The 144,179-nt window shown below is 42.2% G+C and overlaps 2 protein-coding genes and 1 pseudogene across 4 annotated transcripts in view; 1 reads left to right on the top strand and 2 right to left on the bottom strand.

Annotated features, from left to right (window-relative positions):
• GRAP2 (GRB2 related adaptor protein 2) overlaps positions 1–53,955 on the bottom strand; it is a 61,568-nt gene extending 7,613 nt beyond the window's left edge. Inside the window, exons 1-4 of one of the 2 annotated variants that reach the window (XM_081129266.1) lie at positions 53,727–53,955; positions 11,559–11,650; positions 5,051–5,142; positions 1,022–1,141 (exon numbers count right to left, since the gene is read on the bottom strand). In XM_081129266.1, the coding sequence (XP_080985392.1) occupies positions 1,022–1,141; positions 5,051–5,142; positions 11,559–11,636 (290 nt within the window). In that variant the 5' untranslated portion in view covers positions 11,637–11,650; positions 53,727–53,955. Of the gene's footprint in view, positions 1–1,021; positions 1,142–5,050; positions 5,143–11,558; positions 12,030–53,726 lie in introns of those variants that run through there. The other variant, XM_081129267.1, reaches the window with a different exon arrangement.
• A 10,174-nt stretch (positions 53,956–64,129) lies between these two features.
• ENTHD1 (ENTH domain containing 1) lies at positions 64,130–129,019 on the top strand (the record flags this gene model as incomplete). Its single annotated transcript, XM_081128167.1, has 6 exons — positions 64,130–64,478; positions 71,559–71,792; positions 82,822–82,949; positions 91,347–91,470; positions 115,974–116,369; positions 127,719–129,019. 6 exons carry the CDS (start codon positions 64,130–64,132, stop codon positions 128,342–128,344), a joined length of 1,857 nt encoding a protein of 618 aa, XP_080984293.1. The 3' UTR covers positions 128,345–129,019.
• Positions 124,522–126,994, bottom strand: LOC308553601 (importin subunit alpha-1 pseudogene; annotated as a pseudogene). The gene is made up of 2 exons: positions 126,983–126,994; positions 124,522–126,001 (listed from the first exon to the last, which is right to left on the bottom strand). The product of its transcript is annotated as an importin subunit alpha-1 pseudogene (transcript).
• Positions 129,020–144,179: the final 15,160 nt, after the last annotated feature.

Raw genomic sequence — 144,179 nt, 5'->3', positions numbered from 1 at the left:
AGCTGTGAAAAAGAAAGGAAAATTAAGTGATCCAGAAAGACTGCAAGGGCAATGTGAACAAGCCCAAGCTATCTTTGAGCACTTTAGATGCGCATGAGCACACAAGTGGTTGACCCATTATTTTTAAGTCCCTACTACCTACTCCTTAAAGTATCTTTCTAAATAGTAAAGTGCCCTCCGTTTATAACCTGAGATTGGATTTATGTACTTAAAGCACTGAAGCTGCTTGCCTTTCAAAATATACTGAATAATCCAGACCGGTGTTTCCTGCCAACTAACTTGACAGCAGGCTTCACGGTACAGGCTGTCATCCGCCAATACTGCCATCAGCATTACTTCTTGCACTTTCACATGTGGTCACCGAGTCAGAGCTGTGACTGGCAATCCCAGACAAGCTGACCACACACAGTGTGTTCTGACTTAGGGCTTCTGAGTGTGAGGCTGTGTCATGTTTGTGTCTGGACTGAGTCACTTCCTCCCAGATGCTGCTAGTCTCCCTACCCCAGCCCTCTGCTCAGCTCTACTGCCTTCCGTTGCAGGTGGCTGCCCTTCTTTTTGTACAGTCACCCTCAGCTCCATATGTATCCTCCAGCAATGCCTTGGGGTTTTATTTCTCTCTGACCATCCTTTAGACATCCATCAGTAGTAAAATGTTAATATTTAGATCTCGAGATGGATGTGGACAATTCTCTCTTCCCACTTCTTTCCACAAATACTCATCAAGCACCTACTGGGTACAGCTTACTGTTAAAGGCACAGAGATGAAGTAGATAAAAATCCTGTCCTTCCAGAAGCACCTGGGCCAGAGGGGAAGGCAGACAAAGGTACACATAATTTTGGCGACAAACCAATGTGCTGAGAAGTTACATGCATTTGTGATGGGAAGGAAATGAATAGCATCACAGTTGATAAGATGCCTGGGCCTCTTGGCAACCGTGCTCCCCAGCAGTAGGTCACGTGTAAGAGGTCACCTTATGGCTTTAGTGGTCTGGGTTAGGGCGGTGTCGGGAATGGCAGGTACCTGACGGAAATGGAGAAGTCGCCTGGGGAACTCTGGCTGGCCCGAATGATGAAGAAACCAACCTCCTTGCCCATGAGTAAGTTCTCTGCCTGGTGTCGCGAGAGGCCTTCGTGAAACCACCTATTGGGTGAGAGAAAACCAGAGGATGCTGGTGAGATGCCAGAGTGATAGAAGGAGGAAGGAGAGGTGAGCAAACTCAAAGGAGAGAGGCTGGGGGCTGCTCACCAGAGAGCAGAGAGAACGAGGGGCCGGGAGCTTCTGAAACCCAACAAACGCTCTGGGCAGTTTCTAGGCACAGCAAATGAGTATTCCCCTTGATGTCCCCCCATTTCCTCCAGGAGCAGACTCTCCAGCTTGGAAACCCTGAATCACAAACTGTGCCACTGCACCAAAGTGGGACAGCGTGGGTGTGACTCACAGTGGGGAACAGCCTCCCGCTGGTGGCTGCGTGAGGGATGCTGCTAGAAAAGAGCTGCAGGGACATTGATGAGCCAGGAGGACAGGGACTCCTTCAAGAACTAGAGGTGGCAACCTTGAGCCAGGAAGGATCTTGGGTGCCGGCTCCAGGCTGAGACCTCAGTAGCCCCAGAAGGATGTTATAGCCCAGGGCCCTGCACTCTGGCTCAGTGCACTACAGAGGAGGCTGCAAGGAACCTGGGGAGCCCTGCACACACACTTGGAAATGAGAGAGGCTGGCAGCAGCCAGAGAACCACATCCACAGAATGGGCTCCTGGGCCTCCTCAAATATCCAGGCTGGAAAGAACCTTTACTGTGGAAAAGGAGAAACTGAGGAGAAGCTCCTCTTTTAGGGGGGCAGTGAGGGTGGCAGCCTCCAAAGTGCTGCTTCAGGCTGCTTGTCGTGTACAAAAAGACCGTGTGTGTATTTCGTCATTAAGAGTACTTGCTGGAAACATCTTTGCCTTTTTGCCGCAAACGTTTTCACTGCATAACTAATTGGCCGCAGGCAATTTTGCTGTAAAAAAAAGTTAAAATAACAACAAATAAAAGAACATAAAATTTAAAAGGCTTTATTTGAACATATTTAGAGTGTGTGTAGCTTCACGGCAATTCTTCGAAGATAATTGGTTTTATTTTGTGGATTGTACCTAAGCACTTGTCTTTGATCTGTGGGTAATGTGGGTTTAACTCTGTGCCCTCAAACAGAGCCTTGCCTCTCTCCTCCCAGTCAGTGTGTTTCAGAATCAGAAACCAACTCTTGGGGCAAATCTTCCTCCTCTGGAAGAAACAGGATTTTAACATAGCCTGTCCTCTCACTTACAGATGAGCTAAGATTTACAGAGAGTATAGAAATGAGGGTAACTGTGAGAACACGGTGACAACTAGCTTCAATGCATTGTCTGTGGAAAGCAACTGATTGATTGATCAATGGATGAAACCAACCAAACAAAAAAATCAAACTCAAACTATCAACCAGTTATTTTCTTTTTTGTGGCAGTTGACTGATTCATCAATAAAGAAATGAAACCTAACCAGATAAAATAAAATAAAATTGTCGACAGTTATTTATCTTTTTTTTTTTATTTTTAGTGGCAAAATTGCCTTCAGCCAATTAGTTATCCAGGGACAATGTTTGCAGCAAAAATGTCTACAGCAAAGAGGTGAAGACTCTACTAGAAAAGTACCCAGAAGGGAAAGGCCACACACTTCCATAGGGGCCAGGCAGCCAGTGGCTACAGCCCCAGGGCAGGAGGCCAGAAACCTCCCTCAACCACACGACAGTGAGACAATGTTTATAATCCCTCAGTGGCCAACGATGGGACTGCCCCAAAGTGGCTGCCCTGATTGCTGCCACTGGAAGGCTAACGTGTGGGTACCTTTAAGGTGAATGTCCAGACTCCTTTGGGAGTCTCTTAGAATTTAGGAATCTGAACTGACCGGGGTGGCAGGAGGGACATCCTAATTCCAGACCAGGGGCTGCAGGGGGAGGTGGGCTGGGCTTTGAGGGGCTGGAAGCAGAACGTCTCTGGTGGTCACTTGCTTGGAGATCCTGCCCAGGGCATTTGCCATACAACCCTCCAGGGATTTGCGTAGGAAACCCAATGGGGATGGGGAAGAGAGTGGGGCACGCTCCACAGCAGCCACCCCTCAAAGGCAATCTATCAGAAGAGGCAGCAAGCAGTGTGGGGACTGTTCGGAAAATACACATTTGTACTACACCTGGGATCTGAGAGTTGACTCTCTTCAAGACTTGCAAAGCTGTCCATACACTACACATTAAATGAGTGGCCAGGGTTTCAGTGTTACACATCATTCCAAAGCTATTCATTCATCATTCATTCAACAGCTTTTATTAAAAAATGCTGGGCCAGGCTGGGCAGGGTAGCTCCATTGGTCAGAGCATGGTCTTGATACCCTAAGGTTGTGGGTTTGATCTCCCGTCAGGGCACATGCAAAAATCAACCAATGAATGCATAACTAAGTGCAACAACAACCCATGTTTCTCTCTCTCTCTCTAATCAATAATTTTAAAAAGTGCTAGGCCCTCTTCTGGGCACTGGGGATAAATAGTGAGCAGAACAGACAAAGCCCCTGCCTCATGGGACTTACATTCTGGGGGGGCACATAGTAAATGGCAGAATAGTTACAGTACAGTATGTCAGGTAAGAGCTGTGGAGACAATGGAAACGGAGGAGGGATGGGGAGTGGGGAGTGATCTGAGATACCACGTTGTGTCTGGGAGGGCCTTGCTGAGGGTGTTCTAAACCTAAAGGAGTTTGGGGAGATGAGAAAGCAGCAAAGGGGACGAAGGAGGAGCAGGCAGGAGAAAGGGGGCTCCAGAGCGAAATGAGCAAAGTGTTTTGATGGGAAGGAAAGGTCCCCCACGTCAAATTGTGCTGAGGTGATGGTCAAGAATCGACCACTGGGACCAGTAGTTCACTGTGACCTTGACACAAAGGGTTCACAGAAGTCAAGGTTCTAGAGAGAGTGGGAGGAGAGGAGTTAGAGATACTGAATATAAACAATTCCTGTGAAGAGTGGAGCGGTAGCTGGAAGGGAATTTGGGATCCAGAGTTTTTTGGTTTGGTTTGGTTTGGTTTTTGGTAGGATGGGCGAAACTGCAGCGTCTTTGTTTGCTGATGGGAATGACTGAGCAGAGAGGGAAAGAAAGTTGATGTGGAACAGAGAAGGGAGGATTTCTGCTAGAAACACGGACAGTTCCTTCCAAGCAGTGTCCGAGCGCAGTTTCAGGAGATGGGTGGATGTAGTGAGTCAGGGAGTGGAGTGGAGGGGCTTTTCTGGTGGCCTCCACTGTCCCAGTGAACCTGGAAGCAAGGTAGTGGGCTGAGAGTGCAGTGGGGGAGGAGCTAGAGGTGTGAGGAGCAGGGAAGGCAGGACGTGGTCATCTAGAAGATTACAGGGCAGCATCGGGGGCCCAGGGGAGGTCAGTGGTCAGCACTGGTTCACAGAGAGAGGTGCTACCGTACCTCCCCAGACTCACCAATACCACTTGGGTGTCTAGTAAACCTCTGCTTTTTGGACTAGTTCCTGACTCTCAGGCAAGATTAAGTTTCTATCTAACCCTTGTGGTCAGTTCTTGAGACAAATGAGATTCAGTCTCAAATTTTCATTTCCTTTTTATGAAGGGAATTTCCCCTTTTCTCCTGCTGACTTCTCTTTTTGGTGTGAACGTGGTTTAGGGAAGGCAGGGAGTGTCCACATGCCTGATTAGGGCCCAGAGCTTTTGGGGATCCCTGATTAGAACGGAAGGTGGGCTGGGAGATGCTCTGAAGCAGCGGCTGTTGAAGTAGAATGGCCAACAGTGCCCCCAGTGGAATTTTTGGAAACCCTGTGATTACAATTATAGATGATTTTAGTTTATAAACTTCAAATAGGCGATATGAGCACATGGTATAAAATTCAAAAGAGAATGCAGTGAGATGCAAATTTCCCTCCCACGGCAACCGTTTCTGACAGTACCTTGGGTGTACCGGATAATTTTACCGACTGCAGAGAGGTAAGGGGAGTGCGCGTAGGGAGGCCCAGCTCAGCAGCCTGGAAATACTTACTCAGGAAACTGGATGTCTATGAAATTCTTGGGCACATATCCTTCTTGGCTCCCAAGCTCTGCCTTAAACCACTCCTCTTGGTTACTTAAGATCTACATGGAAGAGAATGAAGGACAAAGACACTGTAGGGAGGACACCAAGAAGCAATAGACAGGGGCTGCAGGGTGAAGAATGCCCTTTTAGGGTTAGAGAAAATAAACCACAGAAACCACACAGCTGCCCTAGCGGGGGAGCAGCAGGGTTATCTCTGGGGTTTAGCTTCTCCTGAACCCAAGCTATTTCTGTCCACGCCTGCCACCTACACGTGACCCCACCATGGAGTGGCCTCCCAGACTCAGCACTCAGGGCCTCCTCGGAACTCCTTTCTTTTTCTATTCTGTAAATCATATGTCCCAGACCTTAGCACCTAAGCTCATCATCTCAGCTGATGGTAAGAAGGCAGGTGCGGCTATTCCATATTTTTTCTTCTCTGCCAAGTAAGCAGGAAACTTTTAAAAAATTTAATTTGTTCTAATTTTTTTTTTTGAAACAAGATGATTAAAACTTAAATATCCAAGTGGGGCCAGCTTTGAAAACAGTAACTCTTTGTTTTCACACTCCATGTAGTTCACAAACAATTTGGATATAACTCAAGATATCTGGAATGCCTTTTCTAACCTTGCTTTCAGAGTCAAGTTAAGGGCAAAACTAGAGTTCTGTCTCCTTACTGCATAGTCCTACCTTGACCATGATCCCAAATATTATCACCTACCTTGATTACTCATGTGACTGGCCAGACATGGCTCTATGTGGCTCCTGGTTATTTCAGGAAATGTTTCACCATTAAAAGACAAATATTTGCCCCCCCCCCCACACAATGTTTCTAAAGTATGTGGCATAGGCTTGAACAATAATTAAAAATGAAGATGGCAGAGCAAAAAGATGGGAAGAACCTTGATGATGTCATTGGGCCTCAGAATTAGCCACCCAGGAACCCGCCTACTTCTGGATGAAAATTAATAAATCTTTGTTACTATTTAAGCCACTTTTAGTTTCTGCTTCTTGTAGTTGAAAGTGTCTTAACTGATAGAAGTGCTACAATGAAGGGGAAAGCAGAGGATGGATAGGAAAGACTACTTGGAGGAGGGGACATCTGGGTTGTCCAGGCAATGACAGGAGTTACCCAGGAGAAGTCTGATGTAGAAAGAACTAGTTCTGGGATACAAGGAAGTGCCGTGCATTCTGGGAGGAGAATACCTCAGTCTGGTGGGAGTTTAGGTCGTGGCCCAGAGGTAGAGAGAGGGGAAACCAGAGACACCTGGCTTTGTGGCCCATGGTGAAAGTTTGGATTTTTATCTTGAAACTTGTGGGGAGCCATTAAAGCAGGGCGATAACACAGTAAGAATTAAGAGTTAAGAAAGAGTGTTGCATGAGAGTGTGGAGACAGAGAGGAGGGGTAAAGCCGGGGAGAAACCGTAGGAAGACGACTGCAGGTATCCAGGCGAGAGACAAGGGGATCTGGGCCTATTTTAGAGTAATCGGGAAGCAAAATGGGCAGGATTTCATGACTCCTCCTGGAGCTAAGGGAGAGTGGGATTCTGGGACAGCTCAGGAATTCTGGCTTGGGAGGCTGAGTGGGTGGTGATGCCTTTACTAAATAGAAAATATAGGAGGAAAACTCATGGACCTCAGATTGCATGTGGGTGAGTCCACGTTGCCCCTGGGACCATCTGAGAAAAAAAGCTCAGTGAGCAGTGGACTCAGCAGTGAGGTTGGGATTTTAGAGTCATTGGAAGGTGGGTGGAGTTGAAGCCACAGATCCCCTGGATTTCTCTTTCCCAGAGATGAAAAGAGAATTAAAGAGAGCTAAGTAATTGAGGAGCAATGATGACCTATTTGTAATAACCCTCCTGAGGTGGAAGGAAGGGGATGGCACGGTGAGTTTGGAATGAGAAGATCTGCTTTCTGGCTTGGCCCTGTCACTAGCTGTATCACCTTTGGCCAGGCAACTGACTATTGGAAAATGGGGACCAAAAAATGGGCTAATGCCTCACAGAGTTGATATTGAGGATCAAATGAGCCCTGTACCTGGAATTCCTTCAGAAAGTGTGTGCTGTTTTTCAAAAATATAATTCTATAGAATGTGATATTCTTATGAGGGAGGACTTCAGCTCTTAAGGACACAGAAGGGTTTATAAATTCTTTAAAGTGTTCTGTATGCATGTTTTGAATTTAATCATTTGTTCTGAAGAAATAAAAGTGTGTCTCATATTTGAGTTCTAGAATTGCTGAGAAAAGAAAACGTTAGTTTCCAACATCAAATGTGACTGTTGGTATCACTAAGGACGTGCGGGTATGTGTGTGCCGAGGGAGGTGTGGGGGGAGCAGAAAATCTAGGTCAGAAGAACTAGGAAATTCGGCACCAGTGCCTGGTATTCACAGAAGGGACACGAGGACATTTCACTCTGTGCCATGTCCCTGCTTTTATGGCTTCAGAATTCCTTCCTCCCATCACAGGGGGATTTGGAGTTTGGCCTGGATGGCAAATGTCAAACAGGAGAGTGAGCAGGGGTGAGGTAAAAGAGGCCATTTGGAAACTGGCTCCTCACGGTAAGAGCCACACTTTGTGCTTGGTTCTCTGACCTGAAACTAGCTGTAATTTTAGTAATCGCGGCTCACACCCATCTTCCTCCCCAGCAGCTGAAAGATTATCGCACGATGCCGGCCACTTCTCCCCACCACCTGGCGTTCGGTCTGCCTGAGATCGTGTTCCCAGGGAGGTGAATTTACAAGCTATTTTTGGTGTCAAGAAGATGAGGTTTTAAAAAATCCACTTTCTGCAAAGCGTATTTGGGGGGAGGTGGTTTCCTCCTGCCGTTGTTGGCTCAGGGCCCCAGGCTTCCTGTTCTCATCTCTCCATCTACTCGGCTCCCCTATCGCTTGTCCCCATCATGTAAACCTGAGCAAGGAGTTCAGCCTAAACACAGGTCTGACGCTTCACTATCCTGCATCTTAATTCTCGTACCGCTGCCAATCGGATCACACTGCCGGGCTGCAGGCCTGACGCTAGGTCAGATGCGGGAAGCAGACAAAATGTGTGGCGGGAAGAAATTAAAACGGGATGCAACTGCAGCTCTGGGAGGCATGCAGCAGTCTGAAAGGCTGAAGTTGGTGACGTCGGATTAACTCCGTGCTTTTAGGTCGCTGTAGCAGGGAGAAATGGGGTCAGGTTTGATGCACCACAGAAGCGCAGAGAGAGGGGCTGGGTCAAGGGACTTGTTTTAGAAAGACTGACAAATTCGGCTGGTGCCGTGCAGCTGCAGACCCTAGGCTCGTGACATGAACACAAAACCCCACTCCTGACTTTTCAAATGTTTCTCACAGAAGCAGCAGGATCAAGCCAGTTGGCAGGAGTTCCCTGCTCACCATCCCCTTCACCATTCTGTGATCAGCATCTAGTGAGCACCTGCTGTTTGCACTCAGGTGCTGGGAATGCAGAGGTGAATAAGCTGGGGCCTTCGCCCTGGGGAACTCACAGTCTGGAGGGGGAGGCTTGGTGGTGAGCTGGGCAGACATTTTTTGTGCCTTCTAATGAAAAAGTCTGTTTAGTCTTTTATTTAGCACTAAAGGCCACACACAAAAGAGTATCCTGGGAGTGAGTTGCTGAGTCAGTCAAGAGATGGCTTTGAAAACATTGTGATGCTCCTGGGCATGTTACCCAGCTCTGGGGGGAAGGGACAGACATTGCAGTCATACTCAGAGAGACCCACAGGCAGGGCCACTAACCACCATGGGGCAGACACTCCGTGAGGCTCAGCCAGCAAGCCCATCTCCGCTGTTCTCATTATGGCCACAGCTGCAATGGACAGAATATGAAAAGAAAGAGGAGTTTGGCCTTCTGATGGAATTCCAAACGAGCCTGCAGAAATGCAATTTAGCAATTCAAGAAATGTGTGCAGGGCACCTGTTTGGGGCCGTGATATGTATTAGATGCTGGGAACATGCAAAGACGGCATGGCTCTGCTCTCAGTTAGCTCAAAGACCTGTGGAGGAATCAACCATTCATCATTTACCACATATTAGGGAGGGTCACCTCTTGCTGTCTAGACACTGAGGCAGACCCAGTCCCCACCCTCACAGAACTGTGTCCAGTGACCAACACATAAATGACAACCAGGATCCCATGGGGTAAGGGCAGCGACTCGAGGTGGATGCACTGGGCACATGAGAGTGTGGAAGCTCGGCCTGCCCATAAATAACTGTCACGTGAGGTGGGCTCCTAAGTGCCTTGAACAAAGTGCGTGTAAAATACTGAGGAATTGCAGAAGAGGGAGTGATTAATTTTCCCAGGGCAGTAGGGAGCGGGGAGGATTAGTGAGGATTCCGAAGCAGAGGTTGTCAAATCTGTGTGTGGGGGAGAAGGGAATCTGGAGGCTGGGGAAGAGCCTGAGAAAGGGTGGTATTCGTACTGCAGTGTGACCTGGGAGCATTAGTACACAAATATGTGTGTGTGTGTGTGTGTGTGTGTGTGTGTGTGTTCCTTGCACATGAACATGATGAGGCTGGGACCAGATGGCTTAGATTTCAACCAATTAGTAATGAGGAACCACTGAATGCTTTTAAATAAGGAAGTGATATGATCTGATTTGTCTTCTGGAAAGATCCCTCTGAGACTAGTATATAGAATGACTGAAGGAGGAAGATTCAGGAGGTGATTAGGTCAGTCAAGGGCTGTGGCAATAGTATGAATAGTCAACGGCAGCAGGAGTAATATTGATAATATGGTGGCCATTTATTGAGCATCCACTTTGGGATGGGACCGTTACTTCTAATCCGTTCCACAACCCTGCAAAATAGATACGGCCTCCACTTACAGATGAAGACACTGAAGCTCAGAGGGGGCAAGTGATTGGCCCAGGCCGCACAGCTAGTAAGATGGGATTCAAACTCAGATTTATCTGGCTCCGAAGTCCATGCTCCTTTTTACTGCATCAGGCTCCTCTCTAGCAAAGGGGTCTGAGAGGTATCATGCAAGAACAATACTCAGCAGAGGACAGTGTTTGTGAGTCAGGCAGAAATCCATTCAGACCCAGGAGCAGGGCAGTAAGCAGTGTCACATTCTACAGGCATTTTAGTAGGGTCATTATATTCCACATAAGGGCTTCGCTGGTGGATTTTAAGGGAGTGTTGGGGGTGAAATTCAGATTCCAGAGGGTTGAATGAATAGGAAGTGAGGGGGTGGAGGCACCCAGCATAGAGAATCCACCCCAGTACTGGCAACAAAAGAGAGCAAAGAAATTGAAAGCTGGATTGGGAAGCAGAGTTGAGGCAAGTTTTTCTTTTAACTTTTCTGGGGAATAGGGAAAACTTAAGTAAGATACAAGGTTCTATTAGCAATGAGAGATGAGGGGTGGGAGTTGGCCCCTCCTCCACTCTAAAGTCACATGTTCACAATACCCTATAGATAAGAGATTGCCCACCACGTGGCAGATCCCTCTGTAACCTTGATAAGATCCCAAAGAATTGAAGGTCACCTTTTCCTGGGTCAGCAGCCCAAGGATATTTTGACCTTGAGAAGCTCCAATATCGAAGGTACACTTTTTGCAACCATTTTACTAGATTCTTGCAGGGTAAGAACAGTAAGAAGGGTAAATACTGGGATGTTCAAGTTCCAAACCAAGTCATTCTACCTGGTTTGTGCTCCACAGACACTTTCTGAGTCACCCTCTCACGTACCGACAAGATTCTTTCTGTAACAAGCATAATTCTTGGTGGTGAGACTATGGTGACCTCAGTCTGCTGGGCAGGCCAACGTGAGCTGCTGAGAGCCAGGGGTCAGGATATCAGAGGGGTCAGGACAGGAGAGGGCACTGACATCACAGACTCTCTAGTGGCTTCTTGAAGGGCTTGTGTTCCTTTGCACAAAACAGGGCTAAGATGCAGAGTCTGTAAGTGTGGGGCATGAAATTTGGAAGAGGTCCAAGGCCTCTTCAGCTTAGCAAGTGGCTGCTACAACTCAAGTGTGGGCTGGGTGTGCATGGCCCTTGTTGAGCCCTGCCTCCTCCAGCTGCCTTTCTAAGGCTGTCTCCACCTGCACTCTCCTCCTGTAAGTCCCAGTCATGCAGAATATCCCAATGTGAACACAATTCCACATGGGCTTTCTGAGTTTTCGCTAAAAAGTCCAACTCACCTTCATTCCGTCCTAACAACTGATGTTAACACACTGCCTACAAACCCATTTTTCAATGTGGGATCACCTACAACAGCCCTTTGGATGGATTTGTTTCCCCCTCCAGAGGCCATGAGCATCTCAGGACAAGGGTGGTGGCTTAGACAACTGGATTCCCATCACCTGACCTGGTAGCTGGCATACAGGTGCTCAGAGGAGCCCTTTTGATTGAGGGGAGCTTCTTTTTATGAAAGGAACTGTGTGTAGTTCTTAAGAAACAAAGGCACGTATTGTTAGATTAAGTCAGTGACCAGAGTAACCTAAACTCCCCAGGGTGCCCTGGGCCCCTGCATCACCTACCTTCAGAATATCTCCGGTGTGAAAGCTCAGCTCATCTTCACCCGAGGCGGTGAAATCAAACTTGGCAATGGCTTCCATGCCGCGATGTGAAGCTGGAAGAAAAAGAATGTGCTCATTGTGACCTTTCTGCCAGGAGGCGGCCAGTGAGGCAGATGGTGCTGCAGAGCCAGCTGAGCAGTCGGTGGGGGAGTGGTCTCCAGGCCCGAGAGGGAGGAACAGGCAGACTCTGAGGACTTTTGTTTTCGAGAAGAGCTGCTGGAACCTTTAAGACCTGCTTCCTAGCATCACTCTGAATCTCCAGGAGCCAAGAGCAGGAAATGAGAGCCAGAGACAGACTCTCCTTGCATCTCCCTCTGTCTGTCTTGGCCGGTCACCATTTCTGGGGCACCTCCATTTCTGGTTGATAAGGCAGGAGGCTCGCTATCATCTCTAACTTGGGGTGTGAGGCACTGAGAAGACTGTTCTGTAATCACGGTCGGAGGCTGCCACTTGGCAGCTGTCTGTAACCAGGCGATGTTAATGAGACAGATGCCACTGCATCTTTTACATCTGAATCATTTAAGAGAATTGGCCAGTGCTGGCCAGTGGGGCACTTCGGGGCCTTCTGCATGGTTTCAGAATAGAAGGCATTCTGGTATTAGAATTGGGAGACTCGCCCTGCCGGGCTTGGCTCAGAGGTTGAGCTTTGACCTAGGATCCAGGCGATCGGGGTTCAATTCCCGGTCAGGGCACATGCCCAGGTTGTGGGCTCGATCAATGACTCTCTCATCATTGATGTTTCTGTCTCTCTCTCCCTCTCCTTTCCTCTCTCTGAAATCAATAAAGATATATTTAAAAAAAAGAATTGGGAGACTCAATTAGTCAGCTTCCTAATTTATTAATACAGTGTAAGCCAAGTATATTTAGAAAATTTTCATCTTAATACTTCTGAATTGAGTTAAAACATTGACCCCTCCTAGTAACAGAGGAGACCTTTGTAAAGATAAATAGGTCAGCCTACAAATGAAATATAGGTTTCTGTTTTTGTTTTTGGTTCTAGGAGACAGTGGGGATGTAATAGGGAACCGAGACCTGATTTCGGTGGTGAAGAGCTGTATGATCTTGTGCAAGTAACGAATCCTCTTGGAGTCTCCGTTTCCTCTTCTGTAAAAATGGGGGTCATAACATTCAACTAATACAACGTGAAATTAAGTTAATAGATGCAAAATGTTGTAGAAGATAGAGCTAAGTAGCATTTTTGTTTTAAAATAATCTGATGGGATGAATTTATCCTCAGCAAAGGTAGCCTGGCTGGCAGCAGCACAAGTCTTCTGATCTCTCCCATCTCCTAGAAATTTCTCATTGAAATATGATGTCTATTCTCCATGACCCTCAAATCCTTTGGTCCTCTGCTAAGATGGCTCACTGTCAGGACACAGTCTTGAAAGCTGTTGTTTGGCTTTTATGTTTCGCAAAATTTGCCTAAGTCCGAACCCCTTTAGGTCAGTAACCCTCAAACCTAATTGACTTTCAGTGATCAGTAAACTGGTACTATGATTGTCCTCTCAGTGGGGATTTCTGCGTAAGTGACAAGATTTGGGTAAATAAGGTAAGGTGGCCCGCCGTGGGTGGGAGGGTACAGCAGCTGAGATCAGGGGATTAGAGCTGACTGTAACAGTGGGGATAGCAAGGGGCTCATTTCTTTGATTTTCCACATTTGCCTGGTCATTCAAAGGCAATCTGTAGAGATGAATATTACCAATCCCAAAGAAAGATATTAAACAGAAAATATTTCAGGAGCCAAAGTAAAATGTCACCGCTAACTGTCTGAGCTCTACCACAAGTCAAAACGATTTCCAAACCAAAAAAAAAAAAAGGATACTTTTTGTACATTTTCTTCAAGATCTGTCCATCTAAGGCAAATTAAAATTTTGGTGACCCAGGATGACCCACTCAACAGGAAGGCATATTCTGCCCTCCTTAGTGAATGCTAAATGTCTTTGCTGCTTTGATTCACCCCATTACTTTAACATGCAAAGCTTCCCCTAATTAAGGCCTTGCCTCTGGTTGGCACCACATTAAGATGTGGTGTCTGTGGGTCACCCTCATAGTATCAACAGCAGACACTGGTCACTCCAGGAGATCAAGTGTCAGGTGAATGGTCCTGAAAACCAAGATCCCATTTCTATGCAAATTTACCTTAATAAGCAGGATGGAGACAAGGGGAGTGCAATGCTAAACATATTAGAAAGTCACATAAATTACAGATGAAAAGAATATTCAAGGCATGCTCTAGATGTGACCTTGAGCTTGGGAAGATCTTTCCTACAGTACATGCAACTCAGATCAGGCCTTGGTCCAGGCTGGCTGTAAGCCACTTCAATGAGAGGGCTGAGGCAGAAGTAGAGCTGCCTCTGAATAGTGGCACTTTTCTCTGCCTTCCCCCAGGAGGCAGGTGGCTGGCTTTCAACAAATGACACAGGCACATAGCAGAGCTCCCCAGCTTATAATATTAATCCTGGCTCAAAACACCCAATTAAATAGGCCCACTCCTCATAAAATCGCTTTGAAAAAATTTGTTTGCATCCCATTTCCATTTGTGAAATGAAATCTGTTCAGATGCTGTTTGGTAGGAGGAAGATGCTCAGGGTGGAGTGGGGGATGCTTTGTTTTTGTTCACATTACAGGACTTTGCAAATTCTTCCCCTGACTTTACCAACTTTCTGATTCCCTAACAGCAGAGGATGCTAAATATGCCACCCCTAGGGGTCGGTCTCCTGTTTGATTGTAGAAATGTGTAAAAATTTATATCCCATTCCTTTGTAGCCATTAGTTTTAATTTTGAAAAGTTTAAAATTGCCACCAGGGAAAAAGAACATTGAACTAATGTAGTTCATTCAGTATTTATCTATTTATTTTATAATCTGTACCTACCACCACTACATACGGCACCTGGGAAACAAAATATATTATGAAGATAAAAACATGATAGCAACAGTTGAGAGAGAGAGAGATGAGAGGGGGGAGGGAAGGAGGAAGGAGAGAGAGAGGTGAGAAGGGGGAGGGAAGAAGGAAGGAGAGAGGGAGAGAGAGAGAGAGAGAGAGAGAGAGAGAGAGATGAGAAGGGGGAGGGAAGGAGGAAGGAGAGAGAGGGAGGGAGAGCGTGAGTGAGCAGCTGTCCCTAGAATTCGAGGGAGCAATGGCACCTTCTCAATGCTGTCTGCATAATAGTGCTTTTGATCGTATGAGGAGATTAGGGCAGAACCACCCTTCAGAGAACCTCCCAGATGGATTAAATGTGCATTTCCTGCCAGTGATCAGCTTTAGAAATGGCTGAAATGCTACCTGCCACAGAGTATGAACGAGAAGTGACAGGATCCAGGGACAGGCAAGCCACCTCCAGCAGCCTGCCCCTACCCACCTCAACCCCCGCGGCAATGCCATTTATCCAGGAATCCTACCTCAGAACCACGCAGGGTCCTGCCCCTACTGCTACCCTTGCTTCTCACCAGCCCTCTGCATCTGTCTCACTTCCCCCTTTACGAATGGCAAGTAACATCCATTAACAGCCCTGCGACACACATCCGCCTGGCCACAGGGCAGCAACCACACAGGACTTCCCCAGGCACGATTTTCTCTGCCCTTGCATTTCCACTGAAGCTTTCTTTACCACCAAAAAACCTGAAAAAAATATTCAGAGTATATACCAGGAGTGCTTACCTACTTCTAAAATATTGTCACCACAGAGGGTGAAAACAAAAGCCATGAAACAGTTCTTTAAAACATCCTTCCTTAATCAGTGTCATGTACCTAGATATGAATACCATGTCACACATACAGCAATGTACGTGAAAATGTGGCTGAAGAAGCATCTCGTCTTCTGCAATTTCGAATATTGCTCTGACAACAGAATCCTATAATATGAAATTAGTTGGATTTTGCAAGAAGAGCTCCTCTGACAGAACTCACAGCCTTGCTCCTCCTTCCTTTAGCAATTTAGTATCAGGAGCCATTGATAATTTTGTGGGTTTTTTAAAATCCAGAAGGTATATAGAAGCCTTTTCAGATTTTTTAGCCTGATTTGTTCATGCAGGTGTAGTTCTACCAAAATACCTTATTTTACCTTAAGATATTTGTCGCACAGGCAGACACTGTTTAGAAATTTCTATTTCAGTTCATTAAAAACTGCAGAATCAATCTGTATCATGTACCAAACTGATTTAAAGTAAATCTACATGTTTACTGGGGGAAAAAAAATCCTTAATTGAAAGTCAGGTTAGTGGATGTGTTCAGGAACATGTAGTTACCATCAAAATGGTACCAGGCAAGAAGCTTCTTGAAAGATGTCAGCTCCTCCTAAGTTGGCTATGAATAGCCAAGGTTTCTGCTTTATGCATCTCTTAAAAAGAGCAATTGCATAACACTAGAAAGCTGTTTAAAGATTCAGGCTCAGGATCCATCAAAAGATGGATTCAGGTCCTAAACTGAATCAGTGACCCCACTTCCTATTTTTCTGGGGAGAGCTCTAATTTGAAGATTATATGACTTGCCCCAGTTAATGTTGTAATTCAGTTAAGATAATGCCTTGGGGGGAAAAAGAGAGAAACACAGTTGACTCTTTGTAAGTATAGTTGACTCTTAAACAACATGGGGGTTAAGGGTGCTGACCCCCACCACAGTCGAAAATCTGCGTATAACTTTTGATTCCCCGGAAGCTTAATCATCCCTTGTCACTTGGTATCCATGGGGGACTGGTTCCAGGACCCGCACAGGTGCCAAAATCCGAGGCTGCTCATGTGCCCTATATCAAGTGGCATAGATCAATGCATACAGTAGGCCCTCCACATCCATGGACTCCCCACCTCGGATTGAAAACTGTGCAGGTATTTATTGAAATTAAAAACAAAAAACCCACGTATAAGTAAACCAGCACAGTTCAAACCTGTGTTGTTCAAGGATCAACTGTATTGCTTATAGCCTATTTATCAGGACATTAGCAACAAATGTAATTTTCATGAATTTAGCTTGCGCATCAAATAAGGTGATAGAATAGTGAGGAGTTAACATTTTGGGATTTAGGCTGCAGCTAGGAAGAGAAGCTTGTCTAAAAATGTAACATTATAACAGCCGCCGAACTTCACCTAATCAGAAACTTGGAAGCTGGGCCTTTCTGTTTGTCAGGCACAGCCCCTCCTGGAGATGACAAGCAGGCAGAACATTTACTGGCCTCTGCAACTGAAGGGTCAGCTCAGTGACTTGTCAGGTGGGGGAAACGTTATTCTGCCAGGGAAAACTGCCTATAGGAAGCCTCACTGTACACAATAGATCTGTTCTCCAAAAGTTGTTATGAATAGAGCATTTGTAAATGAACCATATTAGCATACATATGGAAGCCCATTCCATAAAAGCACCCCGTGGTGAATCCTTTTACAAAGTGAAAAGGAAAATTTGTTATGCAAATCACTACCGGTTAATTTACCTCCCTTAAAGTCTGGATTTTCCTGCACTGAGTGTGAAAACAGAGCACACCTGTGTAACCCTTGTAGCACATCACACCCTGGGTTAAAGAAATGCTACTTTTCCCTCTTCTTAACTCTCAAAACCCTTTTTAAAAACCTCTCCTATTGATATATATAGCTTTCACTTTGGAGTATAGGCAGGGAGTCGTCAAACCTTTTCTGTAAGGGCCAGAGAGTGAATATTTGTGCCTTTGTGGTCATACTGTCTCTGCCACAACCACTCGGCTGTGCCGTTGTAGCTGGGAAGGCAGTCGGAGAAAAGGCAAAGGAATGGGCGAAACTGAATTCTAATAAAACTGTATTTATGAACGCTCAAGTTCAAATATAATTTTCACATGCCACCAAGTATTATTATTATTCCGATTTTTCCATAACCATTTAAAAATGTGAAAACCATCTTAGCTTGTGCTCAAAAATATGTGATGGGTTGAATTTGGCCTACTGGCCATAGTTTGCCAGTCCCTGGCATAAATGTTTATACTCATGTCCTGTCTCTTCTAATAGTTTGTAAACATCTAGAGAAGGGCTGTAGCTTAGTGGACAGAGTGTGGGCTTCGGAGTTGATGGGCCTGGATTTGAATCTTGGATATGCCATTTACTTCCCAAGTGCCCTGTTTCTTCATTCAATAAGAGGAGTAACCACACGTACTTCGTGGGGGTGTTTGCTATGCGTTAATGTGTATAAAGACCTTGGAACATAGTAGCTGCTGCTGTTATTTATTCTTAGATTCCCTATGATACCTACCCAGTGCTTAGCAGGCCCTTAGTACATATTTGCTGAGTGAATGAAAACACAATAGCCTGGCTAGTATGGCTCAGCAGTTGAGTGTCGACCTATGAAACAGGAGGTCATGGTTCGATTCCCAGTCAGGGCACATGTCTGGGTTGTGAGCTAAATCCCCAGTAGGGGGCAGGAGGCAGCTGATAGATGTTTCTCTCTCATGGATGTTTCTATCTCTCTATCCCTCTCCCCTCCTCTCTCTCTAAAAAAAAAAAATCAATAAAAATCATATTTAAAAAAAACATAAAAACATGATAAACGACCTGCCATCAGAATTACAACCGTCATTGATTTCCTAGGGGAAGGACAGCAGATAAGACCCATTTACAAGGATCAATTAATTTCCCACTCAAAGGTGCCCCGACTTCTCATCGAACTCAGCAGAGATAATGAAACACACACTCACACTAACGGTCTGATTTAATCCAATAGAGGGCAATGGTGTACCCCAAATCGTCAATTCTATCTTGTAACTTTTCTTTGTATCTTGAGTCCCCACAACCTTTATCTAGACAGGTTCCCCGATTGTCCTCATTGTCTCTTGTGCATTTGAAGGCATATAAACTTTAATATTCCAAAGAGTCTAAAACCCATAAAATACAGAATTGCTTAGGTGGAAAAGAATTGGAAGCCATCTGTTCCTACACATTTCCTGATGCTTAAATTCCCTCTGAGTCTCCTGAAAAGGCGGTCCCTATTCACCTCAAAGTGACTGGTCCCTCACTCCTGCTTCTGAGTCTAGGTTAATGGCTTGTGTTGAAACCCCTACTGTGTGTTTTTCTTTTGTCTGAATCTTAGGCTGTGGCCAGAGCCTTTCTGCCTTGGTTTACTTCAGTGCCCTGTCCCTCTGTCCAATGCCAAGTAGAGGGTGATAAACTGAGGCAGAAAGGCTCCAGTCACACCTGTACGGTTACGATAAAAGAAAAACATACAGTAGGGGTTTCAACACAAATCATTAACCTTGAAAATTCGTAGGCACAGGATAAACAACTACCTGTAATGCACCTGTCAGCCACTGCTTAAACAGCCTTCTCGAGGCCCAAACAAATCTGTTCGGGAAAAGAAGAAAAGCAAAAGGCTGAGTGTGGCCAAGAGGTCGAGGGCTGGCCTTGCCTCATTTGGGGATCTCAGAAGACAACACTTTTGCTCTATTCTAACCCAGCCGAACCCCTGCTTAAGGAGATCTCTTAACCAGCTCGCCATGTTGGAAATGTTAACCTTCTCCCTGAATGTCTAACAAGGCATATATGTTTGTTTGTTTTTTACTGTGCTTGCTCTTGAATTACCTCTAATTCATCCTCTAAAATAGAGACCCTCAAATGCTATTCCAGTAAGATCCTTCTTCTGTGGTCTCCGGAGACTCAGCTCTGTGGCCAGGTGCAGAGGGTGAGGTGGGCGTTGAATCATGGCAGCTACAACCAAGCTTGCAGGTAGCCACGTACTTGGGAGTGGCCTTCAGGGGCCTCTGCTTTAAAAGATTTCCAACCAACAGTTCCTATGCTTACCGGGACCTCCTAAGTCAGGAGCAAGACCATTTCTTTTTGGGTTCAGAATCCCGGGGGAATAAAGGGCCTTCTCAGGGGGACCTGGCCTGTTTCTGCAGGTGCTCTCTCCATCGGATATAAACATTTCTGATTTTATTGCAACCAGAGTAAGTCAAGACAAGTGAAATATACCCCACCAAACCATTTCTGGTTGGTTGGCTGAGATTTTAGCACTCTCTGAGAGCCTCCACTTTACAGGTATTTATGTACACAGGGCATTCTTACTTTCCTCTTGTTCCAGGTAACTCATTATTTCCCCCTCCAAAGCCCCTTGCATGACAAGTGGGTGAACCCATGGAACTAGAGGGCCCTGCAAAGCTTGTGTGAGAACAGCAGTCCCTTGATGCTGATCTGCTGATGTGGGTCCTGGAGACCACAGGAGGTGGCTTATGAAAGAAGCAGTCAGGGCGTTCCCCATCTTTCTGTGCAGGTGTGTCCCCCACATAACATTCATCCTCTGGTTGCTTTGCCCCCAGAAAGGAGCAACAGAGCTGTCTCTAGTAACAGGTAACTAACGGGCAGAGGGTTTTTCAGGTGAAACAGGAAATGTGTGCAGGAGAGGTGTGCTGTTCTCTCCTTGGACATCAGGCTTGGCCCATCGACCCCCTCAGTGAGGCTGGCTTTACACACTCTCTCCACCTCTTAGGGTTTCAGTCTCTTCCTTTGGCCTTGCTGTGAGATTTCTTCCCATTTTCCCAATGGGAACCATCTCTCCAGCTGGAGGCACTTGGTTTCTAGGTTTGGAAGCCAAATAAATATATTTCAAAGACTTACAGACCAGCTTTACACAACTGAAGAGCTCCTCTAAATCCTATATATCCTTATTTAATCAAATTGCTGTTCTGCAGGTCCCTGTCTGTCTGTCACTGTGGATTAGGGAGATTCTGCTGGTCTCCAGGATGCTGTCTTCTTTTTAAATTAGCTCCTCTTTTCCTGCTTACGTTTTTTTTTTGGTTTTTTGGGGGGTGGGGGGAGAGCAGGATAGTGAGGGGAAGTAATAGAAGAGGAAGGGAACAAATCAGGAGTCTGTCCCTGTGCAGGTCCCCTCCCCTCCCCAGCCTTGTAAATTGAGCGATGCCCAGACGAAGGGTCATTCGCTCTTCCTTTTGCTGATTTATTTTTTAAAATTATTTTTTGCTGCCTGGCCGGTGGTGCTCAGTGGTTTGAGTGTCGACCCAGGAACAAAGAGGTCATGGTTCGATTCCAGGTCAGGGCACAAGCCGGGTTGTGGGCTCGCTCCCCAGTGGGAGTAGTGCAGGAGGCAGCTGATCGATGATGTTTCTCTCTCATCAACGTTTCTGTCTCTCTCTCCCTCTCCCTTCCTGTCTCTCTAAAAATCAGCTAAAATATATTTTTTAAAAATTATTTTTTGTTAAAGCACAGTTGACATACAATATTTTATTCCCTCTTCTGATTATTTATTACCTCACTCTTCTTTAATCAACACCAGTCTGGCTCATAAAACAACTTTTTCTAAGTTCCAAGCATGTCACATAAAATCTTATTTATCTTCAAATTTTGTAAGAAAACTATCTTTTTCTTTAAGTGTAATGTACATGTTCTAACAAACTCAAGCACATTCTAGCCTTTTCTTCCTAACTCGCCACTCTGCAAGGTGAGGCTGCTAGCAATTGTGGAGGTTCACGGGACCTGGGTGTCAGACAGATCTGGTTTCAAATCTCAGGTCTTACTTGGTAGGTGGGGAGACTTAGCTTCTCCGTACCTCAGTTTCCTCATCAGGGATCCAAATCATAATCCTCACCCCATAGCTTTGCAGGGAAGAGGGTAGAGAATGCTCGGCTCTTCGCTGGTGCTCAACAGTTTAGCTTCTCTCTCTAAAGCATTTCTGCATCTCTGCTATCTACCATCCTTTCTCATAGAGAAAAAAATTTCAAAACTGTTTTTGAAAAGTGATAACCACCAAACATATACTTCTCTTCAGCTTTTCAAGTCCCCGCTTTTCCTCACTCACCCTGGGCTAGGGCTAGCCTCTCTCTCCTCGCCACTGGGCCCTGGCTGCAAAGTCATCGGAAGGTGCAGAGCTCTTGTAATCAAGACAATCTAGTGAGTGAAAAGATGGTGCTCACCGAAGGGAAGTGGAGAAATGGAAGGTTGAGAAACAGAACTGATTTGGCTTCTAAACCTTGCTGTCAGCCCAGAGCACAGCCACTGTGTAGCTATCTTTAAACAGGAAGCCCTAGGGCAGCCTCGTTGGGAGAGTACACGATCAAGCCTCACCTAAGTCTAGAAACAATCAGCTAAGCCTAAGTTCCATGTATTCACATGGTCCATCACGGGCCAAGGGCTTCACAAAGGTCCCCCTTTGCAACATGGATTATTATTGTTATTAACATTCACATTTTATAGCTGAGAAACTGAGGCGAGAGATGACAGTACCTGTCTGCTGCTCCTAAGGCTGTGCTCTCTGCTTCATCAAGTGCTCTGCCAGTCCTGGCAAAATGGTGCGAGTCCTGCACAAGTTCCCCGTAATCACTAACTAGCTCAGGGCCCCTGAACCTTCTTGGGCAGCCATCCTTCAGCCAAGCAATTGATGGCAACAATTCTCACATACCCACAAAATTCAAGCCCATTGCTCCTCCGTCATAGAGGCAAAGACTACAATAAACTGGGATGACCTCAGACCAGGCAATCATGTGCTTGAAGGCAACTGCAGAAATGGAAACAATCTCAGCTAATAAACTCACACGCTACTGCTATGTTCTTCCTTTCCTTTCTGTTCAGTGTTAGTTTCCCTCCCTCCCTCCCCCCCTCCTTCCCCCCTCCCTCCCTCCCTCCGTTTTCTAACCTTTCCCACCATCAACTGTCTCCACAATATATTCTGCTTTTTTTCAAGTTCTTTTTCTTTCTCCTCAAAACATTACTCACAATGAATCCAACTGGAAAGAACGTGTATTTAAAATGCTTCTGTTTTCAAATCTCCTCCACTTTTCTTTTTAAAAATGACACCATAAGAAAACATTTATCCAACACAACAACAAAAATGAAACAGAAAGAGCCCACTGATGCTGCTGGAGATGTTTCTCTTAGTCCCACTCTGCTGAGACACTAAGAGGTCAGTTGCATTTCCTCATTTTATCCTCAATGTTTGCTAAAGCAATGACAACTGTCTACAGAGACACCATGAATCCTGCTGTCAAAACCCCAACGTGAGTGAAGCCTTACAAATACCCACCCGGAATCAGAAACTATCTAATGAGCCCCATAAGAAGGATGGGGTGGTGGTGGATATGAGTGGAAGGTGAGAAGGAGACAGACAGACAGACATTTGGCAAATCCCCAGGCTTCATTTATTTTTTCACTTCCTATTTTCTATTCACATCACAATTTCCCCTCAACTGTATCACCAGGACATTACAGTGCCTTTATGTTCTCTTTTCTGTTTCTCCCCTTCTGTTCACTTCGTGTTTGCTTTTACTGATTCGGGCTCGGGAAGCGTGGCTCATTTATCATAAATTTGAAAGCCTCCATGGTCTTGCTCTGTCATCACCAGGGCTGTAATATCGTTCCCAAACGCTGCAAATACGCTCAGAGTCCTTTCCCCTTTCCCTCACCGTCTGTGCTGCCTTAATTCTTATTTGCCCAAAGCTCGAAAGGGTGGAGTAGATGACTGCAAGACCACAACTACTTTAATCTTCTTGTCACTTTTACTTACATTCCCAAGCCTCCATTTATTATTGGAATGTGGGTCATTTTTCAGTTCACTGGTCATAAAACTCACAAAAGTGAATATTAACTCACATAACAGCTTACCTTGCTTAATTTGATATGTCTATCCTGAAAAGTTGGCAATAATTACATCTTTATATATTAAGTCATCTCATAAAGGTAGTAAGATGCTGCCAATAAGAGGAATGATAGTGTAAATTACTTCCATCAAGTAGAAATTTAGGTATTAATCTGAGTTTGCTTAAACTAACACCTATATTTATCTTGTTTGAAGTAGTTCTGTTTCTTTTTAATTGCCAATTTTGAACAAGTAGGGCCCTAAATCTTAGGTTCTCTGGCAGTGACCCCAAAAGTTGGTCCAGTCTTTCCCTAATTTATTGCAATGTCAGAGAATGGGCACAGAGAGGGGTGGGTTTGGAAGGAGTTGTTAGAGTGAACCAAAATGTCCCACTATAATTTTCAGTCTGAATTCTGGCCTAAGAAATAAAAACACTGAATATATGAAGACGAAGTCCCAATTTCTTATTTATAGGCTTAAATACCCCCAGGGTCCTCTACAACCTTCTGTGTGACAAGGTTCAGACTCCTTGCTCTCCTGGTCATTCTCAAGTCACATCACAGTTTTTCCATGTTCTTCTCAAAATGTGTTACTGCAATTGAACCCAGTGTTCAAGATGTGGTCTGAGCTGGACTGAGTAGGAGAGGGCTATTTAATTACTTTATCTGTGCAGCAGATTTCTAACGATGCGTTATACTGTTGACTGCTAGGGAGTTTAACAACAGCAACTATGACAAAACCACAACTGTTCCCCACCAAGAGGGGTGAAGCCAGGCCTCTCTACTCTGCAGGGGATTTTTGGGAACCAAAATGGGAGCCTCACATTTAATCTCTTTGACATTCATCTTGTTTTTGCCCTGCCCCCTGGCTGTTTCTTCCGTCAGCCACAGTCCTTTTGGACATGGATTTGTATTCCTACGCTCTGGTTATCTCTCCCAACTCTTTTTTCATATGCAAACCTAATGCCTTTTTGGTCTTTATTCCATAATAAAAAGAATATGGCCTTTGGAGTCAGGCAGAGCTGGGTTTGAATTCTGACTCCTTCCTTCACCAGCTGCGTGATCACAAGCCAATCAGTTACCTCGGAGCTCAGCTTCTTACCTAGCCTCCCTCCAGGCTGTCGTTAACATATGAGTCAACATTCTCTGAGTATCAACTCCAAACCCACCCGATTAAGTAGTTATCCTTCCGCCTGTTTCTGCATTTTGTTCTCTAGGGTATCATGAAAAATGTAATCCAAAGCCTGGCTAAAATCACTGTGCTGTGCAAGTGGCCCTTTCCTTACATGCCAGTCTACCCTAGGAAAATAAAATAAATCAGAACAGGGCCAACTCTTACTTGGGAAAATGCCAAGTGGGAGAAATTCATCTTCTCACTCACTTTCCCTCTCGTGTTTTCTGTTCCCTACTTCTTGTCCTCTTTTCCAGGCTATTGAGTTTCCTTTTGATGTCTTTTAAACAGGCTGCTGTCTTCTTGCCTACCATGCCTCTCTCCACCCTACTCCTCCTGCTTGATGGAGCAAAGACCCCTGTGTTGAAGCTTTGTGACACACGCCTTCTTGGAGTCATCTTCCCATTCGACCCACTACCTCCCAGATCCACTCAAGACCCTCCTGTTGTCATTTCAGGCCTTCGGCAATCTCCCCACATCCTGCCTCTCTAAACTGACTTCAGAAAACCACATACCCCATGCAGTGTGCTTTAGTAAATGTTTTCTCATTACTCTCTAAGCGCCCCCCGTACATCTTTGCCTCTGCACTGGTTTTTCTCCCACCATCTAACTCAGGCTGTCATGTACAGTTGTGCAGGTTGCTCACTGTACAAGGGCCCCTGGCTGAGACTGCGGTGGGATTCAAGTCCACCTGGTGCTCTTCTAATCAGGCTGTGCACTCTGGTATGGGAGTGCATCTGTCTAAAGTTAGGGGCACACTTTTCCAACTTAAACAAAGGCACCTGGTCTAACTTCACTTGCTCCTTCAAGGCCTCACTCAGGGTCTGCCTTTCATATCCTGTGCTCTCACTCTATTATTCTTCTGGGGACTCAATGCATCTACCCCTGGCTTGGTGCTGTGGCCATGTCAACTGAGGTAGGCAAGCACATGGGCTTTTGGAGTCAGGCTGCCAGAGGTAAAATCCTGGCTCTACCACTAGCTATCTAGGTGACCCCTTGAGCAAGTTATTTAATCCTCTGAGCCTCAGTTTCCTTATTTTTAAAACAGAAATATTAATAGTGCCTGCCTCATAGTGTTCCTGTAAAGAATATGTGAAATATCTATCTAAGCCACTTAGCATGGTACTGGCACACAGTGAGCACTCAGTAATTGTTAGCTACTGCTACGGTATGCACCAATAGCTAACGACTGAGACATACGGTGGCTCTCGGGAGGCATGGATGAGAAAGCGCATACCTCACCAAGGTGGGCTGCTAGATAAAATAGAGTGCCCAATTCAAATTGAATTCAGATAAACAACAAATAGTTTTCCAATATATCTCAAATTTTTACCTTCTCCATGGAAATTTCAAAGTGTTAAGAACCACGGCAAGGAATCATTCCATCTTTTCATCGCCTTGTCTTGCTTGTACCTGCTGCTGCTGCCCCTTCTGCTCACACAGTGCCTGTCCGACAAGATCTCCTACATGAACGCTGGGAAGTGGGCTCATCTGTGGAGTGAGACCTGAGGTCTTGGGATGAAGCCTTCAGGTGTTCTTGTGAAGGTTAGGGTTTGCGCGCAGAAGTACATATTTTCTATGTTTCCTATGACCTTCAAAATATCCTACTTCCTTTCCCTACCTTTCTTGTCTTATTTGTTCTTTTTAATACTGTGTAGGTCAAAAGGCTTCCTTTTATCAGTATGCACTCTGGAATACCACGGGTTTTGATAAGTGGTCTTTATATACTAAAATTTCTGTTTTTGTAAGTAAATTTTCCTGTAATCCAAACTTGTGGTAAAGCAGGAGGCCTCTAAGCCCTCTTACATATTCAGATATCCCTCGTGATTATTCTGGCATTTCATGTCGTTATTCTCAAATTCACTATCTGCTTTCTCATATCTATAACTTGTCAAAATTTTCCATGCTTGGCATTTGCACCACAGTAAAAAATTCCTAGGCAGCAGCCCCAGTAAATTATTAGTCCCATCACGTAGTCACCAGGTTGACATTTGCTTGTATCACCATGCACCCAGTCCGCATGACAAACAATCCTCAAACCGGTCGTTGATACCCCGTCCTTTCTGTATACGATCTGTGCCTTCCTAGGGCCTGTCTCTTCCTGGAACCATTGTAGAGGAAGTTACTAAACCACCAGCAGTACCAAATGTGGTTCTGTTTTATTCACGATCCTTTTTTTTTAGTCTTTTTTTTAGTCTTTCACTTCAAATCCTCCATTACTGACTGCTTGCCCAGATTATTTTCTCTCTCTCCCAACTCTGTCTGCATGGTCAAGAGGCAGTGATTTCTCCTTGGGCTAGTCTTCAGATTTTCTGTCTCTTGACTCTACTGGGCTCTCATGGCCCTTATTTTTGTCAGGAGTATCTCCTATATACTTTATGCATTCGCTCAACAAACATTTACTAGGCCCTACTTTGTACCAGGCACTGTGCCTGGTACAGTGAGATCCAGAGTGGACTAAAGAGCCCATCCTAGGCTTCACCTGGCTCACAGTCTTGTAGGAAGGACAGATCAGTCAATCAGACAAGTGAGATCAGGGTGATGATGGAGCCAAACCTCAAGTGGTTGAGGAGCCCAAAGCAGTGGTTCCTAATCCAGCCTGGGATGGGCACAGGTGCAGGAAGGACCAGGGAAGCTTCCCAAATGAGGTGACAAGTAAACTCAGTCTTGCAGACAAGTAGAGGGCGTGTACATCACAGATAGAGAGAATGGTATGTGCAAATAGGAGTTGGGGAGTTCATTTGGTTCACTGTGGCCATTGTGGACTGGCAGTGATGGGATTGGTGAATCGAGTGAAGGCAGGCCATGGAGGTTGCGTAGCATGCCAAGGACTTTGGACTTTATCCCAAAGGTGTTAGGGAATAACTAAAATATTGATGATACTTGCATTATGAAATGCTTAATCTGGTGGTAGTGTGAGGGATTGGAGGGCAGGGTGAGCTGGACACAGAGAAACTATTATAAGCAGTCTTGGCTAGAAATGATGAAGGCCTGAAATATGACAATGAGAGACCATGCTCTTTCTCTTCACACTGGGCCTTTACACATGCTTTTATCTCCATAGCAAGTGTTTTCCACATATCTCATTTTATGCTTGTAAGAACCTAAGGAGTAAGATTATTTTTATATGCATCTACAGATGAGGAAATTGAGGCTCAAAGAGGTTATTAAATACATGTCCAAGTTCACATGCATCAAAAAATGTGGAGCCAGGATTCAAATTCAGCCTGTGCACTTAACTAATATTGTCCCTTGTCTTGACTTGAGAGAATCACTGTGACTTCTTGGCCAATTGGGAGTGGCTGAAAGATAAGTCTAGAGTAGCGCTATCCAATAGAAATACAATGCAAGCCATACATGTAATTTTAAATATTTTAGTAGCACATTGAAAAGTAAAAGGAATTATTTTTAATAATTTGTTTTATTTGACCCACTATATCCCAAATATTATCATTTTAACATGAAATCAGTGTAAAATACTATTGAACTATTTTCCATTCTTTTTTCTGAACCAAGTCTGGTGTCTATTTTACACTTACTGCACATTTCAGCTTGGATCAGCCATATTTGAGTACTTAACAGCACATGTGGCTAAAGGCTGCATATTGGGCTGCATGGGTCTAGGAATGGCTCTTATATTTCTGCCATGAGCAATACGGTAGATGGCGACAAACTTCTCAGAGACAAGGGAATATAGGAAAAGATAAATTGGAAGGAATTTGAAATGTGAAACATGTAGGCAGAAGATTCCCAGTCAGTGGTTGAGTATGTAGGTGTAGATCTCAGCAAAAAGTCTGAGTAGACATAAATTTGGGAGCCATTCTCATACAGGTGGTAAAACACCAGGTAAGAAGGAACTTACAAGGGGAGATTATGTTGAAGGACTGAGCCTTTGGAGCCAGCAAGAAGGGGGATGGATGCCTTGTGCAGGCGAAGGAGTTTGTAGCAGCAGGTGAGACATCTCCTCTTGAATGAGAAGGACCGACAGGTGAATGTGGATACAGAAGGTAAGTGTGTGGAGGTAAAGGGGGTGGGGAGAGGTAGGAAGTAGGACTTCTAATCAGAAGCTGGCAGGGGTTCTCCTGGCTCATTCTAGTTCTTTCTTCTCTTCTATAGAAAAATGAGCCCTAGCTCTTACATCTGACTGCTCACAAAGTCTGTAAGTGAAAAGGGGAGGAAGAGGTAAACAAAATGTAAATATTTGTCCAGACAGGGACTAAACCAAGATGAGCACTCATCTCCTAATTGCAACCCATTTATATTCTCTGTCATTAAATTTTTTTAAATTTTGAAATAATAAACCCACAGGAAATAGCAAAAATAGTGCAGAGAGTTCCCCTGTACCCGTTATCCTGCTGCCTCCTGGTGACATCTTACATCACCATAGTACAGTGTCAGCCCGGGACACAGACACGGGTACAATACTGTTAACTGGACTGCTGTCTTCCTTTTGCCACTTCCTAGAGAGAAGTACCTTGAATAAAAACAATCAAAATGATACCAGATGTGGTGTCCAACCAGACAAGAGCTCTGGGTGTGTTCGAGGTTTGTCTCCTTAACTGAGTGGCATGCATTGGATACACCACTAAATGCTCAAGCCAAAAGTACCTTCTTACAGCCATATGTAATTTGTACCAAGTAGTTAGACCAGGCTCTTCACTGTCTGTTTGGCTTTATCTCATTATGGAGAACAGCAAAAAACAGACTGTTCTGTTGTTCCCATCAGTATTTATAACTAAGAATGTGAGACTCAAGGTGCCCAAGACTGCACTGCTGAACAACCTAGGTCTCGCTGACTACAGAGCTTAAGCTCAGTATGACATCCCACTGTCTCTTGGTCGATGGCTATTTCAGGCCCCCACCTTCACAGCAGAAAAGCAATGGATTAAAAGGGAGTTAGCATTCAGATTAGCGACTTCATCTAATTTTCAAGCAGGGAGGATTTCAGAGGAACCCACAGAACCCAACACAATAGGCTACTCAATAAATGTTAGGGGTTTAATCCAGCCAGCTTATGAAACAAACAGCCCAGAGGAGACAGGTCCATTCCTCAAAAGCAGAATCAAACAAAGAACCAAGAATTCTCTTTGCTATGAAGCAACAAAATGCAACAAGAGAAAATTAAGCCAACTCAAAGGGAACAGTGGCTGTCCATCAGCCAAGGCTCAACCAAGATGGATGACCCCATTTATCGCAGAGTGAGAGAGTTCCTCTGTATTTTCACTGTAAGTGGTAATTTGTTAACGGGTAAATATGGAATGACTTTCCTTCTTCCTTGGAGATAAATGAGCTCTAGTTCTCCAAAAACAATACAGCTGGCAAGAGGTAGAAGACAGAAAAAAGAAGTGTTTCGTCCATCATGACCTGAAAAGCAAAGGAAATACATATTTCTGGTAGCTACGTGAAAAGACTTTGGCCTCACAATTTTTGAGCAGCTGAGGAAGGAAACATGTAGCAGGAACAGGCTGAATGAGAGTGGTCAGATGTCTTTAGGCTGCGTGATATCTACAAATGACGTTTCTCCGAATGGGCCCCTTATTTATTCTGCATATCTACACCTTCCCTTATATGGCTGCGTACTGTATCTGTTCTACCAGTAATAAAATTGTATTTAAACTACTCCAGAAGACAGGCTGAGAGCAATCTGCAGTTGTGAAGACAAACTGAAGGGAACAGGACCCAGGGAAGGGGGTTCCTCACTCTGTTGTAGTCGGTGGGCAGCATCTTCAGCCCTAGAGTGCGGAACAGAGCAGCACACACGAGGAGGGCTGAGGAAAGTACCTGCAATCAGCTCAGCTCTATGACTACTGTTATCCACTAGTCAAGGGTGAGAGAAGAAAAGTCACATGTGTGATGGACTGGCCCTGCGTTGGCTGGAGTTCAAATTCAGCCACGAGTTGAAATTCAGTCGTTGACCGCTTCTATAACAACGCGATTCGGCCATTTGTCTGGGGATGAATAGATGCCTTCATTTTGAAATCTGTGCAGATGCTTTAACAGACCCCACTCTCCAGTCAGACAAGAATGCCACCAGATGGGACTTAAACACCGTCCTCCTTTTCTAGCTGTTGAAATGTGAGAAATCCCTTCCATATCTGGTCCACTGCAGGTGACTATTTTTATCAGGGTCTTTCGACCCCGGCTCTGAGATACATCACAGATATTCCCAGGAAAGTTCCACAAGTCCACATGGAGACAGACCCCACGCCTAGCAGACTTGTACACCCAGGCAGGCAGAGAGGGTGGTGAGTCCCATCTCAGCACTATTCCCCGAGATCACTTTGAACTGCAGGTAAGCTAAGTGGGGGTGGCATGGTTGACAGGGCAGAATTAAAATGTGATCAACGTGGCATCTGGTTTCTCTTCCCTGTTTGGCTTCTGCAGAAGCGAACGTGAAAAAAGGGAAGAAGAGAGGAGAAAAGTAAGGAGAGACAGGGCCCCTTCTGGGAAAAACAATTCTAGTTCTGAATTCTCAACTGCGCCTTCCGCCTTAGAAAGCCAGTGACTGCTGTTACTGAGCACCCGGTGACAGACACAGAGTTTGATACAAGCTGGAGCCAGGAAAGGGGTGGCAGCTTCTGCCCCAACCTCTCTGCTGTCTCCCTTCCCCATTCTAATCACAATAAATATATTTATACTCACTTGATTGTGTCAGCCAGACAATGCTCCCTTAATTGGCAGTGATCAGGGTTCCAGAATTGCTTGGGTGAACCTGCTGTCTCTCTATCAGGCAAAGCAATAAGGGGCCGCTAATGCAGTCCCCATTAACAATTTCCAGCGGAATAAAAACCAGTCCCCTGACTCCTGCATGGCAATGAATTTTCCTAACAGCTTCTAAAGCCAACCCTTGAGGAACTCAGACTTACATGAACCTGCCCAGCCTAGAAGGCTTTGATGAATCTCCCCCACCCCCGGCTCCAGTGCACAGAAAAAAAACATAGCCACTTCCTTCTGCTCAAGTTTCTTTTGTTCTTTTGCATTTTTTCTTTTAGTGGGCTTATGGAGGTAACTGTCATTTTTGGTTCTTGGGGCTTTGTAAATTTCAGGGACATCTGGCACGCAGTTGACTGCATTTGCTAGCTCCGGTATGTGTGGTAATGTACGCAGTCCCTGCTGCGTGTGCATGTTAACACTCTATATACATAATCGATGCATGCATAATTTGGAGCTTGAGTACACTGGTATATTTTGACATTTAAGTGTGACTACTGAGGTGCATATAAGTAATTGCTCAATAAATATTTATTAAATGAATGAATGCATCCAGAAGGCAAATGTCATTCATTCATTCATTCATTCATTCATTCATTCATTCATTCACTCATCAGACATTTAAATTCCTAGTATGTGCCAGGCACTGGGATGTGGGCTGTTCAATGATGCAGACCCACAGCTCCTGCCCTTCAGGAGCTCAGAATTGAAGGGCGGGAGGCAGGTTCATCAACAGACGACTATAAGACATCCTGGAGACATAGTGTAGAACTGTGTGCATGTAGTGTGGAAGCTCTGTGGAGGAAGACCTGAGTCTGCCTAGGGGAGGGGCTGAGGCCAGGGGGCATTTCCTGAAGGTGGTAAGACCTAAGCTGGGGCATTGTAGGGTTCCAGACAAAGAGGACAGCACAATCAATGGCAGGCCATGAGGAACCACAGGCTTCCTCATGAAGGACAAGAAGCCAGAAGTGTTGCAGTAAAGCATGGAGCCAGGGAGGTGGCAGAAACGAAGTGAGGGCTCAGGCACAGACTGAATAGGGGTAGAGGTCTCTGGGGAGTAAAGGAAAGGAACTTCAATTTTCTCAGTTAGGGGGCCAAAAACTTCTGGATTCTGCCAGAATTTGTACACACACACATCTCAAAGCAGAATCTGGACCAGCTTTGGACATCTTGCTAGAGTGCGGTAAGGAGATCTGGTCATGCTTTGGATCTGCCATTGATGAGCCGTGTGAACTGGGCAAGGGCCAGCTTCTGCAGAGACAAGCTGAGGAGATGGACTTTGCAGGCGCCAAGATTCCTCCCAGCTTTTATCCTGCAAGTTGCCTAGATTCTGAAGTCTGCACATAGAACACACCTGGGCCTGTTCCATGAACAAACCATGGGGCTCTATGCACACAATAATGTCACAGTACTACTGACTCAGAGCGTGGAGAAGCTAAGCACACTGAGCACAATTTTACAGGAATCCCTAAGAAGTATTCACAGAAATGTACCGTAGGATGGAGGTATCCTACTGTCCCCAGCCTGGGTCAGGGTCTCATTATGTCTATTCTGAAACATCCCCAATTAAATTCATTGCACTGATCCCTGCTTGATTAAGTTTCTGTGAAGCATTGTTTAGCTCACATAACTTTCTGCTCAAAAACTCTTCACAATTCCAGTTGACTTACAGAATCAAGCCCAAAGTCCTTGGAGTGGCATTCAAGGCCATCCCCAATCCATCTCCTTCCTTACCTGCCACAACCTCCACCTCAGCCAGGTGGGACTCCTAGCAATGGCATCCATAAATGTTCCCACCACTCTGACTTTTCTCACTCTAGACTCCACTTAAGGTCCAAATTCAAGTCCATCTCCTCTAGGAATGCTGACCAGTCACCCTGTGTGGCACTTACTGACCATGCCGTTCATTTGTGACTATTAATTTCACTTTGTGGTTTGTGTCTTCCCTCCCCAGCTAATTTGTAAGCCCCAGAGGATAGGAACCTTACCTCATCCCCTTGGTAGTCTACGCACTTGGCACAGTGTCGTGCTCATGGTAAATATTCGCTGACGATACGTTTCCTACATTGTAGCCTATGTAAGACTATTGAGTAAAATCCATGGGAAGTATGATTATTATAGTTATCACAGTGCTGTGGCCTGGAGTTCTTCTTCTCTCCTCTTGGGAAAAAAAAAGGAACCTTGGAGACAGGGGTTTGGAGCAACCATTTTGGAGTAATGAGATTGTGAAACATTTCTCCCACGATTCATAAACAGTATTTTATATGAGCTACTTCAGAGCTTAAAGTTCATCCAGGAATGAGCTATTTCACAGATCAAAAGGAGCATATGTGCAAACCACTGGGGGAATAATCACTGTTAAATTTAAAGGGGAAAATGCTGAACACTGCAGACTGAAAGTAGAAATGGCTTAACATCACCTGACTAGAGAGGAACACGAGTGACTTACTTAACTCTGGCCCTGATGTTCAGTTTTTATTGTCCATGTTCCATTGAGTAGCACATGGGATTTTTCACAAAAGAGGAACTGGCATGAAATCAATAAGGAAAATCACCACTTCCTTACTGATCCAACAGCATTTAAGGAAGCTGAGCTTTGCCAATATGGACAACTGTGCAGAATTTGTAACTGGGCAGTTAAAACCACCATCTAAGCTGGCAGCCGCGATTTTCCCAGAAGTAGAGCTTCAGGAAAAAAAGAGCTTTTAAACTTCAGTTCCATTTTTGCATATTGGATCTGTTCATGAAAACTGTTTTAAGTCCAATTTTTTTTCCTTTTCTTTTTTCTTTCTTCATTAGTAAAGGACAGGATTGTTTCTTTTTACCCATCATGAGTCAAACACTATTTTAGATGCCGGGGATGGAGATGTGAAGAAAAGAGGCAAAGTCCTTGATCTCGTGGAGCTCGTTTTCGGGGGGGGGGGGGGGGAAGGTAGATAGTAAGTACACAAGCAAGTAGACATATACTATGTCAGGCATGGAGAACTGAAATAATGCTAACACTGTGTTTGGAAAATTAATTTCCAGACAATTAAAAATGAAGAGTCCCACATAAATATTATCTTAGCTCATATATGTCACATACATTAGGGGGTAATTTTAAAAGAATAAATAGTAAGCAGTATATATATACTGCTCTTTGCATGTGATGCTAACATTCCCTACTGACTTTCAACAGGACATCAGTCTTTGAGGAGCATTTCTAGGAGAAGGACTTGTACCAACTTGTATTTGCTCCACTATGGCACTACACGGTGCCATGGCCTGCAGGATGGAGCTCAGGCTTCCTGGTCTGGCCGCTACAGGCCTGGCCCCAGTTAACCCAGGCATCCTTCCTAGATCCTGGGCCCCACTCATACCTGCACCGTGGAAGGTTGCCTGGCAGTACAACATGCAAACTGCTTCCTCTTCCCTGAATGCGCTGTTCCTCCTTCCTCTCAATCCTCGCCATCCTTCCCTGCGGTCACCTTCTCCATGTAGCCGTCCTGTTCCCACCAAGAAGAGTTGAATTCTCTCTCCTGTCTCTTCCAGGGTTATCCTGACACCTTCTCACTGCAAGTACAGCATCTAAAGGCAGACTTTTGCAATGGTCTGTTTACTTCTCTGTCTTCCTGCCCAAGCTATAAGACCCTCCAAGTAGGGGGAGTCTTATTTGTAATCTGAAACATAGCACAGTGCCTGGCACACAGTAGGCCCCTGATAAATATTTGATGAATGAATGAATGACTTATGGTCTCTTCTGGTTTGGCTTGTGCTGAACTATGCATGTGAGAATTAGGTGACTATGGTGACATAACAGAATAAAACCAACTGGCCAATATGGTAAAGAACTTAACTTTGCTCTTATGAACAATGGATTTTAAACATTTGAGCTAATGGATGCAGAGACAAGGCATTTCAAAGCCAAATTTCTTAGACAATATTTCTGTATGTACTACAAATCTGGAGATGGTTGAGAAGTTCAAATAAAGGATTAAAGCATGTAAAACAGAACCATTAAGTAATCTGGATCATTTACTGCAGAAAAGAAACTTGGAGACACTTAATAAAGGCTTTTAATGAAAGATTGTACTCCAAGGATGACTAGCCATCCTCCTCTTGCACACACATAAAAGAAGAAGAAATGAGATTGAACTGCCACAAAGATTAAAATTGAAAACAGAACAGAATGCAATGGTTTCCTAACTGGATATGTGAGCCATTTCAAGTTACTATAATAAATAACTCACATGTATTGAGGACTTACTCTGAACCAGGCATTGTTCTAAATGCTTTACCATTTATTTCATCAAATCTTCACAACAAACCCATGTGGATTCATTTTAGTTATATTATTCCCATTTTACAGATGAGGAGATGGAGGCGCAGAGCGGTTAAGTAACTTATCTGGGATGTACAGCTGGGAAATGGCAGAACTGAATTTCCAGCCACGGCAATCTGGCTCCTGAGCCTCTGCCCTTACCTCCTCTGCTTACTGCCTTACCGGCGGCTGAAATCGATGCCAGGCCTCTATCTAAGGATGGAGGCTTAGAACTAAGCTCGAGAAAGCTCAGTAAGTTCATGCATGGGACTGGTCGAAATTTAACATGAAAATCCTTGAAATTGCCCTTCATTGCCAGGGCAGCTGTCTTGTGGACTTCACTACACCAATGTGTGTGTGTGTAAGTTAGAGTACCCATTTTTCTTTATTCTGGTGAGTTGGCCTACCAGCTCTTATCTTTCTAATGAGGCAGTATGTTGTTTTGTTTTGTTTTGAGCAGTCAGCATACATGGTTTAAGCATCCACATGTGTGCATGTATTTATAAGATCTGACATAAATCGGATCAAATTTAGATGTTATGATTTTATCTTCAAAGTGATGGATTCTACTCTTGGGGGCTGAAAAGCCAGCATCTTCTCCTGTTTTTTATTCCAAGGCAACCTTGTTTAGCCTGGCTTGGGGACAGAAGCAGTGGGGTTGCTGCAGCAAAGACAAGAGGCAGCTTGCCCAGCAACTCAAATGCCTGTGAAAAAGGAAGTCAGGGTTCCTATCCTCGATCCTTGGAGTAGAGGGTGATTAAGTGCAGAGCTGCATGTGGGCTGCAGGCCTAGAGGCTGGTTCAGGAGAACCAGGTGGTGGCAGGAGCCCTGTGAAAAGGCTGTGAATGAGTCACTAGACTTTTCAGGTTGACTGAGATGATGTCTGTTGATTTTCTCCGAATTTAGATGTGTTATCAGTGTTCACATGTTGGGCATAACGGGAAGATGAGTGAACATTTTCTTGATAGTGTCTGGCTTTGGTGAGGTTGAGATAAGATGTAGGGTAAGATGTGATTCTGCAAGAATGCCCTGGTCAGTGCATGTGGCCTGTGTCCCCATGAGTGTCAGGGACCTCACAGGGCTGCGTCTTAGTGTCTTGGGCTAGGAGGAAACCCAGTGTGATAGGCTCAAGTGTTTTCTGACATTCTACCCAAGTTGATATTTGCTATTTTAGGGCATTAGAAGGCACTGCTAATTCGTCACACTTTTAGTTCTTGGTCTGGGAAAAGCACTTGCTTTCTAACATTGGGTCCCCTACAATAACCAGATAAACTGTTGGTGTCTTGGTTAAGCATTTGGGTCCTAGAAGCTCACTTAACCCCTCTGGCCTCAGTTTTCTTCAACTTGAAAATGAATGTAACAATGGAATCTACCAGCCTGGGTAGGGTTAAATAGATTAATGCATGTCCAGTGCTTAGAGCAGTGCTTGGTCTATATAGTCAGCACTACGTTTGTATTTACATTAATGTATACACTTTTGTTTATAAAACTTCATATGTGGCAAAGGGCTCACTCCACTGCTTGCACAAAACAGGTGCCTGGTAAATATTTGTTAAACGTTGATGGAACTAGAAGAATGTATTTAGTGGAATATACATATGGTTGTTCTGATTTCTCAGTAACCTGATTGGCAAGACCGGATGTTAGCTTTAATCTCCTATAGAGAAGTATTTCCAAATACATGGGGTGTTCTACAACCAAACATCTCTGCAGAAAAGAAGGGACCAGAGATGGCAGTTCTGCAGGAGGATCACTAAGGAAATGGCATGAAAACTGAGTTGGGGAATATCACATTTGAAGAACAGGTAGCAGGTTCATGACTCTAATTCAAATAAAAGTACCTGATATAATAAAAAACTTTAAAACTACAAAATACATATTACTTTTGAGTCTTTAAAAATAAATATGAAAAACAGGACTCAGATCTCTGACCTATATTTACCTTCTATTGATTGCCTAATAAGGACAGCTTCAGCTTAAAATGAATCATTTAATTTTAAAAATAGAAAGAAAATGAGCAGTATAATGTTCACAACAAGAGTATCTTAATATTAGTTGAATCATATGAAATCGCCACATCTTTTGGTAAAAAGCTGTCAGATGGTTCCATCTGACAGATGCAAGCTAATTTGACACTAAATCAAAATACATATTACCTTGCCCTTTATTGCCTTTTAACTATGACTATAAAACTTAATTAGCCAATTTATTTGTCTTCGCCTCTTTTGCCTCTCAGAGGTTGTGCACAGTAGGTGCTAAACAAACGTTTTATTAATTGAGTAGTGTTTTCTGTTATCTTCTCTCAAAAATAGACCTACATTTTGCTACACTACCTAATGCTGAGACTGCCCTTAAATTATATCTAACAAAGTGTTAGCTTTGTTTCGTGTTTCATGATTTACATAAATCCGTTCCGTTCCTTGCTGGGGCAGCGCTGAGAAGCTAATTAATACATTATTAATATATTGTAAAGACAAACAAGACTCTGCTTGTGCACGCAGCCATGACAAGAATAAATTCAGGTCAGGAATATTTTTGCAATTAGGGAAAAATGTTATTACAATAATGAGAAATTACTGTTTATATGACACATCTCCGCGCACTAAAACACATTATAGACTCACAAACAAGGTGAATGACAGAATCAGGCAAGTGCTTTCCTGAAAGTTCTGATCATTTAGGACCCAACTGGGCCATCCAAAGTGCCCTGGAAAGAACCAGAAATGGTCACCTTTGGGATCCCAGGAATAAGTAGCTTCATTATTATTCATATAAGATTTCATAACAGTTGGGATTGGTCCCAAATGTAGGAGCACATACTGAAATAACTGAGCAGGCAGCATGAAATGGTTTTCAATTCAGAAAATAAAGAACTCCTTCCATGGTGGAAGAGATGGGCAATGTTCAGAGAGGAGAATGAATGAGGCATGAGTGACTGCGTCTCCATGGGCCTCAGTTTTCCCACATTTGTTAACTACCTCCTAGAGAATATTCATTCTCTGTAACGTCTGCTGTTGCAAGGATAAATGGGATTATGTCTTAAAATGTTATGCATTTTTTTTGGAAAAAAGCTTGATCTCTAAAATGTATTATTTTGGTTTTGGTTGACCCAGAACTGTGACAACAGCCCCACCATAAAAGCAGAGTTCCAAGAAAACAGAATTGTTTTCATTTTTCAAACAAAGAACCACAGCCCTCTCTATGGATTCTCATACAAATCAAATATATGAGCAAGAAAGGGCTCATGAAAGCGTTAATTTTAACTCTGCTTCCAAAGCCACAGATTTTTTTTCAGAGATTTCTTTTTAAAGCACTGGAGCATGCTCAATTCTGCCAGATTTGTGCTGTCTAATGAGATCCTAGCCCAAGGTGATGTGCTCCTACAATAATGTCTTCATGCTAATTACATTTTTGAATGGTTAGGGTGAGAATAGTTCCAAACATACTTGAGGTAATAACTAGTCATATATCCAGAAGGTCAACAGTTCAATCAAAGAGAGAGAAAAATTAGCATATCTTAAGAAAGAGTTTGAGTGGTTTTATACAAGAGCTCTCATTTCAGTCTACAAGAATACTTAAAACACTGATAGAGCCAGGTAATTCTATATTTCCCTTTTTAACTCACTGACAGCCCCGATTTTCAGGGTGTAATGTTTGAGAACAAGAAGCATCCTGCAGGTGAAGGGGAGAAAGTGTTAGGGAAGTTGGCTGGAGTTCAAGGTTAGGGGTCTGTGCCAGGACTGCATCACACAGAGTTTGGGGGGGGGGGGGGTAGGCCTGGGCTGCTGATGGAAGAACAGAGGGAGTGCTAGAGTTTGGCATTGGACGAGGGCAATCTTCTATTATAGTAACAACACAGTTTTAATCCAGGAGCACAATAAATTCCTCAAATAATTGTGTATCAAATCACTATAAACAAAATTACAATCTGCTCTCATCAATGCTGTTTCCATAACAGTTTCTGATTTCCCCCCAACTTCCCATTTTACTATGATTTCTAATGGGCACAAACAATTAGCAATTGTGAACTATACCCATTGCGTTCTGCTTTAAATGACTGAAGCTGTCTTTCATTCAGAAGTGCATAGCATTTTAGTTTATTTAAAAAAACATTTACTGAGTGCTTATGTACTTGGCAATAGTTACATGGCTTGTTGGTTCAGAGATGATTCCTAAAAATGACTTTCTGCTCTGCCAAAGATAAAGTATTAAAATATTAAATCAGTTGAACTTAAAAAAATGTGTTAAAAAGTGGAACTTTTCACCCTGGTCAGTTTTGCTCAGTGGTTAGAGTGTTGGCCCGTGGACTGAAGGGTCTCAGGTTCGATTCTAGTCAAGGGCAGGTACCTCAGTTGCAGGCTTGATCCCCAGCCCCTGTCTGGGCATGTGTGGGAGGCAAACAATCAATGTGTCTGGGCATGTGCGGGAGGCAAACAATCAATGTGTCTCTCTTACATCGATGTTTCTCTCTCTCTCTGAAAAGCAATGGAAAAAATATCCTCGAGTGAAGATTATAAAAAAACAAAGTGGAACTTTTCATCCTCCAAGAGCCCCACAGCCTGCATAGAGCTTTCCTTTCAACAAAGGTGCATGTAACCTGGTATTGCGTGAAACAGTCTAAGAACTAACAATTTTAAGGGGTACCATAGTCAGTAGATAAATACAATTAAGCTGGGAAGCGAAGAGTGACTTTTATAATTTAAACTACAAGGAAACTTTTAGGCTAAAAATCAAATTACAGTGACATTTACTCAACTCAGTAACTTTAAAATAGAATGCGGTCTTTTTATGATCATTTTTAAACAGAAAGCACTTAAAAATACAGAAAAGCACAGCAAAGAAGAAAAAGAAGCTTCCGTGTACCCACCACTCATAGGGTTTTTATGAGTCCATTTATCAGACACTGTTCCATTTCAGAGGGGTCTTTCTTCCCAGAGTTGCTCACCCAAGGACATTTCCATATCTGAGACTAGCCTCTGGGAAGAAAACCTTTTTGCGGACATTTCTGGCCTGTGGAGTTTTCTCCTTTACTCTCTGGCCACTCTACTTTGAGCTGGGAGGGGAGTGCCTGGCAGATGCCCTTCAGCAGGCCCCAGTCAATCCAGGAAGATCAGTAGCCACATACATAATTCTACCGTAAGGCGGAATGAGTGCAGGGAAGAAAAGGTTAATTCTGTCTGGGGAGGAGCTGAAGAGAGGGGTAGGTTTGGGGTTTGCCCTTGAAGGTTGGCTGGGATTTTGGAAGGTGACTATGTGAGGGACCGGAGAGCTCAAGCAAGAATGCGGCCTTGCTCCAGAATGGTGAGCAGACGTGGTCCTTGGAACAGCGTGTGTTCTCGGTGGAACGGGCGTGATTTGGCTGTAAGAAATGTTGACGGCCTTTAGCTTACTGATGGAGAGGCCAGTGCCTCAGATTCTCTAATTTTCTTTTTTAACAGTGCTACCGAGTCTTCCTGAATTTTAATGTATCACTCAGCTGCCTTTTCTCCACAAACTATTTCCTTTGAAAGGAACTACTGTTATAGAAACTACTAGCTATGGAAATCAGAAACATTTCCACTTGCAGCCTTCTTATGTTAGAAGTGCAAGCCAGGATAAAGCCAGCAATGCAGGAGAAATGAAAGGAAGATTCCTGAGATAGACAGAAACGGAGCCCGGGAAGCTGATGGGATGGTGTGTGTGGGAATGGAGAGTGTGCAGAAGAGACGTGTGCAGCAGAAAGTAGAGGAGGAGTTACTGGCCGGCAGTGGCCCGCTCCAGGGCGGCACTCAGCACAGTGCTGCGCACACGTAAGCCCACAGGCAGTGCCTGCCCAGCCACAAGTGGGTGGGTGTGCATCTTGAGCAGACAATTCAAAAATCTAAAGTGGTGGCTTTTAGAACATGGGTATAGAACAAAATGCATACTTTTTTATAACGCTGAGGAGTGGACAAATGGTTCCAGCTCGGGGAAGGGGAGGAACACTCCTCTCATTCTGCACATCTGCGCTCTCTCTCACTCTGCCACATCCCCATCTACTGTAACTTTGACAAGCTGTTTTCAACGCCTATACTGAAGTGGTGCACTTTGCAACTACTTCATAGAAGCTAAAACAACGGGCCCACCATGATGGTTGTAATCTAGTTGGCATAAATCTTACTGACGTTGGATGCATCAACATATCCTTTCAGCCTGCTGAAAATCAGTTTACTTTTCTACTTAGAGACATGATGTGAAATGGAATTAATTCAGTAGCAACAAAGTGAGTGAGTTCTGTTGAATAAATCCCTTTCTGTGGAAAAGAACTTGGTTTTGCTGCTCATTTGAAACAAAACCCACATGGCAGTATAATGCCTTCTCTGGAACTGAGCAAATGCATGTACCCCTGTTTTATTTAGAGCTAAAGTCACATTGGAGCTATTTTATATGATAGTGCACTCTACTGTCCTTAGGTGAGGGACACAGTGAAAGCATCTGAAAGGAAAATCAAAATGTTACAATGGAATTTAGCCTAAGGACTACTGCTCCAACTAGACTATGAACTCGGCAAAGATTGACAACTCCTTGGAGAGAGAAGAGAGACTAATAAAAAACAACCAAACCATATATATCCTTTTATATTTTCCCTTCTTTGCTTTCCATGGTCAAAGGGCTGTCTACACACAGTATATATTTAATAAATTCATTTTTGTGGTGACTATCGTAAGCAGACAAAACGTGGAGAGGGCACGGAGAATAACAAAGGGCTAAGAGGTCTGGCAGAGACTCAGGGTGGCAATATTAATGGGACTGAGATTCTTCAGCACAGAGAAGGGAAGGCTGGGCTTGGCACTTGTGGAGGTAGTTCACGTTGTTTACCACCGCTGAATGTTAGAAAGCACCCTGTGTGCAGGGTAGGATAAAAGAAAGTCAACTTACATTACATTCCAGTAAGGGGATGTAGGGTTAGGAATGCAGAAGTTTGGGGTTAGAATGGATCAGGCATCAATGCAGGTCCTTAAGAAATCTTTCTCTGGGAATTTTACGCTGGAAGAGTAGATAATCTTTCTGAAATGATTTAGGTGCCCTGCAGGAGGGAAATATTGTGGAGGGCCTCTCAAGATCTATTCCAGTTCTTATCCTGTGATTTTTCAGCAGCCAGTGTCGGAACTCAGATTGGTTCTTGCCCCACTATCTCCATAGCTGGCAGCATTTGACCCCTTCCTGCAAGTGAACCGTACTGCAAACACAACACTAAGCGTTCTCGGTAGGGAGGGATTTAAGAAGCTCACTAACTGAGCGTGGTCACCCCCTGCTGCTGGCTGGCTCTGAGGTGTCCCAATTTTAGCAAGTGGAACTCTGCCTTGCTCCCAAGTCCAGGTGTTACTAGATTTGAAATCCACTGTGTACTCCTATGCTATCACCTGAAATCCTTTCTTGTTTTCCAGATCTCACCTGATTTTGAGATCATACCTAGTATCCCCTCTGGGAGCTTTGTGTCTCTCCAGCCCATACCTCCCTCATGTGCAGCCTCTGAGCCCCAGCCCTGTTACCTAAAGCTGACTGTCTTAGTGCACAGAGCACTAGTTACTATCTCTCCTAGATGTCTCCTCTCACCAGTGACTGGATTTTCTACTCCCTTCCTCCCAAGACCCCACCATCATCGCCCAGGCAGCTTCCAGTCTATCTGCTCTTTGCCCGGCCATATCATGACATGCCACATGGCTCCATTTTCCTATGGAATTCTGTTATGCATGGCTGCACATCTGACTCTTTCCCTACAGACCATATGCCTCTATAATAGGGTCCCTCAACCTCAGTACTATTGACATTTGGGGCTGGTTAGGTCTTTGTTGTAGGGACTGTCCAGTGCATTGTAGGATCGTTAGCAGCTGGCCTCTACCCACCAGGTGCCAGTAGCACCTCCCCCTCCCGCCTCAAACTGTGACAACCAAAAAGTCTCCAGGCATTGACAGGTGTCCCTGGTGAGGATAGGGTATGACCCCTTGCACACACCCTAGCCAGTGTTGCTCAGTGGTCAGAGCACCAGCCCATGCAACAAAGAGTCTCGGGTTTGATTCTAGGTCAAGGGCAAGTACCTAGGTTGCAGGCTTGATCCCTGTCCCTGGTTGGGGAGTGTTCAGGGGGCAACCGATCAATGTGTCTCTCTCATATCGATATGTCTGTCTGTCTGTCTCTCTCTCTCCCCCCCCTTCCACTCTCTCTAAAAAAAATATTCTCAGGTGAGGATTTAAAAAAATGAATGACCCCCTGATGAAAACCTCTGCTCTACAAGAACCCAGAAAGGCAAGAGTATTTTAAAGCCAGTTATATATACTTTGAGAAAAGCTGGATGTACATAAGCTGAATGTATACAGAATATTTAAATCTAGTAAAATTTTACCTAACAACTATAAACTCTTAGTAAGCACCAAATGAAATTTTGTAAGTTTTGTATCACAACACAAAGTAGATACCAGGTAAAGTGGGGTGAAATCCCTTCACCCTAGATCAATTCTTCTCAGATTTTATTGTGTGTAAGAATTACCAGGGGAATCTTTTTAAAGTTAAGATTCTGACTCGGTAGGTTAGAGGCAGGGTCTGAGATCCTTATTTGTGCCGGGCTCCCAGGTGGTGTCAATGCTACTGATCCCCTGATCTCCCAATGAAGAGCAAGGCCCTAGACAAAATCCATGGAGAGGGGTGGGGAGGAGGTTTGAATCTTAATGATTTCAAAGTCATGACAGCATTAAAATTTGCATTAGAATGGCAGATTAGAAAGACTTGCACCTTTCTATAATGAATGAAACTGCTCATAGGGATGTGTTCTAAAATGTGACATTTCTATTAGCTTGACATTATAAATATTATACAAGTTACCTGTGAGTTCTCTGCTTTGGCCAGGAATGAAAACCTATGAACTGCTAAGCTAGACTTTTAGAGGCAAGACTTTTAAAAGTTTCTAAAAGTCTTATGGAAACCTAAACTTCAAGGTCTTTGCAATCCTTGTTTTACTAATGGAAGAGGCTAGGAGTGAGAATGGGGCTGGGGGAGGGGACGAAGAGAGGAGAATCGCTTTAAACAGAGCCTTGCAATAAAACAGATACACTTTATGGTGTTTATGCAAATTACAAATAATTTTGCACTGAAATTATACTGACATCACATGATGTTACTACAACTGCAAATCAGACAACTCAATTATAACTTTAAAACAGTTGCAAAAAATGAATGTTATTTACTGTATCGTATCATGATAAGGATAATCGAATTTTCTGAAAGCTGCTGAGAGCTTAAAATAAAAATTTCTTCCTTTCATATATACTGCCTCTGAGTAACTTTTACTTCCAGTTTTGTAGATATGACTCATTGTTGCATATCCTTGGGAAGGAAATGGACATTCATATTTGCTCCTATTTTGCTGTTAGGAAGGTTGATGCTCACTAATTTTTCTAAAGATGCAGATTTGTGCAGGGTTGCAGACAATTTATCAATAGGAAGGAGATAAGTCCTGACCTTTGGGAGGTCTCTTCCAGGGACCCAGCAAGAGACTAACTATGCCCTCATAGCAAATAAGTATGCACTCACCTGCTGGGAGGGCGAATTAATATACTAGTTCTGAAATATTTTGATAGGTTGTTACCAATACGATTACGTATAAAGAGGTAAATTTCTCTACATTTAAACCTCTGTGGCTCAGTACAGAATAAAGATCTGGCTTAATAGCAGCGCATGGGAACTCATGGGTTTTAGTTGACCACAATTTCACTATGAGTCAGCAGTGTGACATGAATGCCATAAAGACTTATGCAATCTTGGGCCATATTAACAGAAGTATAAGGTATACATCAAGGAGGCTACTACTCCATGGTGTTCTGCATTTTTCAGACTACTACTGGGGAGCTCTGTCCCATTCTGGGCACCATGATTTAGAGGGGCCTTAAACTGAAGTCTGGCAGAGATGAACACTTAAGATGAAGAGAGCATGTAAAACCACACAAGAGCATGTAAAACCAGCATGTAAACCAGAGTTAAAAGGATGAAGGATATTTGTGTTGGAAAGAGAAGACTTACAGAGGGGCATAAATGGAAGTGAAAGAAGAGAAGTCTTCCTGGAAAAAGAGCTTGAGGTACAGTTTCTAGTGGCAGAAGTTTAATTTCTAGATTCCCAAGGGAAAAAACCCCACGAGAGCCTTCTCAACTCTGTCATTTGCAAAATAAACAGATTTTCAGTGAAGAAGACCCTGTTCCTCCTATGATTTTCTTGAAATGTGCAAATTTGCGGGTGCATTTATGCCTCTTTGACAAGCTACCTCCCTCTACCCGCAGGTGGACCTCCTTCAAGAAGCCCTCTCCACAAAGCCCCGCCTTAAGCCACTTACTCTGTTATCTCATCATGAGATTTGCACTGCAGTAGCATTTTCTTTTGTTTGTCCCAGTTTCCCTAATAGCTTGCTAGTTCCTTAGGGAAAAGGACCCCATTTTGCTTTTGTTTTTATTACCCTAAATGATCTCAGTGCATCTGGGTACAGTGAATTAGAGACTGAGGGGATGTCTGTTGACGGGAACCAAAAGATGAATTAAAGTAACCAGACAGGTAATTTTTTACAGGGTCTACACGACAAAGAGTGACAGCTTGCTCTCTTGATGATAGTAACATCTAATTGAACCTTCACTTTATAAAACAATATGAGCTTACAGAGTTGGCTGTGTAGTAAAACTTACTTTTTCCTACATTGTTCATTTTAAAATAAAAGTTGTGGCCCGGCCAGGCGTGGCTCAGCGGTTGAGCGTTGACCTAGGATCCAGGCAATCGGGGTTCAATTCTTGGTCAGGGCACATTCCCGGGTTGTGGGCTTGATCAATGCCTCTCTCATCATTGATGTTTCTTCTCTCTCTCTCTCTCCCTCTCCTTTACTCTCTCTGAAATCAATAAAGATATATTTAAAAAAATAAATAAATAAAATAAAAGTTGTGTATCCATGCTGCAGAAAGCCAGAGTTTACATTCTAATAGCTCCATGTGGCTTGTTTCATGTCTTGGGAATTATTCTCCAGCTCAGAGATTCTTTGACTTCACACTTTCTCCTTCTTTATTTGGATAGTCACAGGGTACCAAGTGTCAAGCGTGCAACATCACACATTCTCTAGTTTATAAAATGAATTAGTAGTCTACTTAACAATATTGGGTCTGGGAGACAGAAATTCCACAAAATGGGGTTGTTTACATAAGAAAGTACCATGTTATGCATTTTATAAATGAAGTACTGGTGTTTATATCAAAGATATAAAAATGCTTTTGGGGTAACAGTGCCTGTCTCTTCCTAAGTCTCCTAGGTAGCAGGTTAAAGAATGGTATCATTTCATTCCAGGACAGAGGAGTGGATGGGCACCCTGAGTCATCCATGAGCCTGAGAACAGAACACAGAATACAGGACTAAGTTCCCGCTCTGTCACTCTCATCCCAGACAGCATTACCTCCCATAGTCCAATGGTACACAGTACACGGCAAATTATACGCTTCTCTGAAGAGGTTGATATAACACCATTTGCCAGCCTGAAGCTCTTTTAGAAAATTGAGAGAGCAAAATGACTGAGAAACAGGTTCCCCAATTTCCTATCATCAGCTGATCATCACAAATAAAGACTGTCACCTTCCTGGTTATTGAGGTAGCCAGCCAGTCCATGCTAATGGTGTTTGGTTTGGATTAGTCCAAGGGCCAAGAGCAGGGGCTTCCTGCAACATGTGGAAGACCCTTGCTTCTGCAGTTCCACTGTTTGACAACTGATGTTATAAAACCCTAGTTTACTGACATATGGAGCATAAGAATTTTCTACTTGTTTTAGCTTCCCGGAGAGACTCAGAATTAAACTGGGACTATATCATGGATTTTGTGTACTTGGCAACATATGCTATGGACACTTTTTATAAATCTGTTAACAAACTTGTCCTAATTATACTGACTCAAAGATTCTCCAAATACCTCCAAAAGCTGGTCACATCTTTCTTGCCTCAGGGCTCTGCACTCAGTGCTGCAGGCCCTCTCATGAGTCTCAAATTTCCAAGCACATTTCAGGGATATTAAAGAAATATAAAAATAACTCTTAATAATGAAAAATCAGGTGGAAGGTTTGGGTCCTTCAAGAGGAATAACCTTTTTAGGAGGATAAGGTCTATCAGCCCAAAATAAGTCCATCAACATTATTTATTTCCATATTATACTCTGAACTACCCAAGAGGGACAATAAAGCATCGCATTATGTCTGTATGATGCAGAGCAGAGTTAGAGCAAAATCGCTGTGAGACAGTCAGCCCTGCAGGAAAATGAAGCAACCAGCAGAACGACACACAAACAGCCATCAAAGCGCTGTTGATGTTTATAGTTTCTCACAGGATTTGGACATTGCAAAGAACCCATCAGGAATTGGATGCCAGCTCTTATGACCTACAGGGACAGGTTGAAAGGTCTTGCCATCTATCATAGAAAAGGTCATTTCTCAGACCCAGCGGGATTAGGTAGTTTGCAACAGAACAAAAAGGGCTTTAGAGAACATGTGGTCTAACCTCCTATTTGACCAAGAAAGAAACTGAGGCCCAGAGAGGTTACAGTGTTTTGTTCAAAGTCACATGGGTCATTTCTAGTAGAACCAGAATTCAGATTTCCAGAAGCCCCATTAATGGTTCCTGCAACTCCAGAATGCTGTGCCCAGGCCACTGTAGCAGAAGGAGCCCTGGGCTACAACTTACCAGCCTTGGTACTGTCTTGGCAGACATTAGCAAAATTACCTTGAGCAAGTTGCTTAACCTGGTGAGCTTTCCTTTTCCCACTCTGCAACACTAGAGGTAAAATATGTGGTCTGCCTACCTCAAAGATCACAGCCAGATCAACTGAGATAATGTGTGAAAACGCCTTTTAACCCTTTATAAGGCTCAGGGTGAAAAAAAGACAAAACTCCAAATAAAGAAAATTTCTCCTGTCAAGGACATGTGAATGGACTCCAGGGATCCATGGACCATTGGAAATTCTGTGTAAAGGAGTGTGTGGATGAGAGCTAGGCATATTTCCCTCCTCCCCACCCCCCGGAGAATTTCTATAGCTTTCTTGGCTTTGTAAATGTGTCTCATAAACCCCTCCACCCCCATCTCACCACCGCCAGTAAGAACCTATGTGCTCTCCTGGATATCAACATATTTATGATCAACTTAAAGAGCTTATATAATGTATTAAAATATGACCATATTCTTAGATTTAGCGTACCGTTGAGATCTTCTTGCAAGCCTTACTGATCCAATAATTCATATTTTTAGAATATAAATCTCTTTGGGGGAGGGGAGCAAATCTGAACTTATATTTTGCTCCATAACGTGCTAAAAATCTGTGACCTACAAAATGGTGAATACAAATTTCAAATGACAAATCAACCAGATATTTTCTACCTGTACTTCCCTAGTAATATTTCTTAGTTATTTAAAAATATTTTCTTTAAAATCATATTGAACAGGAGAATTATCTACTTATTATGTACGAAGTTCCTACTGCGTTCCCAGCAGACTGTTTCCAGTATTTTCTCACAAAGCACCAGACAATAGACACAAATCATAAGCCATTTGCAGGCTGCCACATTAAACCTGTGGCTCTGGAAGGCTGAGAGGTGTGGAGAAAAACAAATGAAAAAGTATTATTCGTGACCAATTGATCAATTAGGCCGCTTTTCATTAAAATACATAAAAAGGCAGAACCAATTTAGCAATGACTGTGTTCAAAATGCATGAAAACATTATTAATGTTGGATTCTTTCTCATTTATTTTTCGTTCTCTTTAGAAAATTACACTTGAGAGTTTTCTGTAATGGTAATCAAAGGAGCAAGAAGACAGCACGGGAACCCTTTTGTAATGTTAATGAAGGGGTAGGGACTGATAGATACCCAGCTTGCAAGGCCTTCTCTGTATACAGTTGTTTCAGAAGCCAGAGACTGATTTACAGAATGTCTGAGTGTATGCAGTAACCAATTAGGGACGTTACCTCGTATCAAGACTCATCTATTATCCCATGAAGAAATCCAATGTGGTCTTTTATAAATCTGGCAATGGCTACACTCTTGTGTTTTAGTGGTAAAATCGTATACAGTACAGAAATGTGTATACAGTACAGTACAGGAATGAGAGGGATTTTTCCCCTTGACTATATAAAAATCTCATCTTGTGCCCCGAGGCTCTGAGGTCTCCTAACTCCCCTCTCCTAATATTCCTCTCCGTTTCTTCCTTCCTGTTCATCGTTCTACAGTTTTTATTCCTGCAACTATCTTTTATGTTTAAAGTGTCTTATACAGAGCCTTAAGCTATACAGATGCAATAACTAAACTCATTTATGCTTAACAGACGAACAAAACCAAAAATGTATTTTGGTAGCAACACTCCTAGATTTTCAATAACAGCTTAAAACCTGGATGGTGGTGGTGGTTGGAGGTGTGGGGGTTCCTGTTGCTGATTTCCATTCAGTTTCATTTGTGTCACTTCTCATTACATGTGCCAGTCTTCAGAGAGAATGCTCTGGAACCAGACCACCTGGGTTCAAATCTGGACTCTACCACATACTAGATAAGTGACCTTGTACAAGTTACCTAACCTCTCTGTGCCTCAGTTTCCTCGCTTATGAAAGAAGGATGATATCAGCACTTACTCTATTATGAGAAGCAAATGAGTTAATACTTGTAAAGTGTCACACCAGTGCTTGGCAGATAACTGACACTGTTTTAGGAACTTTATATGTATAAATTATTTAATCTTCAAAACAATACGATGAGATAGCTGCCATTATTACTCTCATTTTATACCTTAAGAAACTAAGGCACAGAAAGACCAAGTAACTTGTCCCAGTTGGCCCAATTAGTAACTGAAGGACTGGCCCCAAGCCTAGACTGTCTGTCTCCACAGCAAACATTCAGTAAATGTTACTTATTATTGTTGCTGTTGTTGTTACCTGAACTTATATACTCAATAAGCATCTGCTGTTGCCCTGGCCGGGTAGTTCAGTTGGTTGGGTATTATCCTGATAAACCAAGGTTGTGGGTTAGATTCCCAGTCAGGGCACATACAAGAATCAACTAATGAGCACATAAATAAGTGGAACAACAAACTGATGTTTCTCTATCTCTCCCCCTCCCTTCCTTTCTCTCTAAAATCAATCAATAAATAAAATTTTAAAAAGTAAAAAAAATAAAATAAAAAATCTGCTGTTGCTGCTAACGAAGATTTTGTATGTGTAATCCTTCGAAGTGTATTAAAATGTGTATGACCCCTAATGGAATAGTCCATTTAGGCATTATCATCCAAAGTCACTGGTGAAGTTTGTTGAGAAATAGGATATTATCATTGTGCCGAAGTGTCACCTGCTCAGACTACTTTTTAATTGCAAAGGAGAAAAAAGTTCCTTTGCAACAGAGAATCCTGGAGTGAGATCACTACTTTGAGCCATGATTAAAATGAGCATCACAAATAGAGAGACAACTTGGCATTCTGTGCCTCCTGATGAGATGCAATATAGAGCACCTTGTAACAAATGCTCAATTGAAATCTAATCAAAGCTTTAGTTCTAACTTGGAGTTTACAGGAAATACAAGGGGTTAAGGAAGAAATTAAATGATTCCATGAGGCAACAACAAATCCAGAATGTGGAACATTCCACAGGATAAATGGCCTAACCTTTAAAAAAAATTCAGTGTCAAATAAAAAGACATAAAACACAAATGCAAAAATGCGCTTTCCTTTTTAAAAAATCAGGTACAGTTGTGTGTGTGTGTGTGTGTTTAAAGTATGGAAGACATCTGAGGGACAAATGGGAAAAGTTAGATATGGCCTAGATATTAGATGACATTAAGGAATTACTTTTCATTTTCTTAGGTATAATGATGGTATTGTGGTTATACAGGAAAATGTCCTTATTCTTAGATGTGTACTAAATTATTTAGGGGTAAAATGTCATTTCATCTGTAACTTACAAATCAGGAAGAAATACATACAGATGGAACAATTATAGCAGTAAGTTCACAACTGCTGAATCTAGGTGATTATAGAGGCATTCACTGTACTAATATTTCAACTTTAATTCTGAACATTTTCTTCACTTTCTTCATAAGATATATGCCTACACCTTTGGAGAACATGTAAGACTTTTATTTTCATGTACTTCGTAATGTTTTTTTAATTCTCTAAAATGTTTGCCTCTGAATTCGTATTTTAAAAGAACAAATTTTAAAAATTTACTAAATTCCTATTGGCTCAAGTTTATTGAAAACTGGTATTAACATTGTTGGAGAGAACTCAGTTCCTAACACAGGGCCCAACACACAGTAAATGCCCAATTAGTGTTTGTGATTGGTTATTTATGTACTACACTTTCCTAAGGATTATAAAGTGGTGAGGGGGGAGGGGATTACATGAGATTGTATTGTTTCTTTACAGATCAAGATATGTCTGGCAAATACCTGAAATGGACAAAATGGGGGCCAATTGACCCTATCCTTTGATTCAAATAACTTAGGTCATGAAGATTCTTGACCAAGTTTTGAATTTGTTTTACAAGGGCACAAAAATGAAGAATCTATCTCTAGGACTAAACCAGAAGTAACTACTACTACTTGTTTAAGAAATCCTGATGGAATCATACTTAATGACACATTTTTTAACAACTGCAGACTTTTCTTGATCCAAGAAAAGGCAAGTTCTGCTCAAGTTTAGGCATGAACCCTAACAGTCACCAACACCAGTGGATGTTATTCTCTGATGATCAGTAAATACGTGGAAACTAGGCTCATTTTCCGCCCTTCTGGAAGGCAATGGGTCTCAAAGAGATGGCTTCAGGCAGTTAAGTGAGATATACTTGGTATAAGAGGTGGGAAGAAAATGATGAAGATTCAAAGAAATAACAATGATACTTTGCATTTGCATAGTGCCTTTTTCTAAGACACTTCATATCTATGTCAACTCATTTAGTATAATATCCCTATAAAGTAGACGTAGAACAATGGAAATTAAAAAAAAATAAGAGGGATTTTCATCAGGGTCTAAGATGTGGAAGATATTCAAAAGGATATTATATTAGAAATAGAGGTATTTCTTCATATTGAACAAATCGATCACCTCCTTCCAGTCTGCTTCAGTAAAGTCATTTTAAAAAGATACAATCTATTACAATTTAGGGAGGATAAGATTACAGTTTACTACATGAGAGACATTCCAAGTTCAATCTAAAAAGGTACTTTTAGTCAATGATATAGGGCTGTCTATCATTACAAAAAAAAAAACCCCAAAAAGTTCTCAAAAAGAGTACAAATCAGAATTCTTAACACTTGAAATTTAAATGCACTTAGATGACTATTTACATAGTGTTCTTTAATTGGTAATGGGTCCTTCTGTAAAAAGAGTCACTTTAAAATAATTTTATACATATGTTGTTTTATAAACAATACTGGCTTGTTAAAGCAGGATGTACTTAACACTAAATGTTCTTCCTAAAACCAAAAATAAGGGGAAAAAAGGGGGGGGGCATTAAAGAGCTAAACAATCTATGATAAATGTAGTTGTATAGAACAAGAGTCTTTAACCTGAGGTTTCCCACTCTCGGATGGCATAGCATGAGGAACATGTAATCTTTTCCATTGGATTTTCGGACCCTAAACATTTCCCCTCTTGGGGATGCTTATTTTCAGTAATGTGTAAATTAAGCAGCATATGTTTTACTAACAAGGCCTAATTTGGGGAATACAAATACAATATTTTAAAATTAGTAAAATCCTTGGTAGGTATATTCAGTCCTCATGTTCAGAAACAGGTGGGGCAAAGAGCATAGGGGAGTTGTCTTAAGACTCAATACCTAACCTAAAGACAGTTTTAGGGATATAGCGTTAACTGTTAATAGAAACAAAGATAGACAATACTCTTTCAAAATCTAGTTCAATGTAAAGTTTTCTTTTTGTAAAGGAACCCAAACTGGAATTCTTTATATAAATAACATAAATACAGAAGTAGAAATGAGAGCAACGAGAGAAATCCTGACTCAGAGTACTAGTGTTCATTCTTTGCTGCTCAGCCCGTCACCTCCACTCCCCAGTTTGAATGAAATGTTGACTATGGTGAAGTGAAATTCCACCTTTTTAATCCCAGGGCCTAAAGTCTCTCTATGAGATGGCTCAGAAGCCATTGAGTGGAGCTTTTGTCGAATGGGCTGGGTAAGGACCAAATCTCCTAGTCCACTTGTTAGATAGAAGTCAAGTCCTATCATCACAGGCATTGCTACAGCAAAAGATTTAGAGACCTTAGCTAATGGACCAAAATATTAAAAGCAATATTTGGAGAGCCCATGGGATTCATTTTAATTAGATATGACTCAGAGAGAGCATTCTGAAAATTATAAAACCGTTCAAGATGTCTGGAGTACGTGGACCAACGTATAATGACATACCTTTCAGGAGAGAATAGGTTGAGTCTTTATCTTGGCTTCGACACTGAGTTATTAGAATCCTCTTTTGCAAGAAGGAAGGTGAGTTCACATCCAAATTACTGCATTTCAGAGTACAGGTCCACCTTGTGCCGTCTTCCAACCACCACCCTGAAAAGAGGGTACAGGCTCACAGACCCATTAATAGAGCCCCCTCCTCCCTGCGTCTTACTCCCTCCTCCAAACTACCCCCGGCAGTCCTGCAGTCTGTAGGCAAACCACACAGGAACTAGCAGATATGGGGCTTTAGAGGGTTGGGCGTGAGCCCTAGATTATGTGGTTTTGTTTTCTTGCTGCCAGAGTTGAACGAAAATGCAGGAGGTTCACTGAAACATTTTTGCTTCTTTATGTTTGGTTTCAGTTTTAACAATTCCCTCCCCTGAACCATTATGTTCACATAAGAAAATTTCTAATCCCAGAGATCATCCATTGGCAAGCTGCTGCTGGTTTCAGGGAAAACTCTCATTTTCTCTTGGTATAGCCATGCATCCAGAGAAAAATGAAGAGTTCTCAGGGAAACTTACTTAATACCACTCTGGATCACTCACAATATTAAAATCTCAGGGAAAATGCTTTCTCAGTGCACTTAGCCCATAATATTAACAAAAAAAAGAGAGAAAAACTCTGAGCTAGGATGAGTCCCAACCTGTTTTGCCACGGTCAGACGTGAGCGAGGACTGGCTTTGACTTCTGGGGTTCACCTTCTCTTGAGTTGGTTGGACTAAAGGATTTCTGGGATTTTAAGATTATTTTTTCACTGACTTAAAGTTTCTGTCACCTTCAAGCTTCTTAGTTCTTACCTTCAAATTTATAACTCATCCTCCTCTCTAAGTTCCTCCCTCCCATAACAAGTACAACTTGTGAAGGCCTCTTCCTCTCTTTTTTCTCTTGCTAGAAAATGGATTGCAACGTTGCATCTTTTGCACAAAATTAGACACGTTGCTACCTGCTAAGTGGCACCATTCAGAGTTGGGGACCGGACCCAAGATAAAGAGGACAATGTTGGCTCATAGGATGTTCCTAGCTTTAATCCCTTGAAGGTAAAAGGAAGGTATCATATATGACTCAATTTGGGGTTCTAAAATTTAAACGTATTTTATACTGTGAAATGGTATCGTTTTCTATCTCTTTGCCCCTTTATACCTAAATCTTGCTGAAGATTTACCCTTTTCTTTGGTTATGATTTTCACTTTTTAAAAATTGAAATAGAAAAGAAAAACCTGGTATAGAATCTGCAGAGCACCTTGGTCATAAGTAGGTAGGTGCTCAGTAAATATTTGTGGGACGAGTTAAAAGAAGTAATTTGCTACTCCTAACTCTTTAAAGAAGGACTTTCTTTTTAATAATGCTAGCTTGTTGAATTTCCTTAAACTAAAGTTGTGTCTGAACAGTGTCCCCATTATTTCCACATTGTAAAGATGGAAATTTCAAGATAACATGTTGCCGATTTTACTTTATTATTTTATTTTATATATATCTTTATTGATTTCAGAGAGACGAAAGGAGAAGAGAGAGAGATAGAGACATCAATGATGAGAGAGCCATTGATCGGCTGCCCCCTGCATGCCCCCGACTGGGGATCAAGCCCACAACCCGGGCATGTGCCCTGACCGGGAACTGAACCCCGATCGCCTGGATCCTAGGTAGACGCTCAACCACTGAGCCACGCCCGGCAGGGCTGTTGCTGATTTTAAAACAATGACATCTCCAGGTTGGCCTCAGTGTTCTTTAGTGTTCATGGTTTAAGGACCTGGGTCATCATTCACTCAACAGCTCCAATGCCAGTTTTCAAACACTGAAATCCTCTGGCCATGGTCCTTATCCTGTCAGTGGTTAGACACTGAGTCCCTGAACTTCCATGCTGGGGGTGGGAAGGAGGAAAAGCTGAATAGTGCTCTGTAGGAAGTATCACGGTGTTTTCAACTTGTACCCTAATGAGGAAGTTACTTTTCCACAGGGCACTGCACCCCAGGGAGAACATGACCCCTCCCTTTATAATTATGGGGCAGAGTACAGAACAGAAACATCTCAAAGGGTAGTTATTTTGGTAGTAAGTGATGATTAGCAGATGTGTTCTAGAGCATATTGAGAGGAAAGGAAGGTCATTTATTGGTTTATTTCATAACAGCTCTGTAACTGAACAAGTGCAAAGGGAGAACCTAAGGATAGACTGTAATGTGAAAATGTGAGCATTTCAGTCCTCACTATCATGGACACTCAGAAAATATCCACAAAATTGGGGGATTTAGGAATATGCAAAATCTCAACTCATCTACAAAGGAGAAATTTTCTTTTAAAACCATACTTGTTTAAAATTTTTCAGCAATTCCTTTTGAGGGAATCATCATTAATATCAGAACGTCTTGTACATAATTACATTTAATCTAATTTTATGGTAATATGTACTTCTCATTCAATAGTGTAGACCCAGACATTATCTTTTCATTCATTCAGTAAATAATGTTTAAATACCTACTCTCAGGCATGTTCTAGGTGCTGGGAATGTATCAGTAAACAAAACATAGTCCCTGCCCTTCTAAATCTTACCTTCTGGCACAGGAAGAAACAATACGTATGTCAGATGGTTGTACTACCATGGAAAAACATAAAATGGGGCAAGAGTCATAGGGAGTGTGGCTGAGCTGGAGGGTTGTATTTTACTGGGACATCAAAGGACATTTGAGCTAAGTCCAAAACAAAGTGAAGGAGCCAGCCTAATAGCTATCTGGACAGCTTTTGCAGGTATAGGGCCCAGCAGGTGCAAAGCCTCAAGGTGGGAGCAACCTGCTGCAGTTGGTGAGGTAGAAAGCAGTCGGGATGGAGGACAGAGAGAGATGGGGCCAGAACACTTAGGGCCTTGCTAGCCATGGCAGGGTCTCTAGGTTTTACTCTAAGTGAGATGGGAGCCAACGGACGATTCTGAACCGGGTTATTATATGATTTGACTTGGGTTTTAAGTTTTAAAAGGATCACTCCAGTTGTTGTGTTGAGATTAGATTGTAAGAGAGCAAGAGTAGAAGCAGGGAGACCAGTTAGGAGGCTACTGCAATAGTCCTGGCAAGAGATGATGGCAACTTAGGACAGCTGGTGGGAAGTGAAGGTTGTGGGAAGAAACTGAATTCTGAATATACAGGGTGACCATAAAGTCTGGTAACATAGATATTATTTTACTGTGTATTAGAACGTGGCATTGATAAACCTTTTATTAACTACTGACCACATATTACCCAGACTAAATACGAAAGGTGAGCTGATGGGTATGATGTGCGGTGAGACGAACAGAGGAGACAATGATGACTCCAAGGTCATGACCTGAGAAACCAGAAGCAAGAATGTGTCATTTACTGAGACAGGGGAGCAGGTCTAGACGATCAGGAGTTTGGTTTTGGACATACTAAATTTGAGATGTTTATGAGAAATACCAGTGGGGGCAGTCAGGAGAGGTTAGAGTTGATAATAAAACATTCTGAGAGTTGCTGAATGAGAAGGGTGTTTTAAGCTATGAGACTGGATAAAACCACCAAAAGAATAAATACAGAGAACAGACTCCTCTAAAGTAGAGAGGTCAGAGAAATGAGAAGAAACCAGCCAAAGAGATGAGAAGGAGCAGTGATGCCATTGAAGCCAAAAGAAAACTTTACTTTTATAAAACTCTGAGTTCAGGAGATGGGGGAAACACACCGAGTTACTATTGTAAAATGATGTATTTGGTGAATGCTACAGTATTGCCACTAAATTATGGTGCCCCCAAATGGAGGAAAGCAGATAAAAAGGACTTCTTACACAATGTCACTTTAACAGAGTTAATTCCATTAAGTAGGTAACACTACACTTTTGCAGAGCCTAATCAGCTCTCTTTTAAACTCACCCAGAGACTCATTCTAAAAGAAGACAATGAATGGGTTTAAAAAGAAAAGATGGGATCTCTGACCTTCTCAAAATGCAACAGGTAGACTTATGATTGAGAATATCAATGGAGCTCAACATCAAGGGCCAAAGATTAATCCTTAGGGTAGGGGAAAGGGCACAGAATTGGACGCAGCAGATTTATGTTCAAGTTCTAGCTAAATCACTTGCTAGTTGAATGCTACTTGAATAATTCTGGGCAATTCATGTAACCTTTTGTTCCTGCAAACTCTTTTCAAGTTCACCTACTCCAGGAAGCCTTACCTAACTTTGTAGATTTAGACAAATCTCCTTTTTACTCCCATATCACTTTATACTTGCCTTTATCATGGCAACTTATTATAATTGCTGATTTATTCCTGTCTCCTCTATAAGACTAATAGACTATAATTTCCTTGTATTCCCGAGGCTCAGCATATTGCTTGGGACACAGCAGGTGCTCAGTCATGTAGAATGAATGCATGTTTCCCAAACTCACTGCCTCATATGTAAAATGGGATAATTAATGCCTACTTTTCAGAGTTCCTTTGAAATTTACATAAGATATGCTTAGAAAAAAATCTTCACAAACAATAACTCAATATATAAAATACTTGTTTCCCCCCACCCTCCCGCATCATAGAATAACACCTTAGCATGGTATTCAAGGCCCTGAACAATCCCTCTCCAGGCCACATTTTCCATTTCCCTCTGGCTACTGCCCCACTACTCTATATTATAGCTGGTTTCGTAATATTTCAAGCAGACCAACTTCTTTCATATCTCCCATCATTTTATATTATACGTACCTATCAATATCAATAATGTGGACTGTTATAATAATAATTATGATTGTAGTAAGAACTAAAAACGACTTACTTTCATCTACTAAGCATTTTCCTACTCTAAGTCTTTTCCCGACATAGTCCATGCAACCACCAACATGCTTTAAAACATAGGTTTGATTATATTTTGAATGCCTAATGGATACAATCGCCTAGTAAGTATGGACGAGGTCCTTCAGGATCTGACTCCTCTGCCACCTCCTCTCCCTCTGCTGTGCTAACAGCCTTTGCAACAGCCCTAGTAACTACAGTACTGGCACTTTTCCCAAGGTAATAAGCCCCCTCAGCTTTCCAGCTTTTCCACCTGATGGGTCCTTGGCCTCTAACGGCCTCCTCTACTTGGCTTATTCGTTCTTGAAGGTGCAAATCAAGATGTAAACTCCTCGGTGAAACCTGCCCTTATATACACCCTGGCAGAAATAGACGCTTGCTCCTCTCTTATTACGCCATACAGATCGTGTCACAATCTTCCGTGATGGCGTCTGTCACCTCCACTGCCACTAGCCTGCAAACTCACGGGCGCACTGGGTTGTGCTTCACGCCTGGGCCCTTAACTGCTCAGTGGGCTGCCTGGCACACAGTGGGTGTTCACTGAAGATCAGCTGAGTATTTCAGCGACTACCCGAGGCCATTCCTGGAGGCACTCCATCACTGCCCACCACACTGGCACTGCCCTTTTCATCTCGAGAGACGACTTTTACATTCTTTGTCCTCTGAAGTGGAAATCGGCGGCGGATGGCATTTCCAGTCAGCTAAAATTACACTAACACAAACTGTAAAATTTCTTCTTTGGAAGGAGAACTAGGGCAGCATCACAGCTCAACAGATTGTTAAATGAAGACATTTACCTTCGTTCCACTTGATACCCCCAAGCTGGGGTATTTTAACCCCTCGCATCCGTCTAGTCACTCGAGGCCTTCGGAGCCGCACGCACCAGACCTGGGAGGGCTGGCTAGCGCGAGGCCGGAAGTGAGGGGCCGGAAGTGAGAAAGCGGAAGTGGGCGGGGCGGGGCACTTGGGCCTGGTTGGAGGAGGTAGGGAGGCCTGGGGAGCAGAGGGCGTGAATTTGAGAGGGAAAAGGACCCGGCGCGGCGCGGGAGCTGGACTTTCTCCCCAGGTAGACTCTCTTTGGGAGGGGGTGGTGGTGACGGAGGTCAGCCTGAAGGGGCCAGCGCAGCCCTGTGGCCATGCTCGTGCCGGGCCGCCGTCCGAGTACCAGCGAGAGGGGTCGAGGCCCGCACAGTCTTCGTGCTGTGTGACGCCATCACATCACTCCCAGTTTCTAGAAGCTTCTCCGCTCCAAGTAAATTGTGTTGCTCTCAGAGGGCAGTCGCGGGAAGTCGATTCCCTCTCGGCCGCCACCCTTCGCGTTCAGAATTCTTTCCCACGCATCTCATTTCTTCACCTCAACCGTCCTCGCAGGGTGGCGATTAGTCCTTTTGCTGCAGATGGGGAACTGAGGCCGAGAGAAGCTGTAAGCCTTAATTAAGAAATGGCAGAGCAGGACCCCAGATCCACGCCTTTGGAATCCTAATTAAAGTAATGAGATGAGATGTGTGAATGTGAGCACATTGCGAGCACTCGATAAAGAGCAGCCAGTTACTCCTGAGGGTGGTGACTGTGTCGTGTGCGCCTGTTTCTCCATGTCCTAGCGTGGAGCCCGTCACATGGTAAACTCTGAAAAACTAATAATTGAGTTAGTTAATGAACACGGAGGAGGGGCTCAGACAAGCGGGTTTCTCTGCCCCTTGCAGTGTTCTTTCCCCGAAACAGTTACTTCTCCTAATGTCACCGTATTCTCTATAATCGTTCTACCGTAACAATCTTGGTCAGACCTTATTTCCTCCTGAGTTGAGCTCATGTCTACAGGCAGAACCTATACAAACACAGGAGCTGTTTTCTCATTATTGCATTACCCTAAATCCATCTTTCTAGAGATGCTTCTTGGCACTCAGCCTCTTAGATGCGGTGGTTGTTTACATCTTTGGAAACAGTCGGTTCAGCTCCTTAGTCCCCTATTCTCAATTCTAACACCCAAAAAGTTTTGAAAACCAGTTTCCCCCCAACTTATTTGGCGGCAAGACCTGAACTGGAATGAGCCATTTGTCTTAATTTATTCCATATATTTGCAGGTTTTTGTTGCAGTCATGTTAATGTGATTGTTCAGAGTGGCCCCACACCGTAGTGTGGTTACCGTGTAATATATGGTATAGGCATGGGATTACCCTTCAAAAGTAAAAAAAAAATTTTTTTTAATTAAAAAAAACGGAGTTTGAATTCCACAACTCATCTGGCCTCAAAGGATTCGGGTAAGAAATTGTGGACCAATAGTTTAATGTCACTTGATAACTTAAATGATTTCCCGTTATGATTCAGGTGGGAGGAAACAGCCTTTGGCAAAACATTGTGGAAGTGGATAAACCTAAAGAGAAAACAAAGACATCTTCTACTTCATCATCTGTGTATTATTGTAATTATTTAAGGGGAAAAGCTCCTTAATGATGTGTGCTTTAATGTAAGGATCATGTTTTATATTTCTTATGTCTCCCAAAAAGCTGTATAAATGGTAGGTATTCAAGAAGTATTTATTGATTGATTTGAAAATATTTGCTCAATACTCTAGAGTTTTACTTGACAATTACAAGAGCTGGATTATATTTTTTAAATATCGTATTTATAATCCAAAGATGTAGAATTGAGGCAGGTTTATCTCAAAGCAGAATCATTCAACCGTTTGGCCACTCACCCAACACCTGTTTCTTCAGTACCTGCTATGTGCTACGTACCTTAGTCAATAGGATTACACTGGTAAATAAGATGGTCAGGGTCTCTGCTCTCAAGGGCCAGGCTGGTGCTGGAGAAAACCAAAGAGCAAATAACAAATATGTATGTACAGATCATGATAAGTCCATGAAGGAAATACACCAAGGGCTAAAAAGAGTTTGATGGGAAGACCTAAGTAGTTAGCAGGGTCAGTGAAGGCTTCTCAGAGGAGGTGACATAGTTTTGTGACATGGAATATCTTATTTCCCTCCATTTCTACATGTTATAGGGACTTGGGTAGCCACACTACCCAAATTCAAGTTTGAATATGGACCCTTTTGGGCACTAATTTTGTCTCATCAATGTGATAATGTCAAGTTTTTAATGGTATGAGTAAACAGTGTTTGCATGTAGTCAGGTGTCTAAAACACATAATAAACCAATGTATAATCTACAATACAATTAATTGAACGTCTTGTTAGTGTGAAAACATATCAATAGTAGGATCATGTCTTACATGTTCTATATTCATGTCTCAAAGTACCATATATTAATAAATGATAATAATTCACTTATCCAGACTTTTTTCTTTGTGGTTTTTCTAATGGTTGGAAATGTATTTAATTTTGGCATGATGTCAACAACATCCATTTTAAACTTCTCTGTTGGATTGAGGGCTATTATTTAGATAGTTATCTGGGGCAGAAAATTCATTTAAGAAAACATTTTTTTAAATTTAAAAATGCAGGTTAGAGAAAATAGGAAAACTAAAAACTAGGGTTTTGTCCTACCAAAATATAGATGGGTAGCTATCCAAAAAAGAAAAAAAAAAAGGGTTTTAATTACTTGTTCTATTACAGAAGGTTATGATTTTAACAGTATGTTTTTTAAATAGACTTGTGAGGATCAGATCAATATTTGTTGCTCTAAGCCAATGTCACAGTGCATCTCTGCATTGAGTGAGCTTGGTAGAGGAGAAAAAAGGACAATAGAAAAAGAAAACCCTCACGATTGAAAATTTTAATAGCTTATTGATACACACTATAAATTGGGTTTTTGTTGCAGTAGTGATCAGCTAAAAATGCTTATATTTGAAGTGCAAATGAGAGAAAATCGGAAAAATTTAAAAACACCCAACTTTTTTTCTTTCTAGGGTTGATAATAGTCTCTTTCTGAGAAATCTTAATTGAACTGATACATTTTCTATCTTGCTTATTTGAGGATGTATTTTTACAAAAAACCCCACAAACATTAATTATCTCCTCTTATTAAAAAAAAAAAAGACATGATAGGCCATTTAGGATTCTTCTGAAAATCTATGTCTTCCTTAAATACATACAGGAAGTAATCAAGCCTGAGCTGGCAATTGAGAAGGTCAAGGAAGAGAAACAAGACAAAACTAAAAATAAACACATTTGTTATGGATTTTAACCATTTTCTTTTATATGTATACAGTTTCTCTGGCAAAACCTGATTATCGATTGTGGAGGCTTCATTGGGTGTATATGCTCACAGGGGTTGAAATCAATTTGGTGTACACTATTTTAGTGGTCATCAGTGGTGAATCACTAGGGAAACTGCAAACCAACTGACCCACCTTAATGCAAAAGAATGAAAAAGAAGAAAAGGAATAGTTTCATATAAACTTGTGAATTGATCATTCACAAGCATCATTTAAAGTTCTGGGGCTGCGTACCCTGTTTAAGTTTTAATGTATTTTTGTGTCCACCTACATGGGCCTGCCTTTGTGTACTTGTTTCGAGATCTGAGAGAGACATGCCAGTCACTTCAAATTTTAGGAAAATTCTTAACACTGTTTGAATCATACTATTGACACTGTTTAGTTCTAAACTCAGACATCCTCTACTAAAGTTGAGTAGAGAAAGTAATTTAACCTTTCCTTGAACTTACTAGTCTTACCAGAACTAAATATTGATTTACAGTACCATGAGTCAGATGTGGAGTCCACAGAGGTGCAGCTACTTGTCTTAATAGTTAGTGACCCTTCCTTCCTTTGAGTAATGGGAAAACAGCCCATATTTAGATCTGGCTTGTAGCTCTAAAAACAATATGACCATAGGGTTACTTGGTGATCCTAAGACTAAATTTTTAACATAATTCCTTTTAGAACTTAATATTTTTATACATGATAACAAATCTAAAGCATGATATGTCAGAGCCCAGGTTCCATTTTCTTATACTAAGTTGTCAATTGTCCATGAGATGCTTTGTAATAATTTTATTTCTGTCCAAAGAGGATGAATGGTATTTTCTGCAGGAACCTTTAGAAAGACCACTTAGCCCGGCCGGGAGTGGCTCAGCGGTTGAGCATCGACCTAGGATCCAGGAGATCGGGGTTTGATTCCTGGTCAGGGCACATGCCCGGGTTGCGGGCTAGGCAGCTGATCAATGACTCTCTCATCGTTGATGTTTCTGTCTCTCTCTCCCCCTCCTTTCCTCTCTCTGAAGTCGATAAAGATATATTTAATAAAAAAAAAAGACCACTTATATTTCTCTAAATTAAGTAAGCCAATCCCTTATGAGAGATTCTCCCATAATGACCCTAGGAATATTTACATGGTACCCCTAATTCTAGCTGATTCTAAAACTAAATTTAGTTTTAATTCTAAAACTAAAGCTAGATTTTTCAAACTGACTTGGTGTTCAGTAGATATTAAAACAATAATTAACTTACTTTTTTGTGTGTGCTTTCCTTTGCAGGAAATTGATGCCTTGTCAAGATGATGATTAATCATTTGTATTTGGGAACAGCAGAAACAGAGGCCAATTACCTATCAAGGGTTTTATAAACTGGTTACATAAACTCGTATTCCATTGCTCTCATCCCGTCTCACCTTCAAACTTGTCTTACCTATGGCATTCAGGAGGCAAGTGAAAAACTTTGTGAAAAACTACTCAGATGCTGAAATAAAAGTCAGGGAAGCAACTTCTAATGATCCTTGGGGTCCTTCTAGTTCTCTGATGTTAGCTATCAGTGACCTGACTTACAACGTGAATTCTCTCTCAGAGATTATGAATATGCTATGGCAGAGACTAAATGACCATGGGAAGAACTGGCGCCATGTGTATAAATCCCTTATGCTGATGGATTATCTCATCAAGAATGGATCTAAGAAAGTTATTCAGCTTTGCAGAGAAGGGTTCTGTAACCTTCAAATGCTGAAAGATTTTCAACACATAGATGAAGCTGGAAAAGACCAAGGTAACAGAAATTTATACAGTGTGCCAATAAAGAATAGGAGTTTGAGAAGGAATCATTTTAAACTAGAAGCTGGGGGAAAATTGTTCTTAAATATATTAGCTACCTTTCCTCTAGGACAGTTGTGGTTTCCAGTTTAATCCTTTGTGTTGCCTCTTGAGAGCCTTAGAGAGCAGTATTTTTTCCCCCAAAAGGATGTGTAAAACTAACACTCAGGTTCATGATAAAAGGACACCACAGAAAATGAGCAAAGTGAATAAACAAGAGGCATGGCAAATTGGTATAATAATGTCACTGTAATTCATAATTATAATTAGGTTGGAATTTAGTCTTAAAAGTAAGGAAATGTTTCCAAAGACTGTGGAGTCTTCAAAGACTAGGTAGATTCAAGTAGTTTTATAAATACAGAAATCTAGGTCATAAAATAATTTTGTAGAGGGTGGAGGAGGAGGTGAAGTAGGGAAAGGGCATATAGAATACTGAACTGAGATGATTCAGTAGTCCCTGATTTTCTACAATGGTTAAAGAATCAGCACTTCCTCCCCATCTGATGTAAAATTATCATTTGTGTTTAAAGTGAATAATCTCATGAATCATGAGAAAAGGGTATAATTCAGTGCAGTGTCTGTGTTAAGTATACATTTTTAAAAATAGACTATTTTTTATAGCAGTTTTAGGTTTACAGAAAAATTATGCAGAAAGTACAGAGTTCTTACATACCCTTCCCTACCCTCACATGGTTTCACCTATTAAGCATCTTGGATTAGTGTTGTACATTTGTTGTGAATGATGAACCGATATTGATACATTATTAACTGAAGTCCTTAGTTTACATTAAGGTTCACTCTGTTCTGCAGTTCTATGGGTTTTGAAACGCAGTGTTATGTATCTACCATTCCATTAGCCTACAGAATAGTTCACCACCTGAAAGTGCCCTGTGCCTAGTCATCCTCCCCTGCCTCACCCTCCCCAACTCTTGACAACCACTGATTTTTTACTGTCTCCATAGTTTTTGCCTTTTCCAGAATGTCATATAGTTGGAATCATATGGTATGCAGCTTTTTCAGACTCGTTTCTTTCCTTTAGCAATATGCATTTAAGATTCTTCCATGTCTTTGTAGCTTGAGAGACCTCATTTCTCTTTTTTTTCTTTACTTTTTTGTTGTTGTTAATCCTCACCAAAGGATATTTTTTCCATTGATTTTTAGAGAGAGTGGAAGGGAGGCAGGGGGCAGAGAGAGAGAGAGAGAGAGAGAAACATTGATATGAGAGAAGACACATTGACTGGTTGCCTCCTGCATGCACCCCAACCAGCGCTGGATAGAACCTGCAACCTAGGTACGTGCCCTTGACTGGGAATTAAACCCACAACCATTCTGTGCATGGGCCGATGCTCTAACTACTGAGCACACTGGCCAGGACTTTACTTTTTAAAAAACAGCTTTATTGAGCTATGTCATACACAGTACTATATAATTCACCCATTTAAAGTGTACAATTCTATGGCTTTGATATATTATTTTAAATATATATATAATAAAATTTGTTATTTTAAATGTATAATTCAGAGACCTTAATTACATTCTCAGTGTTGTGTAACCATCTCTATTATTTCCAAAACTTTTTCACCTGTAAAAATTCAAAGAAACTCTGTAACCATTAAGCATATCTCCCCTGCTAACTTCTAATCTACTTTCTGTCTCACATCAATGTTTCTTTCTGTCTCTCTCTCTCCCTCTTTCCTTTTCTCCCTTTCTCCCTCCCTCCCCTCTCTCCCTTCCACTCTCTAAAAATCAATGGGAAAAATGTTCTCGGGCAGGGAGTAACAAAAAAAAATAATAATAAAATCTTTGTTTAAATCCTATAACAATATAGATTATTGATTTATAGAAAATCCTAGAGTCTTGTAGAATACTGATCTATTTGGAGTGAATTTGTTTTGATTGCTCTTTTATTGACTATTAGCATCATATTTTTAAAAAACCTATTTTGGAATTGTAGTTTTCAGGCTTATTTTGAGATGTTATTCCCCAACGACCCATGTTCACTTTTCCCTTTATGTTGGTTTTTCTGTTCCCACGACCCAGCTCCCTTACAGCCTTCAGTACAGCCCTTATAAAGGTGGCTCAGGGCTCATGCCTGAGATGATACTAGGGTGTGTGTCATGCATGAATTCAGTCACTGAGCCAGCAGGTGGCTTAGTTTAGTTTCAGGCCTTAAGGCTGCATGTGTGTCTTCTTGTTCTAGATCCACAGCTACAAATAAATTATAGCCCAGGAAGCAATTAGTGGCCTTTTCTTTTCTTCCCAGACTTCTCTTACAAACATGGATAATCCCTAACATCAAAGAGTGAGATCAGCGCTGATTCCCTAACACCTGAACTCCTGGTGCCAGATCAAGAGCCCAATAGCCTGTGGCTTCAGCGCTGCTTACTACCTTTTCATTTCTCTTATATTTCTGGCTCATGGTGATTTTTATCTTGTTTTTGAGACTGGTGATGTCTATTATTGCTGTGTATTTGGAGCAGAGCAGAGGGGTACTTTGAAGCATGAACTTACTGTTCCAACGTGACTGAAGGTTTCTTAACCTAAAAATAACTTAATCAGATATTTTTGGGATACTTCCCCCCCTCCCTCCCCACCCTTACCCCTGAGGCAGTGTGGAGGGTAGATTGGAAAGGAGGCTAAAAGTAAGTAAATACTTTAGAACACCACAGGCAACAAGTGATCAGAGAGATGGAGTGGAGAGAATGGATTTAAAAGATATCTAGTATGTAAAATCCATAGGCATAGATTATTGAATTTGAAGAAGTCAGTGTTCATATTTCTGGCTTAAGATGGAGATAAAATTCACTGAGAAAGGAATATGGGGAGAAGAGTCGGTTTTGGTAGATTTTGGTGGGTCAGGAACAGAGAGAGGAGTGTTAAGATGTTTTATAACTTCTGTGTGAAGCTTAATACATATTGTTCTAAAAATCTGGTCTGTATCTTTCATGATGGTACATCTCAGTGCCCAAGATCTTTGAATTTACCATACTTCTAAATCTCTTTACTTGATGTTCAGTTACGAACTTACATAGAGTCCTCTGTATTTGGGAAGTTTTTCTTCTGCATTCATTCATTTATTTAACAAACATGTCTTTTTTTTCAATCCTCACCTGAGGATATTTTTTTCCATTAATTTTTTTAGAGAGAATGGAGGGGAGAGAGAGAGAAACACCTCCCCCACACACCTGACGGGGATCAAGCCTGCAACTGAAGTATATGCCCTTGACTGGATATTGAACCTGGGACCCTGTGGTCTGTGGGCCAATGCTCTAACCACTGAGCAAAACTGGCCAGAGCAACATTAAGTATCTCTTAAGCAAACAAGTATAGTTCTAGCCTTCATGGATGTTATACACTAGTGGAGGAAAAAAACATTTATCAAATAAATAGGCAATTACAAACTGGAAATACTATAAAAGATAAGTGTAGGTGCTAAGAGACTGTGTGAAAGCAGGGCCTGCCCAAGTCTGTGGCCCTGATGTGTGTGGGGCGAGTGGGGGGGGGTTGTTATCTCTCAGCTAAAGGCTTTCCTGAAGAAATGAGGTCTGAGCTGTTCCTTCTACCAGGCGCTCTCTTCTGGTACATCTGCATAGCGGGCTTTTTCTGCTGTTTAAGACTCTACTAGTGTGGTACTTCCTCAGCAAGACATTTCTTGACCACACTCCAAATTAATGTGTAGCACATCACTCTTCTTTATTTCTTTTAGAGCATTTACTTTTATCTGGAATTACCTTGTTTAGGGAGCTTGCCTCTTTTTTCTCACCTGTGCCCTCACTGCTTAGAACATTTCCTGAAACTTAAGTGTTCAAGACATGGTTGAATGTGAATAACCTTGGCTGTTGGCCTGTTGCATAGTTGCTCTGTGACTTGCGCGTCCTCTACTACCTCTCCTTGAGTTTGGGAGGACTCCTGAGTTGGCCACCTGCTTGTTCACTCTTCTGTCCCATTGACCCTCCCCTCACAATGCTGTGTCTTTCTAGTGGGATTTGCCAAGGGTAACATCCCACTCTCTGGCCATAGGGATGGGCATGTGACTGTCAAAGCTGGGACAACCAGAGTTATTCTCCTGGATTTTTCAAATTTGAAGGAAGGGAGAGGGAGACTTCTCAGGTGGCAGACTATGAGGTGTGAACCTGGAGCTGTTTGTAGCTATATCCACATCCAGATTGAAGAACCAACCTGCAACAGGAGAAAATGAAGGCATTACACAGGGAGAAGCAGAGACAGAAAGGAGAAAAGAGTCCTTCCTGGCAGTTTTTCAGACTCTGCTTCATTTGGACTTGAGGCCCAGTTGCAATCTCTGATTTTTCCATGGCCTTTGCCTTAACCAGTTTAAATTGTGTTTCTGTCACTTACAACCAAAGGTTTCTAATTAAAAACAGTATATAACTTTATTTTTACTTTAACCTTCACCTCAACTAACAGGCTTTTCATCTTGATGTGTTTTATACAATATCTTTGGATATTGATCTCTTGCATAGTTTAATTTCTTATTTCAGAGAATCCATATTTTCTCCCTCTCTCTGTCTCTTTATCTCTCTCCCTCCCCTTCTCTCCCTCTTACCTTCTCTCCTTTCCCTCCCCTCCCCTCCCACTTGCTTGCTTTCTCTCTCTCTCTCTCTCTCTCTCTCTCTCTTCTCTCTCTCTCTCTCTCTCTCTCTCTCTCTCTCTCTCTCTCTCTCTCTCTCTCAGATACAACACAGTTGCTGCCCAAGCTTATTTTATTTCCAGTACTATTCTTTAGTAGTACTGTGCCCTCTTTCCTTTATTTAAATACATATTGGTTAGAAGTGAGGTAGATGCCATCTTATTTTTACTACTGTTATTATTTAACCCATCCTTGAAGCAGGTTTATTGGGTTCTTGAAGTTTTTCACTTTCAACTTGGGTGTTTTAGAACAGCCAGGTTTGTATTCTCCAGCATCTTGAGGGTGGTGGGGAGGCAGCCAGGGCAGTGGGCAGCCATGAATGGGAAGTTCACATCTGGGTGATTTCTTCCCAATTTTCAGTAAACTTCTGTGGCCAGATCTTCCTGATCCTGCAGACAGCTACCTCAGGGAGGAGCCCTGGTGGTTCAGGGAGAAGTCTTCTCTTACTGCAGTTGCCTTTCTGCTTGTGTACGGGCTTGTCCCTTTGAATGAGTAGAGCTGCCCTCAAGCCCCATCAATCCATGCAGACTCCAAGTAGAGTATTCCATATCTGTCCCATAACTTCTAAATTTTTCTAATTAGGGTTGTTGCAAGAAGTTATTTCAGTCCAAGTAGCTTCCTCAGGCAGCTAGGTTGTAAATTGGTGCTCATTATCTTTCATCCATTTGCACTATGTCAAGGAGAAAATTGAGATTTTTGGTCATTTGCTTCTTTTACTGAGTCATTTAGTAAGTATTTATTAACCATCTACCATATGCAGTCACTCTTCTAGATGCTGGAGATACTGGGTGAATGGGATTCTCTGCCCTCAAGGAGCTTACATTCTAGGTGAGGAAACAGTAAATGAATGAATATGTAACACAGCATTAGGTAGTGAAAAACGCCAGGGTGAAATATGTAGTAGGGTGAGGGAGTAGAGAGTGATGGGCTCGGGCCATTTTAGAGAGGGTGAGCAGAGGAAAGGCTTCTCTGAGGAGGTGACATTTGAGTAGAGACCTGAATGAATCGGGGATCTAGCCATGCAAAGAGGTTCCTGGCAGAAGCAACGGCCAGCACACAGCTCTGAGGAGATAAAGAGTGTGGTGGGACTATAGGATAACATAGCTAGGTGGCTAGAGTAGGGGGAGTGAAGGGAAAAGTGGAAGGAGTGAGCTCCTGAAGTTAAGGATGGGAAAACGAGTTTTTCGTACACAGCCCTGCCCCCTGCCCTGGCAAACCAAGCTATGTCAGTTATAGCGGGTAGAGGGGGTCATGTCTGGTGTGTTGTCTAGTCCCCAAAGGCCAATAGTCACAGCCGGCTTCTGCCCATCATAGACAATGAGTGGAAACCCAAAACACTGTGGAATATTTTGGTTGTGAACTGCAAGCTAATTATAGGAAATTAGGGTGTTTAGAATGATAAGGTTTGAAACAGTTACACAAGAAGTTTGAAAGGAAGAAATGACTAAGAAGTGAAATTAGATAACATAATCTTGGAAAAGATGGCAACTTGAGCAAAGGTTTCTTCTGCAATCTCTGTCAATCCCTGATGAAATGACTGGAACTTAGAGAACATTGTTGGCCCCTCTTCTCTAGATATGGAGTGGGCAAAAGTAGGTGTACAGTTGTGAGTATGCAAAACAGAGTTTATTCTTGCAGTATAATGTATTACTGTATTGTTTTCCATACAAACAACTGTAAACTTACTTTGCCCACCCCTGTAATACCCTGAATTTTACCATTTCAAATTACTTCCACTATTAATAAATTATAGTTGGAAACATTAACTCTTAATTCATCACACTTGGAGCCCAAAATGAACATAATAGTGGATCTTTAGGGACTTTTCAGCTTACCTCAAAGAAGGCTTGGAACAACATGAAATGTTAATATAAGTTGGTTCCAAGATGTGGAGAAGTAAGGGATTTATTTTATCATTTCTCATTGAAGAGGGTTGAGAATAATAATGATATTACCATATATTTGAAAGAGAATACTTTTATGTCTGTGACTTAGACTGAACAGATATGCTTATACTGGTTTTCAGATAGGAAACTCAGGCCCAGACAGACTGCCTGGTTCACAGTCACACCGATGATAGAGTGCAGCAGCATGGCTAGAATTCAGGTCTTTAGACTGTGCTCTGGACTCCATTAATGCCATCAAGCTGATAGGAGTTTATGGCAAAGAAAAGTCAGTTGCCCTCCCTTCTCTTTTCCTACCCAGTTGTACCCCTCCAGGGTAACATATTAACAGTGTGGGTACATAGTGGTTGTCTGCCTGCCCATCCATCCACCCACAAGTTTTTTCCCTTTATTCACATATTCATTTTTCCTAATTTTCTTTTGAATAAAAATTAATTGTAGCCTTAATTAATTTTTTTCTAAGCAAATTCAATGTGTTTTTCAGGTTATTATATCCGGGAAAAGTCTAAGCAAGTCATAACATTGCTGATGGATGAGCAATTGCTGCATAAAGAGAGGGAAGTTGCATGTCGGACTAGACGGCGTAGCTCCTACTGTATGACATTCTCTAAAAGATTACCTCGTACAGGTAATTCACCAACAGCCTGGACTTCTATCCCCACACCAGAAACTCCTGCTTCACAGAAGAAGTGTAAGCTTCTTAAGGTTGCAAGGCTACGTAAACGAAGTGCGTATAATGAACATTGACCTAAAATGCAATAGGTATTTAAGAACGACTGAAATATGTAAAACATAGCTTTAGTACTAATGTGTTAATGTTACGCTAGTTCTAATATTACTTTATTACACATCATACTGTAGAGAACAAAGATGAAGAATAATATTTAGTAGAAAATGTTATGGCTATTTTCTGAATGCAGTTATCTAGGATTCAAATAAAATGATTTTGAGCTTAAAAGGTATTAAACAAGTGGCTACCCTATTTTGCATCCTGATTGATTTTTAAGATTTTTATCTGAAATGTGAAGGAGAACTGTTTTCTGAGACTAGGATCTGGGTTTTTGCGCATTTGTGCCATTTAATCCTACAGATCAGGAAACTGACATTTTCTTAAATGTGCCTCAGAATTTTAAAATTGCTCTAAAGCTTCTAGGATAATGCCTTGTGTTACATAACACTGTCCTTTGCCTAAAACATTAACTCTGGACTATTAAACTTTTTTTAAAAGGGGATTTAATTGTAATGTTATAATAGAAATCAGCAGGAAAAGGAAACCTTTTCCACCAAATTTGCTCAAACATACAGGACTGTCACTTTGCCCTAACTTCTCTAGTACAAACCCTGTTTTGATAAGCTGTGTTTAAGGAATGGACAGGTTGAGGAAACAGAAACATTAATGAAATGTGGCTTGGATAACTGTCCCTTGAAAGAAACTAAACTTTGTGCCATAAGTGAGGGGCATAGTAGGAGTAACATATAGTTACAAGTATTTTCAGAGGCTTGCCTCTAGCTTTTTGTAAATCTGTTCATCATGATCTTGAAAGAGATGCAGGTATTCAATATGAATAAATATTCCAGATGTCAGTTAAGTATGAAAATGTAAAAATGTTAATAGTAATACCAACACAGACTAATTCTGCTAGAAATCATTAAAGTATTTGACTCAGTCAGGAGTTCTCAATCTGTACTTGTGTGGACTGGGGAGATACAGTAAAGAAGTGGCCATTTGTAATTATAATGGTAAATACCACCCAAATACTTCTAAGAGGTAATGGAACCTCTTTCTTTAGGGTACCCATTCCTCTGGAATAAATCTCCAAAAAAGACATAGACCCATTCTGAAAATTTCTCTCATAAGCCTTGAATTCAAACTGACACTAAAAAGGAGTAATAGTAAAATAACCAATGATGGCTCATCCAGAGTTTCTTCGCCCCTTTTGCTACTACTCTGTTACCTTCCTTGCTCTTCCAGTGTATGGGGCGATGCTCTAACCACTGAGCACACTGGCCAGAGTGAATGCTCCTTCCTTTTAAAAACACTTAACTGAAGTTGCTCTTGACATTTTGGCTTACATATTATTGTTTAGCACTTAGTCACATGGGCATTCCTAGCTGCAAGAGAGGCTGAGAAATGTAATCTTTATATTGGACAGCTATGTACCCAGATGAAAGTTAGAGAATGTATTGTTAAAGGAGGAGAGAATAAGTAAACATAAGGGACAGCAAATAGTCTCTATCATCGTGGGAAAGAGTACAAACAAATGAATTAATTATTGTGATACATGGTTGTCATATTACATAGGACATAATGAACAGTATTTGCCTTATGTTAACATAACATTCTCCTTTGCCTAAAATGTTAATTCTGGACTATTAAACTTTTTTAAAAAGGGATTTATTTGTAATGTTATAATAGAAATCAGCAGGAAAATGAAACCTTTTCTACCAAATTTGCTAAAACATAAAGGACTGTCACTTTGACATAATTGGCAACTAGGAACCATTGTAGGCCTTGGAGAACAGAAGGGATGTTTAGCTTAGTCACAGAACTTAGCTTTCTTATTATTGAAAACAGCTGTTGGTAGAAGGTAATATTATTGCTTGGTGTAGAAATGAAGGAGAAACAAATGGGAGGGAGGCTTGTAAGAAACAGTTGTTTGATTCTAAGCATCCAAGACCCGCTCTAGGGTTATTGAAATGAGGAAAAGGTAATGTTTTAAAGATAGACTATAGAGAGGAAATGTGGTAAGCAGATGATGTATTGGAGAAGAAAGAAATTGAAAACTACTTGAACAGAGAAAATGGAGGCAAGTGATGGTATCATACAGGTCAATTTCCATCAGAAGGGATTTAAAGATCTCTAAATTATTTTGTTATAATGAAATGTAAAAATGAATGCATTGCAAGAAGTATGATTTCCAGGCTTTAGGATCTAGAGCTGAAACAGCTGTAATTAGCTTCTTTGTTGTAAATTAGCAAGGGAAAAGAGGTACTTTAGAGAAGGTGTTATGCACACATCACTACTTCTCCTTTTTTCTATTCCTGGATGTTTTCCCCAAGTTTTAATCTAGTAGGTAGCTTGGGTGGTTTTGTTTAGATGATTTTGATGTTTGTAGGAAGAGATGAGCTAAGGATAATTGCTGCTTGATGGAAAGACAGAAAAATATATAAAGCACAGTTGTAACTCAGCTTCTCTGAGCTGTAAGCATCAGAGTTAAGTCCTTACCTTAGAGGTAATAGTTATAAAAACTGTCACCCCAGACATTGTGTACAACCAGATTAGCAAAGCATTATCTCTCTTGGTCATCCAATCTTCCACAAAGAGATCTTTAATAGTAGTATTCTTTGCAATGGAACTTCTATTCGAGAAGGATTATTCTAGTCTGTGTCATGGGAATATTTTCCTAAAACTGATAGGATTCCTGTTGGACCAAAGTTAAACTTCAAAGTAGTAGTCATGCTTTTATAAGCAAAAACACCAATGTTGCTGATACGATTCCTACAGTGAACTCGGTGCTAACATAGTTGACTTGGAGTTATGCTTCGTGGCCTTATCACACACAGTCTAGATGTCAGGGCTGATGGTACAAATGGTGGTCGCTACTCAAACATTTTCATAGATGAATGTCAAACAGTGATTTTTTAAAAATTTAAAAATAAGCAAATGTGCAAAAAAGAAAACAGTATTCCTTCTACCCTAAACCAACCACTATTAACATATTAGAAAATTGCTTCCAGTCTGCTGCTTTTTTTTCTTTTTTGTTTCATAAAAATCACTCTATGCAGGTTCAGTATAATCAGTCACTTTCAATCCCATCATTCAGAAATAGCCATAACTAAGATCAGATGAACATAAATTCTAGGTATCTTTCTATCCATACATACATATCAAAAGATGCATAACTAAAGAGAAATCATTTTTATAAAAACAGAATTATACTAGATGCTGGTTTTTACTAAAAAATATTTCAGGTCTACTTCTGGCAATAAGATTTACTAGGAGCTCCAAGAAGCCCATTTATTGCACAGTAACCAAAGACTGGAAATGATACACTATTTGAGAGATTTCTGGCCTCACCAGAGGTATGAGAAGTCTGCAAGAGTTTCTCTTTCTAAAAATTAAATTAAATTAACTTAATAAGCAGAATAAGAACAGGACATGTGAACTAGGGACAGAGTGACTTTGAGCTGGTGCCTCTGGGTCACTGCGAGTGACTGACTACTATAAGGGTTGAGTTGCTTAAGGGCAGTGTCAATAGTTAAGAAAATGAGTTTGGGGCCTGCCTTGAGCAGATTGGTAGTTACAAAATAGTCACGAAGATGTAAAGTACAGCGTAGAGAATATAGTCAATAATATTGTAATAACTATGTGTGGCGTCAAGTGGGTACTGGAAATATCAGGGAGAACACTTTGTAAAGTACATGATTATTTAACCACTATGCTGTATACCTGAACTAATTCAAAATAACATTGAATGTAAAGTGTAATTTTAAAAACTTAAAAAATTTTTAAAAATAGATATAATAAATTTTAGCAAGATGTCTGGCTATAAGATCAAAATATATATAAATCAAGTTATATCATCAACAAACAAACATAAATTTAAAAATATCATTTATAATAGCAAAAAATTATGTTCTACTTAGGGATAAAACTTATAAAAGATGTACAAGATCTGTACATTGAAAATTATAACACTTAATTGAAATACATTAAAGAGGACCTATATAAATGGAAAGATTTATATTTGTCTATTGAAATACTCAAAAAATATAAGGATCAGTTCTCTCCAAATTGAAAAGATTTAGTGGAGGGTTTCTTAAACTTGGTACTATTGACATTTTAAGCCAGATAATTCTTTATTTTAAGGGCTGTCCTGTGCCATGTAGGGTGTTTAGCATTCTCCTAGCCTAGATGCTATTAGACACATCCCCTCCTGTTGTGAGAACCAAAAATGTCTGCAGACATTGTCAAGTGTCACCTGGGGGCCAAAATTGCCCCCAGTTGAGAACCACTGATTTAGTGCAATTACAATCAGAATCCAAAAATGATTTTTAAAATAGAATTTGATGGGCTGATTCTAAAATTTATCTGGAAGAATCAAAAGGTCAAGAATATCCAAACATTCCTGAAGAAAAACAGGTGGAGAGCTCGCCTTTCTAGTAACAAGACTGCAAAATTTGTCATCTTGACAGTGTGGTCTTGATGCAGGGACAGGTGTATGGACCAGTGGAACAAACTGTAGAGCTCAGAATGTGGACCTGTGCAACTGTGTTATCTTAGTGTATGACAGGTGGCATTTCACTTGGGTGGGAAAAGATGAATTACTTAACACTGGGGCAATTATTTATCCATATTGAAAAAAATGAAAGTAGGTCTCCACCTCATCCTCCACAAAAACAAGTTCTAGATGAATTAAGGACTTCAAAGTGAAAACAACACTTGAAAATGTTTAGAAGAAAATATAGGAGAGTATCTTTTTTACATTAAGATAGGGTAGGATTTCTTAAACATGACAGAAAAAGTACAAGCGTTTTTTAAAGAGCATTTACAAATTTGACTATGGTGGTTGGCACGATTCTGAGCATAAGCCCCAGTGGCCCTGGCCTTCACATAATCCCCTCCCCTATGGGTGTGGGTATAATTGTGAATAAGCTGAATCATCACTCCCATGATTATGTTACATTATACAGCATTTCAGTTCCCCTTGTGATTATAGAACTGAAGTCCTCATTTCCTTACTGGCTGGCAGCCTATTATAGAGTTGTTGTACGAAGTAAATGGGTTAATATCTGAGCAGCACAATAAGCTTCGGCAGTTATTTGCTCGGAGACACTTAGTGATTTCTTGACTCTTCCCACCATCTCTGCGACCTGTTTGTTTTCTCCACCAAGTTGTGGTTTGTGGGCTATTACTTCATCCCCTTTCCTGCAGCACGAGGAATGGGAGCCCTCGTTAGCACATGCAGTCTTGTTTAGAATACCTGGAATCTGCTCTGTCTTCTGAGTCTTGTACAAGATCCTGCTCATTCTATCTAGTTGGGAAATGTATCCTGTTCCCATAGGTGGGCAGCTCATCCACCAACTCAGCGTGAAACAGTGGATTTCACTTCCATTAAAATGTGAGCATCTTATTGACTCACTCTGTTGCACCTTTCTTTTCTTTAGCCATTTCTGCCTCTTTTCAGTCATAAAGAGGGAAAAGTATTGTTCACTCAGTTCCCTTTTTTCCAGACATTCATATATTTATGAGAAATCTCAGAATCTCGTCAGCTCATCAGCATCGCCTTTGAGAAAGAAGGGATGTCTTAGATCTTGTTTCTTTCCATGGCCACCAGTTATTTTCTTTTTTTCTTTCAAAAATTATGTTTATTGTATCTCTTTCTGTGTTAGATTGCTGTTGTAAATTTTTTGTATTAGTTTTAACTTAAAAACAAACAGTACTCACAATGTATCCCCTGTCCCTCTGCAGCATTTCTCAGGAGTAAATGGGATCATAGAGGTTGCACCTGTAGTGGGTGCTGTGGTGTCTCCCAGATCCTTGCTTCAAGTTCAAGGCACTCATTTCTGCTGGGAAGGTTGGTAGCTCAGGGCTGTCAGCAGAGTCCTTCTCTGAGCATTCCCAACAGCTGAAGAGAGCTTCTTTGCCCAAGGTCACACCCACTTCCTGAGGGAACCTAGCTCCAATGACCTGTAGCTGTGGCCAGCCCCCTTGCTCCAAGGCCCGACAACTGTGAAGAGCCATTCCAGCCCCAAAGCTTCAAGTAGGAGGTTGGCTAAGGCCTCTGTTGCAACTGCTGCAGTTGGATTTCTCCCTGGCCTGATCCTGCCTCCCTCCCTCCTCACAAAGATTGTTTCCAAGAGCACTCCCCAGTGAATCTCCGTCATACCAATCTGAGCCATGGGGTCTGTTTCCTGGGGAGCCCAACCTAGCACAATGGCTTTCCTCAAGACTCAGGCTATAGGACTATCATAATATGTACCTCAATGAGGAAAGAGAATTATAAAACTAATGGGGCAAAATGTTAACAACTGGTGAATATGGATGAAGAGTATATGGGAGTCCTTTGTACTATTCTTATAATTTTTCTGCAAGTTTGAAATTATTATACAATGAAAATTTTAAAAAGTGCGACAAATATCAATTACTTGAAGATGCTAAAGCGTAAGACAGTGAAATTGTTAAGGTTCCAAACTCATGATTCTGTGAAGGTTAGAAACTTAATTGTTATAAGACTTTTATATCTTATCAGTTCTTCATTAGCCCACTATTTTCTTTTTATTTTTTTATTGTTGACACTATTACAGATATCCCCCATTTTCCTCCTCTTTGCCCACCTCCACCCAGCCCCCACCCTCACCCCCATCCCCACCCCCAGCGCCCAGCCTTCACTATTGTCTGTGTCCATGGGCTATGTACATATGTTCTTTGGCTAATCCCCGCTGACTATTTTCTATGATGGATTTGTTTGTTATTTAAAATTATTTTTAAAAATATGTTTATTCTTAAAAATTAATTTTGTTAAGTAAATGACTAATATATTTAAATTATACCTGAAAGGACACTGTCAATACATAGCAACAATGTTTATTAGATGCTAAGTAAGAAAAGGAACAATTTGTGAATTTGTTCAACTTACGGAACATTTCATTTCTAAAATGTGCTGTTGCATTGTTAATGTCTGATAGTTGGAATGTCAGTTTGATATCTCATCTAAGAAACATCACAGGGTCTACCAGTTCTGCTTTGTGGTGTTATCTGAGGGTACAGGCTCAACAAGATGGACGGCTTCTCTCTAGATAGTTTCTACAAAGTACCTACAGCCTTGGTATCTAAGCCCTCATCTTCGAATGACTCAGTAGCATCATTTCCTGCAGCATCTTCGCTTCTTCCTTTGAGGTTTCTCATTCATGTACTAGTCCCCTTGGCATGTGAGTTCACGGTCTCAATTGATACATAGCTTATGATACCAAAGGGGCTTTATTTCCACCAAGGAACTAAATGTGTGTTATCATGTTCCATTTGCTTGTGAAAATTCAGAAATGATTTAATTTCATTAAACACACCTCACTTTCAGTGTTGTGCTGCCTGATACTAAAAGTAATTCTAAATGAGTTTCCATAGACCCACTATTTTATCACTACTTTCCTTCTTGCCCCTATGAAATTAGTTAATATAGGTATGTAACATTTTAGCTATTCTGAGCTAAAATGCATCTCCTAATATGTAAGGTGGTTTTTTCTTTCACAGTTCTTGCTATTCTTCAGCTTCCTCACACTGCAACATCAACTTCCTGAAATTTTTATTAATCTTCTGTGATGTCTAAAACCTAGGTCACTATCATTTCAAGGCTGATTTTGTTGCAGAATTCTCAGAGTGGTGGTATAGTTCCTGATTAAATCACACGAACATGCATACATGATCTAAGCCTGGAGCCACTCCTGTTCGCCAGTACTAATTGTAAAACCTCCAAGCCCCAGATAAGCTCATTTTAATTATTCATTTTCGTGTGAAGGTTTAAGAAAATGCAGAGTGAGAACCCTAAATGCAAAGTTTTATCCTTCAGTGTCTTTGGTGTGCACCCCACTTGCCGCTTTTGCCCATGCAGGCGCCCTGCCTAGAATAATGCTTCCCTCCCTCCCTGTTCATCAGAACACCAGCCACCTTCAGAGCTTATTCAGATTTTACTTCCTATTCGAGGCTCTTTCTGTTGCTCTGGTGTACATTGATTTTCTTCCCTCTGCATGTCTAGTCCTAAAGTTGGCTAATTTCAAGGAGTTTGGCATATAATTACTCTCTTTTAATTGTTTCCATAGCCTGTGTGTTAGACTTATCTTCCCAGTCAGGCTAAACTTTCTGAAGGCAAGGACTAGCCACGTCTTGTACCATTGTTTGTTTCTCAAGCTATTTTTCTTGCATAACCCATAAAATTATTTTGAAAAATTATATGCCTCCTTACACATTCTTAAGTTGACATGTGAAATATTGCCATTAGTATAAGTAACTGCAAAGGATGTAATTCAAAATATTGGCATTGACAATAAAAGAAAACAAACAAACAAAAACTATCCCATGAAACTTTTAGGTCTATCTAAAGGAATCTAAATACTGTTGTGATTGATACTTGTGGTTCTTCATTTAAAAAATACACGAAGTCTTCACATTATTCCCTTTCCTACTTGAAGTCATGTTTCTGTTCTATATCCTTCCCAGAACTTTATCCTAATAGAAAGTGTTTTTATGCTTGAAAGTCTGCTCTGTATCAATAGGTATATAAATTGAAATTATTTAAAAAATTTTTCTGATCAGAGACTTTAAATGGTAAAATATTCCTTCTAGATTGACTTATTCCAATTATTTTTAGTACACAATCAGGGAAAACAAAACCACATAAATATATTATAAATACTTATTAAACATAAAGGAGCCCTGGCTGGTGTGGCTCAGTTGGTTGAGTGTTGTCCCATGCACAGAGAGGTCTCCGGTTCAATTTCTGGTCAGGGCACATGCCTGGGTTGTGGGTTCAGTCCCCAGGAGGGGCTGTGGTAGGAGGCAGCTGATTGATGTTTCTCTCTCTCTCTCTCTCTCTCTCTCCCTCTCTCCCTCCCCTTCCTCTCTCTCTGAAATCAATAAAAACATATTTAAAATAAAAAAAACCATAAAGGATACAATTTTATTGGAAATACATGTTTTTATGAGATGCATGGAACTGCTCATTTATCTACGTATGAATATTAGCTATTGCTAGAAATAAGCAGAGTTCAGCAGGAATTCTGTTTCTGTTTTATATTTTTATAAATGAAAATGCTGAGAAGTCTTGTTCACATAAAATTGTAGGTGGGAATAGGAGGTATTTTATTATAGCAATGTCAATTCTATGAATACCTTCCAAATAATATGCCAAAAATTATAGTGATTTATTATAAAAATGTTTTTCATTCTTGTCAGCTGTTAACTTGATTAGGCCTTTGTTGAAAGCAAAGGATTAGAAACACCCTACTTAGTCATTAGGAATAATTTACTTTCTCAGTTTCTGAGAAGAATACCAATAAAAACCATTACTAAAGTTTATCAAATTTATTAATTATACCTCTTACACTTAACACAATATACTCAGAATGTATGGGAAATAGAAAAACATTCATTGCAATATACCTGTCAATGCAATAATTTTTTGAGAAAATGATTTTATTGTGTTACATGCTTTAAATATATTTTCATCAACTCTTCAGAACTATGGATTTGGTTCATTCAGTTTTTGGAAATTATTTACCATATTTACCTAGTGGGCAAAACCAGACTTCACTGTCAAAACAACCAGCCAAATCAGATTGACTTAAACTAAAATATCTTACTTTATTCAAATAAGCATGCAAGCACACATCACTCTGGCTGTATTCACACTCTTGGACTCTATTTCTAAGGTAGATAGCCATGGCGCCTTGTCATAAGGTTGTTGCATTGATGAAATAAGGGTCCCTGCCCCCCCATGCTTTTTGCTTGCTTCTCATGGACCTCTTTCTCAGGAATGATGTGTTCTTTGACAGTAGTTGGGAGGTGTAAAGCACAACCAGCTGACATGAAATTTGTCAGTTGTCCTGCTTCTCCATACTGTGACATATCTGAATACCAGACATCCCTGTATGGACCAAAATTCCCCGTTACTTATGCCATACTTTGCCATTAAAAGAAATATGTGTAAGACAGGACAAACTTTGAAGCTCTACTTTGGGTTTTTCATGCCTTGATTAAAGGAGGCAACCCTATCCCAGTCTTTTTATTGTTGTCTGGAGTTCTAGAGGCTCTTGTGCTTGCACCCTAAGGGAAGATGCCCCTTAATAAGATTAGATCAGGGATAGGTCCTTCTTCATAAAGTGGGAGAAAATAGATTATGGAAGGGAAGGGGAAAGAACTAGCCTGATGCTTCTACACAGTTGCAATCTCTGGATGATCAGTTTTTGGAAAGAATATATACAGAAGTTGTGGATCTGGATATTCAGTCCTTAAAGTGATCTGTGCCCACCTAGCCCTTGGGAAGTCTTCATGTACCCCCAGTGGTGTGCATATACCAGTTTGAAAATAGCTTTCCTGCACTTCTCATTGTACCCAATAAAATGCTGAGATAGAGTTGGTACTAATACTTTATTTACATAGTAACTGACAGGAAAATGCTAGTAAGACTACAAAAATGTTCAGTTCAGTAAAAATATATAAGCAGAAGGATCTGTTTATTTTCATTGGCGTATTCTTTTATGTTCGAGTTTTTAAATTTTTTGTTTAAAAATCCTTTCTTATCAAATAATCTATACATTCCTGATTAGTTTTGCTTAGAACACATGAAGTTCACACAGCAGTAATCAACTTGTTTTAAATGTTACTTTAGAATAATTATAGTTGTTATTCCTGTTTTGCTAAAATTTCATTTGAATCATTTTCACATTTTCAAACTCTATTTCTCTACAATATTATACCTTATATTTAAAAAGATGTTTCAAATAATAAAGCTATAAAATAAAACTCTTGATGGGAGAAGGGCTAGAGTTGAAGTTATATTTTTGAAATCTGTCTCAATTATTATAAAGAGCTATATTAAAATGATTACTATTCATAGGTAACCACTGGTAGATCATGTATATTTTGTAGACAAAATGGATTTTCAGAAGTGGTTAGCTTAAAATTTGTGACGTAATATAGAAGCAATACTATTTTTTGCAAAACTAAAATCTTAGCTCTATGTCATTGACAGAGAACACAGAGAGCACTCCCAAGGCAGGATGGAAACAAGAGCAGTGGCAAGACATTCCTCTGCCTGGTGAAGCGGTGCTGTCCCAGGAAACACTACCACTCAAGTTGAATGCTTGGAAATCAACAGAGGTGAGTCACTGTAGTAGTTTCCTACTGCTCTAAGAAATTACCACAAACTTAGTGCCTTAAATCAACACAAATGTATTATCTCACAGTTCTGCAGGTTGGAGGTCTGCATGGTCTCCCTGGGCAAAATCAGGGTGTCCGCAGGGCTGCATTCCTTACTGCAGGCTCTAGGGGAGAGTCTGTTTTCTTGCCTTTTTCAGCTTCTTATGTTCTAAAGGGAACTACTTGTCTTTTAACTTTGTTTTTGGTGTCTTTTGTTATACAGAGTTTTAAATAAGAATATGATTAAATTATATAAAAGTTTCCCTTTATAGTTTGTGCATTTAAAAATCTTATTTAATACTTTTTACTCTAATGTAATAAAGATCTTGTTATTTTTCTGCTAAATGTTGAAATCCTTTTGCCCTCTAGAAATTTACCAGCTAGCGTGAGATAGGGTCTTACATTATTTGAATCTCTGTGGAAAAACAGTATTTATTGAATTGTCTTTCTCTGCTCATTTTTAAAAAACATTTTATGATGAAATAATTATAGACTTATAGGAAGTTGTAGAAATAGTATGAAGTCCCACATATCATTCCCCCAGCTTCCCCCAATGTCGACACTTTACATAGCTGAAGTACAATATCAAAACCAGGAAATGAACATTGGCATGTTACTGCTAACTAGACTACAGACTTTGTTAGTTTTCAAATTTTCAATTCAGTATTCAGTTTTTTAACTGCATTTATGTGTGTGTGCGTGTGTGTGTGTGTGTATGTGCATTTTATGTACTTTTGTCCTAAGTATAGATTTGTGTAACCAGCACCAAAATTTAGATACAGAACTGTTCTATCCCCACGAGAGAAGTCCCTCATGCTACCTACTCCATCTCATCCCAGACAATCTTGTCCCCTGGAAACACTGATCTTTTCTCCATCTATAGTTCTGTATTTTTCTAGAATGCTATGTAAATGTAACCTTTTGAGATGGATTTTTTTTTCACTCATCGTAATGCTCTTGAGTTCCATTCAGGTCGTTGCATGTATCAATAATTCATTTATTTTTATTGTTTAGTAGCACCCCATTTTATAGATGTATCAGGGTTTATTCAGCTGTTCACCCAGTGAAAAATATTTGGGTGCTTACAGTTTGGGGCTATTTATGAATAAAGTTGCAGTGAACATCTGTGTACAGGTTTTATATGTAGTTTTCAGATCTCTGGGGTAAATGTCCAAGAGCATGATTGCTAGTTTTGTAAGAAACTGTTAAACTGTTTTTCAGAGTGGCTGCACCATTTGACATTCCCAGCAGTAGTGCATGAGAGATTCATGCACTGCATCCTCACCAACTTTTGTTATTACCACTATTTTTATGTTAGCTATTCTAATAAGTTTATAGTGACATATCATTGTGGTTTTGCTTCCCAAATGGCTAATGATGTTTTACATCTTTCCATGTGTTTATTTGTGCCATGAATAACATCTCTTCGGTAAAATATATCTTCATATATTTTGCCCATTTTCTAATTGGATTGATTATTTAATCATTGAGTTTTGAGAGTTCTTTATGTATTCTGAATACAGGTTCTTTGTCAGAGATGTGATCTGCATATATTTTCTTCCAGTCTGTGGCTTGTCTTTTCTTTTTAACAATATCTTTTACAAAGCATAAGTTTTAAATTTTGATGAAGTCCAACTTATCAATTTTTTATTTTATGGATCATGCTTTTGGTGTCATATCTAAGAACTCTTAGATCTGCGTGACCTAACCCAAGGTCATATAGATTTTCTCTTATGTTTTCATATGAAAGTTTTATGTTTTAGGTCTATGATCAATTTTGAATTAATTTTTGCATAAGGTATAAAGTATATGTCAAGGTTCTTTAAAAAAACTTTTTTTGCCTACAGATGTCCAGTTGTTTCAACATCTTTTTTTGAAAGATTTTGAAAACTTTAAGTTTTGAAAACTTAAATTTTACTGTAATATGCTTAAGTGTGGTTTTTCCTTGTAACTCTGTGAGACTTTCCAGTGGGAAGTCTTTCGTCTCAATTAAAATCTGAGAAAGTTATCTCTGGTTCAAATATTTCCTACTGTTTATTTTCATTTTTCTCTATTGGGCTCTTCTTATCCGGATATTAGTAATTTTCTTTCTGTCTTTATATCTCAACTTTTCTTTAAAGTTTCTATTTCTTTGTTTTCTTTTATTCTTCTTCTAGAGTTTCTCAGTCTGATCTTCCAGCTTACTAACTTGTTCTCAACTCTGCCCATTCCACTGTTTATCCCATCTGTATTCTCTATTTCAATATTCTATTTTTACATTTGATATTTAATATTAAATATTTCTCTCTTTTTAAAAAAAATCCTCACCCAAGGATATGTTTTTTATTTTAGAGAGAGAGGAAAGAGGAGAGAGAGAGAAACATTGATGTGAGAGATAAACATTCATCAGCCACCCCCTGCCATGCACCCTGACCAGGGATCGAACCCAAAACCCTGGGTATGTGCCTCACCTGGAATCGAACCAGTCACCTTTTGGTGTACGGGACAATGCTCCAACCAGCTGAGCCACCTGGCCAGGGCAAGTGGCTCAAGTTTTTAATCTTCCTTCTCTCTGAGTGTCCTGACAGTCTTTTCCTGCCTAACAGTTTTTCAGTTTCTTCCTCCTGACACCTAGGATCACAGATCCACATTCAGGTCTTACACTGGCAGCTTGGGGCTCCTTCCTTGTGCTCATATCAGAGATGTTGTAGATCCTGTCCCCAGACCAAGGGATGCTGAGGGTCAGTTGTTGGTGAAATTTAGTTTGTGTCCTCTCACCTACCTGGGTATAATATTTTAAGAGGACATTGTTCTGGGCTGTGGTTGATTCCCAGTTATTTCAGCTTCTTCATAAGTAGGAGATCCCAGTGCCTGGGCATAATTTCAAGCAGGGAGCCCATATTCAACACTCCTGTCTTGGATGGACACTTTAAACCTGTACTTACCCCTCAGGAGTTGAGCTCCTGGCTCTCTGCCTTTTTTTGAACCCAAAACCCTGAAGGTCCACACCTGCCACCTCCTTACCATCACGTGCTTCTGTTCGTGCCCTCATCCTTGAAGATATTCATCTTGTTTTTCAGCATGACTATGTCTTCAATTTTCATGTTTGTTTTTTCGCATTTATTGCTGTGTGTTTAGAAGAGGAAGGTATCCCCAAAGTGTGAACTTACAGAACCATCTGGGCTGGAACCTGTCCCCTTGAGCACAGGAAATCACCTTATTTACCACCCCCTCCCACCCTCCCACCCCCCGCCTTATTCACTCTTGCTTTGCTGCATGGCAGCTTGTGTTTCTCCTGCCAGGAGAGCTCCTGCAGAGTAGGGACCTTTTTTAGTTTTACTCACTACAGAGTCTTTAGTTGCCAATTTTGTTAATGAAGAAATGAATGAATAGTAGACATTCTGTGGTAACTTCTTTCTCTCCTTTTCCTGTGAAAGAGGCTTTTTGGTCTCCTGCTCAGAGTGCTTTGTGTAGCATTCCCTGCCACAGTTCCTGTGAGGGAGATTGGAATTAGTTGCTGACCTTCCGTTCCCAACTCTTTTTCCCAGCCCAATTAGGTTTTGGATTTATAGCAGCTCAGAAAAGTACATAAAATTAAAATTTCACTGTTTCTTAATTGCATAATAGCCCATAGATTGAAAATGTGTAGATTATTTTAAAAGATATGACATTAAGTTAAAATTATTTTTAAATTTGAGATCAGTTTATTTGCTGCCAATGGCTTTTAAGGGAGAAAGTAGACTGGAATAATCTTACATGCATTGGAGCCTAACAGAGATATAAAATGTGACTTAGTTTTTTTGTATCAGTCAATAAATTCTCATTGTTATTGGTTTATCTTACTTTAGAGGAAGCTACTGTAATTTATTTAAATCATTCCAGATCTTGTATCAATGAGCAAAAAAGTGATTCCCTTCCCTCAAAGGAAGTTTAAAGCTGGATTTCCCTTTTTCAAAATATTACTACTGACAAGCGTCTCCTCTAATTACTGTCAGGAACATTGGACGCAACCCAATATTGTCCTCTTCAGTCTTCTGCTTTAGAAGCAGAAGACAAAAGCTATCAAGCTGAACAGTACATCTAATTGTTGTTGCCACATGTACTGTATCTACATTAAAATCCTCATGTTCTTAATACAGAATGAAGAAGAAATGACATTGTTGATTGCTTAGACAGAATGAGAGGTGCTTAAAAATATCTTTTAAAAACTTTAAATAGCAACCTCTTTATTCTCTTTCTACAAATGAAAGAATTACCTCAAAGCAGTCCTAGACTAGGGCTTTCAAAAGCAGAGCAGTGCTCGCCTGTGTAAAGGAACACAATTCTTTTGGTTTATGATGCTTAGACATAGCTGTGCATACTGTCCAGAAATTTTATGATTAAATCTGCTAATTCATAAGGCTGTTTGTAGTTTTTCACTGCCTCGAAAGACCTTCCTCATTTCCTGTTGGAGGAGATTCAACAAGGAGGGTATGACTTTCCTTCACAGCTGTTCCCCTAGCAACAGATAGGGATGCTATGAATTGGTTCACACAAAATAAAGTTGACCAAAGCCTTCAGTCTCATTGTGAGTTACTAAGTTGCTGGTGGTAGAAGATAAATGTTTATTTCCTACTGCCTTCATTTATTACTTTGCTAAATTAAGAGTAAACACTTTTTATCTTTGGAGTTATTAGCATGTCATGTAATGTGAAAATTTGACCTCATCAAAGCTATTAGAAAAATGGAAATTATACTTATTTTAGTTATGTTCATTTATTATCCCTTTACCTTCTGCTCATTGCTTTATGCTTGAGTTCTTTTTTATTTTCATGTTTGTACTTTTATTCTTTTTAAATTAGAAAATACTTATTGAAAAAAGTTTAAACGATATAAAAGGGTAAAAAGTGAAAAACAAAGTCTCTTCTTCTCCATATTCCTTCAGTTCCTTTTCTAAGAGACAACTACTACTAGCAGGTTTTTTATGAATTTTGGGAAGAAATTTTCTGGGTCCCTACATTTCTTTCACCCAAATGGATTTTTTCATTACGTACTGCTCTGTGACATGCTTTGAACTAAGCAATGTATCTTGCATATCTTTCTATAATAATAAGTGCAATCATTCAATGTATATTGTTTCAAAATACGCTTTTATCACTAAACTACATGTTATGGACATATTTTTATATCAGTACATATAATTTTGCTATATTCTTGATATATAAATGAATGTTAATTTATTTGGCCATTTCCTATTGGTAATCATATAGGGATTTTTCATGTTGGTGGAGGGATAGACATGTAGATCAGTAAAACAGAAGAGAGAACCAAGAAATAGACCCAAACAAATATGGCCACTGATTTTTGACAAAATAAATTCAATAACCTTTTCAACAAATGATATTAGAGCAATTGGACATTTTATAGGCAAAACCATGACTCTCAAACAGAAATTCACTCCAAATGGGTCACAGACTTAAATGTAAAATGTAAAACTATAAAACTTTTTTTTTAATGTTGGAGAAAACTCTTTCATGTAGAGCTGGCCAAAAAATCATGATATAAGACATCATCACAATTTAAAACTTTTGCTCTAGGAGTAAGATCACCAACAAACTTATGGCGTAAATAGGGATAATTTGTGACAGCAAAAACAAAAGGGGAGGAGGTAAAGGTCTGAATTTGCAAAGGAGATTGGAGATCAGATGCATTCAAAAGAAAAAGGACTACTGTACATATAAAACTTTCTTTTTCATAAACATACGAGTAACCACACACACAAAAACCAAAACTGAGACACATACCTTTAAAAAAGAGGAAACAAAGAAAAAAGTATGGAACACCACCAAATAAAAACAACAGACAGAAACACAGAGGAAAAGAACCAGTGGAAGCACATAGCTACCAGAAAACAAAAGGTAAGGTGGCTATAGGAAATCCTCATACATCAATAATTACCCTAAATGTAAATGAACTGAATTCACCAATAGAAAGGTGCAAAGTAGCAGACTGATCAAAAAACAAAACTCAGCCCTAGCTGGTTTCGCTCAGTGGTTAGAGTGTTGGCCCACGGACTAAAGGGTCTCAGGTTAGATCCTGATCAAGGGCACATACCTCAGTGGCAGGCTCAATCCCCAGCCCTGGTCAGGGCATGTGCAGGAGGCAGCCAATCAATGTGTCTCTCTCCCATGGATGTTTCTCTCTCTCTCTCCCTCCCCCGCAATTATCTCTGAAAAGCAGTGGGAAAAATATCCTCTGACGAGGATTAAAAAAACAAAACCCCCCCAGAACTCAGCCATATGCTGCCTTCAGGAGACATATCTAAGCTGCAAAGACAAAGGTAGACCTAAAGCGAAAGGGTAAAAATGGTTCTCTAAGCAAATAGCATGCACAGAAAAGCAGGTGTAGCCATACTTATATCTGACAAAGTAGATTTCAGGATAACAAAGATAACGAAACAAAGATGGACATTTTATAATGATAAAGGGGACACTACAAGAAGAAGACATAGCACTTCTCAATATATATGCACCCAATCAGGGAGCACCAAAATATATAAAGCAACTACTACCAGAACTAAAGGGAGGAACTGACAAAAACAAATCATAGTAGGAGACCTAAATACTCCATTGACAGCTCTGGATAGCTCATCCAAAAATAAAAATAAGGAAATATTGGCCTTAAATGACACATTAGACCAAATGGATATAATTGACTTTTATAGAGCTTTTCATTCCAGAACATCAGATTATACACTCTTTTCTAGTGCACATGGAACATTCTCAAGGATAAGCCATATGTTGGGTCACAAAACTAGCCCCAACAAAGTTAAGAAGATTGAAATTATACCAAACATTTTCTGACCACAGTGCTTTGAAATTAGAAATCAACTGCAAAAGGGAAGTAAAAACCCCAAAAATATGTGGAGTGGAAATTAAACAACTAAAAAATGACTGAGTCAAAGAAGGAATAAAAGGTGAGCTCAAAAGATATAGAGACAGATGGGAGTGGGAACAGGACATATTAAAACTTCTGGCCAGACTCACTGAGGGAAAAAGAGAAGACTCATATAAACAAAATCAGAAATGAAAAGGAGACATATCACAGATGTCACAGAAATACAAAGGATTATACTAGAATACTACAAAAGACTGTATGCCACCAAATTCAATAACCTAGAAGAAATGGATAAGTTCCCGGAACTATATGATCTTCCTGGATTAATCATGAAGTATTGCAAAATCTAAATAGAATGATCAACAGTGAGGAAATTGAAAAACCCATCACCCTCCCCCCCAAAAAAGTCCAGGACCAGATGGCTTCATTAGTGAATTCTACCTGCCATTCAAAGAAGATTTGATACCTGTCCTCAAACTCTTCCAAAAAACTGAAGAAGAGGCAATATTTTCTAACACATTTTATGAGGCCAACATAATCCTGATACCAAAACTGGCAAGGATAACACACAGCAAAGAAAACTACCATGATGAGATGAAGTGAGGTGAATGATGCAGGCACTGAGACAGCATTAGGCTACTCTAAGAGTTACTTGAACACAACCACTGTGATACCATGACAGTCAATCTGATCACCAAGACAGCTACTAAGTGACTAACAGGTGGACAGTATATATAGCACAGATATGCTGGACAGAAGGATGACTCGAGTTCCGGGCGGGATGGAGTAGGACAGCACACGATTTCATCACGCTGCTCAGAATGGTGCACAATTTAAAACATGAGTTGTTGATTTCTGGCATTTTTTATTTACTATATTTGGAGCATGGTTGACTGTGGATAACTGAAACCACAGAAAACAAAACTACAAATAAGGGGGGACTCCTTGTGCACAAAATATGGATGAATATCACAACCATTATGTTAAGCAGTGGGAATCAGAAAAGAATACATAGTGTATGTTTACATTTATATGAAGTTCAAGAACAGGCAAACTCATTGATGGTGATAGAATACTGTTTACTAGTGATGGAGGGATGGTATCAATTGGAAAGGAACTTGGGGGAACTTTCTGGAGAGAAGGAAATGTGGTTATGTAGGTACATAAAGGTAAAAGTTATGAAGCTCATACTTAAGCTTTATGCCTTTACTTTATGTTAATTATACTATAATAAAGTACTATTAGAAACCCCCATTCATGGGGAAAAAGACTCATCAAACAATCCCACTGTGTAGACTTTATTTGGACCAACCTATACTCAGCAGACACCCAACTGTATAGATAACTTATGTGTGAATTATTTCAATCAAAATGTGTTTATATACATTTTGCATATAGCACATACTGATTATATCTCCATAAATTGCCTATCCATTGTAACAAATTCAGGCAATGAGGTTCATTTATTTTTCAACTTTAACGTGCTCTCTTGTTTTCTCTAAGGACCTGATGTTATTTTATGAGGATGATCCAAAGCCACTTCTGCCGACAGTTGCTCCAGCCATTGTCTCATCACCTACATGGTTGTCAGAAGGGCAAGCAGAGGATTTTAAGCCCTGGGATGCAGGTAAGTTGATTAAAGAATAGGAAGTTTACTCAGAAACATGAATAGGAAACACTGGGCAGGAATTTTTTTCTTCAGATTTTATTTTGTGAAATATAGCAGCAGTGGCTTTAATTTAACTTTGAATGTCAGGGACAGGACTAGCATGGGCAAGTTCAACCTACATATGGTTCTGTAATCTTATTTTACCATTTGTTTCAATGATTTTTTTCTTTATTTTTTCAGTTTTGTTTCAAAAATTATTAACTACAAATCTTAAATCTTTTATGAGTGGTTAAGAGCAGAAAAAATTAATTTCAGTTCTTTTCTGTTTGTATTAAGATCTCTTTGATAAAGAGATTGAATTATGATGTTTTTCAGAAGCAAGTATTAGATGAAAAGCAAGATGCATATAGTATCCCACAAATCGGTTAATCACTTCTTGAATAATTAACAGTAGAGAAAGGCACAGTAAAATTATATAAAACTGACCTCCAATAAATTCCACTGTTAAATTCCACTGGGCTCTGCCGCTACTCAGGATCTGAGGGATTCATTGTTGCGCCTCTCCATCCTGCCTACTCTCCGTGAACTCTCAAGTTCCAGCACATTCTTCCTCTTGATTTTCTCGAAAAATAGGATGAAAGATCTTCTGCCAAGATGAGAATGAAACTTTTTCATTAGTGTTTTTCATCCCCTCATATATCTTTGCTTTTATATTCACCCAGGCAACCTTTCTTTATCACAGAGCTGGTTCCTTATGGTCTCCCTCATCTTTGGACCATGCACCTCACTTTCCCCCTTAAATAGATTCCCAATATCCAAAATAAAAAACTGTAGCTTATTAGTATAAATTTGTTTTACAAGTTCTTGTTTATATAGTTTTCTCATAAAACCCAGTCGTGAGAATGATGAGGATATTTTAATAGGCACAGAAACAAGTTGTGGGTTACGGTGATATTTGTAGCACAGGATGGCATTATTCACATGGATAATTGGTTGTACATGGTTACAGTCTTGTAGACACCTTGCTTTGTATTTTTAGAATACATTTTATGTGAACTGATCCAGATCCAGAAGCTTGAAGGAAGAGCAATAAGGAAACATTTTTGTATTCTTATTAATAACCCCACACATTTCCCTCACCCCAACATTTTTAATAGATTATTATTTTTTTTAATCCTCCCCTGAGGATATTTTTTCCATTGCTTTTCAGAGAAAGTGGAAGGGAGAGAGAGACATTGATGTGAGAGAGACACATTGATTGGGTTGCCTCCCACATGTGCCCCAACTGGGGACTGGGATTGAGCCTGCACCCGAGGTATGTGCCTTTGACTGGAATCGAACCTGGGACCCTTTAGTCTGCAAGACGCTGCTCTAACCACTGAACCAAACCAGCCAGGGCAATAGATTATTTTTAAGAGCGGTTTTAGGTACACAGCAAAATTGGGCAGAAGGTACAGAGATTTTCCATACACCCCCTACCTCTAAACAAGCACAGCTTCTCGCACTATTAACATCCCACACCAAGTGGTATATTGGTAGCAGTAAGTGAACCTACATTAACACTGTGATAACTTGCATTATCATCCAAAGGCCATAGTTTACATTTGGCTTCATTCTTGGTGTTGTACATTCAAGGGGTTTTGACAAATGTGTGACAACATGTGTCTACCATTATAGTATCATATAGAGAAGTTTCACTGCCCTAAAAATCCTCTAGGCTCTGCTATTCATTTCTCCCTCCCCCTCTACCCCTGTCAACCACTGATATTGTAACAGTCTCCATACTTTTGTCTTTTCCAGAAAGTCATATAGTTGTTATAATAAAGTATGTAGCCTTTTCAGACTGGCTCCTTTCACTTAGTAATAGGCTTTACTGTTCCTCCTTGTCTTTTCATGGCTTGATAGCTCATTTCTTTTTAGTGCTAAATAGGATATACTAGAGTATTCATCCACTCACCTTCTGAAGAACATCTTGGCTGTGTCCAAGTTTTGGCAGTTATGAATAAAGCTGCTGTAAATATCTGTCTACAGGTTGTGTGGACATGCTTCCCCCTGCCAGCATTTTAATGCAAGTGAAATTGAGTATAAATGAGCGTCACTGGCAACCCTTAAGAGGAAAAAAGTCACAAAACCTGTCGCATGAGGGATGATTCCACCATTTTACTTGGGCAGGAGTCATGTTAATTGGAGGAGCTTTTCCTGTTTATAAATCTGTCTTTTCTCCAGTCTTTCCTTTACACTAAACTCGGAGAGATCTTTCTCAAACGCATATCTTAGCATTTCACTTTAAGAACTTTCTGCAGTTCTCCAGTGCCAATAGGATGTCTAATTTTTTTGTACTGTCATATAAGACTTTTCATAGTCTGGTCCCAGCCAAACTCTTTGGCCTCATCACCCAATAACTGCCAGGATTCACAGTGCTCTGTGACATTCTATTACTCATGTAGTTTCTTCTCCTTAGAATGTCTGTTCCAGTTACTCCAGCTGTAAAACACATTGCTCTAAAACTTTGTGGAGGAAAATAACCACTTACTCTGCTCACAGGTTCTCTGGGTCAGGGCACAGTGGGGATGACTCATCTCTGCTCCAGGATGTGTTTGGGCCTCAGCCTGAGACCACAAAGGCTGGGGACTAAATCATATGAAGGCCCATTCACTCGTGGACCTGGGAGTTGATGAGCACTGTTGGCTGGCCTCTCAGTTTCTCTCCACATGGGCCTCTTCATGTGGCCTCTCCATGTGGGCTAGTTTGGCCTCCCTCACAGCACACAGCATGTTGGTTGGGTCCCAGGGCTGAGCATTATGTGAATAAAAGGACCAGGCAGAAGCTGAATAATCTGGAAAGTCACTCTATGATACGTCCTCCCCGCTCTGCTCATCAAGGCAGTTAAAAAGTCTTGCTCAAGTTCAGGGGGAGGAGATGCAGAGATTCCCAGCTCTCCACTGATAAGTGTCAATATTTTGTTGAAAGAAAAGCATATGTACCCAGCTGATGTGGCTCAGCAGCTGAGTGTAGACCTATGAACCAGAAGATCACGGTTCGATTCCTGGTCAGGGCACATGGTTGGGTTGCGGGCTTGATCCCCAGTAGGGGGCGCACAGGAGGCAGCCAGTCAATGATGATGTTTCTTTTTCATTGATGTTTCTCTCTATCCCTTTCCCTTCCTCTCTAAAAATCAATAAAAACATATTTAAAACAAACCAAGAAAAGCATATGGGATGGGATGAGTGTTAGTACAGTCATCTTTGGAAAATACAGTTTGCCACAGTCCACCAAACTATGAATGCTTGGCAGCATCCTGTTCGAGCAGCAAGGCTCAGCTCGGATGTCACCGCTGCTGTCAATCTTTCTACACACTGATTTCCCTTTCACTGTGTTCCCACAGGACTCTGCTCATACCCTTAGTATAGAATCTATAGCTTTGTATCGTAATTATTTTATAAGTTTTATTTATTTTTAAATTACATAAATAATAAGTGAATATACTCTTATTGTGTGTGTGTTTAATCCTCACCAAGCATATGTTCATTGATTTTTAGAAAGAGGGGAAGGGAGAAAGAGAGAGAAAGAAAGTGAAACCGATGTGAGAGAAACATCGATCAGTTGCCTCCTGTATGCAGCCATACCGGGGATTGAACCCACAACCTAGGTATGTGACCTGACGAGGAATCAAACCCACAACCTTTTGTTGTATGGGACGACGCTCCAACCAACTGAGCCACCTGGCAGGGCTATACCCTTACTTTTAAAAATTCAAACAGTGTAGAATTAAAGGCCCCCTTGACTGTTCCTTACCCTGACACAGTCCCCTCCCCAGAGTTAACTTTTATTATTAATTTGTTGGTTACTTTCCAGACCTTTCTCTGTACATTTACATACATTCATGTATCTTTAAAAGTATGTAGAATTGACTTTATTTTGTTTTAAAACATTATTCTGTATTTTCCTGAAACCTTTTTTCTAACAATATCAGTTGGTAATCCTTCAGTGTATGTCAGTATTTAGAAGTTTACCATATACTTTTTAACTCTTGCATTGCCTGGATATTTTGGTTTATTCCCCTGCTGATAAACATTTTGATATTTTATATCTTTCACTGTTACAAATAATGTTTGAGTGAATAGCTTTGTGCACGTGGGTATGTGAGTGTATCTTTAGAGTAGATTCCTGGAAATAGAATCCCTGGGTCATAATGGATGCCCATTTTTATTTTAATTAATTCTACCTAATAGCTCCTCAAAATATCAATAGATTGCAGTATTTAAGAGTACTATTCACACACCAGCACTGCTCGCCAGCACTTGATATTTTTCAAGTCTTATGCTTTTACCTGGACAAAGGTTGCATCACATGGTAGATATAATTTGCGAATTTCCATGTGTTCATTGTGTATTTGTTTACTCTTCTGTGGACTGCCTGCTTATGTCATTAACCTATTTTTATTTTGGATTGTGTGTTGTTGTTCATTTAAATTGATTTTGTAGCATTTTTGTATAGGTGTTATAATCCTGTTACTTATGTTGCAGGTATCATCTTACAGGCTGAGAATTGTCTTTAAACTTTCTTTATAGAAGTTTTTTGGTTTTGTTGGTGTTTTTATGGTTTTATGTTTTTATAGTCATGTTTTATTCCTCTTTTTCTTCTGAGCTTTGTTTTTGTTTTTAAGAAGGCTTTTCCTACACAGGTTCAGAGTGCATATTCACCCACATTTCATTTTAATTGCTTTAGTTCTTTAACCTATCTGGATTTAAAGTATTTGTGAATGTCTTTAGATAGGACAGTGGACATCCAGTGTCTCAAAAACATTTATTGACTAATTTATTTTTCTCTTCTGTTTTGAAATGACTCTAACTTGTACTAAGTAGTATCTGTTTAACAACTCTGTCCTGTTCCATTGATCCATTTTTCTACTCCTGGTCTATTTAATATTTTTATATGTATGTAATAATATGCCATAGTATGAATGTATCCTATTTTGTTTAACCAGTATTATGTTAATGGTTACTAAAGTTATTTCCATGTTTTTACCATTATAGATAATGATAAAATGACAGCTTTCTCCTTTCTCAAATAAAGTAGGCTTTTTATTTATATTTTCCCACAATTTAAAACAGATTCTGAAATACATTACTCAATTTCTTTTGGTAAATTCTGTCCAGCTCACTAACTTATCCTGTCAACAGATGGTTCTAATTTCCATGTTATAATTTTGGCAACTTCAGCCCAAGGCGAAAATAAAGTAGGAAAGTCATTCTGTTACAGCATCCTCAGTTCTGCCTTCTTCCTGCCTCTCCCCTGCTTAGGCGCACGGCCACCCGCTGTTTATACTCTGGCCCGTGGTGTGTGGGAGTACTTCCCCCACCAACACTTGATCTTTTGCTTCACGGAGCCCATTCCTTTTCTTTTACCTCTGAGCGACCACTCTTTTGAATTTTGTGCTCACCATTCTTTGCTTTTCTTTATAATTTTAATACATATGTTATACTCTGAACACTATGTTATTAATTTTACAGGCTTTTAAATTTTAACTAAATAGACTCATTTAGAATTTATTTTTCTGTGACTTTTTATCACTCAGTAATGTCCTTAAGATTCATCCATGTGTGTACCTGGTTGTCATTTGTTTTCACAGCTGTATGGTATTTCCTTGTGTACGTATATTAGAATGCATTCATTTAGTCTACTCTAGAACACTATCATCAGTATGGTGTCTCAAGTTTTTTGTATTGTAAATAGTGCTGTTTATGAACATACTTGTCTATGACTCCTGGTTCTCATGGACCAGAATTTCTCTAGGGCATATGTTTCGGAGTGAAATTGCTAATGGATCAATATGAACATCCTTCAATTCACTAGATAATGCCAAATTGTTCCCCAAAGTTCTAGTTAGTTGCTCCATGTCCTCACCAACCCTTTATAATGTCTTTTTTTTTTTTTTTATAATTGCGAATCTTTTGGGTGAGGGTTGGTATCTCATTTGTTTTAAAATGTATTTTTGAATAATTAAATTGAGCATATTTTCAAATGTGTATGGCTCATTCATATTTCTTCACCTGTGAAATGTCTGGTTCATGTCTTTTGACCATTTTTCTATTTGGTTGTTTGGCTTTTTCTTAATTGATTTGTAGGAATTCTTTATTCTGGAGGCTAACATTTCAGTTTTTAAATACCTTTTTCTAGTTCATGACTTGTCTTTTCACTTTGTAAAGAGTCTTTTGAATAACGGAAGTTCTCAGTTTTAATGAGGTAGAATTTTATTCCTATGGTTTGTACTTTTTGTGTCTTACTATTTTTTAAAATTCTTTCTTGTCTCAAGACCATAAAGATACTTCTATGTAAGTTAAAATTTTTATACTTTTGCTTTCCACAATGAAAATTTTAATGCAGCTGGAATTTGTTTTGTGTATGGTGGAAGCAAGAGTCTAATTTTACTTCTAAATGGATATCCAGCTGTCCCGGCATCATTTTATTGAAAAGTGTTCTTTCCAGGCTGAACTGTAATGCCATCTGTATCCTAAAGCAAGTTTACACATATGCATGGGTTGGTTTCTTGGGCTCTTTGTTCTGTTCTATAAGTTATTTGATTATCCCTGCACCAACAAATAGGTTTAATTACTCTACCTTTGCAATAATTCTTGATGACTTCCTTCATCAGGAGTGTTTTGTCTCTTTTTTACTTTTTACTGTTCTACAAAAATGTCAGGTTCCTTGAAAAAACCCTAATACAGTTTTGATTGGCACTGTCAATCTTTAAATAAATTTGGAGAAGTGACATTTTTACAATATCAAATTATTAATTTAAATATTCTTTAATGTATTATATTGTGTTTATTTATTTATTTGTTTTTATCCTCACCTGAGGGTATATTTTATTGATTTTTAGAGAGAGAGGAAGGGGGGAGAGAGAGAGAGGACTCGATAAGAGAAAGAAACATCGATCAGTTGCCTCCTGTATGCACCCCAGCTAGGAACTGAACCTGCGGCCCTTTGGAGCGTGGGATGCTGCTGCAACCAACTGAGCCCCTCAACCAGGGCTAATGTATCATATTTTATAGTTTGCCCCATACAGGTCTTGTATAACTTTTGTTGGATTTGGTCCTAAGTACTTTACGTATTTTTGTAGCTACTGTAAAATATATCATTTTATAAATTGTATTTTCTAATCATTGATGGTGAAAATGAGTGAAATCAATTTTGTATATTGACTTTATAACTAGTAACCTTGCTTAATTAACTCTTACCAATTTTCCTAATTTATCTGTAGATTCTGCTGGATTTCTTACGTTAAAAATCATGTCATCTGTGAATGATGGCGGATGTATTTCTCTGTTTGTAAACCATATACATTGTTTCCTTACCTTACCATGTAGGTAGAACCACTCAGACAGTACTGAATGAAAGTGTGGTCATGGGCTTCCTAGACTTAATCTGTATCTTAGAGAATGATTTCACCATTTGCCCTTCAGGCAGGTTTATTGTATGCATTGCTGCATATCTCCATTCCTAATTGAATACTTTGATCATGAACGTATGTTGAATTTCTTCATTTTTAGCATCTGTATTAATGGTTATAGGTTTTTCTCCTTTGAGCTGTTAATTTTGTAAGTTAGTTGATTTCCAAATAGTAAACAACCTTGAATTCCTGGAATAAACCCAATTTTGCCATGATATATGATCTTTTCTATATATTGCTAGGTTTGATTTGCTAATGTCGTGGTTAGGAGTTTTGCATCTGTATCTGGGAGTAAATTTCACCAGTAATATCTTTTCTCATATTTTCTTTGTCATGTTTTGAAAGTGTTTTTTTAATTCTCTCGATAGTTTGTGAGATGCTGAGAAAATAGAGAAGGTGTTCTGTGGGTTCACTAATGGTGATGCTGTCAGGAGGGCTGCAGGCAGGGAAGGCAGCTCTGCACCCAGAGCATGAAAACAAAGCAGCTTCACCCTTTGTAATAGAGGGTCCAGTATAATCAGCCTGACACCAGGCAACTGGCCACTTTCTCTGGAAAATGGTGCCATGCTGGAGGTGGAACGTTAACTCTCCTTTGGGCAGGCTGAGCATCAGCAGATGTGGTACCAGGTCACTCTGATGAGGGGGAGTTCATGTTATCACGCCCACGCATAACCTCCATCCCTGGGAGGTGGCCACATCCATTGGACAACCACTGGAGTGACTGGGAAAGAGGGTGATTGATGGCCATTAAACAGAGCATCTTGCCACCTGACTTTTGAGGGCCTCTTCCACAGTGAATATCCCCTTGTAGGCCTTTATACGGGATGTGAATATCTTCATAGAATATGCACATACATCCTGAGAGGACCATCCACGTATTTCTTTGTTATCAGTCTTCCAGTCTTATTCTTTCCAAGTCCCGGAGTGCACCCATCAGCCATTGCCTGTGAATTGCATCTTGTCTTCCACATGAAGTATGCACCCAGAAGTACTGTTTACAATTCTACAGTAGGAGAACTTTCCTACTGTCTTTCAGGGGCACTCTGAGCAGAGCTATAACCAAGTAGTTTTCCACTTCTAGCTAGTGCTGGAATACCTTACAGATTCATTTGTAAAGCAAGCCTGAACTTTTCCCTCTTAACTGTCATTTCCCCAGGGAGCTATAGGTGTAGGTTGAGGGGAGGCAGCAAAAGAGTGGGAAGAGCTTCCAGAGAGTCTGAGCCACCTGTTTGTGTGGTTTACGTGGGCCTTCTGGACTGGCTTGATCTGGTCTCATAGACGTCATTTTGATTTCACAATGGAAAGTTACTGTTCATGTCCGATATTATGTTCTGTGGCCCAGATAATACCATTACATCATGGCCGCATAGTTATTTGGTGTCATGTGGTATAGGCAGAAGGCTTGGCCTTACTCCAGAGCCCTAGTGGTCAGCTTTGTGATTTTCCTACCAAGGCTCATGAAAAGCTGCTTTTAGCATCTATCTCTGCCTAAGGCACTTGCATTGGTTCTAGGTTATACTGTCAGGGCAGCCTACATAGTGGCCTAGGCCTGCTGCAGATGCGCACTCAAAACTGAAGTAAATGATCAGAGCAGAACACCCAATTGTGGTATACATTGCCTCCAAAATCAAAGAGGCCTTGATTACTGTGACTTTTTCTTTGTATTGGGCAGCTCCAGGTGCAACAGCTTGCCCCTCACTTTGGAGGAGACATCCTGATATGCTTCAGACCACTGTATGAACATTGCACAGGCGTGGCAGGCCCTTGGACTTTCCCAGGACTCATCACCCACCTTTTGCATGCAGGTAGCACCTAGAGTGCTTGCTGCTCCCTGCTTAATAAGTCCAGTTAACATTGTATCATCAATGTAATAGACCGTGTGGTATTCTGTGGGATATCCAGAAAGTCCAGGTCCCTCTTAATATAGCAGAGTTGACATAGCTGTGAGGCAAAGCAGTAAAGGTGTACTGTGTCCCAGACACATGAAGGCTGGCTGATTCTAATTATCTTTATTAATAGAGATTTTTAAAAACATTTCTAGGTTGAGAGCTGTATACTAGATGCCAGGGGCTATGTTGATTTGCTCTAGTAAGGATGCCACAGTTGGAACTTCAGCTATTTATATTTGCAATAATCAAGTCATTTTCCACAATCCATCTGGCTTTTCAGAAAAGCAGGCGGGTTATACTGGAATGTGATAGAATCAAGTCTTTGATGGTGGTAGTCATCTCTGCAGTTTTCCCTGAAAGACTTTTTGGGGGTGAGGGAGTGTCATTCTAGGGGCTTCCTTTTTAAACTTCCTGGTCCTTCAAAGCATAGCCTGAACTCTATGGGTCATGGAACCGATGTGGGGATTCTGCCAGTTACTAAGTGTATCTATTCCCGTTACATGTTCTGAGACCATGGAAATAACTAGAGGTAGGTCTGTGATATTACTGGGCCCATTGCAAGGTGGAGCCTAGGCCAAGGCATATGTGCCACCTGATTTCCTTAAATCTCTACTCACTAGACTATAATGGAATTGTTGGATCTCCAGAAATCAGCGTCGGCTAAGAGCCAGTGTCTAACAAGACCTGGAAATTGTGTGTATTTCCCTTTCCAAGTACAGTTGTAAATGGCTTCAGGTGCCTCTAGGGAAGGCTTAGGGAAAGATTTACCATACATACCTGAGGTGGCATTTCAGGATTCTTCCTCAAAGGGATCTGACCTTCCCCTCAATCAAGAGATTCTGACTCTGGGAACTGGCTTAGGTTTAAGAACTGGGTAAAAGGCCACGACCCCCACCATGATGATACTAGTTAAGTCTTCCACCTATGTATGTCAAACAGCACTAAGTAGGCTGCTCATCTATTTCCTATAGATCTTATGATTCATTAACTATTGCCATACATCCCTGAAAATAGAAAACCCCCACAAAGCTCATTGTGCCTAGCTTGTCTCCAAGAGTTAAGCACTACCATCTGGCTTTTACCACTCCAGGATGCCATCATTTCCACTGAGATCAGGGTACCTAATTCCACTGCATTATCCCTACAGTCATTTTCAGCCTACAGATGACAACCCCCACAAAGCTCTTCAGTGGTGCTGGTGCCCGTCACTACATTTTTTATGCCTTGGTGAAAGGGGTATCCTCCAGGGTAATTAGAAGGTTACTGAGCATGTCGTACATAGATTTGCCCCACAGTCCCATCATAGGGAGCCTTTAAGCTTCCTTTCCAGTGTGCTGGAGAAGGGCCTTTTTTTTCCTGAAGGTCACTCCTGAGTCCTGCACGCATGTTGCTCCCTCCCCCCCTCCCCCTTTTTTGGTCCTGCTGAAATGTCACAGTCTAGGGAGGCTTTCCGGAATATTGCATTAAAAACTGACACCCCACCACCACCATTGGCACTCCCTATCCCTCTTCTCTACTTTATTTTATTTGTAGCACTTACCATCACCTGGTATGTGTCCGTTTGATGTAGTAAAAGAACAGTCCAGGAGCTCCCTGACCACCCACAGGTATCAGAGTGCATCTGCCCTTAGTTAGCACAGCACAGCTGCATATTATTTTTATATGTGCTCATGAATTGGGCACTAATGTCCTCCATTTTGAAGGCAGTGGCTGCGTGCTTTCACATTTCCCTGAAATAGTCTATGTCAATCACTAGGACATTGCAAAGCATTCTTCAGTTATAGAACTTAGGTTATCAACATAGTAACTGTATATTATATGGTTGGCATTAATAAAGCCAATTAAAACCTTTTTAAACTTAATTGTTCCTTCTTTTTACTTCAAAAATATGGGAAACATGATTCATGCATGAAAAACAAACAGAGGAAACTATTAAAGGCTTACATTGAAATGCATGGATAAAGCCACAATTGTTTGCAGAACTCAGTTAAATTATTAAGACTAGAAGGATGAATGGTAACTACATTTAAAGCTGCCCCCTTTTGGAGAGCGAGCGGAGCTGGTTGAGCCTTCAAAGTCTTAAAATGCGCGGCAGTGGGTTCGGGTTTATTGATTGAATTACGCCGACGTGGGAGCCTCTGCAGAGAGAGAGCATGAGAGATGGACATGGACAAGTGAATTCATTTAGGACTGTGAAACAGGGCACCCTCCGAGGTGAAAGAGCTTGTCCTGGACAGCTGTCGGTCTAGTGAAGGCAAAATCGAAGGCCTCACAGATGAGTTCGAAGAACTAGAGTTCTTCAGTACAATCAATGCAGGCCTCACCTCAGGCCCAAACTTACCAAAGTTAAACAGGCTTAAGAATCTCTAACTAAGCGATACCAGAATCTCAGGGGGCCTGGAAGTATTGGCAAGGTGTCCGAACCTCATGCATCTAAATTTAAGTGGCAACAAAATTAAACGCCTCAGTACAATGGAGCCACTAAGAAACTTAGGAAACCTCAAGAGCTTAGACCTTTCAATTGTGAGGTGACCAACCTGAAAAGCTACCAGGAAAACGTGTTCAAGCCCCTCCCACAACTTAACATCTCCATGGCTGCGAGCAGGAGGCCCGTGTGGCGACTTCGAGGGCTGTGTGGGGGCCTGGGTGATGAGAGGAAGAGCAGGAGGCCTGTGGGATGCTCAGGCAGTGGGAGAGGCTGAGGAGGAGGCAAGGAAGGCGGAGAGGTGGTGGGGGGAGGAGGGGGGGAGAGGAGGTAGGGGGAGAGGAGGCGGGGGGGGGGAGGAGCAGGATGATGAAGGTTATAACCATGGGCTGGGCGCAGGCGATGAGGGAGACGACCTCAGTGAAGAAGGGTCAGAGCAGAGATGAGAGCCTAAGATGAGGGCAAAAATGATGATTAAGTGGGCGACCTATTTTGAAAATTTCCAATTGTGATTTGACTGTTTTTACCCATAACCCCCAAATCCGGTCCCAAAACTTATTTTTTCTGATTGTAATGCTGTGGGAACAAGAAAGGAAAAGTGTACCAGGGGTTGTGGAGGGAGGGTGGGAGGGAGGGAGTAGAATAAAATACTATTTTTACTGCCCCCTCAAATAAAGATGCCACTTTTTATTTGTCACACAGTGCCCATTTTTCCCATCATTATGACGATTAAAAGGAAAATTAAGAGATGCTGATTTTTAAATTATTTATGAATTTTAGGTCAAGAAGCCATCCAACATAAATCTTTTACTACATTACTAACGAGTGTATATTAAAAAAGTCATATAACCCTTCTGACAGTTCAGATTAAGAGAATCAAGCTTAATCTAAGCTAAAATGACAGGTTCTTTATCAAAATGATGTGACTTCTCAGGTGTGTAAGTCCCAAGATGACTTTAGTTGCGTAAAACAAATGGCTGTGTATCTGTTGCCAAGAGTGATTAAGTTACTCATTCTGCAAAAATTTACTGCTGCCTACTGTGTGGCAGGTACTGTGCTAACCGCTAGATATCCAGTGATGAACAAGATACCTGCCTAGTGGTCTAATCAAACCTGACCAGGTCTAATCAGACAAGTGTAGGAGGGGGGAGGGTGCAGGAAGGCACCTAACCCTGACTTCACATGGTAGGGGAGGCTTTCTGGAGAAGGTGGTGTTCAAACTAGAACCTGAAGGATAGGTAATGATAAATGGTCAACATGTGTTGTGTGTGCTGGGTATAGTTTTAAGCACTTTAATTCATTTAATCTTTGTAACAATCTCATAAGATAAATGAGGAAAATCCACACAGTTTAAATAACTTGTCCAAGGTCACAGAGCTAGGAAGTGGCTAAGTCAGGATTTAGATCAAAATAGTCTGATCCCAGAGCCTATGCTGATGTGTTTCAAACCTTTTGACTGTGATCCAGAGATGCTTTTTATGCCATGACCCAGTGCGCGCACACACACTCACCTGAAACAGTGTTTTACAAACAATAGTTATTGGCAATGCACTCTGATCTATTTTATTCTAGACAGTTTTACTTTTTTAAAAAATAACGGATGCAACCCACAAAATTGATTTTACAATCCATTAATGGGTCGTAATCCACAGTTTGAAAAATAGTTCGCTACACTATTTTCCCTACTACACAGAATGAACAAACCAAGTGAGGAGAGAAGAAAATAGGCAGAGTGAACGGTGTGTGAGAAACCAGGGGTAGGAGGAAGCTTGGCAGGTCAGAACAGCTGAGAGAAATTCAGCAGGGCCTTAGGATTGAGTGGATGGCAGGAAAGGCACCAGATGAAGCCAGAAAGGTAAACAAAGTCGTATCAGTAAAGGTGACCATAATTTATTGTCCAAACCATGACACTTTTGAAGTAAAAGGGGGCACAGTGAATAATTATGCCAGGATAACAGATATAAACCTGGAGCTTCCTAGGCAGAGTGGCATTGCTCTGGTCTGAATATTTGTGTTCTCCTCAAATATGTTGAAAACCTAATGTGATGGAATTCGTGGGGCCTTTGGGGGGGGGGGGTGATTAGGTCACAAGAGTGGAACCCTCATGAATGGAATTTGTGATTTATAAAAAGGGACCCCATAGAGCTCCGTAGCCCCTTCCACCATGTGAGTACATAGTAAGGAGTCAGCAGTCCGCTGCCAGGAAGAAGGCCTTGACCAGAACCTGACTATTGCCATCACCCTGATCTTGGACTTCAGCCTCCAGAACTGTGAGAAATAAGTTTCTGTTGTTTATAAGCTACCCTACCCAGTCTGTCATATTTTGTTACAGCAGCCCTTCCAGACTAAGACCTGTATGCCCAGTTTCTCTAATACTTTTATTTCTTATCTCTTTGATCGTAGCCATTCTAACAGGTATGAGGTGATCTCTTGCTGTGGTTTTGATTTGCATTTCCCTGATGATTAGTGATGTTGAGCACCTTTGCATGTACCTACTGGCCATCTTGTGTCTTCTTTGGAAAAATGTCTATTTGGATCCTCTGCCCATTTTTAAAATCAGATTGTTTGTTTTTTTGTGTTGAGGTGTAGGAGTTCTTTATATCTGTATATTAACCCCTTTTCAAACACCCCTGTATGGTTTACAAATATTTTTTCCCATTCAGTAGGTTGCCTTTTCATTTTGTTGATTGTTTTCTTTGCTGTGCAGAAGTTTTTTAGTTTGGTGTAGCCCCGCTTGTTTATTTTTGCTTTTGTTGTCTTTGCTTTTGTTGTCAAATCCAGAAAATCATCGCCAAGACCAATGTCACAGTGCTTGCCACCTGTTTTCTTCTAGGACTTTTATGTCTTACGTTCAAATCTTTGACCCATTTTAAGTTAATTTTTGTGTCGGTCCAGTTTTATTCTTTTGTGTGTGGCTGTCCGGTTTTCCCGACACCATTTACTAAAGAAATTGTCCTTTCCTCATTGTATATTCTTGCTGCTTTGTAGTAAATGACCATATAGGCCTGGGTTTATTTCCAGGCTCTCTGTTCTCTTCCATTGATTAGACTATGATTTTTTGGTTACATAAATTAACCCATTTATTATAGTCTAGCAGTGTTTCAAATTGTGGAGCTTTTAGTTCCTTCAGCCTTCTGATGGCAGACTTTACTGTGATGGCAGAAGTGATGTCGTAGGTCCAGGCAACCAACTACTGTTTTTGTACAGGACACAGTGCCTGATCCCCACAGCTCATCTCTCCATCTTGGTTTTGCCACAGAAGGAGCAAGTGTACTGGCATGCTGGCTGAATTCAATTTTCTCCACCCTTTTCCTGAAGAAGCCCTAGCGGGTTGCAGATTTACCAGTGATTCTGGCCTTGGTGTGTTCAGCCGCGGTGCCACAAGTAGGTCCTAGTCTATGATTTGTGTTGAAAGGAGCCTACGTCTCGTCTATCATTGTACTCTCTGTCTCTAACCCAGTGCTTAGCCACCTAATATGGGCTCCACTAAATGCTACTTGGCTAAATAAGTATCATTTGAAGTGATGTTTCTGTATGTTTGCATATACTTTCAAAGTGTCTTCTGAGAAGATTCATCGTAGTGTTTTGAAAGAAGAGCAGTATGAGCGGCACAGCAGATGGGCTCTAAGTTCACCAGTGAGGTTGGCTGCCAGCAGAGTCATCTTTTGAAGACTCTTCTTCATCCCGAGTTGACACGGGATTGTTATATTCGCTAAAGAGAGTCTTTTTAAAGGGTGGAAGTACTCAGGACACATACCATTTGAAATAATGTTGAAGGATATAGAGCGGGAATGCACACGGGCATTGGTGTTGACCCAGACATTCATTTAGCTTTTCCTTTCATATCACTTCAAGTCTGGTCTGAAACAGGATCTGCCTCTACTGTGGCAGGAGCCCGGAGACACAGCACAAGTTTCAAAGCCCGGGGGTGGGGCAAAAAGGTTCACTTGTTCCTAGAATTACAAGGAGCCCAGTGAGGCTGGAATGCAGCACATGAGGGGAGGGTGGTGTGAGAGGAGGTCACAGAAAGGTAAGGTAGGCAGGAGCCATGTCATGGGGAGGGGTTTCAGACTGAATTATGAGTGCAGTGGCAAATTTTGAAGCACAGGAGTGCTATACTCTGATTGGTGTTTACTTAAACATAAACCTGGGGAGAATTAATTATGGGGGAAGCAGAAGCAGAAAGATCAGTGAAGCTACATAGACTGTCCAAATGACCCTGACGGGGGCCAGAAGCCGGGGCTGTGGAGAAAAGTGTGCAGATTTGAGATATATTTTGGAATCTCCTGATAATTGATTGGCTGGCAGAGTGAGGAAACAAAGATGACTCCTCTTTTTCTGCCTTTGGGAAGTGGGTGTGTGAGTGAGGGTGCCATTTAGTGAGAAGCAGAAGACCGGGGAGAGAACAGGTTTGGGTGACCTATTATGAGTTGCACTTTATATATAAAGTATCTATTTGAGGTGCCTATGAGACATCCACTTAAATTCGTGTATTCTGGAAATTATCGAATATCAGTTCACTAAAATAGATGATTGTTTCTCCCACTTGTTTAATCAGCCTCTCTTTCCATGAGACACATAATTTTAGAAAATTCTAGCTGTGCTGTTTAGATGGTGGTAGTATGTCTGCTGTGCACTCGTGAGATCTGAGCACCCCATTACTGAAAAGAAGCAGCACACGCGCCTTGAATGTAGGCCATCACCAGGCATGCCCAATCCCGTAGCAAATTCTGAGGACTAGTAAGTAGCTAATCTTTTTTCCCTTGTTGTTGATTACAATCCAACAGGTCTAACATGTTCAAACTACAGCTTCATTTTCCCTGAAGTTAGCAGTTTTAACAAAATGGAAATAGCAGTACTTAATTTTTTCCAGTTCGTATTACTCTCTTCCATACAGCAGAATGTGGATGCTTCAGAGGACTGGGCAGAGTAGACAAGGAGTGACCTAGTTTCTGAGAAGTGGATTAAGCTCCTGCAGATGTTCTCTTTTCCTTTCTAAAGATTTTATAGTGCGTGTGTGTGCGTGCATGTGTGCTCGTGCGTGTGTGTATGTAAAATGGCTGCACTATTGCACTACAGAGGTGCTCTGGAAGCGCCTTAGACTTTTGGATCAGCATGTGGTTTGGCATGGAGACAAGATAAGCAAAGGGCCACAGCAGTTACAAACCCTGATAGCTCAGTGGTGCCAAGGTCAAATGTTTTTAGTAAATATAAATGAAAAAGGTGTTCTGCTTCCTTGGAGGTGTTAGGGATGGGAAACTTTCCTCTTTTCCTACTTGGTTCTTCTTTCTGGCTGGTCAAATAATTTAGTGACATGCAGCAGATTAACAGGAGAAATCAAGTTTTAATGTGTGTACATGGGGAATTCACATGTGCCTGAGTCTCACTCCTGTCTGTCTGCCATGATCTCCACAGTGATCTGTATAACACACAAAACTTCAAAACAGCCTTTACTGGCTTTTCATTTTCTGCAGGATAAAACTATACTACTGACTTCCTTCATTTTCAGCAATGTGGTAGACTAGACACTCTGAAGGTCCTCTTGCTGCTAACACACACACACACACACACACAGGAGCACACAAAACTAGATTCTGGATAAAAGATACCTTTCAGTGCATTGTTGAATTCCTGGGAGTTAAAGGAAATCTCTAAGGGCAAAGCAGAACAAAAGCCGACAAACACAATAGACTGAGAACTGAAACCTGATTGGAGCAGGGGCTCTGAGTGTAAAGAAATCTCAGGGCAGGTTTCTGTGCAGGCTGCTGTTCAGCATCACAGAACACCAAGGCCAGAACCAAGCAGGAGGAAGTGGAGCCTCTAGTCTGCCGTAAGTGTAGTGCTCAAGGTGGTAGACTGCCTCTAGGTCTTTAGTCCTGCTCCTGCCGGTCATGAGCTCAGTGTCATCTCCAAAGGAGTCACTAACACATTGTGTCTTTCCGCAGTGCCAGGTTTATTAGGGAAGACCTTCCCAACAAGCTGATTAGCATCACAGTTACACGTAGAGGGGAGCTTATGAGATAGAACCCAGCAGAGCAAGCTTTGGGCACAAAGTGCCAGTTACCAGGTCACCCGCTGTGTCCCTTGGTGGAAAGGCAGGCATTGGTCTCAAGCCAGGTGGCTGCAGTGGTGGTTGCAGTGGTGGCAGCGTACAGTGAAGTGCAGTTGGGCAGGGCTCCAAGTGTGACCGTGGTACAGACAAGCTTGAGCATTGGGTGGTCAGAGCTCTGAGATCTTATCGCCCACAGCAGTCCCACTCATATAGGCATTTAGGTGGAGCCCCTATCCAAGTGTCCAGACTTGCGGTTTTGGGCATTCCAGGCCACTTCCAAAGGGTGTTCTTGTTACCTCAGTCCTGACATAGCACTTGACATAACTGCCCTGGCTGACAGTGACTCATTATTGGATTGTCAAAGGTGTCCAAAAAGTCTGTTCTGCTCTTGCTCTATACAGACCCCTGGACTCTTACAGATTAACCTCAGCCAAGCATGATGTCAGCATCAGTGATAGCCCAAAAGACAAGAGAACAAGCCTGCATGAGTCAGAGTCTAAAAGATGCAAAGCACAGGCTTAGCCTACAAGCATTTCAGCTACGAACTATTAGCTGCGGAATAGTAAACAGCGGTGTGTGAGATGTTTAAGGGAGAAAACAGATGGAATCAATGAGGGACAGATGATCAGACAGACTTGAAAAATAACCAAATAAAACTTTCAGAAAGGAAGAAAACAAAGTCATTTGAAAGTAAAAACTCAGCAGATGTGGATGGGTTAAACAATAGATTAAACTGAAGTGAGAATTATCAGCAGGGAGGTGGTTGGAATAAGTTGAACCAGACCTGGATGCCCCACATTAGGGGACTCCCAGGGTACACTCACATTCACCCCACAAGAGAGCCAGCATTTGGGGACCTGGCATAGAGAGGGCGTGGAGGCCCTTTTAGCCAGAGAATCCACAACAGCCAACAGATAACAGGGCCCAGATGAGGAAGAGCAGGCACTTCTCTCTCACTCCCCCTCCTCTGTTCTGATACCAGAGTAGAGCTGAGCTCAGAGGAGGGAGCTGTGCCCCACAGGCTGCCCTGCCCCATAAGTGGACCTCCAGAAGAGGGAAGGGAAAATAAAATAAAAGAGGAGCCCTGGAGGAGAGAGCAGCCAGCCCAGAAGCACAGAGGTGACAGCATCTGGTGTGCTGCGGAGTTTTGCAGAGTGGCTGAAGTGTAATGGGGCAGGGGACGACACTGGAAGGAGAGGTGGAACTCCGATTAGATGTGACTTTGGCCTCACTCCTCACACCCATATTTTTTTCCTCCTTGATCTCTATGCTGTATTTTTGAATGATTTCTTTGTACCTATCTTCTAGTTCCCAATTTTCTCTTCAACTGGAGTTAGTCTGCTGTTTAAATCAGCCATTTAAAAAAAAAAAAAAATTCAGTTATTTTACTTTTTATTTTTAGAAATCTACTTGGATCTTTGTCAAATCTACTTGGTTTTATTTTTATAATCTCTAGTTCCTTGCTCATATTTTCCAGCTTTTATTTCTTTAAACATATTAAATATGTCTGTGGTTATTTTATCTTCTGTATTTTGTAATTCCAGTGAATGACAGTGTCTAAAGGTTTTGCTGGTCCAGTTCTGCTGGCTTTTGTATTTTTTTTTTTTTTACATGTATCTTTATTGATTTCAGAGAGAGGGAGGGAGAGAGAGAGAGAGATAGAAACATCAGTGATGACAGAACCGTCATTGATCGGCTCCCTCCTGCACGCCCCCGACTGGGGATCGAGCTTACAACCCAGGCATATGCCCTGACAGAATCGAGCCTTGATCTCCTGGATTCTAGGTCGATGCTCAACTGCTGAGCCATGCCTGGCCAGGGTGGCTTTTGTATTTTTAGATAAATTACAATACAGTGCTATAAGTTCAGTTATTAAAATATAAGCAAAGAGCTATAAAACAAGGACCATACAACTGCCTCTATCTGGGGGGAAGAGAAAGGGAATATATCATCTTAGGCATTCAATGAAGTGTTTTCCGAGGGACATATATATTAAGTTTTAATAGGTGGGCTTTTTGTTTCTTTGAGGTTTTGTTGTTTGTTGGTGGTGTGTGCGTTTTTGCTTATTTTGAGTAATAGAGTGCTCATGCTTCATGAGAAGCAGCACTTTGTCCGCTTGCATAACTTAAATAATATTTAAAGGTTTGTGTTGCAGACTTAGACAGGATTTTTACTCAGTATTGAAGTAAGACATTTTATTGTTGGTCTGTACATCTAATGGAGAAAATGTTTAAGAATTACAGTTCTTCTCATTGACATCTTTCCCCAGGGCACCAGTTCTCTTGGCCTTAAATGCAAGACACAAAGGCATGCATCATGCTTGTGGTCTACAGATATAGGATTTCTGGGGGGAAGGGAGAGAACCTGGTATATTCAGATTCCCATCTGCTTCCAGTCAGGCCCACGGCAGGAACTCCCTTGTGATTCCACTTCTTTTGATTGTTCTGTAACAATACCCTACAGTAACTACATAGCGTTTACTGTGTGCCAGGTACCATTCAAGCATTTCATATATTTCATTCATGTCAGAATTAAACCTCTGACCCAATCTAGCTTAACTTTTCACTCTCCTAGAGTCACCTATAGGGTGTCATTGTCATTATAAAGATTGGTCTGACAGTCACAAACACTTGGCCTTCAGACACCAGCTCATCTGTTACCAGTATGGAATGTTCCTGTCTGTAGGCAGTCTGTTTGGCCCGGAGTGTTCTCTGTAGAGCATGGAGACCTTAGCCTGCCAGAGACCAGATTCCACTTACACTCCATCCTGAAAGATAGAAAACATTGAGATATTAATGATCGCCAGCTTCCCAGAGACATTTTCAGCCTCAGTTCTTTAATGATAATCTATTGAAGAAAACTATGATTTTTATTATTGATGGAACTATATAATCACTGTAAAATTTAATAATGAGAATCCTGTACCTGTTTCAAATGATCCATTTTCATGGCCTGAAAGTCTCAGCTGTCCACTTGAAGAGATTTTTAAAGAAAAGCACCTTTAAATGTGTCTATAAAGCTATTCTCCTATGAGAAGTTAAACCTTTAACTCAAATTTATATTGAAAGTAGTAAGTATACTTGGCATATTTCATAGCTACAGTTTCTAAATGTTTTCTTATTTTAATATTTGGATATAATATAGTGCAATTAAATGTAATGATATACAATAAAAAATTCTTAGAACCTACATATATACACACACATATACACTTAACACAGACCATAGGGAAATTATAGCTGTTCCAACTTATTATGATGATTTAGGGTTTCATATATACATATACATACACATACATATATATATATATATGTATGTATGTATATATGTATATATGTATATATATGTATGTATATATATATGACAAATGTATTAAGATTTTCATGTCAAATATATTAAGTTTCACATTAAATATCAATTTAAATTAGTGGCATGTCTACTTTAAACCAATATATCAATGAGCAATTTAAATAATCCCTCTATATTAATAATTTATAACTGAGGCTTCTTAAAAATGGCCTTATTATCTTCTGATCCTGTTTCCTTTGATTAACATAATTACTAAAGCAGGAGCTCCCTCAGTTACACATTTTTAAACCACTGAAAGACACATTTTGGGATCCATCTTCTGTCATGCTTGCCAGCTCTCTGCTCTGTAGCTGTAATTGGATACTATTTATTAGACCAACAGGAGAATTAATCACAGCAATAGCTCCTTTGGAATATAACCCCCATTATTAGATTCACAGTATAATGGAATATAAAATAATATTCAATAATTATAGTACCTGGAACGAGGCAGTGGAATTATTGAAAAGTGAAAAAGAGTTACCAGTACGGAATGTTCCTGTCTATAGGCAAAGACTCTTAACTCAGAATTAAATCTGAAGTTCTCTTTTAGAAATGATTTCATCATCTCCTCCAAAACTATTTCGGTACCTTCAGTAGCATCACTGTGCCCTGTCGTCCTCAGGCTCAGAGCATGGTGGCGTGTTGCTGCTGTGTTGTTCTCCCCCAGGGTTTTAGTGATCATGTTTAAATCCGCAGCCTGATGTCTTACATGAGACTAAGCTGCTTCCTAAGGGTAACTATCAAGAGCAATCACCTCAGCCTGGATATGGCCAAAATTTAAGGTCCCTTCTGCATTAGTCAAATATATTAGCAGGTGTAAAGCACTGCACAATAAAGAAAACTGGCTGTAGTCTCAAATTAGTACCGGGCTTCCCATCCAGCAGTCTGCTGGGCAGATACTTGAGAACAAAGCTCTTTGCCATTCAGGTTTGAATGGAAAGAAAATGAGAAACTAGGTAAAGCAAGCCAACCAAATTAATTCACTCTACTCCTCTCTGCCTTTTCAGTGGAATTCAGAGAAATTCTCTCTCAGAGAAAGTTGAGAAGCCCTCACGAAACAGTCACTTTAGTGTTTACAGAGTATACATTTATGTGCTTTGTGTTGAACATATAAAGACGATATTGATTGCTGTTCTCCATCAGATCCCCACAGGTTCTCCTAGGCGTCAGAAAATTTTCCGTAAATGCTGTTCGTTCTTTTTTCCATTGCTTTTCAGAGACAGTGGAAGGGAGGGAGGGGGAGAGAGAGAAACATCGATGTGAGAGAGAGACATCGATTGGTTGCCTCCTGCACACTCCCAACCAGGGCTGGGGATCGAGCCTGCCACCAACATTCATGCCCTTGGTCGGAATTGAACCCAGGACCCTTCAGTCCACAGGCCAACACTCTAACCACTGAACCAAACCAGGTAGGGCTTTTGTTCTTTATATGGATCCAAGGTACAGAGGCCAACTGTGTGCTTAACTCAGTCCCCTCCGCATGGCCCTGCCTCTGAAAGCAGCAGCAGCAACAGATGGAGGGATTCCCAGGTGGACTTCAGTCACTTCACAGTTCTGAACCGCTAGAAAAGTTAGTAAAGAAGTACTTGGTACAGCAGCTTCTACCAGATTTTTTTGTTCCTCCCTTTATGTAAATATGGTGATGCACACATGTCTTTAGAATACTGTAAATCTAGTATTCTACTAGAAATATATTAGTAATTTTAGTAGAAACTTTACCAACTAGATGCAACTTGATCATATGCAAATTAGGAGTATTCTAGAAGTTGTTTTCATCTACCGATTTTCTGTTTCCTTTCATCATTATTAAGTAAACTATATTAGATTTAGGCAAATGAAGGCCTTACTTTTTCTTTATCCTGTGCTTCAGTCTGTCCTTTCACTTGATAAGCATTTATTGAACGCATCCTATGGGAAGGGCTTTTAGGTGCTAGGATACAAAGATGACTCCTAACAAGGTCTCGTCGAGGAGCCTGTTTTCAGGTGGGAGCGGGAGCCTTGTAATAAATGAGATGAAGTGTTGTAATGACTCACAGGGCTCCAAACAGGATGTGGCAAGACAGACAACAATTGGACACAGGGAGGAAAGGATACAGAGGAGGTGATACTTGAATTTTGAAAGATGAGAAAGTTTGGAGATGAGCGGGTTGAGGAAACGAGAATTCCTGGAGAGGCAGCGATGTGCGTTCCCTAAATTGTCTTAACTGGTATCCCAGCAGCGGTCTTGCCCGGGATGGCCTCCAACTGTGGGTGAAAATGGAAAGGAAGGTTTTTAGAGTCTAAGAAAATCTACTTTTCTGTAGTAACTCAGAGCCTGGAAGGGATGCTGCTAGTGTATGAATGTGCGTGATGAGGTGTGTTTTGATGTACATCGTGATATGTAAACACCTGGTAGTGAATTACACAAGTCCTGTAGCCTCTTCTCTTTTGGGAGCTTCAAATGCCGTCATCTTCCTTCTGCCTTCACTCACCCAGCTATGCTTGTGACTTCTGGAACTCTCTTTCTTAGAGATCGTTTTCCTCCTTTCTGTGTTCAACTTCAGACGAGGAGGAGAGCACTGAGTGTCGACAACAGCGTGCACCTGGGAATTTGGACCAGGCTCATGATTCATGGATTCAGGAGACATTCCTGTATCTGACCCACTTACATCTCAATTCCTTATAATTCCTCCAGTTCCTTCTATTTGTAATAAATATTATTTGTCTGTTGTAGCCCAAGTACTTTGCTGAATTCTAGGTACTTTGGTGATATTAATGAATGAATTATACAAAGGTCCCCGACCAAATGGAACTTTTTAGTCATCAGCACAGCGGCTCTGAAAGATCGCTGCTTCTCTCCCACGTAGAGAAAGAATTCATTGAAAGTAGACTGGTGCATAAAGTAGTGATTTTCTTTCATGGGCTTTGTTGGGGCACTGGGGCAAGAAGACATTTTTTATTTCAGGAGAGAAAGACTTTTTCTGTGACTGGCGGTTCTGTAAGGATAGACCAGTATGATATGGCAAATTTTCTCTAGTTTATCTTGTTAAAAGATGAAAGTTTGAAGGTACTAAAAATAGAGTGGTTTCAGAGACAGATAAGTAGGTGAAGGGAAAATATTTTAAGACAAGTTGCTCGAAGCTTTCCTTTTCTTGTGCTTCGTGAAGAGAGAAGGCAGCCACCCGGTGACTGAGGCATCGGTTCTGGTGTGGGCTCTCTTCAAAGAGGCAGAGTAGGAACATTGTAAGAAAGCAGAAACAGCTGAATAGGAGAGAATTCTGTTATGGCATAAAAAAGAATTTGATTTATTAAAATTGCAACAGATTTGAAATAGAGTGTTTTCAGTTTAATTTTTTATTTGTTATTTTACAGATGCTGCACCTACTCCCTCAGAAAAAAACCCATCTCTGCAGACAAATGTGAGTTTAGGAAAGAAACCAGGCAGCACCATTACGAATACTATAACAGAAAACCCTTCACAAATGCCTCTAGAAGAGCAGTCAGCTGCAAAAAAATGTGAAATATTAACAACTTCACCAGCGTTTTGGTCATTGAGTAAAGAGGAGTCTAGTCATCCAAATTTAAGAGTATCCAAGTCAGATTCGACTTGCTGTAACCAGGCCTCTGTGGAGACCCTCTACGTCTCTCCCTCATTCAAAATGTTTGACCCAGTGAAGGAGACTGCAGTCGATAAGAACTCTCAGAAACCAGACAGGCCCAGCATCGTTCAGAGGGGTGATGAAAACCTCAGGACCTTAGCGACATGGGGTAAGTCTAAAAACCCACCATGAACAAACCCTCTGTTGAAGCATCTTCATTCCCTTCTCTCTGCCTCCCGTCCCCGTTTTGCTCCCTCCTTTCTCTCTCCACCCAGTGCTATTACGATTTGACCCCCACAGAGGAACTTCTCTATGGGAAAGTGCCTTTTATTAAGGGCTAATAGGCAGTTAGCTCCTCCTTGTGGGTTACAAGTGCTCCATTGAAGCTCATGTTCTGAGCGATTTTGTTGGGGAACAAATTAGAAAGAACTCACATTAAATAAGAGTTTCCTTGTGGTTGTTTCCAAAAGTACCCAAGAATTTCTCACGCTCAGGAACAAGTAAACTTCTGTTCTTCCCGAAGGGCATGCAGGCCAGAGAATAATACAGAGCTGTGGCCTAGCAAGGACATTCTGTGGCACTCCTGCTGCTTCTCCATAGAGTAGCCGAATGGCCTGATGGCTAATACTCGCCACTTAAACTGTGGACCGCTCACCATGTTCCTGAAGATCCAGGAGCTTCCTGGCCCTGTGCAGTCTAGCTTCTGGCTCTTTCTGCAGCCTGATGTTCTTTCCATTTGTCAAATAAACCATGTCGTGTCACCACCTTTGGCCTCTTGTTCCCTCTGACTTCTAACCCACCCCTTCCCTTGTTCCCTCCTACTCATCCTTTAGAGGGCAGCTCAGACATCACTTCCACTTATTATTATATCCTCAGCACCAATCACAATGCCTTGCACTTCGGGGGCACTCAATATTTAATAAGCAAACTAAAAGCGTAGTGGAGAAGGAGTGGGAAATATATGTGGAAAAGTAGTAGAAGAAAACATTGGACGATTAAGCCAAAATAGATGAGGAGGAGCTATGTATGCCAGGTTAAATTTGGACTTTATTTTGGAGGCAGAGCAAGTCACTAAAGGTTTTAAGTCAGGTGAATGGCTTTACTGACATGTTTTAGAAAATTTACTGTCAGGGAATGTGGAGGATTGATATGGAGGCAGTGAAACAAGGAGGCAGCACTTCAGAGGCTCTTGTAGGAAAGGAAACTGGGTGACAGATAGAAGACAAGAGAGGGTGAGATAGAGGGAGATAGTCCCAGATGGAGCTTAATGTGGAGAAGGTGGCCTAGAATCAGAACAGAAAGGGGGTCACCTCATCCTGAGGGCCTGTAAGGAAGGAGGAGGAAGGATGTAGCAGTGTGAGGAAAGGGTTTTGTTGATTTTAATAATTAAGATGCATTAAGCCTTTGGGCGCCATATATTGCATGTCTTGGCCTCGAGATCTTACTGTCTGATGTCACCTGCCAAGATTGAGGAGTATGGAGTAATATAATGGCTGGGAAGAGACTGGAAAAAAATTAGCATAGCCACTCTAGAGAATGGAAGAGGGAACTGATAAAACACTGATGAGATGAAGGAGTGGTCATTTGCAGCAGTCCTAATTTACGGGAAAAGCAGTCCTGTGCTTTTCTCTGGTAGTGCTGAGCAGCCTGGGAATAGGAATGAAAAAGGGAGAGACTTAAACTGGAATAGGATTAGGACAGGGATTGGCGAACTACAGTCCCTGGGCTGAATCTGGCCTACTGCCTGTTTTTATAAACAAAGGTCTATTGAAATACAACCACACTAATCGGTTTACATACTGTCTTTGGCTGCTTTTGTGCTACAACAGAGCTGGGCAGTTGCAGCAGACACTGTATGTCCCACAAAGCCTAAAATATTTGCTATCTGGTCCTTTACAGAGAGGCTTGCTGACTCCAGATTAGGAATTAGCAGCAGGTAAGGCAGAAGACACAGCAGCAAAGGGACCGCAAGCAAGTGTTTAAAGTGATGAATAATGGGATTGTAGACTGGACAAGAAAGGAGGCAGAGCCAGGCAGGCACTGGTAGAGTGAGAGAAATAAAAGCATCATGGGATCTGTTGTCTCAGTGAGGCCAAAGGGTGGATATATTTAAAGGAATGAGGAGGCTGGAAGTAATCCAGAAGGAAAGAATTGTTAGAAAACAAGATTTCAGACCGAGGCAGTTCTGAGTGATGACATGTTCTAGGGAGTGCTCAGAGGAATGGCTGGTGAGGATTCAAGAAATGATGAGATGAGGGTGGATGGCTAACCTCCATGGATGCTGGCATCACTCGGGATGATGGTTTGCATTTCAAAGTTTCACCTACCACTGGTCAACTGCAATTCAAAAATAGTCAATGGAAAATTCCAGAAATAACAATTTATTAAATAGTTCATAAGTTTTAAATTGCATGCTGGTCTGAGTGGCATGGTGAAATCTCATGCCATCCCCCTCCATCCCACCCAGGACATTTACTCATGATCCCCTTGTCCAACTTGTCCATGATATATATGCTATCTGCCCATTAGTCACCAAGCAGCCATCCCAGTGATCAGGTGGACTGTGTGGTATCTCAGTGCTTGTGTTCATGTAACCCTTCTTGTACTTAATAATGGTCCCAAAGCATAAGAATAGTGATGCTGGCAATTCAGATATGCCAAAGAGAAGTCAATAAATGTGTCTCTTAAATGAAAAGGTGAAAATTCTCTGTTTAATAAGGAAAGAAGAGAAATCGTATGCAGAGGTTTCTAAGATCTATGGTAAGAACAAATCTCTCCGTGGATTATGAAAAAGGAAAAAAATCTGTGCTAGTTTTTTTGTCACACCTCAAACTGCCAAAGTTACAGCCATAGCGAGCGATAACTGCTTAATTAGGATGGAAAAGGCATTAAATTTGTGGGTGGAAGACGTGAGCAGAAACCATATTCCAACCGATGGCAGTGTGTCGCATCAGAAAGCATTGAGCTCATATGGAAACTGCAGCAAGGGATCCCCTGAAACAGGTGGCCACATTCACATAAATTTTATTATACTATGTTGCTATAATAGTTCCATTTTTTATTGTTAATTTTTCTACTGTGTCTAATTTATAAATTAAACTATCATAAGTATGTATGTATAGGAAAAACAGTACAATTGACCCTTGAACAACACGGGGGTTAGGGGCACCAACACCCACCTGAGCAGTTGAAAATCTGCATATAACTTTTAACTTCCCCAAAACTTTACTAATAGCCTACTGTTGACTAGAAGCTTTACTGAAAATATAAAGGGTCAATTAATACATATCTTGTATAGTATATGTATTATATATTATATTCTTACAATAAAGTAAGCTAGAGAAAAGAAAATGTTATTAAGAAGATCAAGAGTAAGAGAAAATATATTTACAGTATTTATTGAAAAAAAATCTGCATATAAGTGGATCTGCACAGTTCAAGGGTCAGCTGTAAATACAGGCCTTGGAACATATCCCCTGCAGATAAAGGGTTCTACTCTATCTACTGGTTTTAAGAACTATTTGTTTATATGCAGTGTCCAGGTCTGATGTTACAAACTCTTTGCAGATAATGAGCTGGGCAAATTAAAAAATACTTGCGCATTCATATTTTAGCAGATCTCAAGCATCAGGGAGGCTGTCTGTGGCAGCTGCCTAACACACCTTAATATTTTTGCTGAATGAGAGGGATGGATGTGCTACAGCAACCTTTTGACCTTTTGGTACAAATAGTCCTGTTGTTAGAACAGCCCGTTCCTTCTGCTCCTCTGTTTAAATTTTGTTATTTGTCACTCAAACCATTCTTTTAGTCCATCAGATAGTTTATCATGTGTCCTAAAATGGAAAAAAGAGCTAGAAGATTCTTAGATGCCAGATCTGGTGGCAGGCCACTTGCTTTATATCCACATGAGCCCCAGTTAGTGTGTTAGATTGTGCTGGACTTCCCTTTCTCATGTTTTAGGAGGAAAAAACTCTATGCTTTCCCATGTTGGGATAATGGTAAGCATTCTCTCTGGCTTTGTCCTTTGTTTCTGTTTCTCATTGTTTCCTTTTTTTTTACCCTGCGTTTTAGTAGCAGTTACTCTGTATTTTTCAGTTCATCTTTGCTAGGAGAAGAAACCAAACATCACACACACTCAGGACTCAGTGACCATGACCAAAAAGGCTCCAGAGCCAGAAAAATTAACAGTTTCCTTAAAAGAAACCAGGAAACTGATAGAAACAGTTTTGCAAACCATCTCAACTAACCCTGAGCTGCTGGTCAGGCTGGCTCAGAAGCACCATGTTGAAGGGAGCCTTATCACACCGGGAAGTCACAGCCACCCTGCCCCCAGACAGCCCAGTAACTCCTCTAGCTGTACATTTCCATCACCCCAAAAGCCCTGTATTCATTAGCAGTCACTCTCCATTTCCCTTCTTCCTAACTCCTGCAACCACTAATCCACTTTCTATCTCTATGGATTTTCCTGTTCTGGACATTTTATATGATAATATCATATAATATGTGGCCTTCGTGTCTGTCTCCTTTCGCTTTGTATAATGTTTTTAAGGTTCATCCATGTTATAGCACGTATCAATTCTTTGTCCCTTTTTAGGGCTGAATAATATTCCATTGTAGAGAAATACACATTTTATTTATCCATTCATCAGTTGATGGACATTTGAGTTGTTTCCCCTTTTGGCTATTATGAATAATACTGCTATGTATGTTTGTGTAAAATATTACATTTTTAACCACTGGACAAAATTAGAATAATTAAGTGTATAGCTAACTTGACAGCCATTACAAACCAGCTAGGAAGATTGAAGAAATTAATTGGAGCCCGGCCGATGTCGCTTAGTGATTGAGCATTAGCCAGTGCACCAAGAGGTCCCTGATTCGATTCCTAGTCAGGGCACATGCCCATGTTGCAGGCTTGATACCTGGCAGGGGGCATGCAGGAGGCAGCCAATTGATGTTGATGTTTCTCTCTCATCAATGTTTCTCTCTTTCTCTCCCTCTACCTCCCTCTCTCTGTAAAATCAATAAAAACATATTTAAAAAATGAAGAAATGAATTGGAGAATGAAAAAGAAATCCCTGTGGTTTATAATGAACCATTTAAAGTATTTAATTGACCAAGGACCTACTGCTTACAGAAAAATTTACATTTATAGCTAAGTCCTAAAATATTTCTAGAAATATATTTGTCATTTTACTTTTGCACCCAGTAGTTCTAAATGCTTTTTAAATTTAAAGTTGTAATATAGTAATGGTTCAGTGTTACTCATGAGTATAAAGTTAGAGATAACATAGCATTTAGGATAGTTTTATTGGTGCTGTCTTCAGGCAGGTGCAGCATTAATTGGTGTGCATATATCACACAATGAGATTTTAAAATACAGCCATTTACTGCAGCTTATTTGCAATAATTGCTGTATTTCAGCTTTGGCAGATAAACTGTATGAAGGGGATGAATGTTAACTAGATACCCACATAACTTCTGAGTGAGCCAGAGAAGGGTACCGGAGCAGGCAGGGAGATGAACCCCAAGTGCAGCCAGAAGAGTCTCATACAGCTGTGGAGTATTTGGAAACAAAAATAAATTGATGCTCAGCAATTAAAAATGAAGTGGCTCCTTAGGAGAAGGCATCGCATAGCCTGTGAATCAAAGCTGCAAGACTAAACAGTGAGAAGCTATTTAGTCAGCCACTGCTGCTACAAAGGAAACAAAAGGTGGACGGACAGTAGAAAGTAGGATCCTCAAACGGTAACACCCCGGAGACACCCGGAGGCTTGTTAAAACTCAGTCTTCTGGGCCTGTTCCTCAGTCTCTGATTCAGTCAGTCTGCAGTGGGGCCCAAGACCTTCGTTCTAACAAATTCCCACGTGGTAATGCTGCTGCTTGTTCAGGGACCAGCTTTGAGAACCACTAGCATAAAGTTAAATCAGGTTGTTTTAAAAAATTGTTGTTAAATCAGGTATTTTAACCACATTGTTTTTACATGACTAACATAACTGTGTTATCTCAAATATATAAGGTAACACCATATTATTATTTGACTCAAATGTTATTTCCTCTTGGCCTACTTAAGTGTTTCTCATTAAAATCATTCTTTCTAACAAGCATGAACTATTTCTAGGATAGTTTCTTAGTAATTTAACAGATATGTTTTGAGTCCTGGGATTTTAGAGTCTCATCAAGGACATATAGTTCTGTCTGCCTGGTGTGTGGATCTTGCCTGAATCTGTCCTGCCAAATAGCCATTCAGGCTGTGCATGAGCCCCATGTGTGTCAGGAAACTCACCGTTTCCCCGTGCAGCTCATTTCATGTGTGGAGAACCTTTAAAAAGTGTGTTTTAAATTGGGCTAAAATCTGTTTTCCTTTGACTTTCATCTGTTAAGCCCAATTCTAACTCATGAGCAATTTGAGAAATGGAATATAAATATTGCTAAGGTTTTGTGACTACCTTCTAATAATTAAGGATAGCCTTTTTGGGTAAAGATTTGCATATCTGTCAACCATTCCTTATAGATAAGATATCAAATCCCCTCACCTTCCTGTCTGCCTGCCTTCTAAATTTCATACAATTTAGCATAATCCTATACTAGAGTAAAAGTAATTCTACTGCAGTGGGATGGTGTGGACGTGTAACATAGTGGTTTAGATCATGTGCTATGACATCAGAGACTTGAATTTGAGTCTCACCCCTGCCTGTTTTAGCCTTGTGATCTTGGGAAAGTGTTTTAGCCTCTTCAAGATTTCTTTGCCTCATGTTTTAAATGAGGTTATAAAACCTACTCCACATGTTTCTGTTGGAGGGTGGTGCTAGAGAGAGAGAATAAAAAACAGCTATTTGAAGTGCAGTCCAATCTTTAGACTTCTCCTCCTTGCCAAACAGATGACCAGTTGCCCCAAATCCCCACTTGCTCCCACACCCTCTGCAGAAGTCTGAGGATGTGTTTTCTGGAGAAGGCAGATGGTGGGTCTCTGAAATGAGAGATCTCAGGTACAGTGGAGAGCGTGGGTACCGAAACAACCGCTACAGCATTAAACAAGCGTGCGCAAACAAATGCTGAATGCTGGAAACCCAGCCCCTTTCCCTGCTAGACTGCAGCTCCCTGGGAACCACATCTTCATTTCCTAGGGAGGAGGTAGGAAAACTATTCTCACAAGAGCCTAAGCCCCTTGGGGGAAAGAACTAAAGATACTGACGTTAGAAGTTCCCCAACCAGTGATCCACCCAAATGACCGGACATTGAAGTTCAAAGCTGGCAGGTCCCACACTCACACTCAGAGCTTCCAGTCAGCCTTGTAATCCTCCCTTCTTAATCATAAGTGGAAAGCAGGGAGCACCAACACCTGAACCACATTTCTAACATGGAACATGAGACAGGAGATAAGAGAACATGTTGCATTTATGAAACACAAACGGTGTTACAGAAAGAATTCCTGAGAACCAAAAAAAATAGCTCTTGGAAATTAAAAATGTAATAGCAGAAATTAAGTCAGTGGTAGAATTGCAAGCTAAAGTTGACAAAATATCTGAGGAAGTAGAACACAAAGATGACGGAGGTAGGGAAAGTGGGAGAGAAAAATAAGAAGATTAGGGGACTAGTCTAGGAGATCTAACGCCTGAACCAGAGGAGGTTCAGAAAGAGAACAAGAGAACACACAGAGGAGAAAATAATTAGTTACAGCATTCAAGGAAAATTTCTAAAGCTGAAGGAAATGAGTTCCCTGATTAAAAGTCAGTTGACTTTCAGTTGACCTCCATGAATGAAAGTAGTACCCCGCAGGGGCAAATGGAGAAGCTTCAGAAAGCTGGGGACAAGAGGAAGTTCTATAATACTTCAGAGATAAACCACATTATGTATGATGAATGAGAATTCGAACGACTCCAACTCCTGAACGGCAATACTGGAATCAAGATGAGAGTGGAATTTTGTCTTTAAAATTCTGAAAGAAAAGGGTTTCCAACCTAGAATTCTTTATCTACCCAAACTATCATTAAGCCTAAAAGTAGGATACAGACATTTACCTTTTTTTAAGGGTAGAATTTAATCTTTATTTACAGGCCACTACAAGATATGAAATTCCACATAGAAATAAGAAACCCATTGAGAGGAGAAGCTTCATACAGTATGTACAGTTAGGAACTTGTTCAAGTGTAGTTTTGTTGTAAAAAGCGTTATAACAACAAACCACATTGAAAAAGAGTTCTTAGTAGAGAAACAAGAAGACAAACTTATACCAAACATAGTACACAACAACCTGCAAATCCCAGGAATGCCACCCTGAACTGGGAACATACAGTCTCAGAGGTGATTTCTGGCACATTTTAACCTTCCTCAGCCTCTACAGAGAAATATTTCTCAATCAAGTTTAATGAAGCTTTGTACATACGCTCATTTTCATGGTTTTGTAGAGCTTCCATTTTATCCAAACCCCCACATTCTTCAATCATTATACCAAGCTTCCCAGTTTCACGTAGTTTCTCAGTAGCCGGATATTTGAAATGGCATCCAGAATGACCACAATAATTCTGGCATCTTTTGCAGTTAAGAGGTTCATCAGTGGTTCTGTTGCACCGCAGTGAATGACCTGTACAATCTGTTCAACTGTTCTACCACTTCTCCCTCCTGTGTCTTTAAAGCCTGCCTTTGAGAAAACACCAGTGAGGATTGGGACCAGTCCATGATTCACGACTTGCGATGTCTGGTCCTGGTGGCCAGCTGTGACGCTTGACACTGTCCATGTAGCTTCTTTCTGAATGTTAGTTTTGGAGTTGGTTAGCAGACTGGGAAAGACAGCAAGTGCTCCTGCATCTATTACAACCTGAGTCTTTTCATCTGTCCAGTGACAATATTTCCTACAGCTCTTAGGGCAGGAGTCACGATTAGCAAATCATTAGCTCCTAGGAGCTTCACAGTTGGGGCACAACTCCTGTTTTCATGACCATTTCAATCTGTTTGGATGATTGGTGAGGTAAGAAATGGCCCAGCGGCTATCTGCTAATACTTCTAAATCATTGTGATGCAGGAGACGAATTAAGTAGGATGAATCTGCTCAACAGCATCTAACGGGGTGCAGGATTCTTATTGCAACAAAAGCCTAAAAGTGTCCAAGTAAGAGTACCTAAGTAACCCACATGCTAAAGGTGATGTATCAGGAACTGCAAGAAGAGCCAACAGTGGGCCACCTGCCCCATGCTTGACAACCAAGTCTCAGAAAAGTGAACCATCACCTGCGACGTTTCCTTGAGCCCATATAGCTTGTTCACTGACGTGAGAGTGGGGAGATGCCAACAGAAATGAATGCTGGGATAGCAGCTCATCTAATGCAGCCTTGGTCTGTTCCGATGTCCCAGAAGCAGCGTTCATGAGGCCCAAACAGATTCACACTGAACGGGACTGCAATTGGTTCTGCCCAAAGACACAAATTTTGGAATCACACCAGCCCAAATTATGTTGTCTATGCCTGGCTGACTGTCCCTAGAAGGCAGTTTCCTCTTCATTTGAGTAGCTTGGAGTTGGCTTTCCAAATTGTTGCTTTTATGCCCTTGATAGTGTCCTCACAGACCAGTTTACAGCACCCTGGCTGTTGCGGTTCTCCCGTGGTGAAGCAGTACCATCGGGAAACAAGCAGACAGGTCTCCTTTTCAGCATCTGGTCCTTCTTAGCTTTCCTCAGCTCCACGTTAATTCTACTCGGTGACGCCTCATGTCTTCCTTCTTTCCCCTTGGTCTTGAATCTCTTAAGGCGGGCAGCTGGTGAGTCTGCTTTCTCGTTGTTGGATATGGTTATGACAGAGGAAGAAAGCTACGCAGCCGGCTCAGGCCTTCACAGGACGCGGTGCGGGATGCACAGGCTGCGGTTTGGTTGCTCTGAAAATATCCACCACGGATCAGCCTGAAGATTGTGGCTGGAATATAGACATTTCCAAACATGCAAGTTCTCAGAACTTTCTCTTCTGCACCCTTTTCCAGTGCCTGCTGGAGAATGTGCTACTCCAAAGTGAGAGTAAACCGAGAAAGAGAAATACACAGGGTAGAGAAAACGGGAGAGCTGACACGGGAGGATGGTGAAGGGACATGTCAGATGACAGATCTCTGTGATCCAGACGCGCATGCATGTGTAGTTGAGAATGTAGCAGTGTCACTCAGGATGCAGATATGCTGAGCTTTTGTCATTAGCCTGCCGACTACCATCAGACCCTTTTCAGTCCCAGGACAGGCTGTCTGGATAAGCTGACCTAGATTCTCGAGTGTACTCGTCTCCTCTTGACCGTGTGCTGATGAAGTTCCTACTTTCCTTCCATATCCTGCTACTGCATCAGCTGAAAGTACTCATTTTACCCCAAAAAGTTCCGTGATTGGAATTTTTCCTGAGAACTAGAGAGCTTTGAAGCAGAAAATAGAAACCGCCTACCCCAGCCATAATTGTTACAAGAGGTCCAATTTGGTTTAGAGGGGCGTGGATATATAAAGGAAATAAAATAATATAGGAAGATAAGTCATGTGTGCTAAGTGGTAAACGCTGATTTCCCTGTTCTATGACTTTAGGGAATAAGTTGTTGTTTTTTAATTTAAGTAGCAAGTCCAGAGTTAGTTTCAAAGACTTTAGAACTGGATTTAGCCAATATGTACCACCTAATACATAAATGAATGTGCATAGATATTCCAAGGAGACAAGTTCTGTGTCCAAGAAATTTGGAGAAATACTTGAGTAAATTACTGTGCTAATGGACATTGTTAACCTCCCAATGGGAAGCCCAGGATGCAGCCACCCGTCTGCTCTGACTTGGAAGCCCATTTTCACGAGCATCTTTTCACACCATCAGGAACACAGTACTCCTTGGACACAGTTCGGGCAATAATGAGTTAGAATGAAATGTGAAAAAAGAGATTTAATATGCTTTTGCCTGAAAGTTAAAATGTTATTAAATCTTTAATTTGATGGAAAATAGGTTCAGAATGCTTTTTATTTTATATATAGCTTCTTGGTGGAAAAACGAATTGTATACGTTGCTAGTGTTTCAGATCTCAGATGCACTGGGCTTCAGTCTCAACTATATTTAACTATTGAGAAAAAATTAGTTTCACAACTTTTTGTAGTTGGTTGTTCATTTTGCCATAGTACTCTCTGTAGGAAAAAAAATGGAGCAGGAATCTAAGTTGCATGTTTCTCAGCCTCTCTATCTTAATTGCCAACTTAAAATGCCACCAGTAGAACGGGATGGAATATTTCACTTTTGTGCTCTCTCTGATAAGTGGAGTATAAAAACATGTTAGTCAGGATCTGAGAGTGAAGAGGAATATTGATCATTTTATTTTAGTTTCATTTAGAAAATCTTCAGATTCTCTCTATATCCTGCTTTGGGTTTATTTAGGTTTATTATGATTATTTAGCGTATAAAATTCTGAGCAGTGTATTTATGTTGAGGCCTTTCAGATGGGATTTTACACTGTGAAATTGCTTTAGCTAGTGTTCACACTCGAATGTTGCATAATCTTTCTCTCTCATTTATACATTTTAGTTTCAACCACCTCTGAGGGAACATCCTTTTCTACTCTGTCCATGTCATCTCCTGACTCAGCCTCTCCAGAAAAATCTGCTCCTCTCTTACCCCCGATTTTGGCTGGACCTTCCTATTGGACTCTGTCCCAACAACAGTCTTCTTCTGCCTCCTTTAAAGATAAAGATAAAGACAAGACAGCCAGGGTTCATCGCCCCTTTGTTCCTAGGGGCCCTATGTCTTCTGATGAAGAAACTGACAACTTCAATCTCCTGGGAATTCTTCCGGATAACTCTGATTCTGCCGAAAAGAAGATAAGTCGTATTTCCAGCAGTGATTGGGTAGAGTTTTCCACCCAAAATGTAGACCATTTCCCCTCTATGTCCTGTTCTAGTTTTCAGACAACCAAAGGTCTGCCTCGGGAGCCTGAAGGAAACAGTTCCATTCAGGGTCTCCTGGGGGAGGTAAAAAATGCAATAGTCAAATTACATGAAGATCTGAGTATGGTGATACAAGAACTTGGTGTCATCAACAGCCATCTGGTAAGCATGAGTGTGAACAGCCCACAGCTCAGCACAACTTCACAGTGTCCCCAGTCTTCCGAGGGGAGCTCAGATCAAATCGAATCGTCTGGTAGCCATTTCTGATAGAGCTCATATGGTTCCGCTGCCCAAAAACTGAGTTAACCTGTTACAGATTCTCATTACTATGGCAAAAATAGAGTGATGGTTTGATTTTCTTTGTCAGGTTTATTAGCAAGTATCTTTCACATCAGTAAATTCATTTGGGTGGTTTATTTTTTAAAACAGAAAAGGTATCGCCTTTGATAATATTTTCAGATTTAGATATTAGTTCATTTGAAACCGAAGAGAATTTCCTTCTTCCATGCTCGGTACTTTAAATCAAAATACACTAAGCATTAGTGAGAGCTGTGGTGAGACCTCAGATGGAAATGGCTCTTTTAGAGCTTGGGATTAGCTGGCAGCAAGAAGCCCTTTATTTTCACCTGTGTTGAGTGTCATTGTTAACAAGCCTTTGCCCTGAGTTAGGAAGATTTAGTCTGGGGTACATGTTTCACACTTTCTCATGCCAGGTTTCTGGTTCTGCAAACCAGGTGCCAGAATCTTCCCCTTCGTGTGGATGCCACGTGGGTTGGGTGTTAAGCCGAGACAAATAGAACACGGAACAGTTGCTTTTATTGTTAATGTACATTGCAAAGTGAATTCAAATCCATACTCTTTTTTTCTTGTATTTTTAAAAATAAATTTGATATTTTTCATCTTATAGTATACTTTTAATTCATTAAAACATCCTTTCAAATGGAAATGTCTCAATTATTATATTTATGGATAGAATGATCTACTTTAGGGATTACAGACCAATGCTTCTCAACCCTGCTGCACATGAGAATCACTGGAGACATGTTTATTTTTTATATTTGGTTGATAGAACTGTGTAAGGGGCTGCATGTACCCATCACTCAGTTTCAACAGCTATCTATGAAAGGCTAAGATGATATCTGATTATTTTGAAGAAATATGAGATGTGTAAAAAATATTCTAATGCCTGAGTGCCACTCCTAAACCAGAACTGATTTTCATGCAAACTGAGTCAAGAACTGGAGGGAACTCTTAGTGCAAAGACTCGAAAGTGGGTGGATCTCTGGCATGTTTGAGGAATGTCGAGGAGGCTCGTGGCCAGTGGCCACTGTGAAGTGAGGAAAGAGGAGAGCGGGAGGAGGCTGGAGGCCAGGGAGGAAGGAGCAGGGAGTGCCAGACGGAACAAGTTCTTGAAGACCATTGTTAGAGTGTTCTAGAACACCCAGGTTAATCCAGACTTCAATTCCTCATAGGCATGGTTCATTTTCAGTTCATTCTCACTGCGTAGCCATTGGGTTCAACTTTGTTGTAAGGAGCATCTCTTGCTAGACTTACACTTTGTGTGGGGTGATTTCTGTTCCTGTCACCTGTCTAGGTTATCAGAATGAGAGTTGGAATTTGTTGAACTCAACAAATGCCCTTGGGGAAAAGTGGCTCCTGTGATGATTTACCTCTGTCTTTTCAGGTCCTATTATTCGTATGACTCTGCACAGGCCCTGGGGATTCAGTGGTGAGCACAATCAGATATAGCTCCTGTCCTCACAGAGCTTGAGTTCTAGAGACATTTGGTTGATCAAATTGTTTTTCAAAAATGTAAAGGTTAATAGTTCTGGAAAGGTTATTTAGGGTTTGACCTGGCAAAGGAATTTTTAAGGAAGTAACTTTTGAGCTGAAATATGAATTCTAGGATTATTGAAGGAAGTGCCACTAATGACATGTTGGGCAAACCAACTTCTTTATGGAATGAAATAAAGCATTAAAAAGTCCTAAGGCATCTTCTGTTGGCTTTCTTCAGGCACCTGGGAGATCCCCCAGTGTATTCTTAGGAGACAGGAGGATCCGGTAGCTCCTTTGTGTACTGGCTAGAACATTTCTGAGCTGCACCTTGGTAAGAGTTGAGAAGAAAAACCCTCCAGAGATAAAGCAATCCTCCCTCCCCATCCCCATCACCAAGATGTGCTGCATCAAGTGGCTTGAAATTTACTTAGAGAAACCCCACAAATATCTGAGATGACAAAAACTGTCCCTCTGTGAAACTGCCTTACTGACCTGTGCTTATTACATGCACATGGTAACTTCAGATTTTAATGAGGTTTCACATGGCTCGTGTATTTTAATTCAATGATTTGTTAATTAGCAAGCACTTACCTGAGTGTCTAGCCAACTCCATTAAGCAAATAGAACAAACTCAGCTTACCTTAGCAGTGGGTATATTCTGATTGACTGCAGTTATCTCAGATTTTAAAATACTCCATTCGCTGTTACTCTCTTACATACTTTACTTGGAACTTGAGGATCTTATAAGGCAGTTATAAAAATATTTTACAGTTTACTTACTGTCAAATTGCTCGTGTGTTCATTCTTTAACTATTTAAGCAGCCCCCATTATGAGCCTGCAGTTTGCTAGACTTTGGGGACACAATCCTGACCATGATGGATGTGGTCCTGCCTCAGAGTTACAGCCTAGTGCAGACACAGAGAAATAGATGGGTAATTAGGGTGCAGTGCGTAAGTCCTAGGAATTCGGAAAGCACAGGATGGTGTGGGAGAGCCTGGCAAAGAGTGACAACCAGCAGTCAGGGCCTGCTTCCGGAGGAAATGAAGCCTAACTGAATTTGAAGCATAAGCAGGAGTTCGTCAAGCAACGGGAGTTAGGGCGGAGAGGGAATTTTCTAGGCAGCAAGAACAGCGTGTTCACAAGCAAGGAGCAAGAGAGAAGTTGGTGAGTTTGGGGATAGGATGTCCAGAAACCCAAAACCGTAGGTGAGAAACATGGGCACCTCAGTTTCCCTTACATAGCAGCGCAGTGGGTGGTGGTGAAGTAGCCTAATAACCCAAGTCACAGAAAAGGACTGAGTGACAAGGAAGTGGGTCACGTGGAAAATAGTGTCCTAGAAATCTGGGAGTTCAAGGGTGCCCAAAATCCATTCACACACTGACTAAAATAGACTTTAAAAGGGGGTTTTGGAGACCTTGGTGACTCATCTCCCCACTGAGTTCAGTGTGACAGTGGTTTGCGCCTGGGTGTGCAAGGACCCCTCCTTTTGTGCACCCTCGCTTTAAAGAGAACAAGAATGGTGGGAACAACTGGGTGGACAGGGTCCATACTCTGTGTACTGGGGACTGGTTTGCTCGGTTTCACTTTATTTTTAATAGAGTGGGTTCTGAGATGTGATGAAGGGGTCTAGAGATGTGGGACTGAGAGGTTTTTATTTCTTGCTGAACAGCAAGTAATTTGAGGAGGCCACGCATATTATGGTTATGGCAGATGCTGTAAGCCACCTTTTATCAGCAGGCAGGCTTAGAAAAGAGTAAATTGGCTCAGAAGAAACTAGGTTTTCAGGATGATTTTGTTGGGTAATTTTGAATTCTGTTTTCTCACTGATGGTGCAGAAAGTTCTGAAAGATATGGTAATTATTGCAGAATGGTGGCCTCAGGCACTTGCAGCTATTCACTCAGTAAAATTCCATTATAAGATAACACAGTCTTTGTGTAGGACTGTGCTGCAGCTGAGAGCTCATCTCCTGTAGTGTATACACGTCGTCCTCGTACTGCGGGGCCCCCGTGGCAAGATGCGCAAGTCCAAGCTCCGGGACTTGGTGATTAATTACAAATGTGCGGTGAGAGGGGAAGAGTGAAGGACGAGCTCCAGAAGTCTGCTCTATTACTATTACTACAACAGTCATAGTAATGGTTGGCACTTACTGGATGCTACCAATGTTCTAAGGACTTTTTTTAAATCCTCACCTGAGAATGCGCTTATTGATTTTAGAGAGAGGGGAAGGGAGAAAGAGAGAAAGAGACATCGATGTAAGAGAGAACATCTATCGGTTGCCTTCTGTATGTGTCCCAACTGGGGATGGAACCCGCAACTTAGGTATGTGCCCAGACCGAGAACCGAACCCGCAACTTTTTGGTGTACAGGACAATACTCCAACCAACTGGGCCACACAGGCCAGGGCATTCTGAGCACTTTTTAGTTCTCTCAACAACCCCACCAGGAAGGTCCTAGCATTATCACATTGCACGTGAGAAAACAGAGACTAAGAAAGGCTAAGGAGCTTGTCCAGGATCACACAGGTAGTAGTAAGGGTCAAAGCCAGACCTTGAACCCTGGTCTGTCTTGGTGTGGAGCTTGTGCTTGTAGCCACTTGGTCACACTACCTCACAATTCAGGTGGGCGGTGGTGCCATTGGTGAGGAAAGTGGGGAAGACAGGTAGACCCACTTTCTTGGGGAGCAGCTGGAGCTCCTGCCTTCTTCCCCATTCGACTGCTCTCTAGCGGGGCACCGCCTTTAATTGGGGATGATTTTCACTGGTTCTCCCCAGCAGTGGAGAAGTTTCATTTATGCACTTGAAAACCACACGGAGCAACCCAGAAACAGCTGATAGAAACTAACAAAAAATTAGTTTTTAATTCAGTGCCTGTAGTAGTAGTATGTTCATATTTCACTTTTCGAAAAAGGTGGGGAGCACTTAGTGTCTCTTAGCCACTAGTTTCGTTATCTCTGGCAGTAATGATGGGACATTGCTTCACTCCCACACCCCCACATAAGAGAGGCTCAGGGAGCAGCCGCCAACCCCAGAAGAGCTGGCTGCTATTAACCCTAAACCTGCCTGTTCTGCCTGTGTGCCCCCAACCCCCAAAACGCAGAAAACAGGGAGGAGTGAACTAGAAACAGTAACACGGGAATGAGCCAAGTATGGGGATAAACACACAGCTTGAAAAGCACAAAGTCAAGATAGAACTGGCAAAAGGGAGGAAGCTACCCGACAGGGCTCTAGCCCTATCCCACGGCAGAAGGACAAGCCAATAGCAGACCCACTGCCGGTGTCAGCTGGCACCTTGACAGCATTCGGAGAAGGGACAGGATGGGACACAACTGAGGAGCTGATTTGAAGCTGAAAGAGGTGGAGTAGGGTGGGCTGTTGGTCTGGGATGGAAGGCAGGGAGGTGTGGCAAGACCTGCAGGCTGGTACCGCAGGCACACTCCCCCACCCGACTCCCGTGGGGACGGTGAAAGAGGGCACAGTTCCCAGGGCTGTCGGAACATGAAGCCCAAACTTCCTATGTCCTCGAGGCGAGGGGCCCTTACAGAAGATGCACAAGCCACATCTTACACCGTCCATCAGCATCCACGTGGTGCCCCCCAAATGAACAGGAGCCTCTGGACCCCACGGGGAGGATGGGCTTTTCCAGCCTGCACAAAAGCTGCAGAGGGGACAGATCTGTGATCTCCCCTCCTCTGCTGAGCACAGCTGTCCCGGGCCACTTGGTGGCTGGCCAGATCCACCCCATTTACTCGTTTGCTGGGAAACACTGCTGAGCACAGCCTCTAAACTGCCACTGCTCTATTGAAGGGGACAGCAGCATTAACTGCCTTAACCAGCCACAGTCCCCATTAGGGACTGTAATGCCATGCGGCTTAGGAACAAAAGGTCCCAGGGCTCTTACCTGCCCTGTAGGCCAGGGTTGGCTGACAAGCCTCATTTGAGGCCTGTAGATTTATCTCTTTTAAAGTATTTTAGGAAGCTGCAGAGGGAGAAACTCAGCACATGTTCCCTGTGCTCGCTGGTTATTTATCTCAGGTTTCTATTGCTCACAGTTCAATCCCCTTGCGATTGTTCAAATCTCCTTGGCTTTGTGCTTCCTAACGTTCGTAGAGCAATGTTGGCAAAGCACTTGAATACATTTCTACTTAGTCTCAGGCTCTTCTGGGCAGTTAGGCAGGTGAAGGATTGGGGCCTCAGAGAGGCGGAGTCACTAGCTCAAGGTCACACAGCCCTGAGCAGTGGGGCTGGGAGCCTCCTCCAGGCTTTGGATGCTGGAGGCGTTGTCTCCTGCTGGCCAGGCGCCTCCAGCTCCTCTCCTAAAGCTCCGGGAAGCATCTGGATTCTGATCAGCTGCCAAAAACTTACTGTGGAGTCTCTGCCCTTAGAATTGTCTGTTATACTTTAAATCTTGTACATTAGCTTTGTTTGAGCTATTAACATATTCCGTTATCCCTAAATATGGAAATTAGTATTTCCTTGTGGCTCATTCATCTCCACTTCTTCCCCTACAAAGCCAAGGTTATTGAAAAGAATGTTACACGAAGACCAGACACCTCACATTCTTGAGATGAGCCGAAGGGCAGGAGGGTGGTTATCACTGTCTAGATGCCTAAGTGACAGTCATTAATGGGTGAACTTTGGTGACTAATCTGCTGAGGTTTTCAGCGATACTCCCCTGCCGTTTAACGTGGGAACGTAAACAGTGTATGCCAGCTTCCTAGCCCATCACCTTTACCACATAGAAAAATAAAGTAGAAGCTTGAATATTAATGAGCAATTAATTCATTAATAAAAACTCCCAACTTTAAAGAATGTTAAAATAACCCTTGGCATGGGCAGGGTCGGGAGTGAGCAGGTGCCCTCCTGGGATTTCTGTCTGCGCAGCTCGCCCTGCAGTCGCGCGGGTGCCTGCCTCGGGTCTGGGACTGCTGGCCCGCCCTCGGCCAGGGTAGCAGGGCTGGACATGTGATGAGAAGGTCGTCTTTACCACAGCTCCCCTGATAGAGGGAGGGGTGGCTTTCAATGGCGACACCGGTGATACCAGAGCTGTCACCAGGGGCAGGTGGAGCTGGTCTTGCTGAGGAAGTGGCCTGTCCAAGCATGACCAGGGCTGATGCGCCAACAAGAGAGCGGAAGCTGAGCCACAGCCACGGTCCCTGTAGTCGTGTCCCAGAGCTTCCAGGACAAAGTGCCACGTACTTGGTGGCTTAAAATAACAGAAATTTTATGTCTCCCAGCTCTGAAAGCCAGAAGTCTGGGACCAGGGTGTTGGCAGGATTGTACCCTCTGAGGCCTGAGGGGGGTTGTTCCAGCCTCCATCTGGCTCTGGTGGGGTCCAGCAATCCCGCATTCTTTGGCTTATAGATGCCTCCCTGCAGTCTTCTGCCTCCTCTCAGCCTTTTCCCTGTCCCTTCCCATGCCTCCCCTCTGTGTGTCGGTCTCTGTGTTCAAATCTGCCCTTTTGATAAGGATGCTCAGCATATTGGATGAGGGCCCACCCTAGGACTGTATTTTAATTTGATCACCTCTACAAAGACCCTGTTTCTAAATAAGGTCACATTCTGAGGTCCTGGGGGTTATAACTCAACGTGTGTTTTTTTAGGGGACACAATTCAGCCCATAAAAGTCCCCTTTTCCCACATGTAGACGCTCCTGTACTCATATGTGAGCAAACATTTCAGTAAAGACAGGCATCCACCCGGCTCAACTCAGTCCTGATCTCAAGAGGAGGCAGTGTCACCCAAGGCCAGCCCTCCCCTCCTTGTGTTCCCTTTTAACCACCGGAGACTCTGCAGGGTTGTGGGAAACGCACAGTTTGGGGATCAGGCAATGCTGATTTGAGCCCAGGCTCTGCCCCTCGGCCCTGCAGCTGCTCAGCCCTCCTCAGCCTCAGTTCCTTCACCTACATCAAAAGGAAATAGCACCCCCCTTGCCTGGTGCAAATTCAGTGAAAACATGCCTACACCATTCCTTGCACATAGTAGACACTCAATAAAAATTAGCTCCCTCCTTCCATCTCCATGTTTCCCACATATCTCACCTAGGTCTGGGATTTTCGGTTGACCTGACGTTGTTATGCAGGCAATTCTACAACAAATATATGCTTTCTGAGCTGAATGTGTGGCTCAATTAGTTGACAAGGAGAAGCATTTCTCAGTGCCTGGGTTTTCAGAATCCACCAAGGGGCACCAAGCCAACTGGCAAGCTGCCTTCTTTGGAAAGGACACAGGTCGAACGCTGTGCCTGGCGTTAATTGACTGTCGCAGTGTCTCTCCAGGTCCCGCGTTGCGTGGGCTTTTGTGTCCGCCGTGCAGAGATCAATTGCCCTGTTCCTGGGAGCCTGCATCCCAAGGAGCAGCATTCAGAAGAGAGGAGCCTCGCCAGACCACGTGTCTCTCTGTTCAGGGCTCCGGCTGACACTCACTGAAAAATGACACTGGTGGGAGGGCCACCCCTTGCTGAGGCCACCACTGCCTCAATTTTACAGGTTCAGAAATGTCCGTTTTACCAGCTTTTCCAGACGTGCTCAAGCTAGAGGAGACTGGTTTGTAAAAACGCCCTGGTGCCTCTCAGGGTGTGTCCTGAGCTTGTGCCCCTGAGTTGCCTTTTTGGATCCCCTCTTTGCTCATGCACCAGATTGTGTGAGAGCCCCCCCACTCTCCACGCTCCACCCAAGGCGCTGCCTGGCACCTGAGGAGTTGGGACGTGGAGAGTCGGGCCCACCCAGTGCTGGGCTGAGCCAGGGCCCTGTGTGCTGAGCTGCCAGGCAGAGAACACAAGGGTTTGGGGGACCCCAGAGGAGAGTGGCCCTGGGCCAGGGTGGCCGGTGGGTGAGGGAGAGGTAGGAAAGAAAGGCAGGAGTATGTCATAGTCACACAGCAAGCTCTATAAACTAGGTGTTGCCTTCCCGGTGCTGTGGAGGAAATCAGGCTCAGAGAGGTTCAGGAATTCTCAGGAGCACATACCCAGTAAGGGTCAGAGGCAGAAACTGAGCGCAGGTCTGCCTGACGCCAAGGAGTTCCTGCAAGTGCATTGCCCTACGCTTCCTATCAGAGAAAACCTCGGGCTAAACGTGTGGTGGGGGAGGGGGCTGGGAGGGGTGAGAAAGAAAAGCCATCACCGGCTCAAAGGAGGGAAAGAAAGCTGCTGGGGCAGGGCCTCGGCTGAGGGAGAGCAAAGAAACACAGTCGCAAGCGGAAACCTAAGGACAGGCACGTGGAAACTTTGAGCTTGTCGGGCTCTTTCTTGATGAGTTTTTCCCAAAGCCCTGCTATTCGTCCTGTGGCATAACTTTGGGAGAGGGCCAGGGACAGCAAAACAGAGACAATTAAATGGGCGCCTGCCACTGAATGTTTTCCCTGAAGCCTCTCAATGGGCTCTACAGGGCCCGAGGCCCAACGGAATGGAGTCAAAGCCACGTGTTCATGTCACAATGTAGAGACCCAGCACTTGCCGTCTGTAGCTGTGCATCACGATGCTGCGCTCTCAGGCTCTGGGGCCCAAGGCTATTAAGATTTTGATGCATCTGTGGCTTTGGGATTGGATAATGATAGAAATTCCAGCAGAGGAAAAAAAAAAATCTAAGCACTGTCAGGACACCAGGAGTCAAATGCATTCCAGGTCGGCTCAGCGCCTCTGTCCTGATGGGAAGAGACTGCCTCCCGTGACTTTGGGTTGATGGTCATGGCTGGTTCTCGGGTGGTGGGAAAGACAGGAAAGATTATTAATATCAGTAATAATAACAACAATAATAATACATTCATATTTTACATTCGTATTCCACATGTGTAATTTACGTCTGTGAGGACTTGATGATCTGTGTGTCATATACAACTCCTCCATCCTGACAACAGCCTAGCAAAACAAGCAGGAAAGGTACGTGCTAACCGAATCGTCTGGTTCCCCTCCTCCCCAGCACAAGGCAAAACTGAGAGGTTAAGTGTGGCTATGTCACTGAAGACAGAGCCAAAGCCTTTACTTTAAGAGTCACATGTTTCCTGACATGGAATGGCCTGGGTACACGCTGATGTTGTCGCTGCAGCAGAGCCTAGCCATACTGACTGATAGAGAATTTCATGAGTGAGTGAGTGAATGGAGGCACACACTGGCCTAAGGCCTTTCAGAGCTGGGAGAACTTAAGTCAGGCACCACATGGAAAGCCCGTGGCTGTAATCAGCGCTCCATGGCGCTCTGTTGACTCTACCCAGGCTGTGTCTCAAGGCTCCTGTAGCTCAGGACGTTTCCCAGATGCCCTCGCTGAATTGCTCTCCATTCTGCCCTCAGCTAAGTCCTGTACAGTTTTTATCCCTCTCTGGGCTCCGAATCTGGAAGGTGTCTCCTTTGTGTCCAATGAGAACATTTTTCATTTCAAAACATATTGTTGGCCGGGACAATGGCATGAAGCGGAGCTGAGCGGCTCCTGAGGACAGAAGCAGACAGTAAAAGGCCTTCTGGGGACAGTGGCACCTCTGAGTGGCCCCTCTGGGCTCTGTACCCACTGAGCCCACACCAGGTGTCAGCAGGAGAGACCCTGTAATTAATTTTTAAATCTGCTATTATCATGCATTTAGGCAGTGGGCCGACATTCCACTTGGTTTTGACCTTTAAAAATGTTACAGGCAATATCAGCTTCTCTCCAATGTGAAGGATGCTGACTTAGAGGCTGTAAAAGCCACAGCCTCGTGGGCTGACACCTTCCTTTGAAAGTTTCTCTCAAATCCCTTTATTTTATTTGTCATCTATATAAAGGAAATGCACGTGCACACACACACACACACACACACACCCCTTTATTTTTTTCCGGAAACGAGGTGTATGTTTCCATCCCTTCGCTTGCCATTTCCAAAAGTGGCTTTTTTAAAAATTGTGGTAAAATATACATAAAATTTACCATTTTCGCCATTTTTAGGGAGCAGTTCAGTGGCATTAAGCACATTCTCATGGGCAGCCGTCACCACCATCCGTCTCTGCAACCTTCTCATCTGCCCGAACTGAAACTGTGTCCCCGAGACGCGCACTCCCGGTGCTCGCCTCCCAGCCCCAGCAGCTGCCGTCCTCTCCGTGCCTCACTGAAATGGAAGCCAACGGTGTTTGTCTTTCGGCGACTGGCTTATTTCATTCGGCAGAACGTCTCCCAGGTTCATCTCTGTACGCGCCAGAATTTCCTTCTTTTTAAGGCTGAATAATGTTCCATTGTGAGGACGCCGCACACACTTTCTAAATGGTAACAGCCTCGGTGGCTCGTAGTTATGCACCGTTTTCCAGTTTAGAAAGTGGCTTCTTCACACATTGTTTCATTTGCTCCCCCAACAAGGTTTGGAGAGAACCTTTAAATTGGCCATTCTGATGCACTTAGGCAGTGGGCTTACAGAGCACCCCGCCTCACCCGAGGAGCCCGTCTCTGAGAAGCTAAGGGACCGCCCAGGGCCACCCTCCTGCAAGGCCTCCTCCCGCCTCCACGCCTGCCTCAGGTTAGAAAGCAGAGCTGCTTTGTTCAGGCTGATGTTTACTTTTCCATTTTCTTTCACTCTCTGGCTACACCCGTGATTCAGAGAGTTCCAGCCAGGCTCAGACAAGATCAGGGTAGTGATACAGCCTCATTGCAAAGAACCTTCGAGAAAGACGGAAAAAACCACCCCACTCTCAGCCCCCTCCCTTGAGCCGCTGAGTCTGGCTCCGTCCTTTTACAGGAGAAGGTCGTAATGATCGTGGGGAAACGTGACAGAAGGAAACCTCATTTCACTTAAACCCGCTCGGGTGAGCCTGTGGCCAGGCCGCGGCAGGAACGCACCAGGCTCAGGCCGAGAGAGCGGTGAGGTGACAGCAGCCGCGGACGGCCAGTGTCTCCGCCAGAGGGGAACACTTGCCCCCATCTTAGGACAGCCACCCAGGCAGGAAACGTGGGGAAGGAGGACTGTGAAGTTCGCGATTTGGGGTCTCATCATCACCAAGCTGGAGGCGGTGGGATGAAGAAAAATGAGACCGGCTTCTGGGTCGGGGTCAAGTGCAACTGGAACCTGTGACAAAGCTCAGACTCAGGCTCTTTCTACTGCTGCCACCATGGGAGGGCCTGGGAACCCCTCCTGGGGGACAGGACTCTAACGTCGTCCCACCCCGCCCATGCTCTCTCCTGGGCCACTTTCAGGAAAGAAAGTATTGACAGGAGTCCCCCGAGCCGAGATCCTTCTTCAGTGGATTTAAATAAGCCGCGGGCATTTCCTGAGTGCCTCTGCTAAGTGCAAGGCTAGGCACCACAGACGCCAAGATGAAGGTGACCTTGTCTGTGACCTTGAGGGCAGGCGAGAAACAGGCCCCCTGCTGCCATAGAGTGGAATGTTCTAGAGACAGCTGTGCTGTGCTGGGGCAGAGTGACTAATTCCGTCAGGGATGGGGAGGTGGCACGCAGGTCCCGGGAGATGTCACAAAAGACATGCTATTTGAGCTGGGTCTTCAAGGCTGAGCTCACCGGGTGGAGAAGCGGGTGGCACCCTCGGGAGAGGGCACGAGTTATGCATCGATGAGCAGCCTGTCTGCAGGGAGGGGCCAGCTGGTGAGTAACAAGAGTGTCCTGGAGAGCAGGCAGGTGTCCCATCTGCAAGACCCTGAAAGGGGAGAAACATGGGAGTCTGGACTTTCTCTTGAAGGCAGTGTGGAGCCAGGAAACGACTGTAGGGGGACAGTCAAGGGGCGTGTGGACGCCTGAAGGATGGGCACGGGGGTGGGAAGGAGGTGAAGTTAAGGGCAGTGCTGGGAAGGCATGGGACACTAAATCAGCCTGCCCGTTCCCTGCCTCTCCCACCAGCCAGGGCAGAGAGGGTGGGATCGGAGCTGGAGACTGTCACAGAGGCTTCTTGAGACCAGATGTGTCCTCTGAGGCTTCAGGCCCTCAGAGCAGCATATTTGTTAACAGCCTCAGTAGCCTGGACTGAAAAGGCTCCACACTCCAGCTGATTGAGGGCCAGCTTGTTACTGTGAAGAAAATACCACCCACGGCTGCACAGTGGGGAATTGGGAGGCTTTCAAATGGAGCTGAAAGGCCCTCTGGCCAGCCCAGCCTTCCAAGAGCGCTCTCTGGGGTGTCATTTAAGGGGCTAGAGCCATTCTCTCCCAGACCAGACCAGCCTACGGAGGAGCCTGAAATGTCATTAGAGGCTCATTCCCCTGACATTAGTATTTCCTTTCCAAGCACCAAGCTGTAGAAGCGGCATTTAACCTGGCCCCTCTGGTTAGCTGTGTGACCTCAGGCAAGCGCCTCCAACTCTCTGAGCCTGGTTTCTATAAGAGTTTACCACTTTCCTTAATAATGATAAGACCTCGATCCTCCAAGTTTGGCAGCAAAGGGACACTTCTGGTGGGGAGGGAGGTGGACAGGGCAGCTCTCCATAGCTCACCTGGCGGGCGGCTCTCTGATCTACTGCCAGAGCCACACGGACCTACCACATCCCCTTTAGTGCTCTGATAAGAGGTGGACACTTGCCCTTTGGCCCAAAGACTGGAAAGTAAATAAAGGGACCCAAGATACACAGTATAGCATCGTCTCCAGGTTCACAGGCCCTGTTCCATTTGAACAAGTCCCTAAGGAAGAGCTGCCCAGCAGCAGGGTTCTCACGCCCGCCCACCGGCAACTGGAGTAGAAACACTGCCTGCACCTGCTGGCTCTGCTAAACCCTGGGAGTCTGGGCCCCTCAGCATCTCCGAAGGCTAGTACAGACTGGGACCAGAGAGTCCTGGGTTCCAATTCCCCGTTTCCGCTGCTGCAGATTGTCACCTAGACACGTTGCTCCCCTTGCTTGAATCTCAGCATCCTTGCCCCTCTGTGGGAACCCTGAGTGCTTGTGACTCAGCCTGACAGACAGGCTGCCGTCTGCTGCCCCCCCCCCCCCCCCCCCCCCCCGCAGCCCTGCCCTGAGCCTGGTGCTCCCTGGCCTGCCGCCCACTCCCTCCTGGACCCACATGTGGGGGCCAATGCCCTCCTCCCCCAGAGTCAGCCCGGGCCCTGATCTAGACCATGGCCACATGCCTCTATGTTTGAGGGCAATTTGTTAAAGGTTCATCATATCACTAGCAAGCAACCTGCTCCTTCCTGCCAGAAAGGTGCCAAATAAGTTTGTCTGCTGTTATGTTATTTTTCAGTCTTAATAACTGCTTTTGAAACTGAGACAGAAATGAAAAGGGGGAAAGCAGAAGGGTTTATAATAAGGGAGCTTCCTTCCTGGCTTCCCGAGCTCTCCACACGAGCGTGCCTGCACCTACACATGCCCCCCCCCCCCCCCGCCCAGGCCCCCTCTTTCTTCTGCGCCAGTGGTTTTCATTTCACAATACATCTCTCAGCTCTGCTCGTATCAACCATGCCGATGGACGTCCTTCTCGCTAATGGCTTCTGCAATTCCATTGCATGAATGCTCCATGGTGAACAGTTTCAACCCCATGTGGATGGAAATTTAGGTTGCTTCCATGCTGTAGTAAATATCCTTGTGAATTTGTGCAAGTAATTCTGTGGAAGAAATTCCTGGAAGTGGAATTACTGAGTCAAAGACCACAGGGCGTCCATAGACCACACACACTGGCTGTCTGCTCCCTGCAGGGTCAGCCCAGAGCCTGCTGGGTGTCCTGCACTGGTCCTGCCCGCCTGTCCACCTCCCCCTTCCCACGAGTCATTTATTCACTCATTCATTCACTATCTTCTCTGGCCAGGCCTGTGCTAGGTGCTAGGGATTCACACAAGGCCTAGCCCAGCCTTCGGAAGCCTTTGAACTTGGGGAAACCCTCTTGTTCTGTGAAATCTCCTGGGACACACACGCCTACACACACACCCTGCAGGGCCTTCACTCTCCTCTGGCCTCCCACAGCAGTCGATGAATGGTTTGCGTATCTTTTTGTCTGTAATAGAGATGCATGTATGCATTGTCCAAAGAGATCTTGTTCTACCCCCTGTGGTGAAAGGAGACCTCCCTCCATCCCAGGGGACCAGCCCCTGTGCACCCCTGATGGGTCCATGGCTAACAGATTCTGGGATTCCGGAGACACTCAGGGGCCCGCAGATGGTGCTGGCTTTGGGATCCTGGAGGCAGAAGGAGAGACAAGTTAAGGCAAAATCAAGGGAGAGCGAGAGCAGCACTGCCTGCGGCGGTCAGGATGGAGCTGGCGGTCAGAGAGGGGCAGGCGGAGATGTGCCCTCCTCCCTGCAATTAAGGAAGGCCGGGGACAGCTCCGGGACCCTGACAACAAGCTCACGTTATTTAATCTGGCTCCAGAGAGATTTGCAGACGACCAACCCCAGATCCAGCCAACCCCACCAAGCCTCTCTCCCAGGCCGTGGGCTCCGAAGGTGCTGACCGAGCATCCCTTTCTGCATCCTCAGCATCCTGGGTGCGCTGACCCCCCCTGTCAAGGGCACCCACTAAGAAGCCTCACCACTCGCTGTACCAGGAGCACTACCCAAGCCCTCCGCCCCTTTGAAATCAGGACCAGTTTCCTCCAAGCTCCTGTCTCACCCCCTGACCTAACTGTGCGCCTGAGATCCCTGTGCCTTATCATGGGGAGGTTTGGGGCCACATGAGCATTGCTGAGAAATGGAAGGAACACAGACACACGTGACAAAGCAAATGCACTTGAAAGGACCATGCTGTCCAGCACCACATTGTCCCTCGGGTGGTCCCGTGGCCCCCGGGGGCTGTGAGCGCAGCTGCCGCCCTGCAGTCCTTTGCTGGGCCCTTGAGGCCGCGGGGTAATGAGGAGAAGGCGAGGAGCCCAGCCTCGCTCCAGATGAGCGTGGGTTATTGTCCTTCTGAGGCTCTGCGGCGTGGGAACAGGCAACATGGCGTCTCAGGAGGCACATTGTGGCCAAGGCTTATGTAAGTTGGAAAATAAAAGTTCTCACCCAATGTGGCATTTCACAGCCCCGCAAAGCCCAGGAAATTGAGGAGGGGAGGGCACTCAGACCGGGGAAACAGCATAGGTGGGGCGGGGGACACCGTGAGAAGTGGGGGGTACCGAAAGCTGGCATGGATTTTGAGACAGGAAACAGAGAGAGCGGGAAGAGTGGGCAGAGGGCAGCTGACGGGAGGGAGGGGGAGCTTATTTATTCTGAAAGTACTGGAAGAGAGGCTGGTGCAGTCAGATTCATTTGCACTTAAAGTGGATCCTACGGAGAGTGGGAAGGGGGAGGCTGGGTCCAGGGGAACCATGAGGAGGCGAGTCAGCAGTGGTCTTGGTGTAGGACCCCAGAGACCTTGAGGAGGCCAGGTCTCAGGGTTTGAAGCTTGCTTTTCTTGGGCTCAGGGCCTGATCACAGAGACCTGGAGACCTGAGCAGGTCCCAGAGCCCAGG

This window comes from Miniopterus schreibersii (genome assembly GCF_964146895.1).
Source record: "Miniopterus schreibersii genome assembly, chromosome: 2".
Taxonomy (NCBI): Eukaryota; Metazoa; Chordata; class Mammalia; order Chiroptera; family Miniopteridae; genus Miniopterus; species Miniopterus schreibersii.
This window is presented reverse-complemented; position numbering and strand designations above follow the sequence as displayed.